The sequence below is a fragment of the Pyrgilauda ruficollis genome, unplaced genomic scaffold (assembly GCF_017590135.1).
Source record: "Pyrgilauda ruficollis isolate IOZ18807 unplaced genomic scaffold, ASM1759013v1 scaffold15, whole genome shotgun sequence".
NCBI classification, from domain to species: Eukaryota; Metazoa; Chordata; class Aves; order Passeriformes; family Passeridae; genus Pyrgilauda; species Pyrgilauda ruficollis.
In genome coordinates, this window is record NW_024513654.1 from 18351013 (window position 1) to 18492382 (window position 141370).

The 141370-nt window shown below is 44.5% G+C and overlaps 6 protein-coding genes across 9 annotated transcripts in view; 3 read left to right on the forward strand and 3 right to left on the reverse strand.

Annotated features, from left to right (window-relative positions):
- The window catches only part of ALOX5 (arachidonate 5-lipoxygenase), a 36425-nt gene extending 8760 nt beyond the window's left edge, over nucleotides 1-27665 (forward strand). The window contains exons 1-15 of one of the 3 annotated variants that reach the window (XM_041461070.1): nucleotides 1879-2347; nucleotides 6009-6207; nucleotides 7957-8038; nucleotides 9577-9699; nucleotides 12888-12994; nucleotides 14506-14678; nucleotides 14819-14866; nucleotides 15439-15585; nucleotides 15684-15887; nucleotides 16112-16198; nucleotides 17889-18067; nucleotides 20735-20856; nucleotides 23006-23106; nucleotides 24935-25105; nucleotides 26331-27665. In XM_041461070.1, coding sequence (XP_041317004.1) covers nucleotides 2198-2347; nucleotides 6009-6207; nucleotides 7957-8038; nucleotides 9577-9699; nucleotides 12888-12994; nucleotides 14506-14678; nucleotides 14819-14866; nucleotides 15439-15585; nucleotides 15684-15887; nucleotides 16112-16198; nucleotides 17889-18067; nucleotides 20735-20856; nucleotides 23006-23106; nucleotides 24935-25105; nucleotides 26331-26510 — 2073 coding nt within the window. In that variant the 5' untranslated portion in view covers nucleotides 1879-2197 and the 3' untranslated portion in view covers nucleotides 26511-27665. Of the gene's footprint in view, nucleotides 1-1878; nucleotides 2348-6008; nucleotides 6208-7956; nucleotides 8039-9576; nucleotides 9700-12887; nucleotides 12995-14505; nucleotides 14679-14818; nucleotides 14867-15438; nucleotides 15586-15683; nucleotides 15888-16111; nucleotides 16199-17888; nucleotides 18068-20734; nucleotides 20857-23005; nucleotides 23107-24934; nucleotides 25106-26330 lie in introns of those variants that run through there. The other 2 variants (XM_041461072.1, XM_041461071.1) reach the window with 2 other exon arrangements.
- Nucleotides 27666-46334: 18669 nt separating this feature from the next.
- On the forward strand, nucleotides 46335-54259 carry LOC121350139 (cytochrome P450 2H1-like). 2 transcript variants are annotated; one of them, XM_041461195.1, is made up of 9 exons: nucleotides 46335-46511; nucleotides 47635-47797; nucleotides 48647-48796; nucleotides 50510-50670; nucleotides 50889-51065; nucleotides 51493-51634; nucleotides 51919-52106; nucleotides 52576-52717; nucleotides 53215-54259. In XM_041461195.1, exons 1-9 carry the CDS (start codon nucleotides 46335-46337, stop codon nucleotides 53394-53396), a joined length of 1482 nt encoding a protein of 493 aa, XP_041317129.1. In that variant the 3' UTR covers nucleotides 53397-54259. The 2 variants fall into 2 exon arrangements, with proteins under 2 accessions (XP_041317129.1, XP_041317130.1); XM_041461196.1 differs by lacking the exon at nucleotides 53215-54259 and adding an exon at nucleotides 52888-52979.
- Nucleotides 54260-57137: 2878 nt separating this feature from the next.
- BLOC1S2 (biogenesis of lysosomal organelles complex 1 subunit 2) lies at nucleotides 57138-60761 on the reverse strand. The gene is made up of 5 exons (XM_041461241.1): nucleotides 60640-60761; nucleotides 59739-59855; nucleotides 58794-58913; nucleotides 58191-58295; nucleotides 57138-57671 (listed from the first exon to the last, which is right to left on the reverse strand). The coding sequence occupies exons 1-5, from the start codon at nucleotides 60689-60691 to the stop codon at nucleotides 57640-57642; spliced, it is 426 nt and encodes a 141-aa protein (XP_041317175.1). The 5' UTR covers nucleotides 60692-60761; the 3' UTR covers nucleotides 57138-57639.
- A 597-nt stretch (nucleotides 60762-61358) lies between these two features.
- LOC121350316 (broad substrate specificity ATP-binding cassette transporter ABCG2-like) lies at nucleotides 61359-78284 on the reverse strand. Its single transcript, XM_041461551.1, has 15 exons — nucleotides 78010-78284; nucleotides 77377-77436; nucleotides 75981-76095; nucleotides 73579-73731; nucleotides 72713-72870; nucleotides 71490-71641; nucleotides 70162-70278; nucleotides 69047-69312; nucleotides 68409-68491; nucleotides 67950-68039; nucleotides 66422-66546; nucleotides 65911-66065; nucleotides 64374-64463; nucleotides 63119-63231; nucleotides 61359-62241 (listed from the first exon to the last, which is right to left on the reverse strand). The coding sequence occupies exons 1-15, from the start codon at nucleotides 78282-78284 to the stop codon at nucleotides 62094-62096; spliced, it is 2100 nt and encodes a 699-aa protein (XP_041317485.1). The 3' UTR covers nucleotides 61359-62093.
- A 12021-nt stretch (nucleotides 78285-90305) lies between these two features.
- On the reverse strand, nucleotides 90306-106058 carry PKD2L1 (polycystin 2 like 1, transient receptor potential cation channel). The gene is made up of 15 exons (XM_041461400.1): nucleotides 105764-106058; nucleotides 101855-101968; nucleotides 100290-100417; nucleotides 98902-99158; nucleotides 97875-98099; nucleotides 97265-97493; nucleotides 96724-96894; nucleotides 95833-96014; nucleotides 94733-94853; nucleotides 94055-94153; nucleotides 93203-93324; nucleotides 92770-92887; nucleotides 92405-92541; nucleotides 91491-91638; nucleotides 90306-90491 (listed from the first exon to the last, which is right to left on the reverse strand). The coding sequence occupies exons 1-15, from the start codon at nucleotides 106056-106058 to the stop codon at nucleotides 90306-90308; spliced, it is 2532 nt and encodes an 843-aa protein (XP_041317334.1).
- Nucleotides 106059-121095: 15037 nt separating this feature from the next.
- SCD (stearoyl-CoA desaturase) overlaps nucleotides 121096-141370 on the forward strand; it is a 21061-nt gene continuing 786 nt past the window's right edge. The window contains exons 1-6 of the mRNA XM_041461532.1: nucleotides 121096-121465; nucleotides 125203-125488; nucleotides 132103-132233; nucleotides 135553-135758; nucleotides 136964-137196; nucleotides 138429-141370. The exon at nucleotides 138429-141370 is cut by the window's right edge and continues 786 nt beyond it. Coding sequence (XP_041317466.1) covers nucleotides 121439-121465; nucleotides 125203-125488; nucleotides 132103-132233; nucleotides 135553-135758; nucleotides 136964-137196; nucleotides 138429-138628 — 1083 coding nt within the window. The 5' untranslated portion in view covers nucleotides 121096-121438 and the 3' untranslated portion in view covers nucleotides 138629-141370. The remainder of the gene's footprint in view (nucleotides 121466-125202; nucleotides 125489-132102; nucleotides 132234-135552; nucleotides 135759-136963; nucleotides 137197-138428) is intronic.

Consider the following 141370-nt stretch of genomic DNA (forward strand, 5'->3'; position numbering starts at 1 on the left):
TATAAAAGCATGTCCTGAATGTGGGAGAGCCTTGAAATCTAAGTCACAATACAGAAAATGCTTGAGTTACTACTTGACCTGAAGAGACATAGGAGACCTTCCCTGACTCTTCAGGGTGAGCATAGCCCAGTGTCTTCATGCCTCTGCAAAAGAAAAACAGGATCCTTTCAAGGGCAGCACAGGCTGTTCCTGTTGTCCCCATTGGTGTATAACCACAACATGTAAATACCTTAAAACATAAGACAGGCTACAGCCTATGTTGGGAAGCTGAAGCAGAGAATCCATAAGCAGATCTTGCTATGTGCTCAGCAGTCTGAGGGGCACAAGGCGCCTTGCAACTGGACTTGCCAGAACAGAAACAGGCACAGCCAGCAACAACTTCCAACTTTAGCTGGCTTTAATTGCTCACTTCCTCTGTATTTGAAGGTTGCTGCCTCACCTGTGGGCAGAGCGCCTCATACTGAAAGTGCTACCAAAGTATGGTTTGATTAGTTACCATCATACACTAATTAATCCAGTAGAGGACCTCAGCTGTAACTGTACCACAAATAAATTGCTCCCGAGGTGGTTTTGATTTAGCTTGTTATGCATATCTATCACTAAAGATTCACAAGAGCCAGATACCAGCTAGGCCAAATGCCTGACCACAGAGAAATGAGGAGCTGGGTTTGATCACAGAGCAATGACCAAAGGACACAGATGTGCAAAAGTGCAGCCCAGCCCCTCTCAGCACAGTATCATGCAGCTGCTGCTGCAGCAGCACAGAGGAAGATTATCAGTGAGATAACAGGGTTGGCAGCATGTAGTATTTGTTTGCTTGATGAAATACTCGACACCAGTATCAGTGGTCTTGATGTCAAAGTGCCAAGTGTGAGGTGTCACTGCTATGGCTTTATTTCTCTGGGCAAACTGGGGTCTGGAGGAAGCACAGACAGCTCTTCTGTTGGTAATGTCAGCATCTTATTGGTAACAGGTGCTTGGTGTACCCCGGGTGGGCAGTATGAAATGGGATGTTTAGAGGGCTTTCTGCAAATGGGGAACTGGTTGTTATGTCCAGTTCTGATCTGCAGACATGCTGGCATTTGGTGCTACACACAGTAATACAAAGGCAGCAGGGTGTTTCAAAAGCTCAGAGGAATACGGGGAATAAAGCATGGGCACATACAGGGGTCCTGTAGTTTACACTTTTCCCTGAGGAAAAGTGTGAGCTGTACACAGATTTGTACATTTGGTGTATAGAATGAGGATGCATTATGGTGTGACTCACCATCCCTGGGAGAGTTCAAAAAACCTGTGGTTATGGCACTTAAGGACATGGTTTAATGATGAACTTCAGTGGACTTGATGATCTTAGAGGTCTTTTCCAAGCTTAACGATTCTTTGGTGCTATGATAGAGTAACTTTGGATGATGAAGAGAGTGGGATATTTGCAGTGTGTAGTGTGTTGTGTCAGTGTAGCGTGAGTGTAAGGAGCACACAGAAGAAAGAGCATGTGTGCCTGCACATTGGGGTGGTTTGGAGTTGAGGTTACAGAATGCAGAGCAGTTTAAGATGAAATCCTGTAAATGTAGAGGTGGTGAGGCACACAGGGCTGTGCCAACATCAGCTGTGCCTGGCAGGATCAGGAATACTGTGGAGCACTGTGCTGCAGAGCCGAGAGTCGTGGATGCTGTGTAGCGTTGTGAAACTGTGGAAGGTTGTCAAGAGGAAAGTAGAACGTGGAGGGCTGTGTAAATCGTGCTGCCGGGGAGCTGGGCACAGCGGGAGGGCAGGTGCGCGGAGAGGGCTGAGTGAGGGCTGCAGGGCAGGGCTGGAATTCCGGGTGAGGGGCTGCTGTGCCAGGACGGGAGATCGGGGCAGGGCTGGAATTCTGGATGAGGGGGTGCTGTGCCAGGACAGAGGCTCGGGGCAGGGCTGGAATTCCGGGTGAAGGGCAGCTGTGCCCGGACAGGGGCTCGGGGCAGGGCTGGAATTGCGGGTGAGGGGTGCTGTGCCAGGGCAGGGGGCCGGGCCGGAGGTGCAGCAGAGGCGGGATGGGGAAGGTGTGCCGGGCCGGGCCGGGGAAGGGGCGGGCAGCGCCGGGCCGCCCTGTGCGGTGGCAGAGGAGGCGGCGGCGCTGGGCAGGGTCCGGGTGAAGAAGGCAGGAGCGCGGCTCAGCAGCTCCCGTGGGGCCGTGCCGAGCCGAGCCGCGGGGACCATGCCGTCCTACACCGTCACGGTGGCCACGGGCAGCCAGTGGTTCGCGGGCACCGACGACTACGTGTACTTGACCCTGCAGGGCACGGACGGCTGCAGCGAGAGGCACCTCCTGGACAAGCCCTTCTACAATGACTTCGAGCGCGGCGCGGTGAGTGCCGCGGGCGCTGCGGGCCCGCACCGCGGCCCCCGCCGCCTTCCCCCGCCGGGCCCGGCCCGCACCGCGGACGGGGCAGCAGCAGCGGCACCTCGGCCGCCCCTGTCCCGGAGGGGCAGGGCAGGGCTGGGCTTTCTTTAAGCGCTTGTCTCCGTGTGCCGGTGCTCCGGAGCGGGACACCGAGGCTGAGGTACCCGCTGCCTCCCCGGCCGCCCATCCGCATCCCTGCCCTAGGAGTTATCCCCGGCTGTGGTCAGTCAGACCTTGGGAAAGATGGGGCTCTTTGGTTCTGACTTACCATGGGCTTTCAGATCTCCTCGCACTTTCTTTACAAATATTAAAAAATAATAGTGTGTTTCCTGTTGATAGGTGATGTTTAGGGTCAGTATTTACTGATAGTCAGAGCCCTGTTATCTCCAGAGAATTAAACAAAGAGGTAAGGGCATCTAGTGGGAATTACAATGCCTGCCAAGAGAAATGTGTAGAGCAACGTCAATGAAAGTTGAAAAACAGCATGAATGTGTGAAAATGAAGTGGCTGGGCTGTCAGCTGTGTTCTTCTTAGCCCAGATTTCTGCTGTTAGCTATGCCTTGTACTCTCTGTGGTCCTGTTACTGTGTTTTAACTATCCAAATGTAATTGCTTATACTCTTATTGCTTATACCAATGACCATTGGTTTAGAATGGCATTTATTTATTTGCTTATTGTCCACTCTGGAAATAAGACACTTTTTTTTCCCCTCCTTTCTAAAATGTGTATTTTACCTGGAAACCAAATTCACAATTTCTAGAAGGTCTGATGAAATAGAAACAACTTTGAAAGTTTTAAAAAGATATTCAGAAGTTTGGAAGTTAGACCTACCACCACATCTACAAGTGAGTCTTCAGTGTCATGGTGCTGCTTTGCCTTGAGGTGTGTTTTTTCAACCATGTGGTTCCCAGCCTGAATTAGGTCCATGGTCTCTTCTGTGTTAAACATCATGGACACACTTAACAGAAGTCAGCATTTTGAGTAGGTGTTGATGGCATGTGCGATTGTGTTCCCTCAGATATTTACCAGCCACTGCTACTGAAGTTAATTTTCTTTCATGATTAACATTCATTAGCTTAGGACCTTGTTACCTGAATCTCCCCAGTGGACATCCAGTCATTGTTTCTCTCTTATCTGCTGAATAGTCACATACTTTAGGCAAAACTGGACAACATTAGCAAGAGAGGTTGAAGGAGGGTGGCTCTGATGGAAGGCCTGGCACTACTCTGAGCATTCTGTTGGGCTGGATCCTGTCACAGGGAGAAAATGCCATGATGGGAGCATTCAGTGTCTGCTCAGCAGCAGCTGGGGAGCTGCTGTGGGACCAGATCCAGCAGGAGCAGAGATACATCCACTAGATGAGGGAGCAACAGAGGGTGTGGGTGTTAGCAGCAGTCAGTTTTTCTGCATGTATTTATATATATTATTATCAGAGTAAGTCTGTGTTCTGTAAAGTGTCTGGCTCACTGGACACTTGCAGTGCAATGTGCTGCGTTTTGGTTTAGAGTGTTTGGTGTTTTCTTGGGGAATGCAGCATCTTTTTCCAGGCACCTGTTCAGGTTACATTGTGCCCAAAACACTGTGTCTTAATAACATGTTGTGCAAGGGAAAAAAGGAAAGAAAAATACCAGTACAGAACCAGAAAACTAAAACTGAAGAGGGGCAGAAGACTTTGAGTTTGGTTGGTTTACAAAATGTAGCAATTGTTTTCACAGTTCTGCCTTTAGTGTTTCTTTCAATACCATCTTATATATTTTTTTTCTGCAAAGAATTCAATTGTTAATCCTTTTCTAAAACAAGTTTAGAATCAATTTTTAGTGAATGAGCAGAATTTTGCAACATTATTTTGCAAGTTGTTGCCTACTTTCCAGGTTTGGATTTTTTTTCCTAAATGTTGGGTCAGGCTCTGTAGTTCCATTATTCTCATAATATCTTCATTTGCATTATTGCAAATTGGGCATATTACTAGATGTGATTAAAGAGGGCATGGGCCAGATCTGAGTAGGAGATTTGCATAGCAAATGTTGACTGAGGAAAAAATATGTGGAAAACACTGAAGGAATTTGCACAATCATAGCTCAGTTGTAGTTTTTCCGACTTCAAGCCCTGGACACAGGCAATGTTGAAAGTCATAGTTTCTTTTCTTTGCATAGTGTCTTTTGAGTAAATTCCTCTGGTGCTGAGTGATTTCAAAGTTTATGGTGTCCCTCAGTTCTCTCTTTTCTTCCTGTTCCCCTTTCATCTGCTTTTTTGCTTTTGTTGAAAGAAAAATACTGACATGTATTTCCAGAAAGGTAAAACAGCTCTTTGCACTTAGAGCTTTATGTTTATAGAAAGAGGAGTTGTCTGTGCCATCCTTTTTCCAATATGAGAATGGTCAGTAGGAATCTCTCCTCAGAAAGAGACTCAGGTTTTGCATGAGATTAAATTGCTTGAACAGCGTGGTACAGAAGTTTGGACAGTGCAATAGTCTTCTTTACTTCTGTTCTCTCACTGTGCCTCAAACTGTATAAAGCTCCTTGTATCTCTGGTTTGCCATACAGCCACTCTGGTGTTTATCAAGGGACTCATACAACAAATGGCATAGAAACCTTGAGCAGCCAAGTGTCACTTCTTACCTGCACCTTGTACATTCTCCGTAACCTGACACACCTTTACTGTATTAGCAAAATTGTCATCTGAGGTGAGCCCATAGCAGTGCTGGCTTGGGGGCAGCAGAAGCTGTGTGTGGTACCAGGAGGGAGCCCTCCCTTTCAGAACTGCCATTAAAATTGGAATTTTGATGGTCATAAAAAGATTAAAACCCTCCAGGATCATTTAGGTTAATTGCATGTCCTTCTTGCATTACATCAACAGTAACTACTTTAGGGCTCTTGTAATATAGGCATGTAGGCTGTTACCAGAGGAATGAGTTTCTTTTGAAAGTTGGCTGCCAATGTGACATTTCCATCAACTCCTTGGATCCGATTCATATTGCTCTTTAATTTAAATCTTATGTGTACATATCTCTGAGTGCGACATTGGACTTAAATTCCTTTGTATATCCGAGCCTTACAAACATAAAATGTGCAATTGCCCAAATTTTAGCTGTACAAACAGAAAATGTACCATTGTCCTCATTTTAAAAAGGCAGAACTGAAGAAGACCAGGAAGCAAAAGACGAAGTGGATTTAGGTGATCTGGATACTGTCCGTAGTCTGAAGCACACATAACTAACACACAAAGGTCTCTAAATTCCTAGTCCAATGATCTAATCTCTTTTAACATCTTTCCACTCCAGTTGCATGAGTAGATGCATACTAGCAGTACCTCCTTCAGCTCTTGCTAGGAGAGTAGTGAATGGTTTCATTGGCCTGCATGTTTTTCTAAGACTTGCACACATTCCAAGGAGTAGTATTGTTTTTAGGTTGCTTCCAAAAATGTTTCTCCATTTCTGGAGTGTTTTGCATGTTATTGTTTGTCCTTTTTTTTATCTTTCTGTTGCACTGCAGTCCAATAATAGGACTTCCTTTTTTCACCCACAAGAAGCTGGAAAGCTGTGTGAAGAAAGGCTAGGTATGCCTGGGTACTGCTGGTGGTGCTTTCTGCATATGCAGTGGATCACTGGCTGTATTCTGCTCTGCAGGTTGACTCCTATGATGTGACTGTGGAAGAAGACCTTGGAGAAATTCAGCTAATAAAAATTGAGAAACGAAAATACTGGTACCAGGATGACTGGTACCTTAAGTATATCACTGTTAAAACACCAGTGGGTGACTATCTGGAGTTCCCATGTTACCGCTGGATTACAGATGAAAAGGAGGTTGTCCTTCGAGATGGAAGAGGTGAGAGCTATTAGAAACCAGATTGCCTGCAGAACCCTGGAATTCTTCCATCTCTCCTTCCCATTTCTCCACATACCTCCCAATCTTCTTCCTTCAATCAAGACCTTCTGCCAGTCCCCTGCTGCATCCTAGAGAGTGGGCTTTCCCTACTAGGAATGCTTTCTGAGCAGCTTGTTGGGCTAGGCACTGGCAGTTGGGTTGGATGTTTTGGGAAGCACATAAAAGGAAGAGTCCTAATGCTGGCTTGTTACACTGGTCTTGAAATTAAGGGTTGATCTTAATGCCAAATTTTTTACTATTCCACATCCCCATTGCTGGAAGCCCTTTTGATCTAATTAGAATTAGTGTTCCCTGTTTGTTTCATTCTAAACTCCCAAGTGGCCCATGATTAATTGCCTGTAAATTGTCTTGTTTTCATGAGAATGAACTAAAATCCCAAAGTTTCTCAGCAGGTGCAAACTGAAACAGCAGTTTACTTTTCATTCATTCTCTTTGCATGCTGTCAAGTCCAGGACAAGGCAGGATTTGACTGTTCCAAGTGATGGTGACCAACTGAGAAAGGTGTTTTTAAGTGTCTCTGACACCTGCTTGCTGTGACCAGGGTTTGGGCAGACATTTGTCACTGATGTTTGCTTGTTCCTCTCTCTGGTACCTGGGATAGCTTGGCTGCTGTAGTGTTCTGCAGCATGAGTGCTTGAAAACAGCTGAAACAAGTGTGAGATGGTAGGAAATAAATGTTTATATTCCCCTTACATTTTTGACCGCTCCTGGCTGGGGCATTTTGTGTTTGAAGTCTTTTGTCCTATAATGACAACTATGTGTCGTTTTATTTTTGGTCTTTCAATTTTTCATAATTTGCTTTATAACAACTGTACCACTTCCATGGAAGGCAGCTTTGTGTAACATTAAGCTTAACATGGAAGGCTTTCAGAGTACAGTGAGGTGAAGGACAAGAGTAAGTGAAACTTTCTCGGTAACTTGGACCCAACCACCTGGAAACCATTAGCCATGTATGTTATCAGCTGTATCACATCTGATATTTCCAGCCCCAACCCCAAACAGCTTTTGTCATGAAACTTGTACTGGTTTTATCTGCCTCCACATTTGTGTATGTAAAGTGAGTCTTGTACCTTGCCCTTCCTCTGATCACTAAGGAAGTCTCTGGGTTATTTAATATTATATTGAATTCATGGTCAGAAGAGCAAAATGTCTGGAACTGAAGTCTCATTGTTTTTACTTTCTGTTCTCGTGACTGGAAGATGTGATTATTGTCCCAAGCTGGCAGGGGAGAGCATTGCTCAAGAGGAGAAGCTTGGAGATGTTTCCTGCACGTGTCTTTTAGCAGAGAAGATGATTTCTAATAATGTTGTGGTTTCTCTTATTGATGGAAAGTCCCCTCGATACTGAACTGTAAAATTAGTTCCCAAGACTCTCTTCAGACCAGTTAACACTAGATATGTGCAACAAATGTCTACATTAGAAATCCAATGCTATATACAGTGGAGACAGATATTCCTAGTTTAAGCTAATTTTCTCTTGGAAGCACCAGGTCAGGAGCCTATCTTCTTCCACAGATTCTCTAAGGACCTGTGTCCACTCAAAAGTACTAAATTGGATCATGTAAACATTTCCCACAGAAAGGTATAGATCAGAAGTTTGAAGGTTTGGAAAACTTTGCTGTCCTTCTCAACACCTGGGCAGTGATAGGTAGAGGAAGCTCATAACCCTGTCTCTTTTCCCTGTTAACAGCAAAGCTCCCCCGAGATGACAAGACTCAGATTCTCAAGCAGCACAGGCGCAAAGAGCTCGAATCCCGTCAGAAAATGTACCGGTGAGTTTCCCACTGCTCCAGGGTCTGTCCTCATCAGCTCAGAGTTTGACAGATTATATTCACATTACCACATGCCTTTAATTACTCAACTGCTGGATAAGAGAAAGCCTAAGTTACCATGTTGGCATAGCTGGTTTTTTTACTTAGATGGAATTCATTGTACAGTGGTGGTACAAGTGGCATTATGGATACTTGTACCTCAGATAAGCCAGTCTGGAAGACTTCTGTGGGAATTCAGTGATACAGCCTCTGTGTGGGCCCTCTGGCACACCGTTGTGCTTTCAATGAAAATCTTCAAGGAAGATTTGAAGGCATTTCATTTGCCTGTTAAAAGCAGTACTACAGTTTTAGAACATGATCTGAACATGTCAGCTTTTCCTGGAGCTTTTTGGCTGCTGCACCAACCTAGCTTGAGTTGTTTCTTTGCACCAGGGTACAGTGAAAACCTGACCCTGTCTGAGTGAACTGGAATGTGTTAACAGAACACAGTTGTGATATATATATATATATATGTATATATATGTACACACACATATGTGTTATACATATATATCACATATATATTATGCTGCCATAGACATTTTTTCCTAGTCAGTGTCATGATGAGAAAATTCTGTCTTAGAGGGTAACTCCAGAAGACATTAGACATTGCCTTTTGCTAGAGATGTGCTCTGTTAAAATAACAAAAGTTTCTTGCACTTGTATCTCTTTCTTGGGAGAATAGGGGTCAGGGCAAAGGGTCTATTCAGAATTGATGGATTGAGGCTTGGTGTATGTGTTGTTTATTTCATTTGAACAAGAAAGGCTGTTCCCTACAAATTACAGGAAATAGAGCAGAGGAAATATGGCTCAAAAAGAGGTGTGCCACAAAATTTTATTTACATATGCAAGAAGGAAGGCAAAACCATTTGTAATTTCAGGGAAATAGCTACTTAAAATTCTGATGCATAGCTGATAATACATAGTGTAGTCTGTGTATGGCAGGCAGTTTGGAAATACTATTGAAACAGTGTTCTTTACAATTCACTTTCTTTTGTTTTGAAATAAAAATGGGGCAAAGAATGTCTGCCATGACCATTAGGAGGTTGAACAGTTGAGTCAAGACTCCTGGAGAGGGCCTTTTGAAGGAATCTAAATACATGCCTCTGTAGTTTTAGCTGCTGTATCTGACTTCTGCAGAAGTGTAGTCCCAAGAATGAGCATGCATTGGGCAGCTGTCTCTCTGTCCCCTCCCCTCATAATACATTTGAAGCTACTGCCAGTTTCAACCAAACGTGGTAAGTGTGTAGAAATATCACAGATATTAAGCTACTTCAAGCTTTGTGAAGGTAGGTGGCCAAGTAGATGCCTTCCAGTTTGCTTCAGGATTCCGTGGGATACTGGTAGGTGTTGATGTGGTGTAAATCACTTATTTTGGGCTACGTGACTCTGACACAAAATCATTTTATAGCAGTGAGCCACCAAAACAGCAGAAATAAGGACACAGCTCCCATGCTGATATGATTTTATGGTTAGTCAAACCTCTCTTATTTTCTCAGCTGGAAGGAGTGGCATCCAGGCTTTCCGCTGAGCATCGATGCCCATTCTCACAGTGAACTGCCTCGTGACATCCAGTTTGACAATGAGAAGGGAATTGACTTCATTCTGAACTACACAAAAGCGTAAGTGTTTGTGGAACTTCAGGAGTTTGCAGAATCTCTTTTGGGATATGGATCTGACTACCTTTTAGGTTTCATTGAATCTCAGAATTAGATTATTTTCTCCAAGTGCTGGATCAGCAGCCAATCAAAGTACAAAAATAGGAATTTAATGAATTTGTTATTTTATTTTTTAGTTATAAATATTTAAGTTTTTCTGGGAATTGACTGAGCCTCTGCATTCTTGTTTAGCCATGGTTTTGGCTGTAGGCAGAGAGAGGAGACACTGAAGAAAAGCATCAGCAGGACTACAGGCACCTGAGCTTGAGCTTTTCCCTCAGTTGTCAGCATTGCTCCCTGGAGATAACTTTCTCCTCTGACTGTGGGTGATACTTGAATCTTCTGGTGGCATACACAAGACAGTTTTCAATGCACCCTTGACATCCTGCTGGAGAAAATCTCTTCCAAGCAGCTCATCAGCTATCCACACCTGAGTGTAATCTGCTTGGGGCAGCCAAGTTACTGTCCACCCACTTGCATGTATCATGTCATTGAGGAAGACATTGGATGGCCATTGGATGAGCCTGAATAACCAATCCTGCAGAGCTCTGGAATAGCACAGTGTCAGTGAGGCAGATGGGACCTCTCTGACCCATGAGTCTCCTTCAGTGCTGTCTCAAATGCCCAGGTCATACGACACTGTCTCAGGTATCCCACCATACTGCCAGGTGGTGGAATAGTCTGACATGAGACAGGACTGGTCCTTACATGTCAGAGCATTCTGGGTATTTTATTTATTCAATTGTGCAGCTGAATTCCGCTACCAACGCAGAGTCAAATCAGCATGGTGTTAGCCAATGCAAAGCAGCTGCTTCCCAGCTCATATAGAAGATCTGAGTGATGCAGGAGCCACAGCACCTGAATGCCAGAGATGAGAGATTTGCCATTAGGAGACACAAGCAGTTTGGAGGCTGCATTCCCCTTCCAGCAATCCCATCCTGCCAGGCTGTGGCATGTTGTCAGAGGGCCTGAGTTGCTGCCAAGTGAAACTTGGAAGTGACTCAACAGAGTGCAGGGACATCTATCTTTGTCATTGGCTGTAAGGGGCCCTTCCCATGAAACAGGAACCTGAAACTGTGTTGCTGACAGCCAGCCATTCTGGATAACTGGTGTGACGCAAAACAGATTTTTCTAAGCAATGGCAATGCTTCTTGTCTGGCATATTTGGCTGAAAAATCTAGACCTATATTTCTGGACAAGTGAATTGTGAAAATCTTTGAAGAAGAGTTTGATAGCCCTTATTTAGCTACCCTGATGTGCTTTGGGAGCTTGGAACAACTGTTTGCAGGAATGAAGTGGAGAAACATGGGGGAAGGCATGGGGCTTGTCTTCAGTTTGAATGCAGTGGGAAGGAAGACAGAGAGGTATATCTGGAAACCCAAAGGCAAAGTATAGCAGTGGGCAAGGAGAACTTGTAAGGGAATATGTGAGAGGTGGGAGAGTTATATGAGACATAGGAAGTCATGGAAGAGGGAAGGGGAAAGCCCTTTTTCTTGGGACATGCAAAAATGAACTTAGACAGAGATACATCTCAGATATTCTTTATGCTGTTGCAAGGTTGGATTTTTGGATGCTGTTGACAGTGGATAACTCTATAAGTTTAAAGGATTAATTGTGTGTAGGTGGAGATAATCCTGAAGGTGCCTGGTGCTGACGTGACCTACACTATCTAGCAAATGGAAACTCTCAGCCTGGATTCTGTGCCAGAAATGCAGGCTTGTGTAGCTATTTTGGACCAGTGTTGCATTTGGGCAGATTAAATTCTGCAAGCAACTCTGACTTTTTTTTCCTTGCTCTGGTTTCTAGTGTGTGCCAGAGACTTCCAAGTACTTGATTTCTTGAGGAAAGCATATTTTTGTTTCCTGAGTCCTTTGGAAGTTTTTGTCCAGTGGTTCTCTGTCCCTGTTGGGTGTGAGAACACCTCTGGAGAGGCCATCACCTGTTCTAGCCTAGACAGTTGTGTGACTTTTACTTCCAAACATGCCTCCAGACACCTCTTAGCCTTGACTGCCATCTGCAGCAGCAGAAGCAGCCCATTCTGCATGCACCCTATCTGGGCTGAGTGCAGAAGCAGCTCCTTTGTCTGCATTGTGGTCATGTTGGTCTACAGCCCTCCTTCCAGAAAGTCACTGGCTGTTTCTCCAGGCTTTTCATCCTCTCCAGCCAGTTCTGATCCGGTCTTTTCTATATGTTTGCTGATTATAAATCCAGCCTCCTGGGATTCTCCTCAAATTCTTTTTGGGAGGCTTTGGTGCAGCACTGTGACTTTACTTTGTTGTCTGCCCTGCATATCTTCGTGTGCCATGTGTGCTTTTATTTGTGTGTTTGAAGTGTTAGTGGGAAGCCAGCTTTCTTTTTTAAGTTCATTATTTGCTTTCTAGTCAAAGTGAATTATTTCCATCTAATAGCAGCAGTTTAGCATTTATGCAATAATTTAGGACTCATCATTTCATATAAAGGGAACTTGGCAGTGCTGTATTTGCTGAATTAGCAGATGAAGTCAGACATTTCTGGCTCCCAGCCTGCTGTGTTCATGTGATGTGTGCAGCTAAGACCCTCAGTTTCTGAGGTTAGATGTGAGCATCAAGTTTATACAGCAGCTCAAATAAATAGAAAGCTCTCAAAAACTCAGACCTCACACTTTTGGGATCCAGCCTGGCCTTTGTCATGTAGATACTTAAAGTACCTGTTGTTCTTTTTAGGAATAGTGGCTGACTGATTCTGGGCTGTTTATCTTCTGACTTTGTGCCCCTCTCTGAGTCTCTTTGTGTCACCATACCACTTTCTGAATTGGTGTTAGTAGTGCCCTCAGCACTCTTAGCTGATGTTAACCACTGACAGTGTGTGAAGCACTAGCTTTTCTGACTGCAGTTTTTGTAGGTCCCAAAGCACTGCCACTGTAGGCTGCTGAGAACTATTCTAGAATGGAGTTGTGTAAATGCAATAGCACAAGTTGGGCTCTTGATGTGCCTTCAGCCTTGTGTGTAAAGGTGCAGCCTGCAATATTAATTCTGTAGGGGGGCTACTCCCACATTCCAGTACTAAAGTTTATTGTGTTTAGATATATAAAAACATTGAAAATAATAGGAATGGATATTGAGAAAGCTGGAGATTATTTTTTCCAGATATGTTTTGTTTTGGCTTATTTTTAGGATGGAAAATCTTTATGTCAACCGTTTCATGCACATGTTCCAGTCCTCCTGGAGTGATTTTGCAGATTTTGAGAGGATTTTTGTCAGAATCAGCAACACAATCTCTGGTGAGTTTATCAGCATTTGCTCATGTTTGCGTCATAGAGTGACTAATTAGTTGTCTTGTTTGATCATCTGATTAGGATGGATGTGGCTGACCTGCTCTTCTGCTCTCCAATAAATAAACTGTATTCTCTGAAGTTTTACTCTTCTTCAGGCTGCCTAGGGATCAATTCACAGAAATAAGAGCAATTATGGTTTTCTTGGGTATAAACCCAAGCGCACAAGGTGGCAGAAGTATTAAAAATTAATTACAGCAATTTGTTACATTTAATAAGATTGATTCCTAAGGCACTTTTAACACAAGAATTAGATATGATCTACAATTAGTTTCTTTCATAACATTTCCATACTCATGAGGAAAGCTCCAATTCTCTGTCATGTAAACATTAAGCATCGGTCTCAGTTATGTTAATACAAATCTCGGTTTGCTTTTTTTCAAGCCTTGGCAGAAGCACCTTGGGAGAAGGTGGTTCAAGGCATTTTTCAGTCACGCAGTTTCTGTCCAAGTTACTGAGTAATTTTTTTCTTGATGTAGACTTCAGATACAGCACCAGACTCATTAAGCAGTTGATAAAGATAATGTAAATGTCATTTTATATAAACTTAACTTTTTTCTGCTTTATGAAAAAGCATTGTGGGTTTAAGACTTTTTTAAAATTATCACTGTGTTACCTTGGGGCCTATATTTTTAATATTTTTACCCTTTTTAGAAAAATTAATTGCTTTCAGAAAAAGTCCTGCCTTGCTTAAAACTAGCCAGTAGTGCAAAACTTCACTGAAGACACCAATGGGATTTTTCATATTAACTGAAGTGACAACATGACATTACAAAACAGAACACTGCAACTATAGAAAATATCCAGCAGTACTACATATGTAATAATAAAGTGATGGAATATGCAAAACTAGATTTGTATCGAGATGTTAATCTGGGTTTATATCAGCAACTGAAAAATAAATAGAGGGAAAACAGGTCAAACGAGCAAAACAACAAATGAGGAGTTTTACTGAGTCAGAGTCCAAACGCTCCCCCAAATTTCCTTCACCCAGCTCTAGCCTAAAAGAACTGCTCCAGCCACTGCTGTTCTTTCACTACACACATTGATGTGCATTTCCCTTCTCCTGCTTGTGCCACCTGTTTTTGAACTTATCCCTCTGTTCTGCATGCCCTATGAATTTGAAGAGGGGGATTTAAAAATTTAATGAAAAACCTGAGAAGGTGGTTTACAGATTAAGAGAGTATTTTTCATAAAAGTGGAATATTTTATTCCTCATTGCTTTTGTACATGGAGAAACAAATTATCATCAATTTAATTCTTCTCAGTGTGAGAAGCAAGGATTTAATTTTCCATTTAACTTCAAGTCTGTCACATTTTGAACCCTTTTCTTGCTGCTTTCCTTATTCAAAGTTACAGTGCAGTATAACAAAAAGGTGAGGGGGAAAGGAGGAATCATTCAATGCAGTAGGTATTGATGCTGCACAGATATTGATGCTGTAGGCTTGCTTTTCCTTTAGAATATGTGATGCAACACTGGAGGGAAGATTTTATGTTTGGCTACCAGTTCCTGAATGGATGCAATCCTGTGCTGATCCGGAGATGTACAGAGATACCCAAGAAGCTGCCTGTGACCATGGATATGGTAGAATGCAGTCTGGAGAGGAACCTGACGCTGGAGGAAGAAGTGAAGGTATGGCTCTGTGTCAGGCTGGGCTCTACCTGTTCCTTCTCACATCCTCTAATCTCCAGAGTCTGTTCTTACTGTCTTCAGCCACATCTCCTTTCTTCAGGATGTGTGATAGGTCACGGCAAAGTTGTTTATCTCTGCAGACTGGCAGTGCTCCTGTTGGCTTTCCTCCTGCTGTCCTGCAGCTGCAGGTAATGCCTGTCTCCAGGTCCAGTGGAAGAGCTGTAACCTGGAGATGAACAGTCCTTTGGCACTGGTTTTCTCTGAAAGGTTAAGGATTGACTGAATGCCTCAGAGGGGAAAGGTGCCTCTTCCTTTCCTGCCAGGGTCTTTCTCACTATCATGCTGAAGAAGCGTTGACAAGGGTGGTGCCTTGCTTTTGTTTGTACAATTAACATAAGGTCCTCTTCAGCTGGCAGGGTGAAACCTGCTTGCATCTGAGTGTCACTGCATGAGTACCAAATACATAGATGCTCTTTGCTGAAAGGCTCGCTGCCAAACTCTGCAGATACAAGTCAGGTAGTTTGTGCAATGGTTCTTGATGTCTCAATGGCATCATTCTTGAGCTGCCATGAGCAAGGGCAGGCCAGGGGTAGCTTGTAACCACCAGGCTCATCTCAATCTCTGGGCAAGACTTCCCATTCCTTTATTCCAAGCTGCTTGCATGTCATTAAAACACATCATGCTTCTCTTTTTTTTTTTTTTTTCTTTCTTCTTTTTTTTTTGGTTTTTTGTTTGGTTTTTTTTTTTTCCCCCCCCACAGCAAGGCAACATTTTCATTGTGGACTATGAGCTGCTTGATGGTGTGGATGCCAATAAAACTGACCCGTGCACAGTACAGTACTTGGCTGCACCCATCTGTTTGCTGTATAAGAATCTGGAGAAAAAAATTGTACCCATTGCAATCCAGGTGGGCTTGCTGTCAGGGTCTTTAGAAGGCCACACTCTTTGTTGTCTCATTTCAAACATTAAGGACTTGGGGTTTCATGTTCTTTTTATATCTTTCAGCTTGGTCAAAAGCCTGGACCAGACAACCCCATCTTCCTCCCTTCAGATGCCACATATGACTGGTTGCTAGCTAAAATTTGGGTCCGCTCCTCTGATTTCCACATCCACCAGACAGTGACCCACCTCTTACGGACACACCTGGTCTCAGAGGTGTTCAGCATAGCTATGTTTCGGCAGCTGCCTGCTGTACATCCCCTCTTCAAGGTTAGTTCTTGCAAGAAGGGAGGGTGTGGGTGGGGTGGGCTGGTTATCACATCGGTTGGACAAACCAAAAGGAAGTTCTGGTGGTCGTTCAGATGAAATAGTTTAACTGGCTGCCCTGCAAGATAAGATACAGCTAAACCACCAGAACTTCAACCTTTACATCTGGCTGCTGTTGAATTCAAATCGAGAATTTTCCTTCTCTCAATGTTTGTTTCATTTCACAGCTCTTGGTGCCACATATGAGGTTCACAATAGCCATCAACACCAAAGCCCGAGAACAGCTTATCTGTGAATGTGGCCTTTTTGACAAGGTAGGTAAAGTCCTTGTGAATCCTTATTGTTCATGTCAGTTCATCCTTATCCATGGTTCTTTGCTTTTCGTGGTTCCATATGTACATATCCTGTAATCATCACATATTGCCTTGTTCCCTGACCTTTTTATTAAAGGGCAAACATAAGTAATGCCACCTGAGAAACAGGCACACAGATCTGATGCCTTGTTGTGCTGAAGATGTTCTCTTTTACCTCTAAGTAGCCAAATCAGAACTGGCCAATGTCAGTCAATATCTTGCTCATTGCTGATGTGCCTTTGGGTTATAATACAGGAGTGCACATAAATTCCTGCATATGTGTCCACATAATTAAGGCCCCAACTTCTTTTAAATACTCAGTTATTCATCTGTGAGCAAAGGGATCTGTGTTTGCAAATGGAAATCTTCATCACAGAAAGACACGTAGGTAAGACAGATTTCTAAGACCACAAAGAGTGTGTTTGGATTCCAGACTGTCTTCTTGAGTTGCCATAAGCAGACCTACTAGGACTGAACCTCAGCTTCACCTGAGTCAGTGAGACGTAGCTGAATGTCATACCTTTATCAATGGTTTGGGTGAGGGCTGGCATGCATCCTCAGTAAGTTCACAGGTGACACCAAGCTTGCTGGGAGAAATGGAATGCCACATCTAGGAACTGCAACAGCCTGGCACACAGCCGTCTCTGTGACAACATTCTAGGAGCGTGCTATGAAGTTTGGGGGGTTTCAGAAGCCCTTTCAAAGAGGGAGCCTGTGTTTCAGGACATCTCTGTCCTCATTACACCACTGGCACCAGGCCAAAAATAGCTTCCTTGCTTCAGAGTTTTTCACCCAAACAGAATAGAGGGGTTAAATCCAGACACCTTTCCTTGTTGTCTGTACTCCACTGCTGACTGTGAGACTTTGCATCCCTTTAAATAGAAGTGTCATGTCCATACCCCATGCATGTGGGATGAGTGTGTGGGTAAGACCTGGCAGCAAGGATCTGGAGTTCCAAGATTTGTTGGTTCCAATACAGATGAACAACAAGCCAGAGGACAGTAAATGTAAGGTCACAACTGCTATAACACTATATCATGTGATAGAAAAGCAACTTTTGGGAACTCTTGCACAGTGATTATCTGAAGAGTTTTGCAGTGCTGTCTGTAGTGGACATACTGTGTTTTTCAAATGTAACATATAGTGAAACCCTGGCCACTCCTCATTAGTCTCAACCCAGCAGGATTGATCTCCTGGCATTATTTCCAGGGTGACTAAGGGAGCCTGCATCCCTAAAAACTTGCTCCTAAACTGCTCTGTAACAGCACTGGCAGTTCATCTTAAGCCCTCTTCTAACACACTCAGGGCAGCCTCCCTTCACACATGCACTGGTACTGGAGCATAGAGCTGCAGGGAATAGCATGCTTTGATATTGATGTACTTTATTAGTGTATTCCAGTATAAGCAGTACCTATGGTGCAAATGTGGATATTAGCAGTGACTCATGGGAGAGGTGTGAAATCCCTAAAGTCAAAATGCACAGTTCCAGTAGGTCTCTGCAGTTTGGTACTTTGTGTGGAGATGTGGTTTTCTCCTTGAAAAACAGATTCACCAGCGTTCTGTATCCCATCTCCTGCAAATTTGTAATGCCAGTCTTGGCACAAAGGGAATGTAATCTCCTACTGTTCCCATCTTGCTGTTCTTCCTGCAGGCAAATGCTACAGGTGGAGGAGGACATGTACAAATGGTGCAGAAGGCAATGAAGGATCTGACTTATAGTTCCCTCTGCTTCCCTGAGGAGATGAAAGCTAAAGGAATGGACAGCAAAGAGGATATCCCCTACTACTATTACCGGGACGATGGCATTAGGGTCTGGGAGGCTATAAAGAGGTAAAAGACCATAGTTCTAGATACTGGCTAATAAAGTCACAGAGACACCGACCTCATTTTTTTCCTCCTCACTTTGATCTTCATGGCATCTTGTAAACAATATCTGGGCTGGTTAGTCACATAGTGCCTTTTCTATCCAGTATATCTCATCTGAGGAAAAATATTTAGTCAAGCACACACTCTTTAAAGACTGCTAATTCCTGCTTTTCTCAGTGTTGTTTCCTTGCATTCTGTATTTCAGAGGATCCTTTACAAGTATTTACTCTTCTACAGAATTTCACAGAAATTTAGTGAGTCGGAATTTAGTCTGTAAAAGGAATTTAGTTATTCTTTTTTTTAGCTATGCACAAGCCAAGAGAGAACTCAGTTCTCTGAGCCAGCCATGTGAGCTCATCAAGGTTTTTGTGGACTGAAAATATAAGCTTGGCTCCCATGATGGTTCTCTTTTGAAACTCAGTAAATTAGGTATAAATTGGTTGGAACAAAACCTTTCTTAAAATGCCTTAAAATTTCAAAATCTGAGTTTAATGAGGAAGGGCAGCAATTCTGAGTAAGGAGAGGTACTGGAAGGCTGCTCGACCACACAATCATGGCTCCTTTTCAGATCTGAAACACTGCCTTGCATGATTTATATGGTTTTTATTCTTCAGTGGCATTTAATTTAACAAACAACATATTTTTGCATGGCATAAGTTGCTTACCAAATATGCAGCTGTTTCTGATCACATGACTTTTAAAAAGCATGATCATTAAAAATCAGATCTTTTGTGTACACAAAGTAGGAGTTTTATGATGCAAGGATAGTGTTGGAACTTCTGGGGACATCTTTGTCTCCTGTGTTTCCTCTGTGTTTTTACAAGGGCTTATCATGCAATATTTCCTGCAATTGTGAGTGCCCATTTGAGAGAAAAGGAAGTTGTTACTTTGCTGTGGTTGTTTTCTTCATGTAGTCCATTCTTTTTTGTCCTCCTCTTTCCTGTGTTTTCATTGTGGATTGAGATACACCTTTCAAATACCAGGTAATACTTAATCAGCTCAAGTCAGTTTGACTGTTTGTGGGTGTTGACCTTGGTGGAGGGTGATGTTACACTGCCTCGAGCTGGGCTGAGAGCTGTGTATCATTTGATTTATAAATGGTGTGGGCAGTGCCCTTCTGAGTGTGTGAGATCCTGACCCATGCACCCATGATCATGCATGTGTCTGCTCACCAGGAATCTCCTGCGCTCTGCAGGGTTATCAGTCTTCCCTTTTTTGATGAAATAATTTCTATCCTCAGCATTACTTCACATGTTGTAGATGGCCTGGGCCTAAGGAAGCTGATAAGGTTGTTCCCATAGAAACAATGAGTCTCACAGAGCAAATTTGTAAAGTTCTCTAGTTCTCTTCCTGTTTCTGATCTAACTGCAGATAGGTACACCAACCCAAAGATACTTCAGCCCAAAAGGTCTCACCCACACTTCATATACTAATTTCTGTTTGTATGGAAGGGGGTCTGAAATACTGCCATTTTCTGAGAGGAGGATCCCCTTCCTGAATCACCTGGCACCAGTGCCAAATGCATGGAGACAGAGCTCATGGAGAGCACCTTTCTCTCTGCATGTTGCAAAGTTTTTGTTTTCCTTTAATTTCCTCTGAAAGCTAAAATTACTTAAACTTTTTGTGTTTATTCAGTTATTTGTCTTCCTCAATGACAACTCTTGATTGGCTGATAGGAACATGGATAGATTTGTAAAAGTCTCCAAATTGCAATAAATTTATAACATGTATAAGTTTATATTTTATTAAGGGATAAATCTCTGTTGGGTAACAATTCTTAATCCCATCAGTCAGCTTCTACAGTCAAGTGTTTCATCCTATGGGTTGTTGTCAAAATATTTAGCAAGAGATTTAGCAAGGTACCTGCAGAGCTAACAGAATATCTCAGCACAGGTCCATTAACCAGTCATACAATCATGAGCTACAATTCTTCAGGAAATCAGGATTTCCTATTTTCACTGCTTTCAAAACTACTTATGTTATCTTAGTATTTAAGAGCCTTTCTTTCAGAGGTGGGCTAGCCTGGGAAGCTTTCGTAGAAAGAGCATCTTGAGAAGAGGAACTGAACAAGATGTCTGCTGTGAGCAGTGGGCATGGGAAGTAGCTCTAGACCTCTTCCCAGAAGAAGTTTCCTGGGCCGCTTAAGTGTTTCACAAAAAGAATATCCAGTGGGAGGGGTCAACTATTAGCATTCAGGAGCAGCTTTGGAGTGTCCCACATACAGGGAATGGTGCTGGTATCACAGTTTGGGAACCCCACTGCCCAGTGTGGGAGCCATGTGGATATGCAAGAGGGAGTCTGTATGGAGTGAGTAAAGGATATAGATGTGATGACAGAGGTCTGTGCAGGAGCAAAGCCTCAAATAAGAGAATAAAGTGCACAGGATTTTTCAGGGGTTGCAGTGTGGTCCAGGATCTTTTTGTTGGGGGAAGAAGTGATGCTGCAGTCCCAAATAAATCTAAGTTGCCTCTGTTAATTCCCACTGCTTGTGGGAAGGAGATAGGAGGGTTTTGAGACCTTCTCTTGCCCTTCTCTCTTTCCCCATGTAGCATCTGCAAGGTCAGAAGATCATCTTCTGCAATGGCAGACTTGCATTCTCCTTTCATTTTGTTTGTTTGTTCCTGCCTGCAGTTTTGCAGAGGATGTAATTCACATCTACTATGAGAGCGACGAGGTGGTGTGTGAGGATGTGGAGCTGCAGGCTTTTGTCAAAGACATTTACGTCTATGGAATGAGGGGTGTGAAAGCCTCAGGTAAGGGATGATGGCCCAGCCGGGTCTGCAGCTCATCCAGTCCCTGCTGGCAGCAGTGCTGAGTGCGCAGCACAAGTCAGAGACCTGCTCTCTTCTGGGGCTGAAGAAGCTGGGTTTTATTGTGAGACCCTGGCTCAGTCCATCTCTCAGGAGACAGCTCCTTCCTTTGACACAGATTCTCATAATGAGCTTGAGCAACTCGTGTAATCTCTCCACACAGGGGACAGGTCCTTTGATTTTGTCTGCTCATGCTTTAAGCATTAGGGGCCCTGTATGTGTGTGTTACAGCCACCAGGCAGACTGACAGACATCAAGGAGCAGTGAGGCCCCTTGAATCCTCTCCTCCAAACCTCACACTAAATAAGAACATGTAATAACCTCCCCAGGAGTATATTGCTGCATTTCACATTTGTTCAGCATTTGTGTCATCATTGAACTATTCTAGTCTCTTCAAGAACAGATACTCATAATTTCCAAGAAATATTTTCCTTTGCCCTGTCTCTTCTCACTGCCTCTCTTTTCTTGCAAACCATTACTTGGCCATGGGAGCTCTCATCCATAACATGCCTCAATTCACCTACCTGAGTAAATACTCCTCTGTCATTCCCTAAACATGTTGCTTTTCTCTTACACACACATTTTTTCCAAGCAGATTTTCAGGAATTTATAGAGGTGGCTGGGGATTCTTCCTGTTGTCCTGTCTGATTTAAATCTGTCAACACCTGTTGGCCAGTGACCTAGGGCAGATGGCTCTGGTGTTGCATGCACACATTGGGGTGCCAGATGTCCAGGCAAAGGTGTGATGTTTCCAGTCATTATATTCTAGTGGATAAAAGGCTTCTGGGTAGTGCCTGGACAAGCAAAGGTTGATTTTTGTTTGTCTAGCTGTCTCTTAGCAAAAGCTTAGAAATGTTGTTCCTCCTGGTAAGAACTTCATGCTTGACCTAAGCATCGTGATTTGAGACAAGTACTGAGCCTTCCAGGGCTCCAGCTGGGGTGGGATGTTACAAGCACCACTGGTGGGAGGACTGCCACTACAGGTGGGAAAACTGCCAGGCTTGCAGCGTCTCTTTCTGCACTGCTGCTGCTCCAAGGGTTGTATCATAGAGAATGGAGATTGGGCAGGGTGAGTAAAGAGTGGGAGGAGGCTAAATGAGGGAGGCTGTGGCACCTGTTTCTTCCCTGGGAGGACTGCTGTGATTGGGAGAATGCCAAACTCCTTTAAAGATGAGCACAGTGTACTTAGAATAGCAGGACGCAGGAGGGGATGGTGCATCCTCTCCTCTTTGGGCTTGGTGGCTGGCCAGAGCTACCTCTTCCCTCTTGCAGGCTGAGGTGCAAGATATGGTGGTGGAGATATGAAGCAGCTGGCACAGCCTGGGCAGGGGCAGCTTGTCCCTGTCTGTAGGTATACTGGGACCAGTTATCACATTGGGCTGGGACCGGGGTACAGCACAGGACTGTGATTTAGTGAGGATAGGAGTGATATAGGGCTGGGGTTGCTTCAGTTGCAAAATATTTCCCTAGTCCCTGACTATTCTGTTTTTTCTTTATATAACTGATTATTCTCCTTCAAAGACAGCTTAATGCAACTATTTCTGTTCCTCATTCTGTTGTTTGTTTTTCAGAAGTTCTCATTTCCTCACTTCCCATTTCAGCGAATCAACTCTCCCTGCATTCTTTCTTGCAATATACTTGATTGCTGAACCTCAGACCTTTATAAAATACAAGCACATGGTCGCTTCCTCCTTGGCATGAACTTTCTCTGCTCACACTGCAGACTGAAGAAAAATGGAGCATCTGAGGTCCCTGCCCTGGGGACTCCGGGAGTTCCTTGCTGCAGGGTAGGTAGGACAGGGACACTGGTTTTTAAAGGCATAATTATACTTTTTCTTTCCCTTAAGGAACACCACATACTTTGCAAACAGTGGTGATGCCTCACAGACTTGTATGAAGTAAGGCTGTTTTTACAGCTGCACAGCCAAGGCACAGAGAGGTGAGGAGCTCCTGTTAGACCACACAGCAAGACTCATAGAATGCCCTGCTCTTCAGAGACTGCTGCATGGCCCTCTAACCCGTGGTTTTTGATTACTGCTGGGTGGCAGGGTTACTTCATTGCTGGGTCAAGCTCTTCTTCTCCCTCATTTAGGGTTCCCTAAGATGATCAGGACACGAGAGACACTAGCAGAATATCTCACAGTGATCATGTTCACTACGTCGGCTCAACACGCAGCTGTGAATTTTGGTCAGGTAGGAACTTGTGGGAGGACTGTTCTTCTTTCTGGGCTGGGAGGTACATCTACCAGGGCAGGATCTGAGAAGCATTTTTTAGTAGATGTATTACAGAATTACATTACCTTTTCTCTGGTCAAAATAACTGCAGAGCCATCTACAAATCCCTGTGAAATCTGTGGAAATTGAAGTAATTTGGAATCTGAGAAATGCATTGCAGGTCCTACATATGTACCAAAGATCAGATTAGGGGTTTTAACCCATATATTTTTGTTTTGTTGATTTTATTATGGGAATAATTTTTTAAGCATTTAAATGGCAGTGCTGCTCATTTCTTGAGTTTACAAACCAAGTGGCAACTTTGAACTTCCTCTATGATGTTTGATGTGTCACATACTGATAACCTGTGTTATCCCTGTCTGCCTTGACTGACATATATCTGCCCTGAATCTGTAGTAACAACCTGCCTTTCAAATCAAATACCTTTCAACATCAAGGTATTTTGGAAATCAGATTTAACAGCCAGAAGCAAATCACTTTGCCAGTCACAGAGCTTTTTCACTGAGTGGGTGGTCAGTCACGGGAGCAGGCTCCCCAGGGAAGTGGTCACAGTTCCAAGCCTGTCAGAGTTCAAGGAGCACTTGAATGATACTCTTAGTCTGATGGTTTAGTTTAGGTAGTTCTACAAAGATTAGGGAGCTGGACTAGATGATCCTACCTTCCAGCTTGAGGTATTCTATGATTTTATGAGCTTTTTTTTGGCATGTTCTCGCTTCAGGCTTAGGTGGTCTCTGAGATATCATCTCACAGATAAGCAGAGAGACCATCTTTCTTATGGTGGTTATTCCCAAATACCCTACATCACTTTTTATGCTGACCCTCCTGTCCACCCCTGCAGCTCAGGAGCCCTGGAACCTGGTGTCTAATGAACTCGCACTGTTGCTGTGGCATGTCCATGATCGGGGACCTCTGCAACTGTTCCCTTCTAACTTATCTTCACAACTGATTGAGACAGTTCCCAGTGCCCCCCTCAGAAAATCCTGTCTGTTTAAGTACCACCAAGAAACCAGCTCTTAATTTGGTGTATGCAGCCCATCAGTAAAAGGACCTTCAGCCATGGAACCAAAAGGCAGAGAGGGCTGAGGGGAAGAGGAGGTAGCTGTGCACTTTCCCTCAGGCAGAGCAGGGTAATGTAAGAAGGTAATGAAAAAGTGCTTGGGAAAGAAAGGGTTCTGGTAACTGCAGCATCTTAGGTGGTGGCAAAACTCAGGGTCATATCTGAGGCAAAATGAGACATCAGCATCTCACTGCACTGAACCAGGCCAGAAGCAACTATGAGTTCCCAGTCTGCTGCTCACCATGGCCATATCTGCATGCCATATTCCATATTTCTTAATGAACCAGCATGCTTTATCTCTGTTAGTATCTGACCACATGGGCATTCACTGTGGGCATGTTCTTGGAGGAAATTTAGCATAAAAGAGAAGCTGGAGTAAAGGCGATCACCTCAGGTTATCAGAAGGGAACTTTGTTTTATAAAATATTTAAGACCTTAGCCAGTCTGCTGAATCTGGGCTGTGTGGCACATGCCTGTGGTTAGCAGAATAAATTCTTACATTTAGATTACCCAACTCTCTCTCTTGTGAGTTCCTGAGCAAAACAGTAGGGACTTCCTTGTCACCTCCAGTCCTTCTCTAGAATTTCCCTGTCATTAGTATCTTCTCTTTCTGAGGGGCTCCTGTTACAAAAGCAAAGTCCCTGTTGGCAAACTCCTGATTTTCTTTGGTGTGTTCCTAAACACCAGCCATTGCAGGTTTTCACTGTGGTCTCTTGCTCTGTTGTGCAGTATGACTGGTGCTCCTGGATTCCCAATGCCCCACCAACAATGCGCTGCCCTCCTCCAACAGAAAAGGGCACAGTCACCATCGAGCAAATTGTGGAGAGTCTGCCAGACAGGGGACGTTCTTGTTGGCATCTTGGAGCTGTCTGGGCCTTGAGCCAATTCCAGGACAAAGAAGTAAGTCAACCTCCCTGCTCTAGTGCTGGAGATGTGAGACCATGAGGGCCATGGCAAGACTGCACAGACTCATGAGACTGTAGCGCTGCCCTGTGCTTGACTTGGCCATTTTCACCTTTCTGTGGAGATGTGTCAGTGCTGGGTGTTTGCCTGTGTTCTGCCACATGCAAACCAGCTCTGAGAAAGAAGTTGTATTTTTAATTTTTACTCTGATGCTGTCTCAGCTATAATCAAAGTTTTTAAACTTGAGCATGGCATTGCTTAAAAAGGATGCTGGTGTGGGAGGCAGAGGGCTGCAGAGGCATAAGGGTTGTCCCTGCAGTGCTGGGGAAGAAGGTGCAGCAGTGCTGTGTCCCCATGTCCTGTTCCTTTGGAAAATCTGCTCCAGTGCCATGTGCACTACAGCTGTGGCTTGTGCCTGGCAGGTGAGGAGTGAAAACAAAACAAGCCTACAGAAGGCTTTGCAGGCATGTAAAGCCATGCATGGCTACAGGTCTGTAGCCATTTCCCTCATGTAAAATGAGATTGTAGGTACCTGGTTGTTTCACACAAGGGCTCTGGAGAATGTGTTTTGAAATCCGTAAATAGAAGATGGACAGAGGGTACTTTAAATTCTGTTTCTCTGTAAGAAGAAAGCAGTACTAGCAGAGAGGCTTGTACTATGGGAAATAGTTCCCCAAGTGCCCAAAGCAATGCCAGTGTGCCTATTGGCAGTGCACTTTTCAGAGCACCCTTAGAGTCCAAGCTGACTAAAGGAACTGTCATATTGAACTCTGAAGGACAGTTTGAAGTCAACAGAATCTTCCACTGTCACTGAATGAAGTAGTCATTTTCCTTTTAAACCTCTGGCTGTGAATTCCCTTCTAATGCTATCCTTTCTTTTAGCAGCATAAATGTTTGTGTGGCTATACAGAGATCTGGCATAGGAAGCTCATCTGACTGATCACTGCCTGAATAAAAGTGCATGGTTTTCAGTGGATGAGGTCACTTTAGGTCAAGGAGTGCCATGTAGACACCTGAACCAGCACCACAGAAAAATGCAGGGATGGAAAGAAGCAGCCAGCAATAGAGGAAAGGTGTAGCCTAGCTTGAGTATTGATAATACTATTTTAAAAGAAGCATTTGTGAGGAGAGGCTCTGGGTGGTGTTCTGCCAAATGGCTTAATATTGAAAACTAATTGCCTTTGCTTTCTCAAAGCACGGTTTCTTGGTGTTTTTCAATCAGCTGTTCCTGGGCATGTACCCAGATGAACACTTCGTGGAGAAGCCAGTGAAAGAGGCTATGGCAAAATTCCGCAAGAATTTGGATGAGATTGTCAACACCATCACCGAGCGCAACAAGAACAAGAAGCTTCCTTACTACTACCTTTCCCCAGATCGTATTCCCAACAGTGTTGCTGTTTGAGCACATAGCCAGGAGAGTTTGAAGGCCTGTAAAGCTAATGATGTTTTTCTGTTATATGCTTCTTCAATTAGCTTTTCAGAAATGGATAAGAAACCCACCCTCTCCATCAGAGCTTCCTTAAGTCTATTTGAACTTTCAAAATAAATTTGGTTATGACCAATCTTGCAAACAAAATCTAACTGACAGCCCTCTAGGTCAAATTTGCTACAATTTGCTATTTTTCCAGGATTTTTAAACTAATCCTAGAATCAATAGATATGTTTCTAAATAGACATGTTATCTTTCCCTCTCCTTGTCAAAACAATGTAATCACAGATTCACTTATGCAATGGAAATAGTATCATGAGCAATAAGCACGTCACATTTTAAAATCCTTCCTGTTTTTAATAGGTGACATTGGTGACATAAAAAAATACCACTTTTAAAGTTTATGCGTTGTTTCAAATCTGATTAATGTGAAGTATTTTCACTACCATCATGAATATCCTAATCAGGATAAAGGTAGAAGCAGGAAATTTTTTTGACATAGCTGATGGGGTTTTATTGCTTTCTTACCAAGTTCATGGGAAATGACATCTCATAGGAGACGAAAATTTTGTACCTTCTTAAACCTTTTTTTACATAAAACCAGGAAGGTTTGTTTTAGCCTCTGCCAGCAGAGTTTGATGTCATTCACATGTAGGGACAAATGTTCTACTCAATGCCATGTCAGCAAGTACAGACCTATGCTCAGTTTGTTTCATTGCTGAGGCTGCAGGGGTTTGTGGACAGTTTCTTCTGTTTTGTGGGGAATTAAGAGGTTGCTTTCTATAATGGAAAAATTTATGGAAAAGGCTTAATTGACAGCTTCTAAGAGGAATCTTTAGATTTGGCCGATTAAGCATGACTGGCATGTTCCATCTTAGTTATAAACCACTGAGTTTTGTCTGTTTTGTTTAGAGGTGTTTATGTTCAAACACTTGGGCTCTGGTAAAAGTTGAGAAAGTCACTGAAAAAAGCAAAATTGAGGTTTGTGAAATTTAAGTTGTGGTTGTGCTGATTAGAATTTGGGTTTTTCTGAGAATTTGTTCCTTGTACTTGATCTGCCAGCATGTAGTGTGCTTTCTCAATAGATAAGAAAGTTTCTTGTGCTAATAAAAAAACCTGAACATCTAACTTCTATTTTGAATTTCTTAATTCAACATCTAATGCTATATGTCTGAAAAGCTTTGTAGGAATAAACAAAATGTGCTGTGTAGAGAAATGAAGATTATGTCATTGAGAAATAGTTATTTCTATCATTCATGTGTAATTTGGAAAATAGTACTACTTAAATATACATCCTTTCATGTGAAACAGGTGTGAAAACTGATTTTAGACTGTTTACAGCAGACTGATTCCTGTTTCTTCCCCCCAGCCAAAGACTTAGAGAAAAATGTGGAAGGTAAAACCATTTCCTATTATTGAGTAGTACACTTATGACTTATGCATCATCTTCTCACTGCAGCCCATGAGAACTGATGAGTGTAGAAGCAGAGTAAAGCAGCATGGAACAGGACCAAGGACTCAGAGACAACTTGTGAGCCCACTGCCTCGAAAACAGAAAAGTGCAACTTAAATGCAACAAGCTGATGCAATATACCCAGCATGCTAGCTCCGACTTTTGTCTCTGGGCTACATACAGAGAATGTCCTCTTGCTTCAGCTTTCATTTGATAATGATTTGCATAGTCAAGTATTTTTTAGAAAACAAAATATGGAAGGAGACTGGTGGATGTTCTGTCACATCTGTGCACTCTGCTGTAGCCTGTGGATCTGGGATACAAGTGCAGTTGATGGGAGGTTTGGGGAATTAAATGTGTAGCTTTGAAAACTGGATTCAGCGGCAGGAAAGGCTGTAGAAAGAGGTAAGGATGTTAAAACTAATACTGGCACCAGAAAAGAAGCAGATACCTTCAAACAGTAAAGTGCTTACTTTTGCAGGGGGCCTGGGTGTGCATGTTGCTGTCCCACTCTCAGCTCCTTTTCAGCTTGTCTCCATTTCTCAGAAAGTCGTGTTCCTGTGCACAGGCCATGGGTTCCTTCCCCACGCCTTTAGCCATGACTTGCTCAGAGCTGTCTCCTAAAGTCAGGGTACTAAGGTACAGTATCCATTGCAGGTTCCCTCCGAGGTGGAAATGAAAGTATCCGCTCTCTCTGAAGTGTGTCGCACTCAGCTTACGGCAGGCATTACAGCTTGATGTGCATCGCCCCAGCTCTGCCAGGGTTTGACAGCCAGTAGCTCGTGTCTTGGCTGGATGGCTGCTGCTGCTGGCCAATCCAAGGGAATGTAGCCTGACTCTTCAACTCGGCCTCCCATGCTGGAAAATCAGTTGCAGTGATTCTCGACTGGCTGAAAGACTGAACTAGTTCCAGGAAGTCCTTCCAGCATATCTGAACCTGCTTTCCTCTTTTTGCAGGGTGAATTTAACTCCATAAACTACTCTTTGTAGGATTGTCCCTTTCCCAACCCCCAAACATACCTTGCAATAATGTGATTCTCACTGCCCTGAAAATAAAGCCCTCCTATTTCTTAGTCATCCCACATGAAGTAAGCTACCCTTTCCCCATCAATCCCCATTTTACGTGTGGAGAAATGGAAAAAGAGCAATGAAATTCAGTAGATCAGCTCTGATTTGAGGTTCTTCCTTTACAGAGAGACTGTGAGAAAGCTGTGTATCTGAAGTATGCTAGTTTTATCCTTCTAGAGAGCTGACAACAAGTTCAGGTTTGGTTGCTCAGAATTACTTGCTCTGTTGTGTGTTGAGCAGAACATAAAATAAACTCCCAAAGACATATTTCTAACTAGGAAGCTTCAACCAGCAACTGTCCTTTCCTGCTACAGTAATAGCGGCATGGTATCCAGGAAGAAATTGCACACACCGAGATAGTATCACCAGGGCATCGTTTGCTTTATTTATACTATAAAAAGGCATAAATGTTGCACAATCTGATGTGGCTGGTACATTTAGAGGTTAACTGAGTCATGGGTTTTTATGGCCAGAAGACGGGGGTTTGATTGCTTAGACTGATCTCACCATAACACGGACATTTGGATTTCCCTGAAGCATTTCCCTCTTCAAATTCAGTACAGGGGTGCTTGATCTAGGAATCATCTGTGAACACATCCACTCACAATGCACCAAAACATGATTCACCCTGGTGCTTGAGACACTTCTCTCACTGGTGAATCCCTCACGCTGTGAAAGATAAATGCTGTGTTTCTAGTTCAGTGTGCATTCTAGCTTCATTTCTTGCAACAGAAGTTGCAAGAAGCTTCTTGCAGCAGCCTTGTGTGACTGAAAATCCTTCTCTGACCATGTTCCCTACTACATGCTTCCCTTTTCTTTTGATAAACTGAATAATTTCCTGGGTCTTTTGCTGTAAGACTTACTTTAAACCTCTTATCTGTTACCACTGTGTGCACAGCGTGTGGGCAGATGACAATGATGATTAAATGGCTATTTCAGTCATTATTTCATAGGCTGCATTTCCTCGTGCTTGCAGCTGTGTATCTGCAGTTTTTCTGTAGATTTTTGTCACAAACCATGTGGCAAATTGTCTGTGTTACTGAACAAATTTCCTGTTTGCACATATGCAAGCAGTGGACAATACCTTCAGGGGGTAAAGGAAATACTAAGTGAGTTGTTCAAATATTTCCTTCTAAGAGCTGAGTGGGAACCTGGACTTCAGTAGGTCCCTATCAAGCTTCAAATTCAGCATGCTGTATATCCAGCAGCCTTTTAACTTTAGATTTGCAGTGTTTAAAATCCAGTACTTGGTGATTAGGCTCAATCTCTAATTACATAGCAGAGTTACTGTAGAATCATAGAGTAGTTTGAGTTGGAAGAGACCTTGAAGACCATCTAGTTCTAACCCCCTGTTGTGGAGAGTTCTATCATCCAATGCTAGACATATTTAACTTCTATTTAACTTAATGGGTTTACTCAGATGTTAATTCAGGCTTTTGGCTACCTGCATAGAGCAGAATACAGCAGAGGTTTCTGGGGAGCCTGGCCAGCCCGGTCCATGGAGCTGTGCAAGATACAGCAGAGGAAAGCCTTGAACTCAGTGCGTTACCACAGTCTGTGTCAGCAGTGGGAATTAAACTGAGAACATCCTTTAATACATGACACTGGAGAACCATTTCTTTCCCAACCTGGCGCTTGTCCGTAGAGCTCTTCCTTCACTCTTCTGTACCTTGTCCCTCGCATGCATGAAGTGACTAATGTCATGTGCAATCTAACAGCTGTCCCGTGCCAATCCTCCCTCTCTACACGCTGCCTTTTCAGGATCCCTTTCAGGAGAAATCCCCATAGGCAAGGGGTGTGTTGGCCTTCCTGCAGACTTGGCAGCCGAGCCTCTGAGTCCTTTTGTCTCTGGGAAGTACAGCAGTGTAAGAGCCTCTGGGGCAGCTAAAGCACTGGGTGATTCTCATCTCATTTAAATGGCTGTAGATACTTTATAATGCAGCATGCTATGGTTACAGCCTGCTGCTCTCAGATGGATGTTTTGTTTCATTTCACCAATAAGTTGAGCCATACCATTTGTCTCAGTCGTGACAGCAAGGGGGCTCTATTTCTGCCCTCAGGCAGTGTCAAATAAAGACTTCAACCTTTATTTTCTTTCTGGTTCTAGGGTCAGATCTAGACAAGCTACAGGACATAATAAGCCAGTTCTCACTCATCTGTGAGGAAAATATTATAAGGGTCATTGTCAAAGCTGGTTGGTAACTTTTCAGATCTGCCAACTTTATAAATATCTTTTTTGCATGTTCTTGAGAGCAATGATCAGTGCCACTGTCTGCTGCCACTCATATCTACTAATGGTTAGCAGCCATCAATCTTCAACAGTCATCAAGAATCAGCATTAACCACTGTCCTAATAATTGTAGGATAATCTGTCTGATGGCATGTTTACTGATAAGCAGATATGCATGGTGACAAAGCCAGCCTGATATGCTGATGATCAGGCATCGCATGTGTTTGGGTGAAGCTTTGAACAGTCTGGCTTTGTCTGCTGCTTGCCTGGTCACCACTGAGCTTCAAATGGTAGAAGAGCTGTGTTTGGTCAGGCCTAAAACAAGCAGATCTGGTTTGCCTGGCCCTGTGGAAACAACAGGTCAGAGGCAGACTTCCTACCCTCCTGTGTTTGTGGGAAGTATGTAAGTGTTGCCTGATTTTCACTTGGCCACTGCATTTAATCCAACATAAACATCAGATGCAATTTTGGCATGAAAAAAAATGTTTTTTTACATTTTAACCTAAAAGCAATGGATTTACACCACTGGAATCCTTCTTAAGCCTGGGTTGTATCAGTATATTCAAGCTGTTTCAGCAGCAGCATTTCACAGCAGGTTTTTCTTTTTTGGGGAAGAGAAGGCCATCTGGAAGGCCATTCTCCTTCGCAGGAGCTGTGCTGCTGAAACATTATTTTTCTGGCATCCTTAGAGCTCAAAGGCTAATGAGCGCTACATGATTTAAAAGTGGGGGTACTGGTACTTCTGTCTGCATAGATGGAAGTGAGTAGAAATAGTAGAAGCATGGCCAAGATTTAGTTATGTTTCTTCTCCCTTTGTTTTACAGGACTAACTTGACAGCAAAGATATTAATCGTTCTTAAAGCATGCATGAGAAATGTTTCTGGAAAGAAAACTTTCTTAACAGTACTTGTGTCTCAAAGGGAAATCAACAGATGTAGTAATAGTAGGATGCAGGAGGCTTTGCAAATTCCATGTACTGGAAGCAGAGGGTCTGAAGAGAGCAGGGTAAGAGATTTGAGCTGCATTTGGGTGACCCACAGAAAGGTCTGATGTACAAATTGATAGAAGCAGCTAATGATAAAATGTCTTTCCATAAGCTTTTTAGGAGTTATAGAGGTGGAGATCCATGAAGTAAGTTTGGGAATAAGCTAGCAGCTCACCCACAGTTCAGATGAGTTCTAGATGAAGGTTCTTGGCTCTGTTCATGTGAAAAATCCCCCAGAACAGGTGTTACCAATCATGAAAGGGGAATCTGTTCTTCAGCATTTGACCCAGTGTGTGGAAAACTGCCAAAGGAGACTCAGTGGGACTGACCACATGTGATGGGTCAACACTAAGAATTCAAGACTTTATAAACACTGACATCTTGTGAAATCAGTTCCTGAAAGACCTCAGAAATTATGTGAATCATAGAATATCCTAGTTGTTAGGAGCCCACAAGGCTCACTGAGTCCAAGTCCTGGCTCTGCACACAACAACCCTGTGAATCACACCACATGCATGAGAATGTTGTCCAGTCTTGAACAAGATATAAATACAATAATAATAAAAATATATTAAAACAAGAATAAAAGGTGTCACAAGCAGGTTGTTGTCTGAAGGCTTCAGCTGCTTTCAGAAACATGCAGTGTAACCTCACTGCATGGGCTAAACTTCCCTGTTCACATTTTCTTTACCTTTGGCACATGCTGTGCTGGAAGTGGGAGCATCAGAGAGAGGACGGAGCTTGTCCTTTTTGGTGAGATACCGCTCTGAACAAGTTACTGGGGAGACTTTTGCAAGAGTCATGTATGACTTGGCACTGGTAGACAGTTAAACACACTTTATTTAAAAATCTGAAGACTGATAAAGGGCAATGAGGGATAAATTAGGAGCAACTTTTTGGACACCTATGCCCAGGGGTCAGCATGCATCTTGTACATATATGAAGAGAAATAGGCTTACTGGTATGTTTGCCTGGCTGTTTCTTCAGGCAACTTCAAGAAAAGTGATTCACACAACATACTTCCAGTGAAGCATGAAAGCCTCACTGTTGAGTGAAACAGTGCTTTGGTTTGGTTTCATATCACTTTATCTCTTTTAAAACTTAATCTGCTTTATCAATAGAATCACTTAAATGCTGTAGTGAAAATCATGTCAAGAGTCAGTAGTAAAGGAGAGAAAAAATTAAATAAGGAGGACTCATGATTGATTTATCATTTTTGAACTCAGTCTGGCTGAATCTTGAAAGATTTTGCTGGCAGTCTAACAAGAAAAAATTCATTGTTCTGTAGAGATGGTCATGTCAAACTGCATTAGTTTATGGTTTCATCATTTATAAATGCACATTTTAACAGGAGAACCCAGTTTAGAGGAGTCAGCAGAATAAGGAAAAATCCTTGAACCATTGGAAAAAATTTAGGGGGTGCAGTTATATATCTACAGTTTTTCTGTGATACTTTATGGTTTTGTTTATTGCTTTTGGTCTCGTTTGATCTGCCAAAGTTTATCTGTCTCTAGGCCTTCCATGATAAATGTTTTCATTATGAGTAAATTCACTGGGAAAAAAAGTGTACGTAAAACCAGGTTTCCTGTTAGTAACATGCGTGGTACAAGTAATGAATGGTATTTTCACACCAAATCTTCTTAGGCCAATAACATATCACAATATATTTTGGATGTATTTTTGGTTTTCCAAATCTTGGGCCACTTAAAGCTGGAAAATGTCACTTGTTTGTTCCTGATGCAAAGTTAAATCACCACACTGTTCTTTTACTCCTTTTACTCTTCAGTCATTCACATAGCTAATTAAATTCATAGGATCAGTAAATGCAACTTTTTTTTCATTGCAAAGAGTGCAATTCTCCAGTCCTTCCTTTAAAGAGGGCTGGCTTTCACCAAGGTTTTTGAAGGAGGAGCTTGGCTCTGTATTGCCATAACAGGTAAGATTCAAATTCTGTCCTTTTCTTCATAAATATTACAGCATTTTGCCACTATCGGTGTTGATTTTCAGGCTCTGAAAATAACTCATAATAACTGCTTGTGTGAGTTGGTGTCACCCAGATTGAGCCATACAACCAAGATGGCCCTTCACACACTGAGCACATGAGAATATACTGGCAGTACAAGAAACCATGCACTGCTTCCCCATGGCCCCTGTGCTGTGAGGGCAGCAGGAGTATCCGTGAGAGCTCTGCCAGCGCCCTGTGTCCCCAGGCATGCGGTGGCTGTGGCCTGACTTCCCATGCCTGGAGCACTGGCAGGGGACAACTGTGCATTCAGACCTGGAGGGGAGGCAAGAGAGGACAGATGTGACGCAGCTGTGGGAGAGTTTTGACTTCCAAGGGTCTGGATGTGAGCCAGTGAAGAAAACCAGAGAGAAATACCTGACACAAGTATGATGTGAATCCTGATACAAACCGCATGCCTTTAATACTGTGGGTCTTCCATGGCTTGTCACTGCCGCTCTCATGCAGTCCTGAAACCCAGCTTGTTTCAGGTGGAAGGTGGTTTGGTTTGGTTTGGTTTGGTTTGGTTTGGTTTGGTTTGGTTTGGAAGCAGCTTTGTGACTGTGTTTAGCTAGGCTGCTGTGCTCTGGGAGGTCAACAGGAAGGCTGAGAAAAAGGAACTCTCACTTCATAGCAAAATGATGAGATCAGAATTTTCTAGAGTGTTTTATGATAGATTTATGAAAGGAGAGTCACAGTGGCCATGACCTCTCAAATTCCAGGTGTGGGTCCTTGTGGAGGATGGGAAGGAGTGCTGGAATTCCTGGAGGGATAGTCATGGGGCAGGCACATCCCTGGGGGAGGTACCACAGGGTGTGGGGCAGCCAGAGAGAGGTACCTGTGGTGTGACTCCCTCCATCTGGGGCAGGGCACCTGAAGCAAAGAGGGAAGGATGCTGAGGAGGCTCAGAGCACAATCTTGGAGTGGGAATGGTCATGGCATAGGTGAGGATCACACAGAGAGGAGTTAGGACAAGTGTCATGAGAGGTGAGTGAAACTGAAGCACTGCCCAAAGCTGAGCAGCAAGAGAAGCTGAAACACCTGAAGCAAAGCAGCCCTGCAGAGATGCAAAGGAGAGTTTTGGAGAACTGCTGGAGCCTCCAGGGGCCCTGTGGGGTTGTGGGGACTGCCCTGGCTCTGGACTCTGAAGCAGTCAGATGTTCTTGTCACTGGTGCCCTCTGCTGCTGCTCGACTGTGGTAATATTTTTTTAGAAACATTTCTTGTTCTTTGCCAGCACTGTTAATATTTAGCACCGGGTAAGCAGAGTGCTCTGGCATCTCACTGTGGGATTCCTAAGAGAGTATGTGAAAGCATGGAGATAGGATTTTACCCTTTGATGGAGTTTTACTTCTGAGAGCACTAAGGTCCCACTTCTTTACATCTCAGCAATTTGTGCAGTTGTCCCTAGTAATCCCTGCTGGTCTGCTTTTCTTTGGAATCAGCACTGAGCTCAGATTCAGATTTTACAGGAACTTATGTTTTCCCCTGGACATGTCTGACGTTCCCCTGGTACAGTGATTTTTCTAGTGTTAATCACACTTTACATGACTGACCGCCATTGACTGTGTCCCTCACTCAGTGGTTATCAGTATAAAAGCACTCAGTCATTTTGTGTAGACACCATTCCCATGCCTTAGTGGGTGGGTATAGCATTTTTTCTTATCAATAGTCAACAGGTTCCATTATCTGAGATCATAAAATATGTTGATGACATTTGCTGAAGTTGTCCCAGCACTTCATCCAGCTACAACCACACAGAAAACTCTCTTCCTTTCTCAGGCACAGCAGAAACACCAGAGCAGCAGTTTCTGAAGCCAGGTGGAACAAGGAGAGCCCATGATGGTAAAGGCAGCCCCACAGCAGCAATGTGGCCGTGAGGTGTTAGTGTGGGGCCTTTGGGGCTGTCACCAGCTCTGTGGCTGCAGGAGTGCTCTCAGACACATCATGTCACCAACCAGTCAGCCCCTCATTCTGTCTCATCTCCAGAATTTTGCAACTGAAGTCTTCTGCCACTCTCATTGTGAATCCTTTGATAGCAGCAAGTGCCCAAGCATTAGTGTGTGTGGTGGCAGAAACAAGAGATTATAGGAAACATCAAGTTTAAATTTGCTCATTTTATAAAGTCTGTGTTTGTGCAGACCCCTTGCAAAAAGGTCAGAGCAAAGCAGGGAAAAGTCAATGATCTTATCTCTGAAAGGAAAGATAGAAACCTCAGAAAAGGAATATTCTTTGTCTAGATCCACAGCAGAATGATTTTCAGCTTGTTATCAATGGGCTTTCTCTATACTTATTTGACTTTCATTATCATATCAGAACTGGATCATGGCTTTTCCTTTCCCAGGAGCCTGCCAGGCCAAGGTTGAAAGTCAGTTATCATATTGTAGAGAGGTCTTTTTGAAGATGATGGAGGCATTACTGGATAATTCTGCTCTTATTCATTCCCATGTTAATCCAAAGTGTTTCTTCTGAATTTAATTTTTGCATCTCTGTATCAGTGTGTTGGAGTAAAGAGTCCATTCTCATACTGAGACTTTTTTATATTTATTACCTGGTGTCTGCATTTGTCATTTCTTGAGCTGGGGTCCCAGACAAGAAGGTACAAGAGGATCCTTCTAGGTGGACAGAGGAATGAGACCTAACTGTGGAGCCTTCCTGCTAAGTCCATCCTTGAGAAGGGAAATCACCGTGTAGCTGTGACTCTTTGCATGAAGTGTTCCGTGGTAGTGGCTGCTGTGTGTGCATTCCAAGGAGCTGAGCAGCAGTGGAGAGAGGAGGAACCCTTCAGCCACATTTACCATATGGTTTTAGAGTTAGACCCTGATCTTCCACAAGCTTCTGACAATGTTTTAGACCCTGCAATCAAGTCCAGCTACTGGAAAGAAGTGATCTTTATTCCTCCCAGCAAGACAAGTGGGAAGAGATGATTTATGAATTTGAGGCATAAATAGGAGCCCAGCTGCTTTCAAGGAGACTGAATGGTATAGTAATGCTGCCATTAACTGTCTTTAATAAAACAAAGATGGAAAACCCCCCAAGCTATTGGACCTCTGCAAATCCCTGATTCATTGCCTATGAGAATTCCAGCATGGCCAGTACCAGCCAGGAGAGGCCACTGGAATCTCAAAACATTTGTGGGACTGAGCAGCAACAGGATATCCTCTCTCCTGCATCCTGCTATTCTGATCAGAAGTTATTAACACAACAGCCAAGCAGCAGAAAATGTTCATTTCTCAAAATAAGATAGTACCAGTTAAAAAGTGTAGACCCAATCATGGCTTGGCTTGGCTTGGCTTGGCTTGGCTTGGCTTGGTTTTCTTTGCTTTGTTTTGGGATTATGCAGGTATTTTTTGTTTTGTTTTGGGTTGGCTTGGTGGTTGTCTTTTTCAGGACTGGGGTTTTTTGCCATAGGGCATCTACCAGCTTTTCAATGGTCTGTTAGTAATGACACTATTTCTCATCTGGCCAGGAGAACACATAAGTGGTGGGCAGGAACCCAGCCACTACCTTTGCAGCATGCAAACAACCTTTGCAGCCATAGTGCAAGGATTTTGGTTTTGTTCACTTTTAAATAGCACTTTTAATGTTAATATATCAGTACATTACTTTTGGGAATAAAATAGGCTATTTTCTCTGCTGAAACATAATTGTGATAACAAACAGTTGGGTTGGGTTTTGGAGGATTTGAGAGAGGGGGGGTGTGTGGGTGTGGGTGTGTGTGTCACTGTCTTTTGGTTTGGGGATTTTTTTTTTTTTTTTCAGAATTTCTCAGTGGATTTGGAGGAAAACTGGGCAAAAAAACCCCAGTATTTACTCCTGATGAAGAGGTAAAATTCTGCTCCCCCACTTCATCAACTCTGTCATTAGTAACATCCTGAATCGTACGGCAACACACAGCAGGAAACGCTTGTGGAAGTGTAAGAAGAGCCAGGCATCAAGCCTGGGCCAGACCAAGGTTCCCTCTGTGCCAAAGGCTGTGGCTGGGAATGTGGCATGAGATGTGAGTGTGTGTGGCACACGCTTCTGGCAGCTTGCAACAGACTCTGTATTGACAGTGAAAGAGTCAAAAGGTGGCGTTTGGGAGAGAGGACAAGGCTTTCCTCACCCCTCCAGGCACAGTCCTGGATGGGGACAAGGAGAAGACTGAGTGAGGGGCTGTAGCAAGAATTTCAGCTGTGTGACTCATGATGGGGTTAATTGGCTCGTTCATGAGAGTAAGGGTGTAATTCTTAGGTTGCACGGGAGACGGAGTTGTTTTGCATTAGATGGCAGCACTGAGAATCGGCCTAAGGAGAAATTGCTGTCTGACATGCTCCTTGCAGGAGCAGCCTGTGACATGGAAAAGAAGTCTGGATCTCAGGTGTTAAAACACCTGTGCGGACATCCATCACCTTGGGGCACAACGTGATCAATCTCTTGGTACAATCACTCTGTCAAGGAGTATATGGCTTTCAGCACTAGCTCTAAATGAGCATCAGCCAGGTTTGTCCAAATTTCTGTAGCCGATCTGCAGGCTGTGCATATCCCAGTGCTGCTGGCTCAGGTGTGTCAGATGTGGTCCATATGCCCCCCTCCACTGCTGCAATCACATTGCACTTGGCCATTTGTTGTACAGCACATTGCCATCACTCAGGGAAATAACGTGCCTGGCCAGAGGCATGGAAAGAAAGAGGATCCACAGAGCACCTGAGGAAGCAGCACATCTGCAGCACCTCACCTTCTCCAGCACAAAACTTGCTTAGCAGCCATCTGGAGAAATCACTTTGTTTATCCATGACAGTGTGAACTCCTCCCTGGACTTGGGATAAGCCAGCCAGCAGTAGAAAAGTAGCAGAGAAATGTCCCATTGACTGTGGAGCCTGTTATTTAATTTTTTGAGCTACAAGAGAAGGCCCATATTTTTTTTTTCTTGGAGGGTTGAGAGAAAAAAGGAGAGAGGTGAGAGAAACAGCACATAAAGAAAGGAATTAATATTACCTTTTTGACCCCCCCCCCCCAAATTTACTTAACCCAGCCCACAGACATAAGGAACTTATCATATTATCACACCACAGAGTGAGACTACATATACATGATCCAAGTAGGTTCAAATTTCCTTTTATATCAATAAAAAATTAAATTAAAAGACAATGGCTGAAGCAAGTAGTTTAGAATCCTTTTTAAATTGGTATACCATGGCTATACATTATCCAGCTAGCTGTATTTATTTTTATAAATATATGCTTTGTGCCATTTAAATTTGTTTGTTACTTTCAACTGCTCTGTGTATTAGCCAGGATATATTTCCCTTAGGGACAGAAGGGAAAGCACCTCAGAAGTGCCTCCTTGATCTTTGTACATCCCTTTCTTTCCAGTAGCACAGTACCAGTATCTCTCCCTCCTGCTGGCTTTCTGGACTCATATTTTGCTTAGAGTCTTCTTTTTTCTTGGCCTCCAAGTACAGAGTCTGTGAGACATTCAAATTTCAGGACATACTTTTAGAGGATGGACTGATGATTTTCTGCCTAGGCAGGCCTTTTCCATCACGTTATCTATCCCAGGTAGGTAGTTACACCTGGATCAAGTAATAAATAATAATCCATCCTTAATAGCTCTTAGTCTAATGAGTTAATATACCTTACATGAAAGGTGCAGTGAAAAAGGTAAGGGAACACTGAAAGAGGTCATGGAAGTTAATTTTCAGTGAAACCTAGTTACAAAGTCTGATGTTGGAACCTTTCAGGAAATGCCTGGACTAACTGAGTTCATTAAGAAACATTTAACCAACTTATTTGCACTGATAAATCAAATATCCTTCTTGCCAAGTCCTTGTGAAATACAAGATAAGCTGTGCAATGTTTATTTTGTTTCTAGCAGCTGTGTCATCTGAGCTGTTCAATACTAAGAGAATGTTTTGTACAGTACCACTCTGCATCTTTTGCCATAGCCCTACTGGGAGATTTACTTCAATTAATAATTTTATCTGAAAGAAGGAAGAGGTAACTACCCAGATATTTTATTTTCTTTTTTTTCTGACAATTTTTCATTGAAATATCATATACTTCACAGCTCTTAAGTGGGAAAATAAATCATAGTTAATATGCTCCTCCTTCACTATTCCAAAAAAGTGAAAAAGGATAGGGGACATCTTTCATGTATATGAGAGAGAATGCATTAGGCATCACCATTTCCAGAGGAGGTGATATGTGTAGGAGAAGGTGATGGTTGGGAGGGGGGAGCAGCAGCTTTCACACTTGAGGGAGACAGGGATGACACATGAAGCAGGAGAGTCTTAACATGGGCCCTTTGTTGGGATCACTTCTTGGGGTTGTGTTTTTTTCATTTCCCCTTTTATCTTCTCAAGCCACTCTGTGCTTCTCTCTGGCAGGACTGAAAGGTATGATGAAGGTACACATTTTATTACTGGGTGTCAGCATCAGTTACTGCTTTTTTTGTGTTTTAAATGCCTGCTATATCATCTGTTTCCCTTATGACTGTAGTTATTTGATATCATTAAATGTTAACAAAGGTTTTGTTACTTGACAATTACTGAATTATTTTTGAATTTTAAATTATTTTGTGAGTTTTTCTGTTATCATTTTTCTTTATGATATGCACTGTTTTCAGATCGTACAGACTATCAGCAAATTATATGCTTGCATGATTTTTTTGAAGATGATAAGTAATTTTCTAAAGTTGCAGAATGCCTCTAGTGAAGGCCCCAGCTTGAGTTTGAGCAGTCCTGTGCTCAAACCTTGTTTGTCCTGCAGATTCCCTGGTCAGCCTTTGGAAAGGCACGGTGGGCACTCTGCCCCGTGATGACGGTGTTACGGCTGGGGACAGCTGATAATGCTGCCCCTGTCTCCCAGAGCACGGACCTTTTGGGTGACCTGCCGTACACCACAGTGGTTCTGCAGCTGTGCAGGAGGAGCTCAGCTGCTCATGCAGGTAGCCGAGAGCAGCACTCTCGGGAAATCTGCTAAGCTCAGACACCCTCTTTGAAACTGGCAGCCTTCACTTCTGTACCTCTTTTTACCATGTATAGCACCTGACTGACTTTTCCCATTTCCTGACTTTTTTTTTCCTGACTTGGGGAAGTGCCTGTTCTTTATGCTGACCATAGTCTAGAACTAAGCACCTTACTGAGAGATGATGGGGTATAGCAGCAACATAATGACTTACTGTTGGTGGAGTCACACTACAGGTCAAGTGGAAAAGCTGTTATTTCAGCTTCATTTCCTTGCCCTTCTGATTACTAAAAAGCAGTTTGCCATGTATTGTGAATTACTTCATTGCTATGAACTTCATTGACTTCACAGCAATGAACTTCATTGATTTAATCCTTTCAGCTGAGTTATGTTTTGGGTCTAGTGAGTTCAAACATAAATATTTAACTAAGTTTCTTGATGTAGCTGGTCAAATGTAATTTCTGTAATCTGAAAACAAATGATGTGGTCTGTATCTTATCTGTAGTACAATGTGTAGCATTTTACAAATATGCATGTTACACAAATTGTTGAATACTGAAGATGCCAGTGAACCTTAATGCTTGCTGACCATGGCAGATTCTTTGTCAAATTGCTACCAGAAATAAGACAGAGGTTGATACTGTATTTTCTACACGGCACTGAGGAAAGTCCTGTCTGAAAGCAGTAAAAGTTTAGTAGCTAAGATGTTGCTATTCGCACAGAACAGACAAGATGATTTCCACAGGCTACTCTGCCATCTTGCTGTCCTGGTTTTGGATGGGTAGAGTTAATTTTCTCCATAGTAGCTGGTATGGGCCGTGTTTTGTATTTGTGCTGGAAACAGTGTTAATAATTCAGGTGTGTTTTAGTGATTTTCGAGCAGTGCTTGCACAGCCTCAAGGTCTTTTCTAATTCTCCTACCACCCAGCCAGCAAATAGGTTGGGGTAGCACAAGAAGTTGTGAGGAGACACAGCTGGGACAGCTGATCCCAACTGTTCAAAGGGATATTTCATACATATGGCAACACGCTCAATGCATGAAGAGAGAGAGAAATAGGCTGGGGGCCACTGCTCAGCAGTGACTGGGTATCGGTTGGTTGGTAGTGAGTAATTGTTTTTAGTTTCCATTACTCGTCTTTCTTGAGTTCCATTTTTATAATTGCCTCTTCTTCCTCTTCTTCTCCATCATCATCATCATCATCATCATCATTTATTTAAATTATTAACATGTTCTTAAGTCAACCCATGTTTTCTCACTTTTCTCACTTGTAGTGTTCCAGTTCTCTTCCCCTCTATCCTGCTGGAGAGAGTGAGTAAGCAGCTCTGTGCTGCTCAGTTGTCAGCTGGGGTTAAACCATCTCAATGAAAATGTTTAGTGAAATGTCACATTTTAATGTAAGGACATAGGAACCCAATGATGGGTGTGCTGGACCATGACAATAGTCAAGGCAGCCCAGAATTCTGTCCAACTCCAACACTAGCTTAAAAATTAGTTCCTAAGGAACAGAACAAAATCGAACATGGCTACCACAGAGGAATATTCTTTCAGACTGCTTCAGTCTTCAGTGATTCCTGAGCTATCAGTGGTATCTTTGTGTTTGAGTACCCTCAATGGATTTTGCTCCCATGAATTGGCCTGGTTCCTTTTTGGACATATACATCTTGAAAAATTGTGTTCCACAACCCAAGGGCATGGTGTGTGAAAATCCACCTCCTTTGGCCTATTTGAAAATATAGAAAGGAACAAATATCCAAAGTTGTTTCATTTATTTGTGCCTGGATGCCAGGGAATAGACACTGGCTAATAGTCTGTACCCATCTTTCCATTGTGCAAACTCTAGATTTCTCTCTAACAGGATGAGGGAGCAACCTGGAAAAACAAAAATGATAAAATTTCCTGGTCAAGATAAAGACAGTTAAACAAAGAGATGGAAAAAAATAAACAAGTGATGCAAAGACTCACCACCAAAAGGCTCGTGATCACACAGTCTCTGAAAAATGGCTGCATTGGAGAGACAATCTCCCAGTTTTCATTGCTGAGCATGATGTTAGACACGGATTATCTCTGAGGTCAGTTTGGGTTGGTTGTCCAAGCAGTGTTCACTCCCAATCCCTTGCTATCCCCCAGCCTGCTACTTGGGCTGGGGACAGAGGAAGCAGCCAAGAAAGCCTCAGTGCTGTGCAAGCATTGCTCAGCAGTAGCTAAAACACTGGTGTGTCCTCTCCACTGTCACAAATCTGGATCGTGGCACCACACCGGCTGCTGCGAGGGAGCCAGATCCAGTATGCCTGAGCAGGCTGTGAATACGCTTGAAGGGGCTGTTCTGGGGAGAAAAAGGTGTCTGTTTTCTCACAGACGTAATCTGGAAGACAACAGAAGCAAGTTGATTAAGTGTAGGTCCCAGATTAAAGGCTCCATGTAAACACAGGATGGGATCCTAGGAGCTGGCCCATTCATGCCACTAGGTACACCCAGCAAAGCAACAGCTTCCAGAAGGCATTCTAAGGAAGGCCTGGAATTTGAGATACTGGTTCATACAGCAGCATCCCACCCTGTCAATTCGAGCTTGAATTCACAGGTGGAGCCAGAGAATGGTGCCAATTTGTAACAGGACCAGAGGCCCCGGCATCTGCTTTCCTACCATACTGGGAAGAAAGCTTGGAAGAAAACAGAGTCCCTTAGGAACTTCCTGTGAACGTGAACTACATCAGGATGGGTCTTTCAGACCCAGATAAACCTTTCATACTCAAATAGCCTTTCATACTCAAATAAGCCCTGTCTTTCTGTCATCAGAGGTGACCCAAGACCTTTGGCAGTTAAATCTCTTCCTAGTTAAACTCATGGATCCCTCCAAGCAGCTCTGGCTTTATTCCCAACACCATTTTGAAACTCTTTGGGGATTATGTGAGTAATTAGATATATAATAAAAAAGCCATGTCTGGATGTGGGATGATGCTGCAAGCAAAGCTCTGCTTTTCCCATGCATTAGGCTTCACAGCAGTTGTTCACCCTCAGGGCTGCCAATAGAGGAATGCAAGGCACTTTATCTACAAAAGCAAAGGAAAAGAAAAAGAAAACAACTAGAGTTTTTCCTTTTTATGACAATAAAACTGACTGTTTTCAGCAATATAATTATCCCTCAAAAGCCTAGAAGGTTCCTTTCAATTTCACTCATCTGCCCACTTCGGGTTTTAAATACCCTCGTGTGCCATATTCAGAATAATGCCCATTGTACCAGAATTTACAGAATTTATTGCTGATAAAAAAAAACCCCATTAGGACCAGGAGAAATGAGCAGGGAATTAGAGTCATCTGCCTCAAAACAGATCCTTAGCAGACAGACATGTAAATCTGTATGTCTCCAGAGCCTTTCTTTGTAGTCAGGGAAAGCAAACTTCTTCAGTGGCTGACCCATTTCACAAAAATAAGCTCATAAGCAAAGTGAGATTACCTGTTTTCTGGAAGTATCAGTATTTCCCCACTAACAGGTGAGACTGTCAGCTCATTTGTACACCCATCTTTTTAATATCTGAATTTAAGCTGGATGTGTTTCTTTCCTCACTGTTGTAGAATCTGCTAGTACTCAGCTAACTGGGCTAAAGATAAAATCTACCCATCCTTAAAACCCATTTTGACAACTCAGTAGAGAACGAAGTGTGGTGTCTACAGTATGTCTGGCTATTTTTGTGCACATGAACACTCAAAAACTGATTGAACAAATGTGGACTCAACTCTAAGCCAACGAGTTCATGTAGGAAGACAAATTGCTTTCCATTACCATTATCAGGGAGACAAATAAGAGATTAAGATACATATATATTCTTATCAGATACATATATATTCTTATGTATAGGACATGTATTCTTATGTATGGGATATATAAGGTTATATGCATTTTAACACATCCTTACAGCATCACAGCATCTAAGGGGTCAGTAAGATTTTGGCTATGTGTCAAATGATGGAATGGAATGGGATGGGAAGAGTCTTGGCAGGTGGCAGAGCCTTTTTCTCTGACTGAAATGCTCCCTGACATGGTTGTTTGGGTGGGATACCCCTAATCTGACATTAGTTGTCTGAAAATCTGGATAAGCTCCCTCCCTAGAGTGTAAAGAGAAGCAGGCACTGCCAGAGGACACTGATGCCAATTTAATGCTCATCCATTGTCAGTAGGTGCTTTACAGAGACCGAGGCGTTTGAAGCAAAGAGCGGGAGAGTGGTCAGAGTGTGACCAGAGCCTATGGGGTGATAGGCAAAGGCTCTTCTGTGGGGCAAGACCTACCCAGGGAGCATCCTCTGCTAGGGGTCTGGGGCTGTAACACATAAAGCGTCTCTAAAACAGAGGGGATGTTGGGAGGGGGAGGAGGGAGAATAAAAAAGAGAAAGCTGTTCCAAACAGAACTGTCCAGAGAGATTTTGCTACAGAGAACTCATACTGAGCTTAGCTGAACTGATAGAGCATGGTGCTAATAATGTCAAGGTTGTTTGATCCCTGTAGGGGCCATTCACTTTAGAGTTGACTAGATGATCCTTGTTGGTCCCTTCCAACTCAGAATATTCTGTAAGTGTTCCACACTCTTCATTTTTCTTGCCAGCATTATCCACTGCATTTTCTTTGAGCACTGGCTTCATAGATCAGAGATAAACAGAGATAACCAATCTTCTTCTGCAGATTCTCATTCAGGATTACTTTAAGAGTAATGTCATGTCTCTTTCTTATTACACAGAGACTTCCTAAGGTAATGAAAGCTATGAAAGCTATTTCTTTTTTTATTCAACTAATACTTCCATTCCCCTTCTTAACCTAAAATTTTTACTGTCTTTTGTTGTGCACACGTTATCATCCCTTGTTTACTTGTTTCCTTACCAGGGCTTTGCTAGGTCTTAATTACCATGCTTTAGGACTATTACATAACTCACGAAGTCAGCTTTAGTGACATTCATTCTTATCATTAGCAGATTAATAAGTAAACTCATATCTCAACAGGAATGTCAAGGCACTATTTGCTAATTTCAACCATGTGCTTTGGCACCACAGCATATAAATAAACATAGATTTACAGGTCCAGCACCAGGCTTTTTTGACACTTGACTTCTCTTCCTTAGCCCACCATGGAGGCCCTGGGAGTGACCACTATTTTCTTGCTGGTATGCATCTCATGCCTTCTCTTTGTGACATGGAGAAGCAGATCTCAAAAAGGGAAGGAGCCTCCTGGTCCCACTGCATTCCCCATTGTTGGAAACCTGCTCCAGATAAACCCATGGAATTTGCCTGAAAGCTTGAAAGAGGTAAGGGACTGTCTTATTCTTTCCTATGTTTTCTTCATGGTGTATAAAACAAAGTTCAGTCCCGCTGTTCTCAGCTAAATTCACAAGCTTAATTTGCATTGACCAAATGTTAAACAGAAACAAAAGGTTTCCCAGATATACATGCTTATTAAGTCTATATATAATCACTTGTGTATATATATACGCATATATACACATATATATATATATACACACAATGTGCGTATATATATACACATATATATATATATACACACACACATATATGTGCGTATATATATACACATATATACATATATATATAATCAATTGCATATCAAAGTCTATATATTACAGGTGTGTATATATAAACATGTACGTCCTATATATAAATATATATGTCCCTATATTATAAGTCAGTCTATATATTGGCAGTTACCATAGTGAAATGAGTTATGTGCTGACCTCATAATTTGTACCACCGTACTACAGTTTGCAGTGGATTTGCAATCAAGGCATTGATGCTGTCATGGTATCATCTTCCTGTGCTCAATTCCTCACCATGCTGGCAACAGCCTGGCCCTTTTTGTGGGGAGAGCCCTGCTCCATTTTGCTGCCTCTGCTCCCTGGCAGATATGTAGGATCTCCTGGGAGTAGAAGTAGCAAGTGCAGAAATTGAAGTAAAAACGTTTGGAGGTGAATTGTGCTGTCTATTCCCTCCCCTGACTGATGTCACCCATCTGGCAAAAATACCCCTTTGAGAGACAGTTTTGCTGTTTGTGGTCAAAAACCCTTTAGGCATTTGCTTCCATATTGTGTATATAACTGATTTCAGAGCTCATGTAAATTGCTAATCCACTATGCCCTGCACAAAGGTATTCTAAAATGTTTTGCCAGCCCTGTGAAGGGCTATTTTCTTTTCTCAGATTTGGACTGGATACTCACCATTTCCATTCATATTTCCTATTTCTTGTACGATTCCCTCTTCCCTCATCTGTAACTCATAATTGAAAGATCTCTGCTCTGCTGTTAATCAATGTCAAGTCTCAAAAGTGTTGGGACAATGACACATCACCTCTCAGACCTCTTTGCTACAAACATCACATGGTTGTCTTTGTTGTAGTCATGTTGCTCTTTCCTACAGCTCAGTGAGAAGTATGGTCCTGTCTTCACGGTACGTTTGGGCCCACAAAAGGTTGTGGTGCTGTATGGCTATGATGTTGTAAAAGAAGCTCTGGTTGATCAAGGAGATGACTTCAGTGGAAGAGGCACTCTACCACTGCTTAAAAAACTCTTCCAGGGCACAGGTACATTCTTGGTAATGGCAGCATGCAAAACAGATGCTTTCAGTGCTTCAGAAACACAGCTGAGAGGGCAGTGCAGAGGGGCATGGTAGATTTTATTTTCTACTTTTATGCAGACAAATTAGGAATTAAAGGCAAAAAACCCAGCTCATTACTTGGACCCTTGAGTAAACTGGTCCCCTGGAGAAGTGTTTAAAGTCCCAGGATGGCTTCACTGAGTGCCTTTTTATTTCCAGTGTGCTTGAAGCTCTGGCTAAAATTTTGTACATGAAATGTGCCTCTAAGTTCTTACATTCATTCCCCCATTTCTGAAAATATTCCAAATATAGACACAGCTAAGGAACCAGCAAAAGGAAAGTCCACAGCACAACAAGAAAATATAGGCTGACCCAGTAAGGGCCACAGTCCAGATTAGGTCATGAGATTATTCAGTCAGTCCCTGGAATGGCATTCATAGTACATATTCCATGGTATTATATATATAGTGCAGTACCATTAGTATTGTCAATAATGATATGCTCTATTGCAGGTGCACAGCAGAACATTTGAGTGGTTATGTCAGTGTGAAGGCCTTGTGTCCAACAAGACAAATTCAGCGTTACTTCTTATTTACTTTGTAACGTAGTTTTTCTTATCCTGGGAATAAAGTCAGTTTTATTCAAGGGCTGTGACAGATGGATCAAATTTGTCACCTTCAGAATTGCAGAGAAGTTATTGTTTGGGGCAGATAGCAATTGCAGTGTAACTCCACAGATAGGTGTCTTTGCATGCTGAGTACTTACTGTGTAGTTCCCATTAAAGGGGAAAAAAACCTGTTTCATCATGAAGGTCTATTTTTCCTCCCTGTGTCAGGCATTGTGACCAGCAACGGGGAGATGTGGAAGCAGCTGAGACGATTTGCACTCACCACCCTGCGGGATTTTGGGATGGGGAAGAAGGGCATTGAGGAGCGAATCCAGGAGGAAGCTCATTTTCTGGTGCAGAGGCTCAAGAACATACATGGTATGCTAAGGACTTTGTGCCTGTTGAGACACTGTGCATATCTGCAATTGGAAAATGAGGAGTGTAGGGCTGCTTCACAAAATCTATGACCCAAGGAGTGGGTGTATGGCTGCTGTTTCTGCTCCCTGCTTCTGTAGGCAAAGTTATCAGTGGCTCAATCCAAGGCACTGTGACAGTATGGAGGATAAAAGTAGGAGACAGAGGCTTGGAGAGTACCTTTTAACATATTCTGCTTGAGGAACAAGACAGGAAGTGGCAAAAGGAATGGCTTTGCCACAGAGCCAAGGGTTGATGGAATTCAGCCGTGGAGACAGTGCTGGATGCTGTCAGGTAACCAAGTATGCTCTTCTTCACCTTGTCTCCTGCAACTCTATGTAAACAGATCTTGAAGAAGTAGGTGACCAAAGAACTCATTTGCAGATATTTGGGGTTGGGTCCATCTGAACACTAGACAATAGATCCCAGTATTGATGGGGCTGTCCAAAGGGAACAGGTATATAACCTGCTTCTGAGGGCAGGGTACAATGTTACCCACTTGATTTCAACATGTAAATGTTTTCTAGTAATATATAAGTCAGTGTTACTTCTAAATGTGTCCCCTGAGGATGGCACAGTACCGGCCACCCTTTTCATTGCTAGTCCTCAATGTGTGCCTATTCTGCAAGGGGGGGAAAGCAGATTGATCTATAAGAATGATTAAGCATCACTGTTTTCCATGGGCCAGAAAATTCAATCTGGCTTCTCAGATAAACATTCGTTTTACAAATCAGAGAAAACACTCCCACCTGCATTGCTTTTATCTTTTGACTATCACAGTAATATTATATTTCTTATGCCCTTATGCAAGCCTCTAACTCTGGCTCACCTTGTTGCAGCATCTTTTATTATGTATTAAAAGGTTTGACAAGCAAGATATATACAACCAAAAAGCATAAGACCATTATTTACCCTTAATGCAATTAATAAATAGATATGACTAGTGTCTTCTACATTCAGCATTAATATACTCACCACCTCTGAAATATCCACTGAGTCTTCTTCAATGGCCATGGAGTCACCAGTCAGGCAGAGAACTGGTGCTATTCTTCTTGGAATAGTCTGCTACCAAGTTGACATTTTCTCACTCTATGGTTTTCTTTCACGATTTTATACTTTTCCTCACCTTGAAACCTTGAGATACACCCTATCACTATCTGTAATTAGCTTTCCTTTCATCTTGGGTCTAATCTTGCTTTTTACTTGCACCATAATTCTCTGCATGGGAGTCATGCAGCTGTGCTATCAAAACTAGACTTTGATCACAGGCATTTGAACCCCAAGGAGGGGGTTACACTAATAAAGTTGATAAGGAGAGTGCAATAACCTAAAGACATGGTTCAGGCAAAGTCCCCATGGTTTCACTGGGATTTTGTGGGAATGTTTAGGTTGTTTCTAATAAACAGTCTATAAGACTGATAGGCATGTGGAAGTTGAAGAGCAACTAAGGCACTCAGACCAGTCTTCTGCTGAGAACAAGACAGAAGAGATACTTAAACCACTATAAGAATGAAATGAGTTCACTTCAAGAATAAGTTGGTAGGCCCTTCACCATCCTTTCAAAGGAGTGCAAAATTCTGGATCTCCAGAGAATGTGAAACTTCCTTGTAGTGTCAGAGGAGGGATTGATCCATGAAATACTGAAAGCAAGATACCTTTTTTTGGTGGTTGTTGCAGAGCAACCCCTGAACCCTAGCAGTTTCCTAATCCACGCTGTTTCCAACATCATCTGCTCCATCGTCTTTGGGGATCGGTTTGACTATGAGGACAAGAATTTTCTAACTTTAATTGACTGGATAGAGGAAAACAACAAGCTCCAGGCCTCTACACAAACACAGGTGTGTCTGATTTTATTTCGTATATTTGTTAGTTATTATAATATTCAAATCCCTGAACATAGTGAAACCATAAAGGAAATGGCCATAAAATCCTGAGTAAGAAGGACCTACTGTTCCGAAACAGTTTAACTGCCCCATTTTCATAGTTACAATCAGGGGAACATTTTAGTTTATTCACAATAATCAGAATGTGCTTTTTCATCCCTTTATTTTTACAGCTATATAATTTCTTCCCAACTGTCATGGATTATCTACCTGGACCTCATCAACAACTGATAAAAAATATTGAAAAAGTTGATAAATTTACAACAGATATTGTAATGGAACACCAGAAAACCCTGGATCCCACTTGTCCTCGAGATTTTATTGATGCTTTTCTTAATAAAATGGAACAGGTACTGTAAGAGTAGAGATTTATTGGATTATATGGAAACCACTACTTGAATGAGATTTTTTTTCTTTTATTTGTGATGGGGCATTGGGTTTTTGCAAATACAGAGGGGAACTTGCTCTTCATGACACATTGACTTCATTTTATCCTCTCCATTTTCTTATCAAGGATTTTAATACACAGAATTAACAGCATGAGCCAAAGCGATGAAAGCTGTAGACCAATCTGGTTAATATAATTCAATGCTCCTTCCATATCATAATATTATCTAGTAAACCTACCATAAATGCTGGTGTTCTGGAGAGTGAGTGTTGTATTTTTGAAAGAACATTAGATGTGTTCATAAACCTAAATTATGGGTACAGGATTTTTCTTTTTAGGCAAACTCCTTGGGTTTGTCATTCAAAACCTTCTCCCAAATCTTCCTGCAGGAGAAAGGGAATGATCACTCAGTATTCACCGTTGAGACCTTGAGCAGAACCACACTCGACTTGTTCCTTGCAGGAACAGGGACCACAAGCATCACAATGAGATTTGCAATTCTGATTCTCCATAAATACCCAGAGATAGCAGGTAATGGAAATAAACCATTTAAAACTTTTTAATAGGTTGTGAGATCAATTTGGACAATTCCTATCACTACCACATGAGGCAATAGTCCCCTGACTAAGGATTATGTTTTTGCAGTGTGGAAATGTGTGTAAGTCTTAACTGTCTTCACAAGAAGCAGATGTTAGTACAAAGTATAATCATATATTCCTGGCATGCTAAAAGCATATTTTGTTGTAAATATGGAGAGAGGTTCAGGTAAACAGATGGGGGACTTGTTCATTCAACATTTACTCATTTCTCAACAGAGAAGATGCAAAAGGAGATTGATTCCGTGATCGGCCGAGACCGAAGCCCTCGCATGTCGGATCGGAGCCAGATGCCCTTTACAGATGCTGTGATCCACGAAATCCAGAGATACATTGACTTCCTTCCCATTAATGTCCCACATGCTGTAATCAGAGACACCAAGTTCAGAGACTATTTTATCCCCAAGGTCTGTTACACTGTGTCCAAGAAAGGTCATAATCTCTTGAAAACCATGATGAGTTTAGTTCTTTGTATTTTATTTATTTATTTTCAAAAGCATTCAAATGTGATACTGAAATGATTTTTTTTTTGGGAAGGGGATTCTGGAAGTTATTGTGTCCAATCCCTTGTATTAGAAAAAAAAATAAGAAAATACTTTTGCATCCTCTGTATGAAGAGGGAGATATTTCTGGGGTTTTTTTTTCTCACATCAGTGTAAGTTGTAATTTATTTGGAAGCAATATTAAATATTCTAAACAGACTATTAAAATTCACTAAAAAACGTCTTTGCCATACCAATGGCACATATTTCATGCATTAAATGTTCATTTAAAACTAGTTAAACTTTGACTACCCTTCTGTTTAGCTCTGAGAACTTCTTAGTGCCTCCTTGCTTTAACATATCTCCATTATACCTTTCTTTTTTGTTAATTCAGGACACTCTGATATTCCCTGTGCTGAGCTCTGTCCTACATGATAGCAAGGAATTTCCAAATCCAGAAAAATTTGACCCAGGACATTTCTTGAATGCAAATGGTACCTTTAAAAAGAGTGACTACTTCATGCCATTTTCTACAGGTAAGACCTCTTGCTATTTCCGATCCTAAACCATCCTCTCCTGAAATCTCTCTGAAGATTTCATGGCCCCATCACCATTGTCTGTACAACGATGTCAGGTGACATCTTCTAGAGTCACTTCTGGGAAGCTCTAACCCCTGCACTACAGTTCCGCTGACTTCCTTTTTTAGCAAACACAAGAACTCCTCCAATGCCTTCTACAAGATGTGTATGAAGTGGGACTCAGTCATACAACTTGTCTCTCAAACCATCAAACAGCAGCAGAACTTGAGCAACCAGAGCCTTCAAACTGCCTTCACACACTTAGCATTCTTGTTGTTCTAGACCTTCACTTCCTAGTTTCATTCATGCTTCCCCAAAATACTGTAGTGCTGCCTCTGCATTCTGAGATGTCTGAATTTTCATGGAACTGTGGCTAAAATCAGTTATCAGCAAAGTACTCCACTGTGACTTTTTTTTTTTTGTTGTTGTTGTTGTTGTTGTTGTTGTTGTTGTAGGAAAACGCATCTGTGCAGGAGAAGGTCTGGCCCGAATGGAGATATTCATATTTTTAACATCCATCCTGCAGAACTTTACTTTGAAGCCTGTTGTGGATCACAAAGACATTGACATTAGCCCAATAGTCACCAGTCTGGCAAATCTGCCCCGACACTATGAGGTCTCTTTTGTTCCACGTTAGGCAAGTGAAGAGTTTCCAGCTCCCAAACTCATGAGTGCTCTGGCAGTGAGCCAGACAGTCATTCCCCAGTCTGTTGAGAATGAAACACCAGACCATTTGGTAGATAGTTTATGGAGAGAAGAGTGCTTAGAAAAGAAAATTGTATGGTGCCTTTATAATCACCACAGCCAGCTCTTAACAGAGTAGGCAATCACACAGGGAAGGACACAGTACCCTGTGCAAAATTACAGATTCTTCTCTGCACGTACCTCACCCAGCTGTGGTTCCTGTCTGGCTCCTGACATGCCAAGCTGTCTGCACTGGTTCTCCGAGAGCCCTGCTGCTGCTCCTATCACCTGAGGGGTTCCAGCAGGAATAGATGCTTGTACTACAGGGTTTTTACAAACTCTGCTTGAAGTACCTCTCCGTACTTTCAGTTTGTTTGTAATCTGTTTGTAAAGGCAAACATAAAACAAGAGGCTTTTTGTGTTAGATGATAATCTATAGAACTCTTTCCCCAATACTTACTGTCTACTGTGATGGGGATAGAGTTTATCAGTGACTGGGCAGACAGGTTATCCTCTGTAATTACAATGAGGGTTTGTGAAATTACAGTTTATACTGCAAAATAAAGAAGTAGTATACTGAATTGTTGCTTTCCTGATATTCCAGAACATCTTTTAGTGAAAAACCAGTGTCCACAAAGCTCATACTCCAAAATCTCTTTCAAGTCCTGTACACATCTGACTGCTTCATTTCACTCATATGAAATGTACTATGGCTTGAAGAATGAGCTGGTTAATGATCTATAAACGTCCATTCCTAATTTTGGATAAAGCTGCACTGACCCCGTGGGACCCATTAGAACCCCAAATGTGGTTACAGAGCTGTTCACTGGGGAGAAAAAGGACAAATTAAGTAATACCAGGATCCCCCCAAGTACCTTTTCCTAGATGAATGCCAGCTTGCATCTTCCCAATATTTTATGAAGTACATAAAGATCATTACAGCAATGTTAAATCAGGAAAAAATTAATAAATAGAGTTTATATGACTTGCCAAGCATATATGTACAGATCAATGGCTGGCATTTCCTGTCTTGAACACATTCCCATCAATGTATAATATATAGTGATTACAGTGAAGACAGAGAGCTGAATCTATATTATGTGGGAAAAGACAGAACTGTAATATTACCACAATGCCATTAACTGTTTATGTGAAACAGACTGAACTTGCTTCCTTTAAAAGATTAATAAGCTAGATATACTATGCATTACTAGCATGGTATTGCAAAGACAAAAAGCCACAAATTCCCCAGAATCACAGAAATAAATTCTCTCACCAGATAAAAAGAAGAAAGCACTGTACTTCCTCTTTAGCTGTGCCATGACTAAAATAGCCAAAACAAATGAGGGAGCAGCTTTCTTATTGCAGTTATCTTCCTTCATGCTGAGAAGTCAAGGAGGCAGCCAATGTAGATCAGCAAAACAACTTTAGCGCCTGGAGACTCCACCATGGTATGAAGTGGGCTTTGGGATTAGAGCAGGGCTAAAGCCATATGCCCTGATTCTGAACACTGCAGGCGTCTCCACAAAGTACTGCTCTGAAACTTGAATGACTTTGGAATAACCTGTTAGTGCAGCTGGGCAGAACCGTCTTAAGATGCTGGACAAGAAAAGAATTCTCCTCTGGAACTGAACGCTTCTGCTTCTTCTAAAAGAGCTGTTATTTGCTAGGCTGTAGGAATGCGCTTCCTAATGACAGAGTGGCAAAACTAACTTTTGTCCCCCAAAAAAGGAAAGAAGCCTAGAAGCTTCTCTCAACTGTTAGGTGGAAAGCCACCTTATAGGGACACGCCCCCTCCCAGCCGAGCGTGAGAACCGGATGTGATGTCCCGGAAGCGACCCCATCCAAGATGGCGGCGCCCATATCAGACACACTGCCAGACCAAAAAACAAATTATTATCATACTAAAAGATGTAATTCTAAAGATTCTGAAAAAGAGTTTAATGGACAAAGAGTCACAGATACCTAGCAGAAGATAAGAAAAGATGCAGTTCAAGAAAGAGAGTGAAAAATAGCATCAAAATTAAAAGTTTTTCCTGTGAAATACACAGCAAGTGCTACCTCTCGGGGACATTAGCAGCAAATCAATTTAGGCTGATTTTCATTCCCTGGTTTGCAGTTGCAGTCCACAACATCAAGAACTGCTTCAGCTCCAAAGTGGTTTGCAGACCATTCTGATGACACACTTTGCCCCTGGACTCTCATCCATCAGCCCTCCCTTTTCTGTTTTCCTCCTGTTCCTCCTTTTAAGAACACACTATTTTCTTACTCTATTTTCCACCAGAAAATGCTGCAAAGGAGAACTCTGAGATTTAACCTCCTTCTGTACCTCCTCTGGAATTTCTCAAGGATTCTCCAGGTGAAACATCTGAGCAGTAACCAAGTTGTGGCTTTGCTTTTGGACTGACTACACATTTCCCCAGTACAATGCTGTTCACACACACCTATGTCTCTTCCATGGTGCTGCTCTCCAAGGACATGCCATCCCTGACATGATGTGGATTCTACCAGTGACACAGAGGTCCCTCAGGCAGGGAGGGTAACAATTACTCAGAGACACAACTGAGAGCATAGCTGTCAGCTCTTAGCCCCACTGGAATGCCACTGTCACACAGTCCTTCAGCCAGCCAGGAAGTCCATCTCTAAAATTTCCTCTCAAAAAGAAAGTCCATTGTGGGACAAACCCTTTCTCTCATTTTTACTTCCTGGAGGTGGAATACTCAAGAGTTTGTGAAGGAACTCCCTATTTCTTACCTTTTTTACCTGAAAACACTGAGCACTTGGTGACAGTGCATGGCTAGAAGGATTTCCATCTTCAGAGCTCCTGGAGGTTTTCATCCTTGTAGTTTTAAAATGGCACTGTATTTTGTATACACAGAAAAGCAACTTTTTCAAGCGGAACAGGACATAGTCCATCCTGTGCCTTTCCTGTGGGATCAGTGGTGTTCCCCGCTGGCATGGCGCCTCCCTGTATCCCCCTGCGGTCCTGCCAGGTAACACTGTGAGCACAGAAATGCTATTTCTATTTCAAACCCAGGATTTTCCAAGTGATGGTGAAGGCTCTCAAAACTCATCTGCTTCATTCTTTTCAAAGAGCACTAGGGAAAAGTGTCTATCCTGACTAAATAGTGGCTGTACGCAGCCTGACAGCATGATGATCTTTATCACACTAGCACCTGACTAGACATTCTTTTGAACACTCCAAGTTTGAACCACTTCCTTCCTACATACAGTACTTGTACTGCCTTCAACTACAACTCACTCAAAAGCCAGCTTGAATTACTTAACGTTAACAGGTACAGAAAAAATATCCTTGGAGTAAGACAAATAACTGTTCAGTACAAAGGGCTCTGCCAAATCAGCAATTTGGAACATTGTTAACCTAGCAGAGAAGTACATTTTTGTGGTAGGCATGCCACTTCAGAAACTACTAGGATGAAAATTCACTGGTGAAGTAGAGAAAGAGTCTGCTAAGTCAACTGAGCATGTGATAAAGTACTACATCTTGAAACTTCACCAGAGGTCCAGACAGTCAAAGAATATAATTGCAAGAATACTTGATGCAGTTTCAAACATGGTCTCTTCTATCATCCCTAGTAGCTTGAACGAGTTTGTCTTTATCAACAGACCCCTTTGAAAAAAAAAAAAAACGGCCCATGTAATCCTTCCAAGAGAACTTGAGATTCCAGAGAAATATATTCAGCAAGTTTATTGTAAATTTGTAATTAGTCTCTCTATTTCAAACAGATAAAAGGGGACACCAAAATGAAGTGTTTTCAATACTCCACCCATTAAGTCCAAAGGTCCAGGTATCTTCCCAGCACAGAGCTCAATGAAGGAAAAATTGAAGTTTAGGTCCTGCTGCTACTAAGGGAAAATGTCTTTACAGATTACAGAAGACTTTCCCTAGACTGAGTATTTCATGTGGAAAACAGGACTAACACACATATAGCCAATATCGACATGAGTTAAAGACAGGCTTCTATTTTTCACTGCAGAACTGAGGCAACAGTACCCCTTGAGAAGAGGAAAATATTATTCAGCCTTAAGCCTGAATACAGCCTACCAATAGCTGGAAAATGTCCCAGTCTCCATGTCAGCTGTAAACCAAATCCTTGTCAACAGAATTGCTGTTGTGCAAAACCAGAGATCAGTCCGATGTGCTGCCCAACTCCAGCTTACAGACTATTGTAATTTCATCGTTTCTCCAGTTTTTTGTACTTGGCTTCTGCAGAAGGAAAAATACTATTTTAGTACTGGGTAGGTAAAAGCTTTGCATGCTGTAAGCTAACTTACTGTATCATTCACAATCCTTTTTTTCTACGGCATTTAGGCAGATATAATTGTATAACAATTTTTTTTAAGAGCCTGGTGTTAAGTCAGACAATAATATTATTTTAAGCCAAGAGGGTTTGGGTGGCTGGTGGAAGATTATGAATCCCTCAATTTGCAAGGTTAAACATCAGTCTTTAAATTATAAGTCAATGCCTACCATAAAAAAGAAATCAAGCCTCACTAACAAGCAGTAGTTTAACAACACCTGTACTAGTCCACTGTAACATAACTCATTACGCAAATCTTTTCCCAATGCTTATCACTTCACACACAACATTTGCTCAAAAGCAGCACAGGCAACTCTGCAGAGTTTGTCTGTTAAACAAAACAGCGTTTACTTTCCTTCTTTCTTTTTAAATCCTCTTGCAAGGCACTATGCTGCTAGGTCTTAACAGTGGAGGACGATAGTTACCAAGTTTTTTGGAATATGCATCCAATTTATAAGCTGCCTGCTCCAGAGCTGCGACCTGTTCCTCAATTAGGTCTATCTGTTCCAGATATGGCTGAAGATCAGCATCTTAAAAAAGCATAAAAGTGATATCTGTCAGTTCTCAGTAATGCACTTCAAAGAAACAGTTCACACTTGAAACACAAGAATTTATTACATTCTTCAGATAGGACAGTACAAAAGGTGCCCTCTCCCATCCCAAAATTAAGTGGTGACTCAGACAGCCATGTTCCAGGAAAATATTAAATGTTTAAGAGTACTGTCCAGTCTCTAACACAAGTAACAAGAGAACATGAATTAAAATAAGTGTTATTCCTATCAAATCCAGAGTCTGGGGTAAACCAGGTAAACACAAATTCAGATGTATTTTCTCTTACAGTAGTCTACAGAGTCTAAAGCTGTTAAGAAATACACAAGACTGGCATTGCATAGCAGCACACCTATATCAGTGAGTTTTCTTTCCTTCAGCACTAATGGAGTGCTAATGGAACCTTCTGACTCTAAGATGCTTTATTTCCCAAACAAGTGCACCAATCACGACACCCCTACCTTATTTGGTGTACTTACATTTTTGGTTTAAATCCTTCAGATTTCTACTGATGTTTATAGCAATATCTTTCATTTCTAAGTACTTCAAGCTAGTCAGCTTATTCATGTTTTCCAAGAGTTTGTAGTCTTCACTGGTGGCTTAAAAAAATATAAAGTATATTTTAATTAAAGGTGATGTGGTTTGAATTGTGTGAAGACTCTTCAAGAGGACAAGAGATTTCAAACCAACAGCCAAATGAAGCACAGCAGTTTAGATGGCAATACAGGTTATTGGCATACACTCTACAAAGAGATGACATTTTGTGAACTGCAAAAATCAACTGCACTGATGAATTTACTTCTAAACTTTTTTTGAAAAAAAATTACTAAGTCCTCATATTTCTATTTTTAATTCTGTCAGTTAGACACTTAAGTTTACAAAACTGATAGCACAAATTCAGACTGGTAATTTGTACCATATATCCTTCAAGTCTGCAAATCAGGAGTGATTTCAAAATTAGAGACTATGCAATTAACTTGGTGAGCAGTTTACTTTGCTCCAGTTAATTTTGCACATCAGTTTATTCTAAAGCATAAATGTTAGAAAACATGTATGATCCTTGCTCTCAAGAAAAAAATGACTCCACTATCTGTGATGCCTCCCTCCTACTCTGTCTTAACCTAGACCACTTTTGTTAGATTGACTTTCCATGTACAAACTTCTTTGAGATGAAAAAGAATTATTTTTAAGCTGCTGATATCACACTGAATTGTTCTGAAAAATATTTGTGCTATTCTGGGACTTCATTAAATTAATATAACTAATCTCAGTGTTGTTAGCAGCCTAGCAATGTGCCAAATTTGGACAGCCAAATTACCAGACACAATCGAAATAGTTACAGTTTTAACAAACTATCCAACAGATTTCTTTGAAACAAAGTGAAAAGAAAGAAGAACTTGCAGGTCAGTATTGCAGTGCCTTACCTGTCAGTTCACCTGTCAGGTAAGTGGCCATTTTGCTGAACATGTCTTTGCAGAGTTCATTGATATCTGCTTCTGCTGGCTCCTTAGCTTCCTCTGCAGTTTCAACAGCAGGATCCTCTACTCAGGGTAAAGACATTACAGGGTTAAAGCAAACTATAGCCAAGTCCGGAAGCACAACAGAAAGATTATAGGGTCCCATTTTTTCCCCCTTCAAGCTGCTATGGCTACTTTCCATGTAAATTGCCTTCTTTACACTTTACACTGTTAAGGGGTAACAAATCATGGCAGCTTCTTCGAAGTAGCACCAACATTATTTCCAAAAAATACTTCAGGGAGCATTCAAGAGACAGGCACCCTGCACTGACAAGTATTGGCCCCCCTCGTGTTCAGACAGGAAAGCCATTTGGGGAGAACTTCTGAGTGGCTGTGCATGGTGCTGCTGTTTATTTCTAGTCACTGACTCGGAAAAGAAGCACAGCTGCCCCAGCCCGCTTCATAGGGGCTACAACAGATCCCCACCTGCGGAAAGCCGCAATGGCCGCTTTTCCTCTCCAAACCCGTTTCTACCGCAATCTGCCCTTGTTCGGCCCTTTCCCGGAGCAGTCCGGCACCTCTTCCCCAACCCGGCAGACCGCTCCTTCCCCCGTCGGCGGCGTTTGCCGGCTCGCACACGAAGGCTGTCCGAGGCCCGCGGCTCCCTCCGACCGAAGCGGCGGCAGGGGCAGGACCCGGCGGGTCCCCAGGGCAGCAGCGGCAGAAGGTGTATGGCCCGGCCCGGCCCGGCCGGCACACGCCATCCCGCGGGCTCGCCAGGAGCTCCTGCCCGCGCCGCGGCCTCCCCGCACAGCGCCCAGCCGGCCCAGCCCCGCACCCCGGCCCCGCACCCCGTCAAGCCCCTTACGCTTGACGGGCTGCGCGCCGGCCTCGGGCGTCCCCTCCGCCGCGGCCGCCATGGGCACACAGCCGCTCCCACGGCCCGGAGCCGCCTCCTCCAGCCCGCGCCAGGCCCGGGCCCGCCCCGCGCCCGGCGCAAGGAGGAGCCCCGGAGCCTCCGCCCCTGAGGGGCGGCCCGGGCAGGTGTGCGGTGTGCCGGCACTGCGGGGACGCGGCTGAAGGAGACAAATACCGAGGTGTAAAACGTGGTACGAGGTTACTTTGCCCCAGCCGTTAAAGGCAGTGAAGCCGAACCGAGAGCGCCTGGTTTGTGCTCGATGCGGCTGTGCTGTCAGTACGATCGTTTCCCCCTTCCCACGCAACGCACCGCTCATTGCAAGAGCACCGGCAGGACCCTCACACCGCCCGCCCGGCTCAGGGGCTGCCGCCAGCCCGACCCTCACAGGAAAACTTCAGTCCTGGGTTTGAGGATGTCTTCCTTTGGCTTAGCTGATCCGCTTACCTCTGCAGGTCTTAATGCGATTTAAAAGCATCTCTTCTGCTGCTGATGAGGTGGCCAGGAGACAAGTAGTGGCACGATAGTTCTGTGGGGACTGTGGTACGTGTTGCTGTAGTTGCCACAGCCGTATCTACACAGATTTTTTTTTCAGTGCACAGTGTAAGTAGCACTATATACAGAAAGTGCAGCTAAGAACTGAATCTGTTGTTAAAAAATTCTGCCAGGAGTAAGTATACAAATTTTTATTTAGAAATTAGTAAAGAAAAGGGGCATTCTCTCTCCTCCTTTAAAGTAGTAAATATATTTCTTGCTGTTCAGGGCAGGGGGGAAGTTTTTTGGTTCTTTTTTTCTTAAGTACAACAGTACATATTTATCTTCTTAGGTGAGATGTCTAACACCACTGCTATTCAGTTTTTAATAAAGCTAAAGTTGTTTCTGGAAGTAGCTTCCACTGAGAAGCTACTACAAGTACAACTGTTCTTTCCTGGTAATGAGTGCTTGGTCTCTGTACTGACTTCAAACTCAAATGCATCTCCAACACATTGTGAACGGTCTCTGTCTCTCTTCAGATGTGACAAGCACAAACAAGGGACAATGTATCATTGTATAAATGCCACCATCATCTTCCACCTTTTGTGATGGAGAAGCTCACATGTTCAATGGAATATTTTGTGTATAAGCTGGCCACAGAATAATAATAGTTTACAATATAAAGTTTGATATGTACCTAAGAATTATGATAATTGTATTTTGTTAGGAAAAATCACTTACACAATGTACATTAATGCATTTCTTCTTAAAACCCACAATCCTGTGGAGATCATGCTCCAGAAACAGGGGAACAGGCTTCCCATCTGAAGTCCAGCAAAGTCAGCTGAAACATTTTGGCAATCTCCAGTAGGCCCTAACAAGCTTTGCAGTTTTAACACCTGAGAAGCTGCAGGGCAAGGCAACACAGGAGTCTATGTGAACTTCCTCATGAACCGGAGTTTTGCATAGGCAATGATAAGGAAGATAACAGTCATGCAGAAGAGAGCCACGATGTTTTCCCACATTGCCCAGCTGGTAGGGGCAATTCCTTGGCTGCACAGGTACGCTTCACCAGAACACCTGCAGAAAAGCACGAGGCACAAGTTCATATTACTACGTAGCACACATCTTCAGGTAATTACTTTTATTCCTGTTTTACAAAGATCCTTCTACCCTCAACTCTGCAAAACAGGTGATAAAATAGAGAACCCATCACCAAATAAAACTCAAGGGACAAATCTATATCTCTAGTTCTCAATTTTTTCAGTAGCAACCTAATTGTTCTTTATAGATAACTGGCAATTTATGAGGAAACCTCAGAACCATCTTAAACCATGGTAAGTACAGAAGCATTAGCTTCCCCTCAACAATCACTGGAAGTCCAAAAGCCATGGAAACAGTACTCTAGCACTGTTCCCTGCAAAATATTCAGCCTGCCATCCTTCTAGTACAAATCACAAAATAGTTGCACTGCTACAGCTTAAGGTATCAATAGCCAAGAGTATTTCAAATGGGGCAAAATGGAGCACTGCAAAAGAGATACCTTGGCTCTCTCTGTATCTGCAGGGAGGTTAATATTAAAAAGTTCTGTGGGGGAGGCATATTTCTGATCACAGGTCTACTGCTTTCCAGCAATTCTGTAGCTGTCCACACAGTGCATTTCCATTGGTAAGTTACCCTGGATTTGTTTAGGAAAACTGATCAATTATGGCTAGGTTATCAAAGACAAAACTTAATTTAGCTCATCTGTCTATTTTTACAAGTAAAGTTTCATCCCTACATCACTCTTGGGTAACCGTGGAGTTTTACTGTATATCCTAAAATACATTACTTTGGGACATGTTGTTGAGACTGGCTTGTAAGTGGTTATTCTGCAAATAGTACAAAAATTTGACAGTCAGACTTCCCTTTAAGCAAGCCATCACGATCGGGGCCAGAACCACCATGAGTTACTTACATTTCTTCTGTAATATTGGGGGGACAACTGCCTGTGTCTCCCACTAACACTGTAGCATTTGAATTCTTCTCACCACAGAAGTAGAGATCTCTGTACTCATTCACCTGAAGAGCCTAGGGAAAAAGGAAGACGCCAGATTTCTGCAGAGTTCACGGTTTGCACTGTTAGAACTTCTGTTGAAACGCTTCAAAGGAACTTGATTATTAGAATACACACACCACCATTCTTGGAATCATATGTTCATGCTCCTTTTTATTTTTCAAGCTCTTAGACACTGCCTTTCTTAGCAACTACTCCAAGTTGGTCTCTCAGGCCTTGGCTTCAAAGTTACTTACAGGTTTCTGTCTTGCCAGCTACAAGTTCCTGTTCATCTACATTCACCTGGGTCAATCTACTGATCCAAAAAATCATGTGGCTGCATGCAGATACCCCAGCATCACCACACTGAAGGCATGGCAAAGCCAGCCAAAGCAGGAGGTGAAAGGTTGCCCAGCTCTAGCATCTTGCACTCACTGCTATCTCAGAGGACACTTCCACACTGAGTAACACTGAAAAACCATCTCAGTGATACCCAAATAATGAGGTCTCACACATCTCCCACCCTGCACCAGCTCCAGTATTCATTTCAGTCATTGTTACTTGAAGTAGGACACTATTCCTTCCAAAGAGGCTTGGCAAGGATGCAAACAGGAAATGGAAACACAACTCCCACCTGTAACCTGCTCTATTTGCTGTGTTTCAAGCAGCTGCACCCTCAGATTTCTAGTACCCCAGCTCCTTACTATTCAGAAAAGTCAAATTTCATTTCAGAGGAAGCCACACTGAAGACTGAGACACTAATGCACTATAGTAAATCCTTTAACCAGTTGGAAAGTCATTGTTCCCAGACTGGCCACCCATACAGTAGTGTCTGGAGAGGCTGTACAATACTTGATTTTATTCTAAACCTACTCAGGCTAGCAATTAGTGCCTGACTGGACAGCTTGCTCTGCAGCTGTCCAAGCAGCACTAATTCTGTAGCACAAAATGTTTGTTCAGTCCCTAACACTTCCAGCTCTCACACAGAGTTCTAAATTTCGCTTCCTTTTTGAGGCTGGCTGGTTTATTCTTTTTTTTTTTTTTTTACCATGTTCATGCAATGAAACCAACCAAATCTAGCTTTTAAGAGAACTTCATACTTTATACTCAAAATGTCTCCAGGAAGCAGCAGTGTGGCTACATTACTCAGAGGAGACCAATGCTACTTTCTACTCACAGTGAGGCCGTATCGGGGGATGCTGAAGTACTTGAGCCAGTTCAGCCAGCCCATTACTGAAGGGAGGTTGACTAAGAGGCCAGAAAAGATCTGAAATAGAACAGAGGAGATTGATGAGTCACAAACTCTGTTTACTGCAAATAATACCATTCCTGCACAGATGCTGCAGCTCCCAGCAGAGGTGCACTGGGATTGACAGACCTACTACTGCTGTCATCCCTGTACCCACAGACATGAGTTGGAGCCTTGCAGCACTCCCACACTGCTGGCCCAACAGCACACCCCAGTACTTCAGCTGAACTGCTTGCAAAGAGGTCAGAAAGGTTTTCTACACCCACATGTGAGCTAAGAAGCATGATCGCAACTTCCTACTGAGGAGGACTGTCCTATGGTAAAGGTAGGCAGAGGCTAAAGAAGAGAAGAGAAATGAAAAAGAGATGAGAGACTGGAGAGATGAGAAAGTGGAGAATCAAAACGGAGAAAAATGGGGAGCCTTAAGAGCTGTTATTATTTCAGTCTTCCCCTCTGTCCTACATCTTTCATCCATGCTTTCTCTCATCTGGAAAAAGATTTGCTTTTACTTCTTATCACAAGTGGTTTTCATAGCTAAACATGACACTTCAGCCTCTGCTTCATCACAAGTGATCTCGTGCTTACTCCACTGACTTTCAGGACATGCATGTGTCACTCCTTATACACTGTGACTTAACTCAATGTCCATCAGTTGCCCTTCAGTACACATGCACAATTCTCAACCACAGTGAGCAGTTGAAGCAGTTCACTGTCACTTGGCTTATTGCAAAAGCAGCTTAAATTGCAAACTGAAGAATAAGGAATGTACTGTGGCTCAGTGTATGTACACAGACAGTGACCAGGAATTATCTAACAAGAAATACATAACTTGGTAGATTTTACAGTCAAGACATTTCATCACAAGCATCACCTCTTTGAAAAAGAACTCACAGCTCTCATCTCCAAGAAGTCAAAATTCCTTGCTCTCTCACTTGTTCTCTTCCTTAAAAAAATCCTTGGGGAAGAGTACTGAAGTAATTTCTTGAACCCCAAGGTAATATTGAATTACAAAAAAAAGAGAGGGTTTGTGCCTTTTTACCACTTGGGCAGCAAAAAAATGCAAAAAAATCAACAGTTTATTTATCAATACAGTTTATTTCAAGGCTTTTTCCTTTTAAATTATCTAGTTGATCACTTCGATTTCTAATACTGGAAATGCAAGATTTTTTAAAATCAATCTTTGTAAGGACAACTTAATTTTAAAAAGCAACACGTGTTTGGAGCACACTGTTTGGAAAGCTCTGGTGGCATCATACCTACTGAATTGCACCCAACCCTTAGACTACAGGCTGGCAGAAGTATATCTTTGACTACAGTGACAATAAAATCAAAAGCATGGGGCTGACATGCCACTGGACTATGGGTATTTTAGCCTGCCTAGGGTAAGCTCAAGCCAGTCCTCTCAGCTGGTCTCAGCTCTTCCCTCCCCTCCACCAAAGGAGCACACAGCCCCTAATATACTTACAAGCATCAGGACAAAACAAATGGTGATGAGCAGATTGGCCACAGCCACCACATCCATCCCAGCACTGATAGCCAGGGACATGGCTGTGGCAGTGTAGGACACCAGTATCAGGGTCAGCATGAAGAAGAAGAACCGCCCTGCAACAGCTTGGTATCCTGTCAAAAAGCAGAAAGGTAAGAGTGCAGTAAGCAACCACATGACGAATTCCAGAGAGGTACCCTTGGATTCCTATACAAGACAGGCAAATCAGGAAGAAAGACCAAGTCTGGAGTTGGCAGGAACTTTGCATGCTTCAAAGGCCCAAAGAGCATTACCAGAAGACGTCGTCAGGCAGGTCCCTGTGTCAGATTGCTGGTGTCTCTGCCCCTGCCCCAGAGTCCTCCAAAGTTATGATGCCAAGCACTTAAATCAGCTAAAGGTTCAAGTAGCAGTATGTTATAGATACAGGAATCTGGCTAAGTCAGAAATGTCTTGGAAGACAACAGGTTCAATGAAAGCATCAATTCTTTACCAATCATCCAGTAACTGATGCATGAGAATATGATGGCTGGAGTAGTTCTCATGGGCAGCAGATCTCCTATCATCAAGGCCAGGAAGTAGGCAGACACACGGTAATATCCACTGGTGTACTGATGGCTGCGAGGACAGGAAGGAGGGGAGTTGTACAGATTTACAGGTTCTCTAGGAAGCAGGCTCAGAGTGTGTGTTTTATTTCTCCTGATTTGTTTTCTGCTCTTTCTACCACTGACTCCTCTCTATGCAAATTGCTTATATTCTCTGTGCTCTCACTGACACTCTATGAAGTAAGGGCTGGTCTGTCTCTCAGACCCCGCAGTCAAACAGCACACCAAGTGAATGAAACACTGTGTGACTGCTACGTAAAATATAATAAAAAAACTCCTAAGTCTCTTCTCAAAGAAAAAGATCCTTAATACAAGAGCACAGGGAAGCACTCTACACTGGAGGAACACTTCATCCACTGCTAACTCATACAGCTGCTTCCAGGGAAGAAGGAATGATACCCAACAATGGGAAAACACCTTTGGGACATCAACTCACCTCCAGTTCAGGACAATTAAATGTCATTATGATTGTTTTGCTGTTTAATGGAGCTCATGAAAAGATGCTTTAACAGGTGAGGTGCCTAAATCCCCATTGACACAGCTGGTAAACTACACTGGCAAGCATGGCAGACTAGCAAGAAATGGCAGTGTGGGGGAATTTCACTCCTGAGCAGCTGTTAGGGACAATACCAAGCTGCTCTGAGCAGCCTGTGGGTGGACATGTAGATTCCAGGCATAAATCTCCAGTTTCTGTTTTACTGCATAGCATCTGTCTCTCACACTTCTATTGTATGAGCTGGAGGCACCTCCAAACTGCACTTTTAACATATATGTATGTATACATGGAGTATACTGTATCTTCATGCATTTACATTACATATGTATACACACATACAAAAACATATATGTATATATATATATAACTATAAAGATATAATACATAACATTATAAGTAAATTACTATATTTCATTATCTATTAAGTACTTATAACAACGTAATAATCAAGCACATCCCTCTAAACACAGAGATGCGCTTGATTATTAACAAGCTCTTGTAAGCCAGAGAGCAGCTCCCTTCATCCCTTGTAAAGTTTTTCCAGGAACTCTCCCTTCATTTTTGCACAGTCTTGCCACTTTAGGACCATTGCAAGACTGTGTGTCAGCCCTCGTGAGAAAGAGGGCAGGAAGGATTCACAGTCTGCAGGATTCACACACAGACCTCAAAACCAGCTGTTACCAAAACTGGGTAGGAAAAACAGTAAGCTGTCACATAGCAAGCAAGTAAAAGCATTTCCTCCTTCCCCCAGCTCTTAGTATTTCAGCTCCCTGCTCTACAGACTAACTTAGCATTACTATTACAATCTCATGTTGCAAGGGAGCAATCAAATCTTTGGTGGCAATAATTTCGTTCAGCGTGTAAGATACTGCCCCATCTCATTCCAGGGTATGAGACAGTCCAAGTGCCTTACTACTTACACAAATAGTTTCTTGTCTCTGATGAATAGCTCAATTGCAGAGACACTGGAAAAACACTGGTTTGTAGTGACAAAAAACAAGGATCCAACCCTAGAAGGCAAAACAGAACAGTGGAAAAGTGAGGAAACAACCAGATCAAATAGTGGCAGCCTCAGACATCATCATACCATCAAGTCAGTGCTTTTCTCTGTCCATAGAATGGAGATACTTAATTGTGCTACTGTAAATCTTAGCTGTATCCTTTATCTTCCCTTTTACACCCCCTTTGTACTTATGTGCAAGCCTGACAGATCTATGGCCCCTTTAGTACCCCTGGCAATTCTATGCTGCAGTGCACTGAGACTTATGAACCCAACCCTCCTTTGTATTTCAATTGGATTCCAAAGCCTTCCTTCCCTGTGCCTCAAACCTGTCTGCTACAGACAGACAAATCAGGAAAGCTTTGGCTTTTTATCTTACCGATTCTGAATGCCACTTCGGTCCAGTTTTACACCAAAAAAGATAGCACCCACAACCAAGGCTAGAATTACAGTCACTGCAATCTGGAAGTGGGAAAAAAAAAAGGTAAAAGGCATCCTTCACATAAGTAAAAAAAATAGGAACTAACATTATCAAGTCATATGCAGGGCTTAAGATTCACATCTCCCTAAAGCCCTGCTCTTCTGAGGCAATGTATACCTATGACACACACAATTAAAATCCTTATAACAGTTTTTCAGATTTTATCCTCTTCACTTTTTTACTTTGCTCTTTGGCTAGGAGAGTTTAGTAGAAACATGCTTATAGAATAATCAAGTTTAGATTTTAAAGTGAGGCACAAAATTAGTATCACCCTAGAAGATCCCTATGTGACCCAGAGAATGGAGCACTTTTCCCCCTACCCCAATCTTCAGTGCAGTAGTTCTTATGCTAAACTAAACTGGAGATTTTTTCCAAAAGCCACAGAAGTAGCTGAGCATCTCACTCCACTTAACATGGCAGTGGCAAGGACTTTTCTGTTTCCCTAACTGCCTTTGAAAACATGTTCTGTCCTAGAAACTGCAGATTATGGGATTGAAAGCAGCAAGAGTCTGAGACTTTTAGCAATTGTTACCTACTTGTGCAATGGAGGCCTGTGGGTTCCTGATGAGATTTTTCAGGGAACGCTTGGAGACCCAGTACAGCTGAGTGAAGAATCCATTTGCATAGGTGATCTCATGCTCCTGCTTGGATAGCCTCTGCTTGCTTCCCCGTCCAAGCTCCACTTTCCCCAGTGCTTCCTTTGTGCTCTGATACAGGCTCGAGCTGAGATACTTCTGGTGCAGCACATCTACCACACTGCTATCCACATTGTCTTCTGTCACTCCATTTTCACTGCTCACTTCTGAGTGAGAAAAAGAAGATATGGCTTGTGATTCCCTATGAACCTGACTTTCAGATATGGCCCATCAATAAGCTCAGCAATTCTGGAGGCTGAAGAAAAAGGGCAGAAATGCCCAGAGAATTTGAGTTGTTTAAGCCTTAGTTGTTAGCCCGGAGTTTAAGAGGCTAGCTTGAGTTTTGCTTACATTTTTAGTTGGATCTACCTAATCTGCCCATTCTTTCTGGCACAAAATGGTCATATTCTTGTAACATGGCACCAGAAAAACCTTTGTTTCATTGAATTTGGGAAAAATCAGTGTTTGCTCTGATTCACATCACTTTGGTGATGTGAACAACTGTGTAACTGCTTTAGAAAATCTATTCCCTTACAGTCCTTCAGTCAACAATGTGCTACATGATCCCCAAGTAAGTATTTCCACACATTTCACTCACTATATTGGTAGAAAATTTGTTCTCTAACAGTTCCTATCTCTTTCACTCTCCTGTAAATCCAACACTCCCTTCACCTATCTACCTAGTCTTCTCTGCAGCAGCCTCTTATGTGAAAACTTATCAGCTGCCTCTTGGGACTAAGCAGTTCTAGTTTTTCCAGTCTTTCCCTCACAGGCTTTTTAAAAATGTTTGGTATTTGTCATTGCTCTCCTATACTACTGAAGTGAAAAAAATCCATTTAAAAAGTTTTCTATCTCTTTAAAGAAGCCCAAAACAAACTATATCTATTAGTAGGAACAATGAAAAGATAATGAAATGCCCTTAGACTCAAGGAAACCCAGAGAATAAAAGCTTGCCATCACCACATACAATTTCCCTTCTATACTAGCCAGCAGTGGATTTCTCCTTCACAATTTACCTTGTCCTGTGTCCACAGGTCCATGATCTTCCTTGTTTGCTGCCACAGCAGTTGAATCACCATTTATGACATCAAGGAAGAAATCAGCTGGATTATTGAAGGGTTCACATTCATATCCTAAAATAAAAAAGCCAGAATAAATCAAACCAAAACCACACATGCAACGTGTTTGCATTGCACAGGGCACGCCTCAGAAGGTCAGGTCTAATACTATATCACTTTTCCATAACCCTGTTACCAGAAAACTTCACTGCTTTTCCTAAGTGTTACTTTACAGCAGTAGATGGAAAGGATTTAGGAGATGGTGAATCCAGGGTATCTGAAGAACTTCAAAGCTGCTTATTCACTGATTTCAGGTGAGGAGGAATCTCTAACTTGCTTCTACCTCAGCTCAGTATGGACAACTCTTGCCTCCTTCCCAGAGCTGTCCAACCACATTTCACTCTGAAAGACACACAGTTCCTCAGCAGAGGATCCTGGATGTTTGCTCTACAGCCTCAGATATTTCTTCCAGAGGCTCAACTCTTGTTGGTGTTTCCCTGGTCACAAGGATGAAGAAGGGCTGCCCAAGAGCAGCTTCTTATAATGCAGTTCTAAGTATGGGACAAGGAGGAAATTAAAAACAAACAAATCCAAAGACACTTCTATACCTTCCCTGAGAGAAAGGAAGTGGGCTACTAAGAGGAAGAGCTGACACAGAAGTACTGGCATTAGTTAAACCACCTCCATTAAAAAGCCAGGGAAAGCTTACAATCTAATGTGTCCACAGCTGCATCTAAAGATTGGAAGTTCACTCCACATTCTCTGTTCATTACAGTCAGACATCCTCACCCTGCTCACTTGAAGAGAGGGCAGCCACTCAACAGTGCAACTATTAACCCATCTTAAGACATACCCTAATTCTGTCCTCTTGGTTGCCCACCTGCATTCAGCATAGAGCATGTTTTTGGATCAATCTGTACAGATTGCTGCCAATCTGCAGGCTGTGGTTTAAAAAACACTGGATCTGCCACTGAGGCCTGCTACAGCTACAAGCATTATCTTGTCTGTTGGACATCATGCTTATACATATCCAAGTGATTCTTGATTTTTGTCCTCATGCAAGGCAAAACAAAGGCAAGAGAGAGCCATGGTCTCTTGTCTGAAAATTTTTAAGTTTCTCATTCTTTTTCCTGTTCTAACATAACACTGCTTAGACTGTATGTGTACAGTCTCTAACATCCTAGTGATAGAAAAGCAAGGACCTGTTATCCCATGCTAGGGCAAGAATCTACACACAAATTTAAATCATGAGCCAGTTGCTTTCGCTCTTGGCATGCAAGACTTACCGACAGAACTGAAGTACTCCAGGGCATGTTTTGCAGGACCGTGGTACAGCACCTTTCCCGAAGCCAGTAATGTCAGACTGTCAAACAGCTTGAATATGGAATAACGGGGCTGATGGATGGAGAATATGATGGTTCGCCCTCTTCTAGAGAGCCTGACATAGAAACAAAACATCTCTTAAGTACACCACACTTTGAATTTCAGGAAGCCAAACCCCAAGTATCAAAATCCAAGACAAATACTTGGCAACTTCTCAAGGTCTTGACCAGTAAAACCTTCTCTCCCTTCTCTCCCTTCTCTACCACTGTATCAGATGCTGCCTGCAAGACAGCACCCATCATTATAGGAGACCATCACTACAGCCCAGGTAGCCAAAGTATGATGTTGTCTGTAGCCCAAAAAGACTGAGGCCACATCGGTGTATAAACCCCCCTTACATGTTTTTTATACCAGATGTCAACTTGACTAACTGGAACAGACCTACTGTGCTCAATGGCAGTACCAGGTGGTGCTTATCAGGCTGTGGAAGTCTGGCAAGCTGACATTTCTCTTAGCCCTTCTGCTGAAAATTTACTCTGAAGAAAATTCAAACCAAGTTTTCCTCAAAGCTTGTCAGATGCTCTTTCAAATGCTTTAGCACTGATGCCCAACAAGGACCCTTGATGATCAAAGACCTATATCCACAAACCCCAGACCAAAGCAATCCCCACAAGCAAACCAGACAACATGCCACAAACCTAGAAGCAGGATTAGAAAGTCATTCTCATTAAATAAGTCTCTTTCATCCTCCCTGCATGTAACTTTGCTCTAATTGTCAAAGACACCTCATCTCCAAAACATAGGACACTCAGGGTAAATTTGCAGGTGAAGTTTTATCTGAGTTCAAGACTGTTGTTGGGTAATAGACTCAGATGGAAGGCCAAGAAATTATGATTACAAGGCCTGACCTCCCAGTCCACCCTTTGTTGTGGCAAAGGGAAGCTGTCCAAGCTACATCTGCTTTTTGGGCTCCAATCCAATGCTTGCTGTGGAAAGATTCCCATAAGCTTAAAAAGGCTTTGGAAGAGACCCAAACAAATAATTTACCACTACTTCTGAGTATATTTGTCTAGTTTTTATGTTTTTGCTTTTTAGAGGAGCACTAGAACTACTCAGTCATAAGAACATTCCTTTTTTTATTAATGAGTTGACAACTAAATTGCAACACACTGAAAAACTGACTTACTTCTTCAGAAGGATGAGGACTGCATTGGCTGTGCTGGCATCAAGGCCAGTTGTTGGTTCATCCAGAAAAAGGACTGGTGGCTCTGTGATGAGCTCCATCCCAATGTTGGTTCTCTTCCGTTCCCCTCCAGACACTCCCCGGATCAATTCAGTTCCAACCTGCATGCAGAAGAAATCAGATATTTGCAACAAGACCCAGTCAGTACATGCTCTGCAGTTGTGGGCTTTCCACACCTAGCAGCCATTTTCACTTTCAGAGTCCCTTTAATGAACTCTAGGACCAAGAGTAGGTGAGTTTGACCCTGTGTGAGGGATTGTGTAGCAGTATGCTAAGCCTGATTTTCAGAGGTACCAGGTGCCTTACGATTTCAGGGAACAAGGATGACACTGACAAGGAAGAGACAGAGTGGGGCCACAGCATTCAGAGGAAGCATTGGTGTGTGGGGATGCCTTGTTTTGGTAGCTTGCCTGTTAATACAAGGTCTACACAGAACTTTTCCATCAAAGACCAGTTTTCCACCCCTCAGAGCTTTCAGAAATGAGAAAACAATTTTCTTGTCTGGTTCCACAAAGCCAGGAAGTGACTGAACAACTTTCCAAGATGCAATGACTAAGCGACTCTTTCCCTTCTGAATTTATACAACATGCTGGATATGGCCCAAAATCTTCCCCTTTTAGTAGCAAATACAAATACCTCTCTCCAAGCTCCCTCCTGAGCTGGAGACTGATTTCTTGCATGCAATATGGTTTAGTCAGGTTCCTGTTTGTCTTCCTGCAACTGCACTACATACACCATACTGCCCAGAGACAAGTCGTTCAATTTCCAGAGGTAGTAGGATTTCTGAGAAAGGTGTTCTTGCTGCTCACCTTAGCATCAGCCACTTTGCTTAATCCCAGCTCATTGATTATCTGGGTGACTCGTTCTTCCTTCTCTTTAATGCTGATGGAGCTGGGGAGTCGCAGCGCAGCAGAGAATTGCAGGTTCTCCCTCACCGTCATCGTGCCCATAACAACATCATCCTGAAAGTACAAATGGACAGTTGGAAAGACTCCTCAGCTGCTGAGGGGGCACAGGAGTCCCTTAGTGGCAGTTACTGGATAAGTTGTTTGCACACTACAGTGGAACCCAGACTGAAGGACAACTCCTCCTTCAAATTTTACACGACATGAAATTCAAAGTCCTTCAGTAGCAGTCAAGGGGAGACTGTAGCCCTGCAGGCTCCACAGCTTACACCAAGCACCCCCTCAGCCTGCTTTCAGGCTGAGAAGTTCAAGTGCAGGCAGTGCCGGTGTGTACTGCACGTGCATTTTTCTTACTAGCCAAAGTGAGGCAGGGCAGGGAGTGATTTTGCAGAGTTAAATTTCTGTGAGTCCAGTTAGAGCCAAAGGACATTGCTAGTGCTCAGTGCTCAAGGTAGAGACACTCAGAGTCAGCTCTGTTCCAGTTACAAGCCATACCTCGTTGTGGTCCAGAGCACCTGCTGAGTTCAGCTGCCAACAAGGAGCTTTCCCCAGCTCCTCACTGGCAGCAGTTTCTCAGAGAAGCAAGAGTATTGCACCAAAACACTCCTGCCATGTCTCAGCTATGTACAACTCTTGGACCTAAGACTTTATTCTAAGGGTTACAAAATCTTCAACAGTCATGTGCACGTTAAGGGAGAATCAAATCTATTCAGCTGACAGACCTCGGCAGCCAACAGCAACCTGCAACAACCATGAGCCAAGTAAGAGATTTGTCATCAGGTCCATTCAGAACTCCATCATCCCCACTTTGGTATTTGTACCAATTCTGTATCCTACAATATGATGAGAAAAGGGCTGCAGCACTGGGTAGCTGCTGAGAAACATGCCTGTTACATCAGCCATCTTTGGAAGACATCCCCTAAGCAGCAGGGCAGCAGATTCTTGCCTGTTTTGGGACTCTGCCCACGTCAGATGTAGTGCATCACTTACCACACATGATATACCAGTCAACCATGTTTGGCACTGGGTTTAACAGAGGAAGACAAGAATGTGCTGCTTTGCTGCCAAAGATGGTGTAGGCATTTCAAACCTTCACTTCCCTTCCCACAACCCCTCAGCTTCTGCCCCCAGCCTCCCATTCTCTACTCTCAGATCCACCAATAGAACTGCTGGGTCACTACACTGTGAAACTGTTTAGTTTCACTGGAAACTAAACTGTGAATTTAAGCTTAATACCAAATATAACCAGCATGACACCTTCACTCTCAGCATGAATGGAGAGATCACCAGCAGTTTTATAGGGATAACATACAACTTAGCATGCCTATATGCTTATCTGCATAAAAATGATCCTATAATTATGTATTTAGGACTTAAGTGTTTGTAGTTTTTGTCCCATCTTTATTGATCCAGGGAGTACTACATGGAGTGGGAAGGGGGAGAGACCATTTAACGTTTCACCAAGTTGCTTATAATTTTAAAGTTATGTCTGGTTGCTTTGGACATTTGAGAGACAAATGTCTCAAACTGGGACCACTTGTGAGAAACTTCCTGGCTTTTCATCAGCCACTGAGGATTTGGGGATCTCTGACCTGCAGGATCAAGATTTAGCACCAGTCTCATCCCATGGATCCTGTGGAGCCCCCCAGCTGGCAGCTTTCAGCTGCCTGCGTCACATCTGCCTGCAGTCAGAATCCTGGATGGTTTCCAGATTTGGCTGCTCATACGACTGCCAAGAATCCCCTTCTCCCCAAGCTCCCCAGGGCTTTGAGGGTCTATTATTGGTCCAGGCCTCCACCCACTTCCGCAGATTCAGCTGGCTTTTCCTGCCTCTGAGTGGAATGAACCTCTGTCACAGCCAGCTAGAATCAGAGGAAGAACAGCAGGGATCTATTTATTTCCTAGAATTATTGTGTGATAGTCTGAAGGTACTTCTGCCAGCTAGAACTGCTTCTGAGTTTGGCAACAAGAGATTTTGGGTGTCATGGTTTTTTCCCTCCCTTTTTAAAAAATCTTTGCTAGCACTTCAGGGCAGAGCCCAAAGGCCAAGTCACAGTAGCCCAGCAATCTGGACATCCATGTGGCTGTGGGAAGACAACCTCTGCTCTTGACTAGGCTAGCAGTAACAGTTTGATCTTATTGTCTTCCATATCCCAGATTAAAACTAAAAACTGTAACAGTGAGTTATCAAATTAGGCTCTGTAGGGATCACTGAAAATTACCTAAACTAGTCATTGATGCTTCCGTCATCTTATGTGGTCTTCCATCCCAAGGTTTCCCAGGCCTCCAGGAAGGCAGTTACTCACCTGCACAACATATCCTGAGATGCACTTGAAATTTGGAGGTTGTGGGATGCCATCAATAAGCACTTCTCCAGACAGACCTGCTGGGTCCTTTCTGGCAGCCAGCACATCTAGGAGACTTCAGACAAACATCAGGCATTAGGTTTTGCAATAACTGCTGCTTTTACCCTTGACTGGTTAAGTAGCACCAGCCAGGACTGAGTTACAGCCTGCTCACAGTGTGCTGCAAACCAGAGAGCACAGGAAGGGGCTTCCCCTGCTCTGTAAGCTGCAGCTCTTTGTACAGAAAGTCTGGTGTACATCCAGGATTTTCCAGCACACGGTGTGCCACAGCAGTATGGCAGTGTACAGACGCTCACAATTCACAACAGTCAACCCCCTACAGACATAAACTTGGTCTGTGTATTTACAGATAACCTAAAATGCACAGAGACAAAAGCACCCTGCTGAGTTGTTGCAGGCTGCTCTCCAGCCAGGGGAGCACTGAACTAACTCCTCTTATCTCAAGGAAATTAATCCATATGGGTGCAAACAAGACAAGATTTAAGATTAATTCTACAAAGTAATTTTTTTTTTTTTAGTGTATCACTGGATATTCTCCTTACTGCCAGTGCAGAGACCAGCCTGTCTGCCAGATAAGTAAACTGCCCTGATGAAGTGCTGCTCTTGAAAGCATCCTGATTAACCAGCAGTCTCCTGAGAAAAGAAGATCAATGGTCACCACAAAGACAGACCTCTGTGAACCCTGACCATATTTCTGAGCGTTTGACTCCTAAAGTCAGTGAGTGACAAAGAGCTCTCTTACGACAGAGAGAAAACAGCATTAACACTGGATGGAAATAGTCTACATGGCATTTCTTGTGCCTTCATCCAAACAACTCAAGAATGTGTGCACCCCCACCAGCAGGCCACAGCCAAGCTGGGTTAAGGAACCAGAGCATCCTACAGACTACATTACACCATATCACTGTCAGTTGTCACAGAAGGGTCTGCCCTAGCAGCTTCAAGAAAGAATTGTTACAGAGAGTTCAGAGGGGGTGACATCTTCCATGCCCCAGGGGAGCTTGTCCCCATCCCCACCCCATTATCAGTGAGAACAGAGCCTACATCTGAGCTCCAGACACCCCAGTTCTGCCTGGTATCTTAACTCAGGCCACCACCAAAGATGACTGCAGTAATATGGAACACCAACTGGAGCAGATAAGGCGTGTGACACAGTCATGGTGCAAGAACTTCAGCAAAGCTGACAAAGGGGAAGGAGGTCAAGCTGCATCACCAGGTTTCTCAAAGGCATGCAAAGGTCTAATCGTGCAGATACCTCACATCTCCCCGAACCCTCAGAATCCCAAATATACTTTGAACAGCTGACTGTCCATTCAAAAGAGCAGAAGGTACTCACGAAGATTTCCCACTCCCTGTTGGCCCCAGGATAGCATTCAAGCCTGGTTTCATAATGCCACTGGAAGAAGGAAAGAGCTGTTAACAAATAAGGATATTTACAAGGACCACCCATATGCAGATTTTAGTAGATGTGAACAAAACACTATTGAAAGAAAAACCTCAGAGATTAAAAACTTCTTAAATCTGAAATCAATAAGCATTTTTTCTTTCTGTCCCAGACTGCCAGTCAGAACAGAATGAGAACTGGACATAAAAAGCAATCTACGTAAGACAGAAATTAAGTGTCTTCCCTGCTCAGCAGGGTCTTGAAAAGAAGCAACAACTGCTCTCTGTTGCTCATTTCCTCTGACTGCACCTTGAACCATAGTTAAGGGAACCCTCAGATCTTCTGGCCAAAGAGTTCACACAAGTTTGGTCCTAATTTGCTCAGATCAATAACTGAAACTGCTTCAGCTATATCCCAGCTATTTTGCCTAAAAGCAAATCAAAGTGCTTACATGAGCTGCTGACTGGCAGGAGGGCAGTCATTTCTGTATCAGCACAGCTGGATCTGGGAGGTGACACAAGGTCACTGGTTCACAGCAGCAGATTAATTCCTACCCTCTAGTATTTCATTTAAGCAAACACTTACTTAACATTATGAAGGATCTTCTTTTCCACGATTTTCCGTTTACAAAGGAATCCACTGGACTGCTTAACGGAGTACTGGATGTTATGGAAACTCACAACAGAGCCACGAGGAGATCGGAGGGACTCTTGTGTTGGAATAGAACGTTGGAAATTGCCCACTCCTTCCTCTTCTCCAGCAGAAATAATGCTGTGATCGAACGTGTCCGACATCATGTTCTTGTTACACAGGCCAAGCTCCACTGCATGGAGGTCACTGTTGTTTTGAGCAGTTCCCATCTGTTGAAACAAAGAACAGAGAAACACGCAGGGAAGGAGACATGTGAACAAAGGTTTCTCCAGAAAGTGTATTGGAAGAGCAAGTTCATGCACACCACACCAATTGGTACACATGCCAAGTTTCCAAAAGGATGGACATCCGCACCGGAAGACATCCAGTAGTCAGTCCCCAAAGGCACAGAAACCCACAGATTTAGAACTAACCTTTAAGAACAAGAAGTATGCTCTTGAAGTAAATAACACTTGCTCAAAGGGCATCTAATGAGGCAAAAGCAAGCCTACCTATGATGCTCACCACCTCTGGCCACACAGTCAGTACTACTAACGGAAGCTGTTACCACTTGAAGAGACTCAAGCTCACCTTCTTCAGTCATAACAAGCTTACCCCACTACCCCCCAACAAAGGCAGCAGAGAAAGCCTATTAATGAACCCATATAAAGAACCACAGCAACAAAAACGTTTGTGTTTATGAAAATGAAGGCCAGCCACATGCATCTTGTTTGCTGTGCAAGTCTATTTCAGAGGTATCAATGTGATTAAAATAACAATTACACATGCTAAAAATTACTGTGATGTTGGGGAAAGCCAAGGTGCTCATCAGGTTAAAAGAGCAAGGAGAAAGACCTGGCCACAAACACATCCATTGCTAGTTCATCAAATTTTGTGTGAAGGCAGAAGTATCCCACCAACCACCCTTTTCCCACTATCTGCACTTCTTTCCTCACAGGACTGAGAGGGTGACAACTAATAAGCCTACAGTAGTAGATTTCTCAGGGAGAGAGAGAGATGGCCACCTTATTAGGAAACTGGAGCTACAAAAGCCAGATTTAAAGAAACGGTAATTGTCCTTTCCTCTCTGCCTCTTCCTATCACTGAAAGCTCAACAAGTTGCATAAGTTTTTCCCTGTATAAATAAAATAAAAATCAGGGGCAAAGAAAGGGTTATTTAGTTTGAACCCATACTGAACTCTAAGGCTAGCCACTCCTGGGAAAGACTTGCTTATGGGAAACAACACAGGATATGCTGGTTACATCAGCAAGAGATGGCTTATACACTTGAAAGGTTGCACAACAGATGATGAGAAAAAAAAAAACTAACAGGATGATAGTGACACTAGGGACAAAGACCCTGTTAGACTTCTGAACATTTTTCTTGTACCTGTGCAGGCTAGGCTCTGTGGTTTAGTTCACCGTACACCCTTTTATGCAGGTTTTTGTATAGCAGCCGATTAGCATTGCCAAGCGGGTGTGTGCACGGACGGCACGAGGACGAGAAAAGCCTAGCAGAGGCTACAGGTAGGCTCGGTCTTGCAGCAAGACCTCACGGCAGTGCCCCTCTGTCTCCCACCCAAGTCCCGCGGGCTGGTTTCGCCATTAAACCGGAGCCACGACCCGACCCTGCCGGCCGCGCTCCGCTCTCCGCCCCCGGCCCGCGCCCGCGCTGCCTCCGCCGGCAGCGCTGGGCCCGGGGCGGCGGCGCGGAGCAGCCCCCGTGAGCCGGGGTGCCGCGGGCTGCCGGCGCTGTCAGCCCGCCTTCCCGGGGCGGGGAGAGCAGCGGGGCAAAGCCCGGGGTTCGTTCCCGGGAACCCCCGAGGCGCGCAGCGGGCGCCGGACACGAGGAGCGCCGTGAAATGCACGCGGCCCCTGCGCACCCCGGCGCGGGAGGGACAGGCGGGGAGTGTGAGGCAGCGGCCGCTCTCCCTCCTGCCCTCCCACCTCCTGCAAAGGTCATCACCCCCGGGGCACGGGTCCAGTCCAGCCGGGTCGGCCGGGGCCATTGGGCGCCCTAGCAACTCTCCCCAGGGTGACACTGCCACTCCGGTCTCACCCCTTCCGTGGCAGTGTGCGCCTTGGTGGGCGCAGAGGGGGTCAGGACAGCCTGCTGGCATGAGCCGTTGTCCATCAGGTTGCCTCTCCGTGCTGCCATGTGTTCCCAGCTAGGAGAATGTGTGAAATCAGTAATACCGGATTTCCTTCAGTTTGTGGTCAAGCCTTCTTGTCTTCCCATTCTCAAGCACTATTGTCTTTACAAATAAGCTCTGTTTCCCCAGGTTCCTTGATTTTATGAATGCAGGAAAAGCTCAATTTTATGGTTTACAAGTACAATTTATGGCAAAGCTGTCAAAGCTCTGGTTTGACTGCCCTCTGTAGCTCTCTACAGCATTGCTTTTTTTCTAACTACACCTTTTGCTACATAAATTTCAGGCTCAGCAAGGGTAAAATACACCTCTGCGTATCCAATCAACAATAATAATGAAAACTCTAAAGGCTCACCTCTCCAACACCTGCGTCCTCTGGGTATGTTGATACACCCGATGCCATTGATGCATTAGGCAGAAGACATCCTGTGAAGCTGCCTTGCTCTGCAGGGCTGACAGGGGTCAGCAGATGGGTTTATGGGGGTATTGAAATAGCCCTAGAGATCTCTCAGAAGAGCAGGTTTTACCACAGGCTTGCTGAATGCTATCTTCAGTCACTCTGTGGGTTAGAAGTGGACTTGAGTTCATGTTTCCTATGTGATTTAACTTCCTCTTTTGGGGAAAATCTGCCTACATTGAAGACTTTTGCCCTAGTGTTTCACCAAGCATGCACATCCCTGTCTCCAAAAATATTTCAATCCCAAATACTCACTACCCCTCAACAAGCTGCAGAGGCAATCTTCTCTTGTCATGTGCCTGAAACAGTGAGGCAAACAGAGCCTGTGTGCTTGGGAACAAAGGTGAGCATTTTCTGAGTCATGAACTTGCTGCTCCACATAGTGCCTGCACAGTGGTGCAGGAGAACAGCTCACTCGAGGAGCACAATTAAAAAGTTCAGGTTATTCTTGGCAGCTTTAGTTGCACATCTGCTCCTCAGACAAAGGTGGTAGGTGCCTTCATGCTGGTCATTTTGGGAAACACTACTGCTCCTCCCACACTTCATGGAACGGAAAATCCACTTCTCTGTCCCCTGTGCCTAAGCTCATTCCAATGACAAAGAAATAAGCAGAGATGCCAGATATTGGGAGTAACTAAATCTGCCAAATACAGGATCTGGCTGGAAGCTCTGGCTTTTCTCTAGCCCATTCTTCAAGCAGCAGTCTTCTACGCTTCTTCAAGGAGAGCCTATTTCATCTCCCATCCCAGTTAGGAGTATTTTTCAACTGTATCATGTTACTAATCCAGTTAATCTAGCTCACACTGTTGCTGAAGGAGGTATCTGCCAGTACAGTGATAGAAAACAGTGGCCAGGGCTGTAGTTATTTGAGACAAATACAAGCCTGATGTTACTGTACTTATCTCTTGATCACCACTCTCTAGGCTGGTGGGTACGCCAGCACTGCTTTGCGCTCCTCATCCACTGAGAGGGGCATTTGTTCTATAAACTGTAAGGCTTTACTGCAGAATAAAGGATGTGGTCTTCACAGAAAGACACCAAAAGCATTAGCCCAGTGTAAAGCCCTAGAAAGCACCAAGCTAAAATGCCCTGGTGCATTTACTGAGCAACATTAAACAAATAATGCTACAGGCTTTGAAGTGATACGTTGTGATAGCAAGGAAAGCAAGAAACAGCCTGGGTCATGTTTCAGTTTTCATGCAGGTTTTAGTGCAAGTTTGAGATCTTTGCTTTTTCTCCTTAGCTCCTGCTGCCTTGAGCCTCTGATTTGGCTGCCACTACAGGGTTGCAGAGCAGGAGGGACCATGGTACCATCCTGGGCATGGGGCAAGGGATCTAGCAGAAAGTGAGACTTTGAGGAGTCCTGCTGTCTCTCCACTGCTTTCTCTAGCATGCTGCTCTCATTGACCTGAGGATCCAGGGTGTTTTTTAATCCTACCTAATGCTGAATTTTGTAAAGCTCATAGAATATTTCAGGGACTTGAACCAGCAAGAGAGTGCATAAGAAATATATCCAGGAGGAAATGTACAATGATAGTACTATTGCCCTCTCTATGGAATGCATCAATAAGCAGATCCCAATGCTCACTGTATAAAAGCTCTGAGATCAATGCAGAAGATAGCAATATCAGACATGGTGCTTGAGTGATACTTTCTGGGCTCTTCTTTTCCAGAAGCTCCAGTAAACGACTCAAAAGACACACCCTGTACAGATGTGTACACATGTACTGAATCTGGTGCATCTACAAATTTAGCACTCTAGGCACAAAGAAAACTCATTGTGCTTTTTCCAGCCATGATTGCTCATCATGTCAAAGCTAGTGCTGACTAGCCTCCCTTACTTGGTTAAAGTGCTGCTTGCCTTGGGGAAGTTGACTTTTGCAAGACTTGCAGATTATGTAGAAGAAATCTGACTCTGTCAAGTTTTGTTAATCATTTAGTCCATTATCTGAATTCACAGTAGCACTAAATCCTTAATTGGTTAAAGATAAGAAAGGGTTCAAGCAAATCTAAGAGCAAAGGAAATCAGTATTTAACTAGTACTGAGATAACTTGGCTTCATTCTGACAGAAATCATGAATAATAAACTATAGGACCAACAGAATTAAGTATTATCTGGTAAAGCAAGTAATCAGCCAAGGATGTCATGGATAAACCACATAATGCATTTAAACTACCATGACAGTTCTTCAGGAGTCAAAAAGATGACATCATAAATGTGCTGAGATTTTTATCACTCCTACTCCTGTTGTTAGTAATGTGTTCAGGAGCCTGCTAAGGAGAAAGCTTCCATGTCCTCTCTAGCCAAGCACTGAAACCACAACACACAATCCCCAGTACAATTTTCTCCCACACTCAACCCAAGCTCCTGCGCAGGACTCCTTCAGGTACAGTTTGTCTTGCTATTTGTGAGTCAGGAATGGGCACTCCATCCTTCTGCTTCCCTTTTGAGGGCCTCAGTGCCTGCAGGAGGCTAACAGGATTAAAGTGTGTTTTATCTGTCCCAACTCAGCTCTGCAGAGGTCAGTTCCCTTGATAGACATGAATGTTGACATACACATTGTTACGTAGGCATTTTACTGCCTTCCTCAGGAGCAAAGTCCAGGCTGCCCTATGAGACATTCCTAAAAACTGTTTAACTTCTATCCACTCCCAAGGCCTGAGCTGCTGCCATCAGGATTTGTTGTAGCAGCCCTGAACACATTCAGACTTTTTTTTTTTTTGCAGTAGGCATGCTGTACACCCAGAGTTGCACACAACTGTAAGAGTGTGAGATATCATTATAGCAAACAGCTTGCATTCTGGAGAAGAAGAGATTGAAAAGTAGCTCTCATCCATAACTCTTCCCTTCTTTTGTGCCTTCCTGGAGGCCCACTAGTACTCTATGACCTTGACAGAGAACTACTGTGCCATGATACAGGGCAGAGTATCACAGTAGGTGAAAGAAAAAGTGTAAAGGCTCAGAAATCTCCATTGTCCCCTACTCTAATGCAGACTGCAGGAAAATCACATTTATAAACAAGTAAACTGAGGAAGAAAAACAGAGAATCACCAGGTAGCAAGTGTTATCAAAGATAACCCAAAACAGAAAGCCAGACTAAATGTTTGGATTTTTGTCTTGAAGATGAAGGCAGTAACAAAGAGGAGAACAAAGAGAAGGAAGCACTTGGTTGCACAACTCACCCAGTAATGCCACAGGAAAAATCAGAACACTCCTAGGTTACTTATGCCAGAGTTCTTTATACTCACCTTCCATCTGGCCTCTCTGGTTATGTTCCACTATGTTCCAACTCATCTCTATATTTGGCTTTTTCAGTAAAGCCACTGCCTGGAGTTGTCTTGGCAGCTCAGGTTTTCTCACTGTGTTGCTCTGCGCCTCTCCAGAATAAATTTTTCTTTCCTACGTGCACGGAAAAGGGGCAGAGGGAGCACAGGGTTACCCAGGAGCCACTGAAGGCCAGTGAGGTGTCCTAGGCCTGGAGGTATTTCTCAGTAATCAGGAGAGGCAGGGGCAGTAGAGTCACAGCAGAAATGCCAAGATAGGTGTGAATGGAGAGTAAATGAGAGTCTGGGTGTAGAACACCAGGAGTGGCAAACGTTGATGACACTGAGCTTAGCTTCTCACCAGGACAGCAGCACATCTAGGGGTAGCTCCTCCAGGCAGTCAGAGTAGGAGAGAAGGGGCAATGAAAAAATCTTAATGACTCAAAGAGGGATAGGGCAAGAAACTGAACACTGTAATCTCCTAAAGCATGTGAAAAGACACATTCATGAACAACCCTTGGTCACCAGGCTAAGGATGGAGTAGACATGAGAGGTCTCCAGCTGAGAGTTCCTTGTTCTGTGTCATGACAAGGACCCTGACCACAGCCCCTGGACATAGGTCCTCGTGCTCAAATGCTGAACAGTTCCTTTGGGCACATCTCTCCTCCCTCATGAGTATTTGGTAAGAGAACAGAATCAAGTACAATCTGTTCTGTTTTACAATAAGGTCATCCTATTCTCTTCATGGTAAAGAATGCCTGCTGGTGGTGTGGCTTCTCCTGGGCTTGAACAGAACAAAACTCTTTGAGGCAGTATTCCTGAAAGGATTCAGAAAGCCTACCATCTCTTGTTGCTGTAACACTTCTCAATTGTGCAGGAAACTGAGAAGAAGCTCTGCCCTTTTGTCTGTCCCAGAAGTCTTTGTATGTACTTTCAAAGCCTGCTCTCTTAGTGAATTCCAAACATGTCTGAACAACCTGGGTGGTTTGCAGCATTACACCAATATGTCTCCAGAGGTGTGTGTGTGCATGGATATGGAGTTTTTCTTTCTGAGCTTGCCTTTTACTATTATTTCTGATGCTTTTTGCAGAAGGGGACCCCACGGGGACTCACAGCCAATGGAAATGATCACTTGGGATGGCTTCCCAGTCCCTTCTCAGGCAGCACAAGCAAAGCCAGCTTCAAGTTCCTGCTTTGCATCTTGCTTTGAGTGGCTGTTTCTTAGGCTGCTGTGCCTTCTGGCACCTAGAAGTGAGTGTACCACCAGAGTAATGATTGGTGTCTTCTGGGGACGGCAGTGGCCAGGAAACAGCACCATCCAGAGCTGTTAGGGACATCCTGTGGTGCAGAGCCCTGTTACTGCCATGCACACAGGCTCTCTTGGTAACTTGCTATGGCACCCCTTAGCAAAGCTGGCAGATTCAGGCTAGAGACCCATGGCTGAACAGCCATCGTTTTGCCAACTGAACTTTTGCACTCCTCCTTCAGCACTCTTCAGCCAGGGCTTTATCTCACCACACCCCGCGGGGCTGGCACCCTTCTGTCATCTGCCTGAGTGCCTGCATGTGTACGGCATGGCTGGCTGGCAATGAGCTACGCCTGGCATTTGCCACATCTGAAAAAGGCCCATATCTGGGCCATAGGCGCTAAAATGTGCCATGTCTCTCCAAAAGCCGGCACATTCCCGTTATCATAGCCCTTAACCTCTGCGCCCGGGGTTGGGGACCTGGCACTCACCTGAAATTCCTTCTACTTCTACTGCTCTCACACTCCTTGCTGTCACGTTTAGAGACTCAGAATTAGGGTTTGTGTGATCAGCAAATGGATGGCACATCATCTGGGCTTGTAATCAGCTAGATCATCAGGTGCTGGCGACTCCCCTCCCTTTTACAATTGTTGCTGATAAACTCTGAATACTGACAGTTGTTCCCTGATGTTGCTCTTTTCTTTGTAAGGACTCCTCCTAGGGCGTGTCTGTAAAACATACAGGGGCAGGGCAGCCTCCAGCTAACAACCTTCGGTGCTAAAGACTGACCAGTGAGCAGCAGCTCCAAGCTAATAATAGCACACACTAAGAACTTTTCACAAGACTGAGAAAAAAATGAGCAAAACCTGTACAAACCCTTTTTTACAGGTTGTAGGGAGAATTTATCTGCCTGAGATAGATAAAGCTTGCAACAACTACTGAAGTGTGGGGGTCTGGTGTCATAAATTACGTGTTGGAATCCATGGATTCTGCCTCTGTCTTTTCTCTGTCGCCACAAAGGGAATGTTTCTGTATCCCAGTTTCTCTCAGTAAAGCCAATGACAGATTTGTTTCTGTCCATTGAAAACGGAAGAAAAGGGAGTGTAGGTGCAAAGGGTTGTGAGTAGTGCTGACTGACATCTACTGGTAAACAGAAACAGGCTGATAAGGTAACTAGAAGCTTGGCTGTATTTGCATTTGTGGGGTCGGGGGATTGATGTGTTCCTTTTAAACATGAAAAGTTAGGCTTGCTCATTGTTAAGACTATTGGCATCATGTTCCTGGAGAGACACGACCAGGAGCTCTCCATGTCACGGCCACGGCTGGTTGGGGCTGCTTATTGCCAATGCCTGAGCCTTCTCTCAGACATCACTGTCATGCCCTTCCCTGCACACATCCACAAATCTCTCTCTGCCTCGCTTGTACTTTGGAATCATGGCTAGGACACCTCTTCCTTCCCCCTTGGCTCTGAACCAGGAGCACACACAGCACCTGCCAGAGTGGGCCTCAGACTACATCCACTGCTAGTACCAACATAAATAACAGTGATAACTGCTGCTATCTCTTCAAAGCACTTCATGCTTTTCCAAACCTCTTCCCAAAGATTTTAACCACTTCAAGGCACAGCTGACACAGTGCAGTTTGGAAGGCTACCCTCTACAATTGAAACAAAACACAACCATGCACCTTTTTTGGAGGAACAAATACTTTACTTTATCCATCACACGTGTATCATCTAAGTAATATCAGCTCCTGATGGGAGGCCTGACAACACGCATTTGAAAAGAAAAGCTGTATGAACTTACCATTTGGTGTATTGATGTTATAATTCAACCAGCTTGAAAACACAATTAACAATTGCACAAAAGCAAATACTGGGGCAAGTAAGTTCCCTGCCTGCTCTAGGACACATCATATACATGACAGCATGGACAAAGTAACAGACAAGGCACAGTGACATAAAAAAGTACAAGAAATGTGAGATTAATGCAGGCACATGCCAGTAACAGAAGTTGTTTTACACTGAGAAGCACTAGCACTACTAAAATCACACCACAGAGGGGAGTGGTCTTTCTGCCAGGAAGGGGGAAAAGAGCTGACCTGGGAGATCACTATAGCCTGCAGTTCTTGTCTGATCACAGCCAGAGCTGGTTTAGGGCTCCTCAACAGGGCAGGCTGACTGCTGTCCCCCAAGTGCAAGGGAGAGGAAGTTGCCAGGCTGTCCTTGCCAGAGAGAAAGGGAGAGCTCCGGTGAGCTGGGATAGAGCCTCCTGCATTTACCAGAGATGGGCAGAGTGAGAGGCAGACATCACTCCCAGCTGCAGTGGCCTGTGAAGACTCCCATTTCCCTTCCTTTGCAGGGGAAAACTGTCTTCCCAAATTTCAGACATGAACAAACACTGTATGTGAACATTACCACTTTGCTCCTGCTGCTGCCCTAAAGAGCAGACTCAGTGCTTGGGAGCTGGTTGTCTGATGCTCTTGGTCACTGTCCCATGGATCTGAGTTCAGCTGTCACACCTCTGCACGTCACCTGCTTTCCCTGATAGTTATGGGAGTCCCTGTGCAGAAAGGAGCAGGGGAGTGAAGGTTATCTTCTGGTGTGTAGTGACAGGCAGGGCTCTTACACTGTGCTGCTGTGGCTGCAGCACCCCTGCCCCAGTGGGAGGTTATCTCTGGGGCTGGTCTTGGGGTTTGGCACAGGTTAGAAGGGGAACAGAAAAGAAACACTGGGCAATGCAGAAAGGAAGGTTCTGAGTCATCTTCTCTGTTGAACAGAGCAGCTAAACAATGCTCTCCCTTGTGAGAAATCTGAGGCTTTATAAAGCCAAGCTTTACAAATAATAAGTTTTACCTTCATTTTCTTGGCAGAACCTGATTTCAGGATCCTCACAGTAGTTAATTTTTGGTTAAGAAGCTCAGCTTCAGCCAGCAACATATCTTACACTGGCTACTAGCATAGGTTCAGCCACTTGAAGCAGACAACTGCTGCTTGGATCTCTCCCAAAGTGCCAGACTTAGTTCCTAAAAGATCAGCATCCCAAGCATTTGATATCTGTGCAGTAATGCAGACTCAGAATCTCATCCAGTAATCTGAGTCCATGGAAAAGGCAGACACTTTCACAGACGTCAAAAGCACAGCCATTTTGTTTCTTGCTTTGCAATTATGCCTTGGTACTTGTAGTCTGCTCTTGAACCAGGATCTAAAACAAGGTCTTACAAATTAATTTTAAAAACCTTCCTCTGTGCCTTTCAAAACACAGAAGAGCTGATGAATTGACTACAAAGGGCTGTGTGCACTATTTGAGCCTATTACAGAGCACATAGTTTGTCTGTTCAATCACAGCTTAGCATATCAATTTTCTGTTTCATTAAAATTTGGAGGGGAAAAAAAGCCTATTTTAGGAAGTTCTCCTGACAGGCTCTTTTCTTCTGAATAAGATAATAGCTTCAATGCAGAGAGGAGGAGGAAGTAAGCAACACCACTGTTCTTTTTTCAGCCAGAAAAGCTGAAGGTAAGACATTTTGCTCCATTCTGAATTCAGTGGAACTGGGACTGAAGAACCATGGCAATATCTCACAGGTAAGTCTTGTTCCCAACAGCAGGACCAGCTGATGACGGGAAGTGAGTCATGAGACCCTGCAGTTCCTGCCTCCACAGCTCCTGTTTGAAATCTAAGCTCCCTGTGGGCTGGGCAACAAGCTCTTTCTCACAGCTCCTGCTGGGCGCCCTTGTAGTTGAATAACAGTCTGCTTCAATTTACCAAGACTGTCTTGTGGCTGTGGCAGCTCTGAAATCTGGGCCATCTGAGGATAGGGCTCATCCTGAGGTCCTTCAGGCATTGCCAAAGAGGCTTTCCCCAGAATGCAGTGACACATCCATCTTAAAAAAGGTGGCGATACAAGATGCCCCTGCACAAGGTCCCCACTAAACCTGTCACTGCACAGCACACTAAACAGTGTAGCACTAATGAGAACTGTTAGCAGTGGTCTGGTACAGCTCACATTTCTATTGACTTTAAGCCTATGGAGCCTATTTGAGGTTAACTATTCACAATATCAGTCATTAAGGTATTTGAAATATATTTATAATGGCCCTGTAATAGCAGCAATAGCCTGCACCAATTACAAGGAAAGAGAAGCCTCAGCAAACAGAAAAATGCTTGGAAAAGAAGTATTTTGCATGTGGTAAAAAAACTGACACTCATCTGATTTTTACAGTATTCTTCAACACGAATGGTGTCAGCACCCACAACTGCAAATTTGTTTCCTTGACAAAAACAAGAAGCATCAAACTTCATAAATGGGGTGCTAGTTTGCAAGGTGCAAGAACCTTGAGATGCAATTTAAGGAGTGTGAAAATAAATGACAGATTTCTTTGTGTCAACAGCTATCTTAGAAATCATATAACCAGAAGTTTGTTCCCTAACACTCAGACCTAGGACTTCACCAACTGCTTCTCATTTTAGAATATTTCAAACCTTCTCCAATTACACTGGTGTCAACTCTTATTGTAGTTCTCCAGAGTTAAGCACTAGTAAGCACTCTTTTCTCAACACCTGAATCTAAGGTACAGAGAGTTACCAAGGTAATCTGGAAACAAACTACAACAGAACAAAACTGGTTGTAGCCAGGTAGAAAAAACTACATTTCTTCTTCCCATTTCACACTGGTGATTATATTCTGCTTCCTTTACACGACAGCCATATCTTTCTCCTGCAGACCATCGTGTGTTGGGAACAAGTTGCAATATGCCTATCTGGACACAAACGGTCAGAGTTCTGGGGTCCCTACTTTTTGGGGAATGCTAGATAAACAATGTTGGGCCAGCCTGTACAGAGGCAGAAACCTAATACATTACCTAGTGCCAAATTTCACCTCTTTCTGAGATATGGGTACAGGGGAGAAGGTGAAGGGGGACAAGTTCTAGCTCTGTGACATGATACATCATTACACTGGAGAAAAACATCCCTGATTTTTCACATTAAGAATTGCTGGCAACAGTGGTGTCTGTGTCCAGCTCTCTGGATTATCCTAATAGTGGGGGAAAAACTGACAGTGACTTGGTACCATGGCAGCCAGACTGGGAGCATTGGGCTGTTGAGCACTGCTATAGAAATGCACTTCAGACTGGCTAGAGGTTCTTGGACACCTGAGACCCCAGCACACCTGACTTGGGCAAGATCTGATAGACTCCATTTTGGGAAGAGTTGCCACTCAGGTTGTTTCTCTGTATGTGTTCCATCCCCCAGCTTTGTGCTTCTTTTCCCAGCTGGTCTAGGCTCTGGGGGTGCAGCTCTTCCTGACTAGCTTCTTCCTCCTGTGAACAAGAAGAAAGTGTGACCTGCAATGTCAGCAAGCTACCAAGAAGTCTAGCAACACTCTAGGAGAGAGGCAAGGTGTGCATGATACTAAAATATCTTCCCACATTCTCTCAGAAATTAGAACAAGCCTGCCTGTCTATTAAAGATCCAATACACTGCTGCAATACGCTGATGAAGGCACATTCAAGCTTTAGACAAACAAGGAGAGATTCATCCCTTTTCATCCTTTATGAGCACCTTCACAGAAATGCTGTGGCATAGCAAATCTGCAAACAAACACTTGCATAAGATTTTGGGCATGTTCACATGAGTAGGACCTCCCAAAACACGCTTTCAGATGCAAAGGGCTTGCAAGACTACTCTGCAAAAGGGAGACTTCTTTCTGACTCTGCTAGGTCACTTTGTCTGTTTGTCTATTCTCATTATTGAAGCCACAAAACCATGGAGTAGTGACATGGCTCCCACATGCCTTGCTGCCTTTGACTTTAAAGCTGGAGATCCAAAATACACTGGTTGACCCAATATGGGCACTCTTTGGCAAAAGTCACAATTCTGCAGTGATATGCTATAAGCACACAGTTGGCCAATCTTCCACCACACGTGTGATAAATAACCCACAGGCAAGATGTTAAGATCACAGTCTACGACTGCCATGAGCTGCTCTTGCTGGAAAGGGCAGTTTGATCATTTTAATGTCTGAGGATGAAGAGCTAGAAAGCAACTGACAACAGGCAAATTTTATCCACTGCCACAGGGCTGAGGCTGGTCTCAAAGGAGCCAAAAGGTGTGTTTAAAGGTATTAGGGTTAACTGTGGGGACATGAAAACAAGAGGTTTTATGTCATTTTACTTAAACAGAGAAGGATTTATCATACACCCTTTTTATCTTAAGTCATTGAAGACTGGAAAAGCAAAGATGATATCAGGCCCTTTCTCCCAGCAGAGCTAGTCACCAGATCTGAAGCTAGTTCAAATGCATGGTGGAGGGCTACCAACCTTGCTAACATCACCCAATGGTTTGCCCAACAGATCCTTCCTCTTCAGCTCTTTTCTTTCTGGCACATTGAGCTTGTTCACCACTGCATCAATCTTGGAGCCAATGCTGTTTATGGACTGTTCCAGCTGCAGCACACGATGCAGGAGGCTGAGGGAGACATGGAGAGCATTTGTAAGCTTTTTCTTGTGATGAGTAAAGGGATTTGCTTCAGACATCTCCCAGAGACCTCAAACAGAAGTGAATGCTCCCAGATCACTGATTATATCACCTACTGTGACATAACTCCCTGCTACACTGTGTTTTCATCTATAATCAGTGGTTCTGCTTAGGATGGATCCCAGCCTAGACACAGCATAATTCCATTATTAAATATTGCACCTGCCTCTCCTTTGATATGGCTCTATGTGGTTTGATCAGTGTTTCTCAGCAGCAGAATCAAGAAATACTGATTCACTGTGCTGTGTTTATCCTGTGCTCCTCCTATGGAAGAAATAGCCAAGTGTTATTCTTGGACCTGAAGGATAAAGGCCAACTAGGCTATAAATCAGGGATATTTATTGCTACAGGACCTTCTGTAAAGGTATCAGCTTTCCCTGGCCCAGTTATTTGGGCCACCTTCTGACCTGAAACATGACAGCATATTGCCTGTGGCTAGATCATAGCTGCAGAGGTTATTCAAGAGGCAGAAAGCAAAATTTCTTAACTCAGTCTTTTACAGGAACAAGTAAACTACGTTACTAGAACAGTCCCAGTTATCTCCTGAGCTGTTTATTTACGCATGTGCAAGATAAAAGGGACAAGTCTTACTGAAACTGCTCAGCACCACTGTAAAGAGTTACATCAGGGAAGGAAGCAGCAGGAAATTGGACCCCTCATTTGCAGGGTGTTTAAACTACTGACAGCACAAACATACACTTGGAACTCTTCTTTGGAGACCCAGGTGGCCTTATTGGTGTGGTTATTCCTTGCTTCCATGTAGGTTAGATTCTCATCGGGGTTGTTGTCACCATAGGATTTCCCCAGATTTTCAATCTCTGTATTCAGAGCAACCTGGAAAACAAAAACTTCTGCAAATATGGATACTAACTCTGTGGCTGGCTTTACTGTCAATGACACAGAGCTTCACAGGCAACAATACACTCAGCTGCATGCAGGTAGAGTTGGAACTATATTTTAGTTGCCTTCTTAGTTGATACCATAAACCGAAAGATTCCTGAGGCCACTTTGCAGTGATGTCTACCAAACAGAAGATTTTTTTTCCTTGCCCCTTTTTTTTACCCTTTTTGCCTCTAGGTCACGCTTCATTTGCTGTTGCTCCTCTCTATCAAGGACGTGGTTGCCATCTTTGTCAAATCTGGAGAAAGCTGCTGTGATCTCATGGTCTGCATGGCCCAGTCTGCAAAAGAATAGAAAGAGAAAGATCAAAGCATAGAATTATACTGTTAAGCTGTAGCAGAGTGGGAATTCTGAAATCAGTATATTGTTTCCTCCTGCCAGTGATAAACCTAAACGTCCCAAATGGGCAAGAAATAGTTACACAAACCTCTTTAGAACAGCAAATTTAAAAAAAAATATCTTTCCTCAAATATTTAATCTTAAATTCCCAGATCTGAGCTAATCACTCTCCTTGTCTTGAAAAGCAGAAAATTTAAATTACCTGTATTACTAAGAGAAAAAACTAAGTGGACATCCCTCAAACTGACTCACTTACTCCTTCAAGCTGTTCTTGAAGTCTTCAAAGTCCAGTTGTTTCGTTCCATTCTGCAGGGCTTTCTGCACATCAGAAATCCTCTCCTTCTTCAGCTTCAGCCTCGTGAGTGTCCGGTTGTAGCTCTGTGACCGAAGATACAGCACAGAATCATGCACACAGAGCAGTGAAAAGTAGAGCAGAGTGGGCATTGTGATACAGGGAGGATATGCTAAGTAATAGCAGGAGTTTTCAAGCTTTCCACAAGCAAAAAAATAAAGCACTGCTGTATGAACCTCATCTCTAAACTAGAATCTCGCCTCCAGAGTGACACTAACATGCTAACCCTCTGCTTTTCTCACCCCAGTTCTTCCTTTATCTGATTTCCCAACACATCAGCTGTTTAAGATAATGTCTCAAATATTGTAGAATATTTGTCCCATAGCAGAATTGTGACCTTCCAGGAACTCTTCTGGAATTTGCCCATGGGAAAGTCAGATTTAACCTGCTAGAATTGTGTCACTGTAACAGGCTCAACTTAGCACAGCAGGACTTGCCATGTTATTGATCAATGTCTATTTTATGAAGGACTGAAAGAGCTTTGTCTACAGACCATACTGGGAAGAAAAGTCTCTCAGAAACACTACATCAAGTAACAGGATTCACCCAACACCTGCTTTCTCATCTTCCCATTGCCAAAGGGTCTGTGAGCTTGATTTATCCCAGAAAGGAATTGTGACTCTTGTGCTCACAAAGAAGGGGGATCAGGAGCTGGCAACCACTGTTTCTCTCTAGTAAGTTCCACTTAGGTCAGGGACTTCCAAAAATTGCTCCATGATTTAGCTAGAAAGTAGCACAGCTTTCACCATTCATCACCTGCTTCAGGATGTCAGAGAGCTGCAGCTCATCCTTCTGGCTCGAAAGCTCCTCCTTGACTTCTGAGTAGGTGTCATTGATGATGGCCAGAAACATGTTCTAGGAAAAGGGGAAGAAGTGAGATGAATATGCATGAGACATCTTGTCTGCTCCAGCAGCTGAAGCAGCAAGAAGCAGGCACAGATGAGCAAGACTTAGTTAAACAAGGAGTTGTTTCCCTATGGGATATCCCTTTGTCAAATTAAAGAGGGTCAAGAAAAGGCCTACTTCAGCCACACCATGTTTTCTAAAGTTTTTGCAGTTAAAGCAGTGGCTGAAAGTACATTTGTTCCCACCTCAAATACTACCTTTGGTAGCTTCTCTTGCAAAATCTTAGGTTACATATGGACTCCTGACACTGCGTGTTTAAGCTGATTATTATGAGCATCCCTCTGCATCCATTGCCTAGGAAGCCAGTCAGTTTCAGTCTTCACCTTAACAGATGTAGGCCCTTAATCACCCTAATAATCAAATCCCCAATTGTAGTAACACACTTTGCCTACTGTGGTCTATTTGCACTGCAAAGCTATTGTAACTGAGACTCCTTTTCTAAGCATTTGCACCTAACCCAGGGATTGTCAGGAGGGGTCTCTCAACCGTTGCTTTCAATACAGGGACAAGGAGGACTTTGTTGCTTACCAGAAGCACAAAGAAAACAAAGAACACATAGGTGACAAAGTAAAGAGGCCCAAGGACCCTGTTGGCATTGTCAATGGAATTGTAGTCAAAATCACCAAGAATGATCCGAAACTGGGTGAAACTGGGGGAAAGAAAGAGCAGAGGATCACACAAAGGCACACACAAACAGTCCTGAGGTGAACCTGAACCTCCCTGCAAATGGGGACAGGCACAAACTAGAGCAGGGTCTAAGTCACTCCAGAGTGGCAAGTTAAATGAATCCATAGTATTTCAGGGATAAAGCAAGCTGATCTCGTTAGAGTAAGAGGAAATAAAACGTGGTTTCCACACAAATTCAGGTTATCCAGAGTGTGTTTTGGTATAAGTAGGAGTGAAAAACAAAACAACCTCAATTTTCCCTGATTAAAGGCATTTGACTCAAAGCCATCTCTTGCAAAAGAGTTTGTGAGACACTGGAGGGACATTAGAACTGGATAGTGCTCTTCAACCTTTTGTAGTTCATAGCCCCTGCAATGATGGACCTTGAAGTGTATTGATCCTAAGCTTCTTTATCTCTGTTTTCTCTTTCTCTGTGGACCCTTCAAAGGCAGCACCTGGATGCCCAGAGGTCTGTGGAACACAAGCTGAAAACCATTGCTGTAGCAGATACCTCCATTAACATCACACATTACTTGAGCAGGTCCGTGGACTGCAGGATTGTCTGAGATGGGATTTTAATTCACTTCCCCAACACTCCCTTCCATGTGTGCTCATCCATCCACTGGTCATCCTCCATCTCAGATATATTGATCAGTATCTGTGGGACTTCTATGGAAATAGATATCCTTACCAATATCCACCATATCTCTTGTCCTTACTGATAAACACCAGACAAACAGAAATCTGTCTGTAGCCCTCAGTTTTCTTACTGCATTCTTTTGTCCATGAAGCTGTCACAGCCAGAAGGCTGTGAGCAACTTATTAACTATTGTGGCTTTGTTACAATGAGATACAACAGGTGTCTGATTGTCATTGAGATTTGCAACTGGGGGGAAGAGTGGAAAGCAGTTAAAATTATTTTGATAAAATTATGGAAATATGGTACTAACTTACACACTTACATGCATTTAACAAAGGTACTGAAATTTTCCACTTGTGTCCCAAAAAGAAGGTAACCCAGCTGGGCGTAGGCAAAGAAGACAATGAAGAACATAATGGCAAAGCCCAGGATGTCCTTGGCACACCGTGCCAGCGTGGAGGAGAGCTGGGTCATTGTTTTGTTAAAGCTAATGTACTTGAATATCTGCAGGATGGAAGAATGGGGACAAAGTTAGGCCAAACCATCAGCTAGGTCAGTCTCTCTCACGTACACACGTGCTTACTAAGACAAGAGGTTCACTACAGGACCAAAGTACTGAAGAGAAAGGTGGCTAGGGAATGCTGGCTTAGTCTTCAAGACATTTATCCCAGGTGTGCCACCATCCTTCTCTGGGTTCATAAACATATGACTTTGTTCCTTTTGTCAAAGGAAAATATACACAGGAACTGCTAGAAGGACAAATCTAAATAGGCTGATGAGGAGCCCCTGGGTGGCTTTCCACCACACCAAGATGCTTCAGTTGAAATGCAAAGTCCATATTAACAGACGAGTCATTTCCAGCTCCTGAGTGATCATCATGGAAAAAAACATGGTTTGCAGATTATCCTCAAGAATACCAAAATAGTATAGGATGGACCAAGTTACATGATACTCAGCATTTTCTAAAACCACTTTTACACCACAGTGTCTGAGCTCATATCCCTGACTGTTACCTCTAAATAACTGACCTCAGAATGAAGGGTGAAAAGTTGCCCAGATTTACTGCAAAACAGAGCATGTGACTTTGAAGAAAATTCTCTGTTCTACAGCTGTTACACTCATTTACTCAGAGGGATGGAAGAGACAACCCTGAAGCTATCCAGAAGGAGAGGCTTGACTGGAGACCTGGCACCTCCCAAATCCCCTACAGTACCTTGATCCAGGCAAAAAATAAGTTGACTGCATTCATATTGTTGTACTGTGTCTGCCAGAATGCCAGGAATTCAAAGTCTGCGTAGGTGTTGGGGTGCTCCAGCAGCTCTCCCAGCAGCCTGTTCACCTCAGTGGTGCGAAAGATGTGAAACCCAATAGCAATAATGGAGAGCTGCAAAGAGGAAGAGGAGTAGTCTGCAGTAATCACTGTTCCTATGCTTTCCATGGAAATTAAAATGTCACAGAACTCATTGCAGTCCCACTTCAGAGCTGCAGGCTAGTGGTGGGCTATGAAAATATTGTCTTGATGCGCTGAATGATACCCTGACTTCACAGTCTCTTGAGCATCTCTAAGAAAGAATTTTCTCCTAGCAGTTCTTCCAGACACAAAAGCAAGTGCCCATTTACTCTGTTCATTTTAGTATTAGAGCAAAACATGTGCCAGTTGTCTCATCTAGACTAATTTCCACTTTCCTTCATTTATTTTGGCACTTACACATCTCTGCCATTCCTCCCCCAAAAAAGTGTGCAAGGATCCTCACCAGAATGACAACCACATCCAGAATGTTCCAGATGCTGGTGAAGTACTGAAACTTGTGGATACGGAGCTCCAAAGCCTCTTCCACCACATAGTAGAAGATGAAGACACAGAATACAATTTCACAGGCAACAATGAAGAAGTCCCATGTGCTGACATATCGTATAAGCTTCACTGTCCGGATTTGCCAGGAGGGAATGGCACCACCAGTGGCTGGAAACTCAACCACTAACCTTGAAGGGGACAAGGAAACAATTTCAAACTAGGGGATGGAAGCTCAGAGATAATTTTGAGAGGCATCAAACTTGAGCATGAGTTATCCACCAGACCACGAGTGGAAGTGTTGTGTATGTGTTTATGCAGCCATATCCCTGCTGCTTCACTGTCTGTGATAGGGAAGGGTGAAAGGTGACAAGAAGTGTGACTGGTTATTTCAGGAAGACCAAGACTTCTCACTAAACCATACAATTTATACTGACATCACTCAGTAGTAGTAGGGGGGTGGTCACCACCCCACTGGTGGACCATAATAAAATATTTACATTTTAAGAAACAAATTGAGGCATTGAGGAAGATGCAAGAGGCTAAAGAATTTTCATCAGGACCCAGCTTACCTCAGAACACAGAACAGATTGATATTTGCATTATACACAGAGAAATCAATAAAGACAACTCGTGTTCCCCGATCCAGCCACAGTTTCTCCTTCAAGACCTGCAGGGCTTCAGCACTCTCTTCTCTGGTCATCTTGAGGTCTATGTAGTAACCTCCCCCACTGTAACTGGTTAGTCTTCCCCAGTGAGATGAACCACCCAGCTCCTCCTCAGAATGGTACCTCCACCTGCAACAGACAAGGCACAAAGAAAGGCTTCAGCTGCACAGGCTTGAATATGGCCTTGTGCCCTGGAAAAATTATATCTTCAAGGGACAGAACAGTTTTCAATTGAAGATCCTACAAAATACTGGTAACTACTTTGGTTAGTTTTTTGGTTTAGTGCTTCCCAGCAGTGACACAACATGATTTGCAATACAATGGAGGGAAAATGCTGAGGTTTGTTGGCTATATCGGTCTTGTTTTTATGGAGGTTATTCTCAGGATTTACTCTATTACCTTCTACCACATCACACACAACCATCTGCTTAGAATACTCTTGTACTTGTATTTCCTAATGAACAATAGCTTCTCATTCATGGATCAAGATTCATGCAGTGAGCAAAGATATTAAACTGCAGCTACCTCACATTATTATAGAGAAACAGGTTGTCCAGATGAAAGGGATGCACTCACTTTTCTCTGGCTCCTGGAATCCCAGAGGAAAGCAAATAGTAACTTGCCAGCTAAATGCCAGCTTGCCATTTGATGGATCTGGCCCCAAAGGTCGTTATTTATTCTCACACCCTTTAAAATACACAACAATTTCTTCCTATATTCCCACTGGATTTTTTCATGGCTTTCCCAAAATGAAAACTCATTCTGTTGTGTTTCCCCACAAAGAGACACTAGACCTTATTGAAAGACAAAATGGACTTTCTGCCTCTTACTGGAAGGGGAATTCCAGCCTTATGTGAGAAACTCCAGCATCCTGCAGCTCAGCAGCTCTTATTTGAGCTAGAAGAGACTAATTTGGATTAGATGTACTTACGCCGTTCCATTGATGAGCCCAAAGGAGACCCTTTCCTCCTTGTCTTCAGAGTATACATCATAGCAACCCGAGATTTCCTCCTTGAAGTCATTGTGGACCACACAGGAGTTGTTCTTCACCTTCAGTTGTCTCATGCGTGGGACACCCAGCAGCAGGTTCTCGTAGTAGATGTACGAGTGGGTGCTGCGCGCCGCCAGGGACTCGTTGTTGTACCACTTTGTCCAGTACAGGTTATCCAGCAGGGGACCTTGTGCGTACTGCAAAGGAGGCAGGGGAGAACAACTCCTTTGTAGCTCACACATCAGAGGAATTTTCTTCATCTGGGATTGAGGTAGTGAGACCTGACCCACCCCTCTCCGGCCCCCAAGATGGAAAGTAGCAGAAGGTTGTGTTGCATGTATGTTAAGGAGAGGAAAGACCAGGGCTGGTGGTAGAGGAGGGATGCTGGGCAGCAGGGTCATCACTGGTTTCTCACAGGCCTGTAATGTGTCTGTGGCACCTTCTGTGCCTAATGAAGAGACAAAAGCCCTACAAGTCTCATTGTCTCTTTTACTTCAGTAGCACAAGTCTCAAGGAATTGCCTTGGCACAAGTTGTGAATGATGAAAAGTGCATGTGCCAGTGTCCTGGAAACAGTGGTGGGGAAACAATAGGGCCATTGTTTGCTGGAGTGTTTTAATACGACAGAAAAAGGCAACTCTAATTGACAAATAACTTCTGGCTGTCAGAGATAAGTGGTTGCAATAACTCAATGGCCTTCACCGAGGCTCTTGTTATTCTTTCACCCATTCTTTGACAGAAATATTTAGACCCCAGATATTTGTCCCCTTTATTCTCTTTGATAAAAGTCACTGCAAATTTTAATCTAGCTTCTTCCTAAAGAATCTATAGATTAGACAAGCCCAGGCATGAATTACAGGCAGGTTAATTTTGATGTTCTCAAAATGCCATGAAAACGGACATAGGCTATTACTAAGATACCAGCTTGAAGACATTGAGCTCTAGCATTCAAAGCCACTTGTGTCACAAGGAAACCTGAAGTAAATCCCTTGGCTTCTCTAGGCCAGTACTTCCTATCTGTGCAATGAGCTGATGCCTGTATCACCAAAATTATTTTGTTATGTCCTGCCTGTTTTACGGGGAAATTGACTCTTCTGGGCACACACAAAACTTAGCCTAGCCAGTATTCTGGACACAGTGCTCAGGGATAAACTATATTTTAAATCAATTAATGTTTTGCATGCAAATGTTATTGTGACTATTGCTAGTCCAGCTGGACTGGCAACAAAATGTCTTGCTGAAGTCACTAGATAGTACTTCAGAGGGAACTGAATATCCCAGTCTAGCCGAGTTTCAGGGTTCCCCATGGCAGGCCAGATTTGTACTCACCACCCAGAAGTCAGCCATGCTGCCAATGGACTGGAAGGAGACACGGCCATCTGTAGAGGTCTGCAGGAAGAGCTCAGACATCACTTTGGTGTAGTAATAGGCATTGGAACTTGTCATTCCATATGTCACTAAGAGAACAAGAGGAGGGTCCTCTCTTATACCTGAATATTGGAACCTGATATAACTCTATATATTCACTTTCTATGTACCTTATATTTTCACAGGTAAGCTGAACAAGACACAGGAGAATAAATCTTAGGGCTTTCCACTTTCTTAGGGATTTACAAATTTATCTGCTTTGTGTTGCAGAGTTTAAACTGTTAGACTGACCGATTATAAGAATTAAATAGTAAGAGAAGACCATTGGAGGATACAACTGAACATTCTGGATAACAGTTTTTGTTCCCAGACAGAATTTCTGAGGGAAATTTTATTTCTCAGAACAAAGTCCATGACCTATATTTTGAATTTCTGATGTGAAGTCATGAAGGCACAAAGACCACCGTATTTTCCCAAGTGAAAAGCTCCAGGTAAGTTTTCATATACCAAGAAATCCCAAGAGGAGCAGGCTCTAACTTCCACAAACATGTTGTTTCAACTTTCCAGTGCTCCTTCCTTCAGAAAAACATCCATCATGGTGATCACTAAGAACATGTCCTACTCTTGAAAGGACACCAGGAAAATAAAACACCTGACATTCAGGACACAACCCCCCACACCTCCTGGATGAGTCAGTGTGTGACAATATGCACATCTGTGCGTGACAACGTGTACGTCTGTGTGCGTGTCTTGGTTCTTTAGGAAGAGTGACTGAAGCACTGTCTCCCTGGGCCAGCATGATAGTAACTTAGGGTGGTATTGTCTGTCCATCTCTCCTGCCGTAGGGTCCGTGAAATATAACCCTCTTCACTGTCCCATGCCACAGGTGCTCACTTGTGATAACAAAAAAACCTTTGCAGAACCAAACAGCCATTGTCCTACTGACACAAAGTCCATATTAGCATTACCATTCAGTACAGGGACACATTACATTCACTCAAGAGCAACAGGGTGAGCTGCCATCTGCTTTATCACCTCAGCCACCCATCCAGTCTCAGAGGGGAAAATCTCCCTGAATTGTCTTTGCTACCAGGAAGTTTCTAGAGCTGCTATCTGCTTTATCACCTCAGCCACCCATCCAGTCTCAGAGGGGAAAATCTCCCTGAATTGTCTTTGCTACCAGGAAGTTTCTAGAGCTGCTCTCCGGGGGTTGAGCATTTGCTGTGAAACTGAGAAAAGTCCTTGGGCAGATGCTCCTAGGACTGTGGAATCAATGGCTAGAACTGATAATGCCAATCAGAAAATACTGCTTAAGTCTAACCAACATCAGTTAGCATTGGTCAGTAATTTTACTTCTCTGTGCAGCATCAATTCTGTAAGTTAATGACAACTCCTTGCTTCTGTGAGCACCCATACAATAAATGCAACACTTACAGCAGAGAAAGGAAGACTAGTAATAAAATCTCACATTACTCCCCTCACGCTGCACACAGAAATGGGGCCTGTGAGATATGACAGCTACTTACAGAGACAGATGTCCACCAGGAACATAACATAGACCAGCAGCTCTCGCAGGGTGGTCTTCACGTACAGCTCCCTGTTTTCAGCTGTGTTCTCAGTCAGCGTAGTGCCCCACAGACCTGTTGGGTATAAAGAAGGGACTGTAGAGTTTTTCATGGCCATTCTCAAGGGCCATGTTCCAAAAAAGTAGTCCTGTTCCAAAAAAGTGCTGCTGGGAGTTGAAGTTCTGTGGCTTTTCAAGGCCGAGCCACTTTTCATTTCAAAACTTGACCTATAAAAATTTGCTAAATACCCCAAAGAAGAACCATTCCAGCATGAATAAAAGATTTGTAGCTAAGCAACACTGAAATATACTGGCTTTTTATTTTGCTAAATCACTATTTAGTTTTATGTTTCTTCTGTTTTCTGTTCATTATAGCATGATCTTTTCCTGACCGTGTTTCAGCTTACTCTTTGCAGAAGTTCAGTCTTTTTCACAAAGGCTCCTGAAACCATAATATTTCATCTCAGGCACCCATGTGCCAACAGCTGACCTTCTGAGAGGTCTTCCATTGCAGAACTGCATCTGGTGTTAGCTTTACAACTATTACTCCTTTTAGTGTATACTGAACCATTAGGCCCCAAATATTTGTCTCTTGCTTACCTAAAAACTCTTGCAAGTTTTCTTCTTGGTCATAAAACTCAATCAAATAACCCAACACAGTATTTTCAGCACGATATTTAGAGCCAAATTATCTTCAGGACATCTAACAATGGAACTTAGCTGAATCCAATACACCAATTGCACCAGCTAAAGATCCTATTTCTTCACACAACTCATTAAATGTCACCAGGGTTGTCAATCAATAAGAGAGAAATGCTTCCTTTAAAAGAAGCCTTGATATTTTGTGTCTAATGAACCACCTAATGCTATTAGTGTATTTGTTTGTTCTTTTTGTAATGGCTTTCTGTTGTGATTTCTGGAATGCTCCTGAAGTTGAAAGGCCTAAGAACTTTCAATTGAAAGCCTAGTGATGAAAGCCTTGTCAATAATTGTCATAGTCTTGCTGTTTTCTGCAGCTCCTAGAGAGCTCAGCCCTGATTCCTATCCCCAGTAGGATGGAACAACCATCTTCCTGCAAACCAGGATCAAAGCTGATCAAAGGCCCCACATTTGAAGTCATCTCTGGCAGATGACAAACTTCTTTTTTGATTGGAGTAAGCAAAAGTGTTCTAGTGGTCTGTGCACATTTATTCTGTCATTTTGATAGCTTTTTGGCATCTCAAGAGATTAGAGAGTTTTTCGCACCATTAACTACCATAGTGGCTGTTGCAGCATCTGCCATCACACCTGGGCAGACAAGCCAGTAGTCTGTTCTGGACAATCCAGATCAGCAACAGAATTGACAGCCTGGAGATGATCTGGACTAACTCCTGTGGAGTGAAAGTATCATGTGATCTACAGGAATCTTCACAATGGACTAAAACATGGGGAAATAATTTGCCCATCTCTTCAGGTCACTTTTAAATTACTACCTTCATCCTTAGATATGACTACACCACAATCTTTTAACAGGTTTGTTTGGGGGTTTTTCCATGAGCAGGGAACCCTAGTATCCATATGTTTTGAGCAAATGCGCAGACCTTATTTACTTTGAGAACAAAGTGTACTCAGGAACACCTAAATTCAAGGAGACTCAAATATCCTTGAGAACTTGGTTCAGACTCTTGCCCAAAATGGTACCTGGAGGACCATGAGGCTGCTCCAGTCCTTTCAAACTGCATACAGTAGTTGTAATACTGTATCAGCTGAGGTTTATTTTCAGCTATGTCTTTAGGAAACGTGCCAGGGAAATCTATCATCTCATACATGAAGCGTGTCCCCGTCTGTGTCTCCTTTGGCACCACCTACCACCTTGGGGATGCAGCTATTTTGGACATGACATTTGGAGTAGAAGGACTCAAGTCTAGAAGATATCCAGCCTTCCTTATGGCACCTTGAATGACCATCCAGCACTCACATGGCTGAGCAAATTAAAAATAACAGAATCTAGAAAATAGGCTATGAATGCAATCCATTTATAAGTCTCACCTTCCTGATAGTAACAAGTGACTGATAAGAGTTACTGGCAACACCTGCATTATCTTCTGAGTGTGCTTTTAAACTAGACTTGTGACCCAGGTGAGTGACTAGGTCACAGTCTCAGGTACAGCTGGAGATCCTCTTCCAAAGGCAGTGGGAAGCTGGGTATCCCTCATCAACCACCATGCACCCAGACACCCAGCAAAGGGTGCTCATGGGCTGGCCATGAACCAGCACAGGTGGCAGGAGACAGGCAGGAACCAGGACACAGAGCTGCTTGGGCACTGCTTAGAGAGGAACAGTCCTGAGCAGTGGCACTAGGAGCTACTCACTACTAACCCAGCACAGTAACTGACGAGGACAACAAAAAAAGCTTAATAATCCAACTATTGCCACTAGCTATGGACATGTAATCCCAGGAAATGGTTTGTAAGCAAAAAGCATCTCAAACTCTCATTGTCTGACTATGTACAACTTTATTTTCCGTGTGAGACACCAAGGTGATTAAATGGAGAGGCAATGACAAATGATGAGCACCTAGTAAAGATGCAAAGGAAGGAAGCAAATTCTTCAAGGAAAATGTCCCCACTTCTGCAAGGCTCAAAGACACCTTTGGTCTGTCTGCATTGGCCTTTGGACTCCCAGCTTTGGTATTTCCTACAGTTCTATTTACCACCCTTAGTGTCAGGACACACTGCTGCAACAGTCCGAAGAAGAAAATTATGTAGTAACTTGACAGTTACCATCATTTGCATGCTCCAAATTCAACTCTGGCAGCTCAAAAATGGAAATTTGATGTTAAAGTATGGATATGTTTTTCCATTTTAAGTCTCAAACAATGCCTAGAAGAAAGCATTTCAGAATAAACCAGGTAAATGATACACTACCTAAGAGTAATCTGTAATTAGCTACCAAACCCACTCAGCACTGTTCCTTGCCCAGGAGAAAGCTCTAAAGCCTCTGCTCTCAATTCCATGTGAATTAATAGTGTTAGACTGTAATGGCAATGACAAAAGCACTGATCATAGAGGGGCTGTGCAATTCAGGACCAAGCTGTGCTGTTACTCACCCACTCCTACTGTTAGACGGTATGGCTCTGAGAAAGGTTCTTGCCTTCCAAGTGAGAAAAAAGAAGACACATTGGCAATGATTTTTTTTCTTTGCTTTATCTTTTCTGTTTTTAAAATATTGGGATTTTATGCCTTCTATGAGAAACTGTTCAAATAATGCCCTTACCCAGGACTGTATTCTGACAGGTGATTTATCTTGCCCTCAGGGTTTTGTTTGCCTCTGAATAAGCCTACATAATATTTCATTCCCCTTTGCCTTTAAACTGGAGAACGGCACCTCTTTCAGCTATCTTCAAGCAAAACATCATTAGATACATTGTTGTAATCCCCTACATTTCAGTCCTGACAGTGCTAGACTTTCTCCGGTAGATAGGTCTATCACTTCTTATCTTACTGTAGCACAGGGACCAGTACCATTCTATCTAGAAAATGCACACAAAGACAGAATAGTGTCACCACCACAGTGATGGCTCCTGGGGATTCAGAGCACCTAGGCTCTGCCAACAGACTCACTGCATGACCTTGAGCATGAGACCCACTGAGTCCCTTACCTTGCAGTAAAGGTAACAGGACAGACCTTGAAGCTATAGCAGGGCACACAGAACGAGGATGCTCCTTTCAGCTCAGCCAAAGATGATCTCTGGAGTAATGCTACTGCATATTGAACAGGTCCCTGGGCTACACAGACATTATGAGGTTTCTAAATTCTGCATCCCTTGTCTTCCTCCCCTCACCATGGCTCTGAGGGCTAATAAGTCCCTTCTAATGAGATAAAGATTTACCTCGGATGCCTCTGAAGATGTAGAAGCAGCACTTGGGGAAAGGACTTGTCTTCCCTTTCACAGCTTTGCTCTGTTCTTCCTGGTAGGGCAGTGGATCCCCAACCTCTTCAAAATTCTCATAGGGATTCTCCAGGACAGACTTGGGGTTGTAGATGGTTTGAATTTTCAAGGAGGTAGAGGGAGAGCCATTGTAAACAGGATTGTCCCAAGCTTTCTTCCCCACTGTCTTCAGTTCATGCACCTCTGACACTTTAAAGTGGCTCTCAGCTCTGTTGTTTAGGTGAGACAAATTCATGACTACTCGCTGCCAGCAGAAGTACTTTTTAGTTGGAATTGTGACAATTGCCTGCCCAGACTGGAATTAAAAGTTAGCAGAGAGATAATCAATGCCAAACGGCTTGTCTGCCTCAGCAGCCAGGAGAGGGCACACCAGCAGCTCCCTACGGAGAGCAAGCATCCTCTCTGTCTTTTATATCGGCTCAGCTGCTGACACCGATCAGAGGGGTGGCACTACCCCTCGTTAGGAGCCACCGTCAGCCCTACCATCCCAGTCACCCTGGGAACCCCGGCAAGTCCAGGAGTCCTTCTGTGCTTCAGAGCGGCAATGACAGATCCAGCTGCCGCCGCGAGCAGAGGAGCTGCAAGGAGCCGGCCCTGCGGGTGTCCCGGACCGCTCAGGCTGCTCGGGCACCCCGTGAGAGCAGGGGCCGGCCGGCAGCCTCTGCCCGGGCTGCGGGACTCGCCCTCGCAGCGAAGGACGAAGAGCAGGAGCCCCCCGAGCGGAGCGCCGGGCGGGCGGGCGGCACAGCATCCTCCGCCTCGCTGGGTGCAAATGAGCCGTGAAACGCGGGTTAAAGGTAGCGGTCCTTTTGGAAACCAGGGGGTGGAATCTCCTGCTTTCGCGGTATTTCCACAAGCCCTGCAGTGCCTGCCAGCCCTGAGGCAAGCCGGATTTAAAAAGGAAAAAAAAAAAAAAAAAAAAAAAAAAAAGAGAGAGAGAGAGAGAGAGAGAGAGAGAGAAACAACAAAAAACACCACCACAAAAACCAAACCAAACAGACAACAAAAAACCCCAAACCAAACCCTAACAAACAAAAACACCATCAAAATAACAAACAGGCAAAACTGGCAATAACAGTGGCTGGGAGTTGCCTGCATCCACCTTGCCACTGGCCACCAGCGAGAAGTCATGCCAGGCACCACAGGTCCTGCAGGTCTGTGACTGTACCCTGAGGGGTCCCAGAGCTTAACCCCAGGACACCACACTTGTCTTGGTGGTGAGACTATAAAAGAATGTGTAGCCTGGGCCTGGTGCTTCCTCAGGTCTGAATTCATAATTCAGAAGAGGTGACTCTCTACAGGTGCTGAAAGTTGCTCTTTTTCTGGCATTAGCCATGGAAGCAACATCTCTAACACCTGTAGGCCCAGATAAGGATGTTTTCTTTGGACTCTGATGTTCATACAGGTGATGTTGCCAAGCCAGCTAGGATATGCAGAGATGTCCCCTAGATGCCACCTAAGATCATGGCACTAAGCAGCTGCTTGAACAACGGTGAGACAAGACCTAACTTGGCACAGGGCACTAAGAGGGCAGCCTTAGTGGCTGGAAAGTCACTAGAAGTCTGGATTGGATCCTTTGACTGAATTTGGTATTTCTAGGGCCTGTTGTGTTTTATTACTCGCTAACCAGATGAAAGCAGTGACATGGAATCAGCGTGTTCAATGGATGGGAAGCATCTGCAGAGCTCCCAGGCAGCAGCAGTGCTAAGGAGCGAGGTGAGCCTCAGTGAAAGGCCAGCTGCCAGAGGCAGCCACCCAATGCACTCCTGGGACCATACAGCAGATAGCCCTGCCCACGCACCAGTAGCATGACTTACGTTGGAGCTGCTGCTTTGGGGGAATGTGGGGTTTTTTCACAGTGCAGCTCTTGCTGCCTGTGGCACAGCACATCCCACCCCATCCTTCAGGAACCAGGTACAGATCTGCCTTCTCAGAAGTTGGGGCGCAGACCAGGTGGTGAAAGGGGTGACGTTGTCCTGTATTGAAAGACCAAGTCACCCACCTAGCCCAGCAGACAGATCATGTCTGTGTCACCTGATTTTGAAGAGCCTAACACAAGGCAGAATGAAGAGCACTCTATAATTAAGGAAACACATGCAACTCTTTACAGGCAGTATGAGGTGACTCAATTTATGTGGGTCTAAAAAGCTCCTTTTCAGCCAGTAAACTTGAATGATAGGAGATGTGTCGGCTTGGGGAGAACGTGATCCAGACTTTAGGACCCCATAGATCACTCTGCTATGCCCTCTGTTGTGTTTGATGTTAGCTCATGTGGAGCAGCAGTATTTCCTGGCTAAGGAACAGTGTGTGTCTGGTAGCATCTGTGAGCACTTACCTCACATCTCTTTTCCTTACAGTGCCTTGGGCCTTATTCGCCAAACTTCCATTCTTGTGAAAACCAGCCAACAGAATTTCCCTTCTCCATTCTTCTTTTTCCCTTCTTTGTTGAGATCCATTTTTCAGCAGGCCTAGAAGAAACCTTTCAGAGATACCCAGGGAAGACTGTTTCTAAAACCAGAAACTACATCACAACAGGATTCAGCATGTTAGAATAAGAAAAAGTACCACAGCCACTGAAGTTCTTCTGTCAGTGTGCCAAGCACACAGACCTTTAAACAATATCCCACACTTAATTCCTTTGTTTAAAAAGAAGAAAGCACCAAAGAGTTCATAAATTTTCCCCAAAAAAGCTCTCTCAAACACTGAATTAGAACTACAAAGTGTTTAGATGTCATGGTTAGAAGAAAAGTCCTACCAGTTAATAAGAGCAGTCACTTGTTGGGACTGAAGGCAAGTCTGCTCACCAGACCCAAGAGGTCAGGCTGTCCAGGAGCTCACCAGCCTCTGCTGAAGTGGCCCTGGTGGGAATGCTTTCACCAGCTAGAGGAGATGCTGGGACACCAGTTACTGACCAACTTTCTGTGCTGAATAGAGCTGGTAGAGGACCAGGAGTATCCAGCTTTATAACAGAATCAGTTTTGGCACAGATTTTGAACAATACTTTTAGTTTTCTTCCCGGAGTTTAATCATCATCACTGAGGTTTAAAGTTTTGCAGATGTCTTGTTCTTGAGAAATCTTGTGTATAAGTTTAGCAGTACACAGTATTCTATAGTCACTCTTCACTGCACCTAAAACAAACAAAGAAAGAGACACAGCCATGCATAAACAATTCTATATCCCAGTTCCTGTTTTCTTACTTAGGATGCTACGTTAATTCTCCTGGCAATAATCCATTTTCAGTGGGTTCTCATCAACACAAGCATTTGGTTCCCACTTCCAGGCAACATAAACAGAGTTAGAGATAGTTGTTATCTCTATGGATTGCATCAGGAATAGGGAAAGTGGTGGTGACAGCACTAATCAACTGATAAACATCAGAAATAAAAAAAAAAGACTTCCAAGCACAGTACCTTGGTGTTGAGTAAACAGCTTATGAGACATTTGGAAAAATTTCCCAACACAATGTATTAGTGTCCATGTGTTTTCATCACTTTTCATTTAAATGAAGTCTTCTCTGTTGATCTCTTTTTTTGCAAACAGGTGGCTTTTATCTACATTTTAGTAATACCATTCTCATTCTAGTTATGTTCAGAGGCTAGAGAATCCAACCATCTCATGAGAGACTTGTTGAGGAGCCAGCACAAAAGGTGTTTTCTGCAGACCAAGATAGAGAACTGTTTCAGTAAGCAACCCCACATGTCTCCAATCTGTCAAGATAAATCGGCCTGAGGAGGAGAAGGTGAAGAGAGTAACTCTTAGGACATGTAGCTAAGGACAGATTGAAATTGACATATAAAAACTTGTTACCATGATGTACAACTTAGCAGTAGTTTTCACAAACATCTGTACAAAGACACATTTACTAACACTTACAGATTTCCTAACACATTGGAGAGCTCTCTTACGTTCATGTACCCGTGCAGTGGCCTTCAGTGGGGACTTCATTGGCTGGCTGCAAATTCACAGGGACTGTGCATGTGCAACTCCACCTGAGCAGAAAGAAGCAGGTATAGGATGAAGTTATCAGGTCCTTTACAAGATAATGTTGATTTCTCCTGTTTTTGGAACACAGAACTAAGTTTTCTTGATCTCTAAATCAGTTTTGATTACAAAGAACCTTTAGTGTCACTCTGCAGGGTGTTGTTTTCTTGAGACTTCACTGTGATACATGCAGCTGTGCAGATCCATGTGTGGGCATGTTACCACACACACGTGCAGCAGACACGCTCTGTGCTCCTAGGAACTGTCTGGGCCAGCTGGCACTGCTGGGAGAAAGTCTGTGTTTGACACACCGTGGGCAGTGATGAACGCCCAGCTGAGCACCACGCCTAAAAATACAGAAGTGCCTCAGGAGAACCAGCTTCAAAACAAAAGGTATTTCTTCCTGTGCAATGAAACCAGCTCTGGGGTGGCAACCAACCCACAGTTTACTCCCAGAGGTGACCCACACTTGTCACAAGTCAGGGAGCTTCCATCAAAGGGCTCAAGGAGTCACTTCTCATAAGCTGGGCTGCTGTCAGTACCAGGGTGTTTGGATACAGGCTGCTCTTTTTACCCAGATTTATCACAGCCAGCAAGAAGAGGGACACACACGGGCTGTGTCCCTTGGCATATCACAAGCAAACACCTGCCACTGTCCCTACAAAGACAAAGCAGGACTCAGACCAAAGATTTCTTCCCCAATCCAGCTATCTGCCAGGTGCAAGAGAGTCTCTGTATAATATCCCTGAGAATACAGCAGGCTGCAAGCTTGTGCTGAATAAGTGCGATAAGAAGGAATGCTGATCCCTTGGTTTTTGGGAAATGTTGCATTAATACATGTTGCATTAACACATTGGGGAAAAAAATAGCAGGATGCATCAGATGTGAGAGATGAGATTGTAGTTTCCATCAGCTTTGTTAACAGAAGCAAGCACGATGGAGAATTACAGTGCTACATCCAGCTTTCTGATGGAATAGCAGAATTCATATAATGGAAGACTCTAAAAGAAGGTCTCTCTTGAGGAATTGTTTCCCTCCTCCAGGATTTGTGTGCCTGCTGGTGTTCCTACTTTTAAATGCACCACCACTTTTTAAAGCATTTAATCTCTGAAGCATAGGTAATGTCTGTGGATTTTTTTCCGTTTATTCACAGTAAATCTTGCACTGAAATATTGTTTGGTTTCATTAGCTATTATTTATACTTCAATGCTTTTCATCTACTCCTCAGTTACATACTTATGAGTTTAGTAAAGCACTTAAACTCACTATTGTGACCACCTAGGGTATACTGGGCAGTTCTTAGGGTATGGCTACAAACTGGCACAGGGTTGCCCTGTTTGGAAAAGCTCACTTGGAGCATCATTGATCCTTTTGAGCATTGATTGGAGCTTTTCTGCCTTTTTAGAGGAATCCCACGAGGATGGTGTTCAGATCTCTCAGCGATGGCAGTCCAGCCCACCTCAGAGACGGCGAGGTGAAATTCTCCGGCTGAGCGCCGCGGGACGCTCCGAGGCTCCGGGGCAGCCCCGCGGGCCGGGCCGGGCTGGGCCGCCAGGTGGCGCCAGCGCGAGAAAAATCAGCGCTCCGCGCCGCTCCGCTCCGCCCCGAGCGCCCGGCGCTCCGAGCCCGGGCCCGCTGCCGAGCGCACGGCCCCGCGGAGCCTTCCCAGCGCGGCCGTGGCCGCACGCACCGCCCTCCGCTGCCCTGTGCCGCCGGTGTCCCTGTCCCTCCCGGACACGCCCGTCTTGTGCCCTTCGTGCAGCTGGTCCCCCCTGCCAGCATCGCTCCCTCCTCAGACGGCTCTTCTGCCTGGAACTACGTTCCCCAGCAGACACAAGCTCTGCAAATCCCAATCCCCCCAGCACTCACCTTCCATACCACATGGGGCTTGTGCTTTATCAAACTCAGTCAATTACTGCCTGTCACCCCGCTTAACAAGAACAATATGGGCAGAGCCAGCGCAGCCTCAACAAGACCCAGCCTGTCCTTGCAGGACAAAGCAGCAGCAATATCCTACAACCAGGAGTGAGGCAGCCAGGCTTCTTTAAATCCTCAGCAGAGCACTCAGCTATCAACCAATCCCGCCTGAGGATCAGTGAAGGTGTTTGTGATGAAGGGAGTGCAATTTATTCCACCTGGGAAAACTTTCTCTTGCTGATTACTGATCCATGCATATAATGCACAAGCTGCAGCACGAGTGGCAGACATGCTATGGGGGACAGACTGTGGCCGTCTGCTGAAAGTTGCCAAGCTCTTTGCAGTTTAATCATTGCATGTTGACTTTAGGAATACTTCCACCTCTCAGGGCCTCTGGTAGGGGCAGACAATGGTGATATCCCATGTGGAATAATTTAGGGAAAGTCTAAAGGGTGGGGCTGGGGGTATAAAACTGGATTAGCTGTTCAAACGTAAATCCCCAGCGCTGGTTAACTGTCATGTAACTCACTCCTGGATGGGGAACTCACCCTGCCTGTTCCTGTCATGCCTGGAGCAAACTTTAGCAATGAGAGATACTGAAATCAGGGTCATCCAGGGAAAAATTTCAGGCATCTCTGATGCCTGCTGCAGGAGTATCCCTCTCCCCCTCCTCTAGCAGCTGTCAAGTGTCAGCAGTTGACATTTTGATGTTGTTTTTCCCATAGTCTATGGCTAAGGCTCACATTAACACATGATGAAGAGGAGATACCCTGTTCCTGGGGTGAAAGAAATGTTTGTCATACATCCAGCAGCGCCAGAAGAAGGACAGGGTCCCTGCATCTGAAGGCCTGGCACCTCCTGAGATCCAGCTGTGAGCCCCAGGGACGAAATGCAAAAGAGGGAATCCTGACATCTTTGGAAACCAAGACCAGAATACTCTGGACACTAAAGAGCTGCTCTAGTTTTACCTCAGCACATCCTCAGCTCAGCCCACTGTTCTTCTGGGGAAAGGTGCTGGCTAGAGACCAGAGAAGCAGATTCCTCAGGAGCTGCAAATGATTCTCTGGTTTTCTGTAACCAAATCATTGTTTAGATGAAAATCATTTGTCTGCAGTGCAATTTTACCCATTCAACCTGCACAGTCCCATTTTTCTGCACAGTACTTATTTTTCTCTCCTTATTCCTCACCATGTAATTCCAAATAATCCATTACATTTACATTTTATGGGTAAAAAGACAAGATGGGAAAGGCTTAGGTGGCCGTCTGAACACCAAGAGTCTGTCATCAGTTTTGGGATTAGGTGCTGCATGTGATTGGCTCATCCCTGAATATCAATCACCTGATTGAGCCAGTTTTTTAAGGATATACTTGAGTGATTGAGAAAGAGGAGGTGAAGAAGGAGTTGGGGCCAAACCAGTCTCTGGCAACATTGTGTGTTTGCACACCGGTTAGCTCCTATCTGTGTTCCAGTGCTTTCCAGACTCATTCTATCTCAGCATTCAGGCATGTTAGCTAGGATCCTGGAGTATCTGTGGGGTGCTCTCAGAATATTACAGAAGCTGTGATGAGGTGAGGACATCACTGGGCAGGAGACATTGCAGTCCCTTGATAGGGGCTTGAGAGATGCCATCCTGACAGGCACTTATCCCCCAAAGCTATACAGCTGAGTATCACACAGGAACCCAAGACTTTGCTGCTGCAGGACAGGCAGCAAATGATTCTGCCTGGATTCTCTCTTCACCTCTAACTAGAGCTTTGTACTTGCCTAGTGAATTGCATCCTATTATTTGGTTCAGTCCATGTATCCCATTTGCAAGATCTTACTGGAAAGCTAAGCAGGGTCATCAACAACACATTTTCTACTCTTCCTTGTCCACTACAGTCTACAGAAGGAAGACGTTTGCTCTTTCTTCACCTGTATCAGCAGGGAAATTCAAAGTAGCTGTACTACAGCTGTGGATCCCAGAGTTGTTCCAGCAACCCTCAGACTGAAAGTGGGGGCTCTTAGCCCAGTTTCTCAACACATCCACAACCATCTTCATCTAGGTAACATTAGGAGGGTAAGAACAGTGGTGATAATGTCATGTAACTCTGTACCAAAAGCCATAAAATTCTGCTATTTCACCTTTACCTAGCTTTCTTTTCTCGAATAATCAAGAATAAAATCACCTGGCATTATCAGTTAGAGAAGGTTGAAGTAATTTTCCTGCCAACATTGGTTGTTCTTGAAGTTTATACCTGAATCCTCTGCAAACATGATCCTCTCAAACACAGCTCAGACAAAGGAAAACACACACCTTCCAAAACATACCAAATGTCTGTGTGAATGTGTGAATGTGTGTGGTGATCAATCATCTGCTCACCTCTCCAGTGCTATGAGGACCAGACTTTGTAAGAAGCCTTTGTAGACTGGCATTTTGAATGAGACTGCTGCGTTAGTACTGTCACAAGATTTTAGAGACAAAATGAGGATGCTTTATAAAGGTAACAGAAGTAGATAAGAGCAGATTATCATCTGCTGGGGCTGCAGGGTCCCCTCAGTGTTACCTGCTCAGGATTTCTTTTACACTTGCAACAGAACTTTCTCTCTAGTAACACTCCAAACACAAACACCAGGTTAATATGGGACATGTTTACCCACCAAAACTAACAGAAACCCAGAAGTCTGCAGCCCTTTACTTTAAGTGAGGAGGTAGACATGGAAAAGGAAGAGTATTTGCAGCTCCATTCTTTAGAGTAGACAGGGTAGACAAGTTCTTTAAAGACCTGAAAAAGGCAGCAAAACCAGGCAGGCAAGTAAAGGAGCAAGCAAGGAAATCTCAAAATGTTTCTGGCCAGAAACTTAACAGCTTACAAGACCTTTTGCTGGGCAGAAACATAACAGCTTGTAGGAAGTTTCTCCTTGAGAAGTCAAAATGTCCTTTACTGGGCCAGCCATGCACACTGCTGCAGCCTATACACCATGGTGGGGAGGCACTCTGCTCAGAGGGGAATCCTGAAGGATTTTCAGTTGCAAATGGACATAGACAAAGACAGGAGCAGCATCCCTGTAGCCAAAAAAATCCCCAAACCAATAAAATGCTGCTGACAATATGAAGTTCTTCACTGGGATAAGCCGAGAGCGAAAAGAGGAAAAGCAATGCTGGCTTTTGGAGGAGTACAGTACTCTGCTCTAGTCCTGTTGTCCAAGAGGAAAGAAAACATTCACTTTAAAAGCACCTGAGGTATGGATGTAGATAAAGTTGGAAGCAGCAGACAGGGAGAGGCACAACCCATCTTTGAGGTTTTCTTCTGTATGCCATTGATAAGCCTAGAGTAGGGAGGATTGGATTGAGTGTCCAGCAAGTTTCTCCTTTGTCCTTCCTGCTTCTTATCCCAGCAGCAGGTATGCATTCTCAGGGCAACCCCACCAGTGTCTCCCTGCTGGGGTATGCCTGCTTCCCCTAACAGGAGTCTATCAGAAACCTCTCCAGGATAAAAATGAATATCTGAGATTCAGCCAGCAAGTATGTAAGGGAGATGTCTCCCAAATCTTTAGACCCCAGGTTATTTTTAACTTTGGTAAACTATTTTTGTTCTCCTGAATGTTGGCACAGTCATCAAAAGGTCAGGCTGCTGTTGCAGCAAGGAGACATGGTAGAAAGCAATGATGCAGAGCACGCACACAAACAGTGGCACGGACACTGTGCTCTGCCCGAGAGGCAGCTGCAAACTGACCTTGGATGCGCCCTCCTCATTCCCCGGTGCTGCAATTTCCCCCTGTGCTGCCGATGTGGCAATGTGTGCCCAGGGCTCACGCTTACAGCCACGCAGCATCGCCTCTCTCCCCACACGGGCGGAGATCCGCCCGCAGACGCAAGCGGGTGTCGTGGACGTGTGAGGTGCACCTGAGCCGGGCTGACACCACGGAGCACGGGACACTGTGGCGCTGCCCACGCCGCCTCAGCTGGGTCAGAAGATCTGCCACCAGGAGGTGGCATTCCCGCAGATCCCCGCTCGGCACTCCCACGGCGCTGGCAGCAGGGGAGGGGGTTCCTAGGAGGACAGCCTGAAGAGAGGGGCAGGAGATGTAGGTTGCAGATGTGGGGAAGAAGGCACGGAAGGCCTGGAGGAGGAGACAGGCCAGCTGGGATGAGCCGAGCGCGGAGCAGGGAGGCTGCAGCAGCGCAGAGGCGCCGCTGCCCAAGAGCGCGGGGCGGCGATGGGCATGCGGCTCCTTGGCACCTGGCCTGCCGTGTCTGATGTGGGCAGAGGGACACCAGAGAGCACCAGTGCTGAAGAGAGGGTGGCAACACAAAGACCGCTGTGTTCCTCTGGTCCCCATCCCTTTCTCCCCCTCCTCTCCCAATTTATTTACCCGAGTTCCAAAGACAGCCTCACAGTCCCGAGGGGCTGGCTGAAGTGGCCAAGGGGTGGGCTGTGAGGTCATCTTCAATGAGGGCAAAAATCCAGTATCAACAATGCTGCCCATTGTATGGCCCTGTTTAGACAATACCGGCTGGGTTCTTGCTGCTGGCAGCCCGAGGACTGGGAGCAAAGCCTATTTGGGGTAACAGGAGGGGAGGAGGGTGGGCAGAGCGTGTGGCATTGAGTCAGACCGCCAGGGATGGAGCAAAGTGCAGAGATAAGCACCCTATCCAGTCATCAGCATGTTATCAGCCTTATTCTTGATGCTGATAAGATTATCTTGACGCTTATTCTCTCATCAATGACAGGGAATTTAGCCATCCTAGTCATAGCCTGAAGCCATGGCCGTCACCCCAGTTACATTTGCATTCCCTTCTAACCCTGGCAATGAGACTCGAGTGATTTCAGCTACTTTATTGACTGCCTTTAACCCCACATTTCCCACTCAGCATCAGCAGGGTGACAAGGTAAGCATCAGCTTCTTCTTCCAGACGTTGCCCTTTCAAAGGCTGCTGGGGGTTTGGCCATTGCTGCTCTTGTGGGTGCTCCCAGCTGAGGAGCCCAGGTAATCCATACTGAGCTTAGCCATGCTTGAAGAGTGAGGATGGAGCAGGGGATCTTCAGGAATTTGTGGAAACCGTTGAATTTATAGAGCAACAGTTGATGTTTTAAGGTGTGTGTGTGGTGGGGGGAACATGATAGAAAGCAAGCAAGTGACCAGGATGCTGCCAGTTCTTGTAAACATAAATAGCACTTTTGGTAAATGCCATGATACCAGGCTCCTCAAGTCAATGTGTCTGGAGCCAGGTGACTAAACAATTCTTAGCTTTACACTTCAAATATGAAAGCCATTTGCTATCTCTCCTGGACACGGAAGAGTGTGTGAAAATATAACAAAGATTCATCATCTCCCAAAAGAAAGCATGGGGAGAAAACAACATCAAACAGGGGTGGTGATCCCACTAGCTGGCATCTGATCCCTGGCACCTGAACTCCTGAAACACACAACCCTGAAAGACCTGCAGCTGCCATCATCCTTCAAGCAGGCATTAACTCTGAACTCTTGTAGTCTGAGCCAGGTCCTGTGCCAGCTCATTCTGAAGCCATGGTCCCCTACCCTATTTCTCTGCAACACGTAACTGTGCCCAAAAGTCAACTTGTCAAAACCAGAGACACCATGAACTGGCAGCAGTGGTGAATGATGCCAGTGTTCAACTGCTCTGCAGAGTGGGCTCAACACCTTTGAAGAGCAGATTCTTATCTGAGGGCAAGGAGGAGAGAAAGCATTGGTGAAAGGATGGAAAGCCACCCCAGCACTGCTCTTTGAATGGAGCACCCACAGCACCCACACCCACGGCATGATTCTCTGTCTCCAGAAAAAGCTGTAAAGCTGGAATTGCTTCATATTTCTTCAGGAAATCAATTTTTGCAAGCCTTTATTTTTGGCATAGAGTTCATTTCTTTCCCCAGTTTTCAGCTTATTCCCTCATTACTTGAGTCCCCTCTTCTTGTTTCAACTTCCAGCTGTGAAATAGAAGAAAAAGTGGGAGACAGGGAATGTTGTTAAAGATAAATAAACAATGTCAAACAAACCTTGCAAAGCCCTTGCAGCAAGCATTTTTGTGTACGTAGCTTTTTCAACAGTTTTGGGGGGGTAACTGAGGAGATCCAATAAAATTTCCAAGATGTCAACACCAGATGAAATAGATTAAATCCCCTTGCAAAACTTTTTTTTTTTTTTTTTTTTTTTTTTTTTTTTAGGGGAGAAGGAATGTGTTATGGTAAAAGAATGTTAGCTTAGTTTTGATGTTTTTATCTGCATTCTGGCACTGTGGTAGCAAAACCAGGGTGGTTAGTGCATCCCAGGACAGGAATGTGACAGTTCTTTCTCTTAAAGCATCTGCTCACTGATACTGTCTTGTGGTAAACCTCACTGCTGGTTTGTGCCTCGTTGTCCCCAATCTTGATGAAATCTGTGAGATCCTCTGACAAAAAGAATTCTGCAAGAATTTTTCACTAGCCCAGTGCCTCAGCTGAGTCGTGAATCAGTGGGGAGGTCTTAGGAAGGTGGAAACAGCCTTCATTAGACCATATATTTCTAAAGAAATCCAGTGCTGAAGTTCATGGCCTGTGCTGCCCATGACACGGCTCTGCTCATTGCTGCCATGCACCATGGCCCTGGCATTGCATCAGCTCTTTTATGAAAGACTATGACCCTGGGCAGCAGTCACCAGATGCAGAAAAATTGAATCAGTTTCCTGAGGACGATGGCTGAAGCCAAATCTTCATGAAGCAGTGTTGGTGTACACCACAAGCAGTGCAATTCTGCTGAAGGCTCAGCTGGGAAGTTCTCCCTGGAAAGAGAGAAAAACCTGTCTGGAGAGATACAAACAAAAATCAGGCAGGAGAAGCCTGATTTAAGCTGTGTTGCTGTGTTTATATAAACATTTCTGTTTTCCCACCTGGGCTGCCCCTTTTGTCTCAAGTCTTTGAGCAGCAGAGCTGAAGTCTGCAGCTGGGACTCAGCTGGGCAGGCCCGGGTGGTGGGGCCAGGGGTGTGCAGGGCGCAGGCCACTGGCATGGCCAGCAGCTCTCCACAGGAGGGAGCCTGGCTGGCACAGCATGGCCAAGCCTCTAGCCCACATAGGGCCAAAAAGCTTTTTGACAGCAAGGCCAGATCTGCAGCAGTGCAAGCACTGGAAAAGCAAACCACACCGCACACTCTCCACTTCCTCACCAAGGTGTCAATGCCTGAACCTCGTGGCCGCATTCAGGAGCATTAACGTGTTTCAAAGGTGATGAAATGGCAGCTGGAGAAGCTGTGCAGGGCGTTTCTCAGGACTGTCCTTGGCACAGAACACTTGAAACCTGCCAGGTGAGCACAGCCCCAATGACGGTCAAGATCCGTCTTTCCCTCTATGCAACAAAAAAATTGTGATGGTCACCCCTCACACTAACTGGGCAGGGGAATATGCAGAAAACTTATTCATGTTGTGAGGGAGCAGCCAAACATGTTCTTGATTTTAGATGGTAAAAGTCTAGCAGCCCTGTATAATGCCTCATAGTTGTACTCCATGTCTGAGGAAAGAAACCTGTGGAAAAGAAAAGGGCTCTGGTGGGGCTGAGTAACTGCAAAACTGCAAACCTTGAATTCCCCAAACCCTCACTGTCACCTACCAGTAGCAATTCCAGGTCCACCCCTGGTTCATGACATTGAGATTATTTTCCCCATGTGTTATGAGCTGGAGAGTACCTCTTTAAAATCATCAAGTACCACCTTCTTTTTTTAAAATTTATTTATTTTCTGGTTTTCTTTTGGAAATAGCAGGAGTATTTCCTTGGGGTATTTTTTAGCTCAGTTTGTAGTTCTTTCAGCACTCACAAAGAAAATAGGTAGAATATTTAATTTAAACATAATTTCTCCTCAGTGTTGTTAACCAAACATTTAATGGAGAGTCTTGAAAGAGATGGTTGAAAGTCCCTCCCTGACTCATGTCCACTTTCACCATCCAGGAACATCTTCTGATTTGGGCTCTCTGTTTAAATATTGTGTCTCAAAAGGTAGGCATGACTCAAGATCCCGATATCAAATTCAAACACATATCCTCCCAGACTTCTTCATCCATCATTGTGAAATGGAAAAGCAGGGACATATTTTCCCCTTTGTTGGACACCTCTGAATCTGGAGAACAAATGGGCTACTGTCATTTTTCATTGTCACTTTTCCCTTCCAGTGATTACAATGCAACTCACTTTTGACAGCTGCCACTGAATAAGCCACAATCTGTCTGAGCAGGATCAGCCCGGGGATGGACTCTGCAAGATCTTGGTTGTCTGTGTGCACTTCGTGTGGTCAGCTCCATCACGGCAGGAGAGCTCTGGACAGGATATATGTCAGAGGATATGGGCACACTTTTGGCTTTTCTCGTCCCTGCTCCACTCCCAAAATGACTCATGTGTCAGCAGGGGACAGAAGCTGAACACGGGACACACTACTGAGTAGGGCAAGGAGCTACAAGAGGTCCTGGCCAGGGTGATGGCGTTAGGGTACCCTAAGCCGTGGTGCTAAATGACTGAGGTGCTGGCACGGTGACCACACGGTGGAGTTAGGAGAGCTGCCTCCGGGCTCTGCCACCGAAAAGGTTTGATTTGTAAGGGCCCTGGTTTTCACTTTTAATGGTGAAGGTCTCTGTGGGATAGAGTTTGAATTTCGGATAGAGCTTGGATTTTGGATAGAGGCTGGATATTGCTGCCATTACTGGCTAGCGGGAACATTGTTAAGGAAAATAGCTGAGGGCAAACTGAGCTACTACTTTTTCCTTCCATCCTCTGCTGAAGGCACTGTTTTTTGGGGACAACAGATAGGATTCTTTTAAAAATGTTACAGCCAACAATTTCCAAACTATTTGCGCATATTGTGATGAACATCTACACAGACATACATGCTTATCCGGATGTAAGTTGTGGGGTGCTTTTCTTTGCAGAAATGTGTGATTTCTATACACGTATATACATGTAGACTGCGCCCCAGACAGATCCCCAATACAGAGCAGATGTTTCATGCTGAATCCCCTTCTCCCCCACCGCAACCCACATCCAGCTGGGGAAGGGGAACGGGGCTCCCTGACATCCCTCACCCCTCGGGAGCCCCTTATTTCACGAGGGGCAGCCCTCGCGGCGGCGGAAGGGGCTCTCGGGGGACCGCAGCACCCCCGGCGGGCGCGGAGCGGGGCGCGGGGCCGCGCGCGGAGCAGAGCGCGCAGCGGGGCGCGCAGGGTGCGCGCCGCGGGGAGCGAACAGCAGATTGCGGGCAGCCAATGGCGAGGGCAAGCCGAGGTGGCACCAAATTTCCCGCAACCAATCAGCTCGCAAGGGGGAGGGAGGGGAGGAAAGGGAAAAAAAAAAAAAAAGAAAAAAAAAAATAAAAAAGCAGCCAGGCATCATGAGAGAGCCTGGCCCTCGTCATCCTCCTCTTCCTCAGCATCCTTCCTCCCTCCCGCCCCCCTGCCCGCTCCGCCCCGCCTCTCCCCCCGGCTACGTCGAGAGCCGGGCCCCCGCCGCGATTCGCCGCCCTCCGCGCTGACCCCGCGCATCCCAGCCGTGGGCAGGGGGTCACCGGGAGGCCGGAGCGCGCAGAGCCCGGCCCCGCCAGCCGCCGAGCAAGCAGCCCCCCTTAAATACCTCCGCACCCGCCTCCGCGAGCCGCAGAGCTCGCCAAGCGAGGAGCCGACCAGAGCCAACCTCTCGCCAGCGTCGGGGAGCTGCGCGCCCGCGTACCGCCGCCGAGGAGGAGAGACAGGGCCGCCCCATGCCTGCGCACTTGCTGCAGGAGGAGGTAAGCGGGGCCCCGGGTGCGGGTGCTTTGTCTTTCCCTCGCCCCTTCCTCCATCTCCGCGGCTCCGGCAGCGCTGCGCCGCTGCTGTGCTGGGGAAGAAGGTCTGGGCATCCACGCGTGTCTGTGCGTGCACACACACACGTATTCACACGTGCGTGCCTGTGTCCTCTCCGCTCCGCTTCGCAGCCCTGAGGCGGAGGGGTTCAGTGGTAACTTAAAACATCACCCAAGCCTGCTGGGGAGCCCATGGATGAAGCGGAGACATCCGCCTTTGAGGTGATCTTCCTGGATCCTGTGCCCTCAGGTAGACTGAGCATGAAATACAGGGTTATTTTGAAAACACCCATCGAAACACGCTGGGTGCTTGAGTAGCATGAAGGGCTATTCAAGAAGATCTTTTGTGCCAAGAAGTCATAAGTTTTTTGATGATACTCAGACTGGGATTTTTAAAGAATTTTCTTAATTCGCTTTATTTTTGATAAGAAAGGGGTTTTACTTGCAGTGTTTTAAAACCAAATACTGCAGCAGGAAGCGTCTCTAGGACAGACACAAGGTGAAAGCTGGCTGCCCAGATGAAATGAATGACTGTGTCTGCATTGCTTGAGCCAAGCAAGCATACAATAGGGAGACTGCCCATTTTTGGCATAAGAAGGTTTGAATAACGACCTGATGCCAGTAAGACATGTGGAGCTGTTGGATTTTTAAAGATTTTCATTTTTATTTTCGACCCTTATAGCAGCCACCCTTTGCCCAAGGGGAGAAGGCGGGTGCTTGATTCTAGTGTTTGTGCTCTCATCTTCTCATCCTTTCCCCTTCTGCCAATGCCTAAAAGAGCATGTAAATCATACCCCTGCTCTTTTCCTGTTACCAGCACCCAGGGTCTCCCTTGGTGCTTTTGTGCAGATGCCATGACCTTCCAGGGATGCTGTGATGTAAAAACTTTACTTTTCACCCCTCCCAAAATGGATGTCAAAGGCAGTGTGTTCAAACCATGTTTCATGGTTTTGGCATGTATTTTGGGTCATATCCTGGAAGCTGGAAAGAATCCTGTCCCTGGGTCATGCTGGGCATATTCAAATATACCGGACCCGAGATTCAGTGCCCTGGGGCCCATACACTGTGCCCGGTGCTGGAGCCTTTGAGCTGCAGTTGGTTGTATAAGCTGGCTGGATGCCAGGATCACCTATGGCATGTTCAGTGCTGGGGAGGTGGGGGTGTACATGGGGAAACACATCTGTTCTGCAGATGAGAGCAGCGAAGTCATTCAGAAATGAGGGAAAGCTAATGAAAATTATTTGGCTGGCCTCCTCCCTCTCAGCCCTAGACCCCAGAACAATTGCCATCCCATTTTCCTCTGTAGGAGCCACTATGGTCATAAGGGGATAAAAATCCTCTTTTTAGCCTCATTTCCCCCGTTTCTACCTCTCTCCCTCCCTCTTTCCCCCATGCTCCTCCCACCAAGTCTGTAACGGTGGAGCTGTTTCACAGCTGCTTTGTAGCCCTTTTGTTCAAGGTTAGTTTACATGTGAGAAATGACCAGCCTGATTATATCAGTGTAATTCCAGTAGCATGGGTATGCTGGTAAAATTCCTCATGTGGCTACTACAACTCCAGAAGATATTTTTTTCCTCTCTGCTGTTTTCTTTGCGCTTTCCCTCCTCCTTCTCTGCCCCTGTGTAACTTTGACAGTGACATAAGCTATCATGGAGGAGAAAAATGCAACTCCAACTCCACATTCTTACTCTGGAAGCAGCATGTCCATATGGGGTGTGTTACCTGTCTAATTATACCACCAATCACCGCTGGGAATTTTTCCTGCATAGACAAGTCTTGGGTCTTTTTGGTAGATTGTCTTGCAGCCAAGAAAGACAATTGTACCTTTCTGCCAAAATGCTAGATGAGATTATTTAACACTTGGGAACAGGCAGGACTTCTCCTTGCCTAATCTCTGTATTAGAAGCCATTTCTCATGGCTCTTTTGGTGGGGGGATTACCTCTAAATTCTCCAGCAGACGAGAGTATCATACCCTCAACACATTAACTAGGAAAGCAGGCAGAGACAGCCTATAGCCAGGATGCAGAAGTGCCAGTCCCAAGCTCAGCAGCTTGCCTGCGAGCAGTGAAGGCAGCAGGATACTTTGTGTCCAGTTTTTTTCCTTTCAAACCTTTGATTCCCCAAGGAAAAACTAAAAGCGCTCCTGTGTAGAGATCATTTTACTTCCCAAATGTGGGGAATCTGTCGGCCTTGCCAGCTCCTCCCCATCGGAAGGTATGTCTGTAACCCTCTAGTTTCAACCCCTGGGAAAGGGAGGAGTTGGGGTGGCCACGTAAGCTGCCTGGCCTGATTTTAATGCCTCCCTCAGGAAACTGGGCCATGGCAGGATGGTGGTCTTTTATGAATCCTGAACACCTGAGTGGGAATCTGCTGTTAATTCAGGAAAGATTTCTATTGGAAAAGGAACTTTCCCAGCTTGACCATGCTCCCTCCCGCAGTCTCAGCTCTCCTGTTCCTGCTGGCTGGCCTTTAGTGCCCCTTCACCCATGGAGGCAGCAGTCTGGTGGCAGAGGGATGTGTCCCTTGGGCAGGGGATGGGGTGATGTGTGCGGGGCACACCGCTTGCGTCCCACGTGCTGGGCACTTGGGCTTGGGCCTGACAAAGGGCTGCTAGTACCGCAAGCACAAGCACACGGCTGTGTGGATGGAGATGGAAATCGGTGATTCAGGGTTCGGTGACCTGTCTCATTAGGGTCAGTCCTGCCTGCTCCTTTTGTCATGCATGCCTGGTCGGGCAGGCTGTCACTCAGCCAGGGCAAACAAGCATGTTCTGAGGGAATGTTGTGTCAGTTACAGAAGAGAGCCAGGAGCCAAGCCGAGCCAACTTTGCTGCTTAAAACTTCCTCTCTGCATGCTGGTGGCCATAGATCAGAGGATTGTCTTCCCTTACCTCAGTTTGCCTGTGGGTGGGAAATGAGAGAGGGATAAGAGTCTTAGCAGCAGGCACAGGATAAGTAGCTGCAGTTCTAACTAGAAGTACCTCACCTGACTGCCTCCGTCCACTGATCTTCAAGCATGTTGGTCTTGCCACATCCCATCTTGGAAGGTGAGGCAGGCAAGATAAGGAGGCACCCCAGAGGAATCCCCCTGTGGATCTTCCTGATGTTCCCCTGTGGTCCCAGGTGGGGTGAAAAATAAGTAAGACTTCAGGAGCAGTCCACTGATTTATTATAAAACTGTGTTTCAGACCAGTTTCTTTCCCACCTCTTTGTTCATTCACAAGATTTCCTTTATTGTTTGCTTATGCACAAGCCCAGACCACAAACCCTACTAACCCTACTAACCCCCACTAACCCTATCTAAAAATATCCACTAATCAAACTGAATGAAAATAAAAGTCCTTGCAGTCTGCAAATGATCTCACCAAAGCCACCAGTGGAAAAGAGACTGGCTTTCAAGTATTTTTCTTTACTTTTGGCACCCTACCTACCATTCACCTCCTCTCTAGAAAGACCAGGTCCCTGTCCTCTCAAGCCATGACTCCATGTGGCCAGAGCAGGCTCTTCTTTGTGCCAAGGGCTCAGCTGAAAGAATGGAGCCTTCCAGGGAAACTACAGGCTGTGAATCTTTACACTGCCAGCCTAGATGCATGTATTTCTATTTCTTGAATTGATAACCAGCAACTTCTTATTTTGTTTCCCTTCTTTCCTTTCTTGAAAATATCCATTGCTACCTCTTCAAGGAGTTCTCCTCCACCTCCAACACCACTTCTGGTGGCACAGTCACCTCCCGGGTGACCAGGAATGGAAATGGCGTCATGGAGAAGGACTTACTCAATCATGAGGACTTGGCAGGAGACCGGGGCATGATAGACGATATCTTTGATGAGACCTACCGGGAGAAAGAGGGCCCCAAGCCCCCGCTGCGATACGTCTGGAGGAATATCATCCTCATGAGCCTGCTGCACCTAGGGGCCCTGTTTGCCTTGACACTGATACCTTCTGCAAAGATCCAGACACTGGCGTGGGGTAAGCACGTTCCTCTATCTGTTTCTTGGCATCTGCAACCCCCAAATGTGTTGGGTGGTTTTTTTTTCCCTCCAGGCCTACAGACTTGGGGATGAGAAAGAAGCAGGGGGGTTCTTCTAGAAGCGGCTCTTGAGCTAGATTCGTAGCAAGCTGTGGAAGGACATGCTAGTGTCTCTTGCAAGGTCATACATGAGAGGGAAAGATTTGGCAGGGATTTGGCTTGTCTGCTCAAAGAACAAACTTGATTCACAGACATTAGGATTGGAAATATCCTGAATGTGTAGCTGCTTCTGGGGTGAAGCACAAAAACTGTTTGATAGAATACTGTGACAGTGCTAGAAAGTTAGGAAGAAAGATGCTAGCAAGGGCACCTTAACGGGTTTTTGGGGAGGCAAGGTACAGAGCACTATTTGCCATGAGACTGCTGCCCAGACATGAGAACCATTCCTGTCCTTACCAGGGGAGTGTAAATCCCACAGAGCCTCAACGTGTGTATGAGGGGAAAGAGACAAAATACAGTTGTGCTGAAGATAAAAGTCAAGAATTAAGTCTGAAGCTCAGGTCTTTTATCATTCTTAAAAAAGCATAGATTAGCCGCTGTCATCCCGGAACTAAGCCTGACAACTTTCAGAAAATAAATAAGCATCTCTCTAGGCAGCAAATTCCAGTGGAAAGCACAACCCAGCAGAAGGTAGCTAGGCAAAGCTCTGCTTTCTCAGAGATCTTGCCCTGGGTAGGAACCAAACTTCTCTGACTGCTTGAAAGACAGCTGGGCCCAGGGCCCACTCTGCAGGGGAGCTTTGCTTTCCACGAGTCTTTGTGTGGACCCCTGGAGGAGTCCAGAAACCAAATGGCTCCCAGCAGGGAGGTCGAGAGATTGCATCCAGCCCCTGCCTCCCTGTGAAATAGAACATCCTGAAACAAAAAGCAACAGTCTAGATTGAGGTCTGCTGGGGTGGCTTTTGGTTCAGTAGTGCTCCTGCTTCCTGGTCAGCCCGGCTATGGATGGGCCCTGGGGTGGTCCACCTGGTCTATCACCTCTCAAAGTCTGTGTTCCTGGTGGCTGTGTGCAACAAGTATCACAGCTGAACCAGGAGGGAGATGGCTTCCTGCATGGCCAGGCTGACTCTTCCTCTGTAACCTTATCAGCCTCTCACAGGCAGAGGTCTGGGGGATGAACTTCACTGGAGGCAAGGGTCAGAGTCTGGCTACAGCATCTGCAAAAGCAGAGGCCTTGATGTGTTCCCTTGTGCAGCCACATGGCCTTTCAGGGGGATGTTGTGAAGGAAGACTTTGCTGGGCCTTTCCCTTGTGGAAACCTGACATGCTGTACTTTCCCCTGGCCTATCACAGCTGGGAAGAACATGCAGCCTCAGCATGATGTTGGAGGAGCATTTCAGGGCTCTTGATCCTGTTCTGTGTGTCCCATCTCTGGGCTGGAGGCTAAGCAAAGACTGCTGGCTTCTCTCACTCACTGAGCTGACAGCCTGGGTCCTCCAATTCCAGTCAGATAACCTCAGGATGTGGGGCAAGGAGAAGGAAAAAAAGTGAGTTGAATTTACTGATTTCATTTCAAGCTGCTGATATGCTCCATGATTTCTAAATCCATGCAACCCTTCTCCCTTGAGTGCCCTTGGGATACTTATGAGGGTTTGAGCATCTTTATCCAGAAAGTTAATGCTGTTTTGCATTCTGCTAAACCCCACCTTACCCCAAAATGGTCTCTGAGGCAGTGTCTTTGCAACCATGCATCTCTTTAGGATGTCTGTATGGCATCTCATTGCACTTCCCAGGAATCTGCTTTGCTTTTTATCTGATGTCAATCTCTCCTGCTCTCCTTGCTCAGTCAACTCTGATGTGAAGTGCCAGTTGCTTTCCTGCCACTGTGAGGCACTGCAAGATTCCGTGGTGGATTCTGGAGTGATGTGTTCTGGAAATGGGAGAAGGACATGGTGTTTGGGGGAGCTGCACTGTTCTGGACTGGCTGAAGATCTATCTGGCCTTACCAAAGCTAGAGTAGCTCCACCAAGCTCCCTGTCCTGCACTCCTGTTCTGAGAAAGGACCACCGTTCATGGCACCTTACAGCCAAGTCAGAGTTCCCTTATAGTCCATTCTCCTCCAGCACTAACTGGAACTGGAATACTCTGGTTCTCCACGTCTACCTTCTCAGCAAGGCTTCTTGCTCCTTGCATGGCCCTTTTCTCAGCTCATACCTTTATTTGGCATATACAAGGCATCTGAGGCTGTCATGTCAGTGACTTGCTGTTTTCTCCCATCACCCTCTGGTAGCAAGGAGAGGACTGCAGTTCCCATGTTACACGCAAGGATAGTGCAGCAGAGACTTGGGTTGCTCCTGGCAGTACACCATGGGCTTATGGCAGGTCAGCTCTAGCAATGGTAGTTCTGGAGCTGCTGGAATTTTTGCTTGTTTCTGTGTTTGTTTTTCAGATAATTTCTTCCTTAGGTTGTGTACATATAGTATAAAATTAGCGTGGTCTTGGGTGTTCTCTGTTGTGTTGCAACAGGCAGCTGTGGGGTCTGGTAGCTTATCTACCTTCTATAATTTATCCATTGCTTACACCCACTTCATCCAGGCCCCCATCTCCTTGATGTTGCTCTCCCTTTGAAACCAGTTATATTGGTGACTGTCCTCTTTTGTTTTCATTTCTCTATGTGCTAATTCCTCTTTGTCTCTCAAGCTCCACCGCCCTGCCTTCATCATTGTTTGCTGTTCTGCGTTGCTGTGTGCATTGTATGCCCTGATCCCTTTCTGGTACAGAGCTTCCCAGAATGAGCTCGGGTTGTTGGTCAGGTGAGAGCTCACCATCACAAGAGCTCTGTGAGCCTGTCCAGCACTGGCTTTCTAGTCAGCTCTTCTTTTATTTATTATCTTTTCCACTGCACTTCTCAAAGTCTTGCTTAGTCTTTTCAAGGATCATGGGCACATTTTACGTCATTCACCCAATGGCACAGAGACTGAGTCTAAAAGGGCAGGATGTGAAGGTGATGGGCAGTTTCTTCTCTAATTGCTCAGATCCTCCCTGGAAACATGATTTGTGGGTAGTCTTTTTAGCCCTTGGATGCAGCAGACCAACAGTAATTGTGTTAGCTCCTGTTGGCCTGGACAGCAGTGTCTGTAAATAGGCATGGTTCCTCTTGACATGGTGCTCTGTCAACACCTCAGTTCCCTGCAGTGCCAGAGGCTCTAGGAGCATGGGTTGATACCATATTTTGTTGTTGCTGTATTGGTATTGGTTGTTGCTGTATTGGTCTTTGGACCAGGGTGAACCTTGCTGGGTAATTTAGGCAATTCTGACAGTCAGAAAATCTCAGCCAATACTACCCCCAGAGATAAGACCAGCAAAGTGTTTACAGTGGTTTTTTTACTTTCCCATCAAGACTACAGCTGGCAACACCTTACCACTTAGTGTTCCCTCCAGGCTTAAGTAGCAGGTGGTGTGCTTCTCTGAGTGTGGCAGGGAAGTTAGGTTTCAGTGACAGCAGATCCTATTACTCCTCCTAAACACTGTTCCCTTTATGCAACCTGTAAATTTCATTGCCCCTGGTATCTTTCTCCTGTGAGTAGCAGGACTCACCTGGCTAACAGGGACTGGGCAGCAAGGAGGGAACAGTCCTGCACTGAGCAAAAGCCCAAGGACACATGCTAGATCAGGAGCAGCTCTTCATGTAAACATCACTGGTGTTCATTGCAGGTGGCAATGCTTTCAGCACATTCCTGATTTCTCATCATAACTTGGGTCTGAATTTGGGCCCTAAAGAGGTAAAGCCTAATGAGTCATGGCCATGACTGAATGCGGAATGTTTTCTGTTTAATTTTTGGAGCATTGAGTGCTTATTACTGCCAGTGGTCATAATTCTTTGTATTCCAGTTGAATGGGTCACTGGGAATATCACCTGTGAGTTGCCAGTCTTTTGAATCTTGTGTAGTTCAAAGCACAGTATGGAAGATGCCTTTGAATCCTCAGCTGATGGAGTCCCTAAGTCCTTCAGTTTGGGGCAGCATCACAGGGCAGGTGTGAAAATCTGTGCTACTTTGTTTTACCTTTTCAACTCTCTTTCCAATTGAATTCTTAGTGGATGATCTTGGAGGAGTTTTTCTTCTTCCCTGTGAGATGCTGATTCCCTGACTATGCAATGATCATCACTGTACCTGTTTGTGAGGGTGAGCTCTCTGAATCATAAGGGTGCTGGATTCTTCTGTATTCCACAAGGATTTCAATCATTGTGCATATCCTATCACTGTCACATAAACTCTTAGATATGGCTGATGGGTCTAATTGTCTCCAGGTAGGGTTTGGCTTTCTTTGGGGCTGGTGCCACAAATGCATAGACTGAGAATCAATTGCTTTCCCACAGAAAGTGTCTGCCCCTTAGATAAACTACAGCTTCTGTGTATGGGCATGAGGCCAGGCAGCACAGGATTATAATTAGAGAGTTATGGCCATTGTAGTGACCTGGGATGCAGGTCCAAGAGAAGTCAACATGAGCTGCTGAGGTTCATGGCTTTGGATGGAGGCTGAGTCTGTTCTATGCCGGGGCACTCAAAAGTAGGTACTTTTCCAGATTTTTTACAAAAGCTTCCAGGAAAGGATACCCAAAAGCAGATACTGGGTTGTCTGGGGTTGGAGTCTGTTGGTGTCCTCATCACATCTCTTTTGTGATTCCCTGTGCTTGCTGATAATGTTATTGTTGCTGGTGTCATCTTTTCCCAACAGGGATATCCACAGGCAAATTCTGAGAATTGTCTGTATAATTGTCTGTATTGGACAGCTTTGTGAGCTTTGTTCAGCTCAGTTGCCTCTTGCAAAGGCTAGATCCTGCTGTATTTGCATGTTTGGCTCTTCTGAAAGATTGCCAAGGTGGTGGGAGACACAGGGCAGAGTTGTGCTGGTCTATTCAGCAGCAGGCAGGGGAACCAAGGGAGAAGATGAAGATGAGGAATCACGGTCAGATCAGCAGAGAGGGAAGGTCACTCTTGTGCAGTGGGATGGAAGTGAGAAGGGTTCATGCAAGTTTAAGGGGCCAGAAGATCATGTTAAATCAGCCAAGACAGGCTTTTAGTGGATAAGAGATTAGGCTGGGAATGTAGAAAAACAAAAAGGAGGTGATAGAAGGACGAAGCAGGAGATGAGTAGAAATAAAGCTTGCATTATTTTGAATGAAAGAACCGGGCCATGCCTGGCACAGATCTCAGATTTCTGATTCCAGACAAGTTTCTGTCAGAGTATCTGGTTTTCTGGATTCAAGATAAACTTGATTAGAGCCATTTGGCCGGACTGAATGGCTGAACATCAAGCATACTACCGGCAATTCCTGTCCATGGACTTACATGAAGGAATAAGGAACTCTTTTCATGATTGATTCATTTGGCTGAAATGTGCAAATTTATACCAGGAGAATTTCCCCCAGGCAACTGGTAAGAAGCATTGCTTTCCCCAGGGGACTAGAGGTGGATCAGTTGACCTGTTCACAGGTGTGTACCCTTCCCTCTTTGTGTCTGAGCTTGCAGAGCAAACCAGCTGTTGAATGCTCTCTTTCTGCCAAACTTCCTGACCCTTCCTTCCTAGAGGAAGAGTTAATTTGCAGAACCAATTTTCTTCTTACCCTACTTTCCTAGTGTAATGCTGCTATGAAACTCTTGGGATCTGTTTTAGGATCAGATGCTGGAGCTGAGGTTAATTTCCAGAATTCCCAGGAGGGCAAACAGGCACACAGAGCAGGGCAAATATGAACTCATGATGTATGGGAGAGGGAAGTGGTTTTTTACTAGATGCCAAAGGGGCAAGGAATTCCTTCTGCCCTGTGTGAAGAGGGAGCACATGAAGCAGCCTCAAAGCTCAACAGGGCCCAGCAACATCTGCCTCTGCCATGGGCACAACTTGCAACGAATCGTTAGCCCTGGGGTTTCCTTCTGTGAAAGGTGCAGCAGTTGAGCAGAGGGAGGGATCAAAAAGACCCTAGGAACAGTAGCCTCTGGGCAGATTTTAAACCAGTGCTAGGGCTGAAGGTGAAGCCCAGGCTTCAGTGGGAGGATAGGTTAGATCTTTTTTTAGCCAGCTTCTGCTGAGAAAGGGAGCAGAAGAAAAGCGTAACCCTGGGCCTGAGTTGTCTCCCTCAAGAATGCTAAGATGATGTACCATCTCTGGGTGAAAATAATGTAAAAGAGATTTCGGGGGGATTGGTGAGATAGGAAAGCAAGAGTCTGGATTATTTGGGGTGGAAGGAAAGGGAGAAGCTGTTCCCTGGTGGACTGCAGTGCTTTTACCACTGTGCTTTATGAAAGCAGCCAGTTTATACAATTTTGACTACTCTGCATTATGACAGATGGTACTATGCTGAAGAACCAACCCTTGTGAGTCTTATAAGGCGGAGCCCCCTTCCTTGTTAGAGATGAAGAGCTGAATTGATTTGTCCCACATTGCCTAGGAGGCCTGTGGTAGCTTGGGCAATCTCACATGGAGTTTTATTGCCCCAGTCTGAATTCTCCATGGATTCCTCTCTTGCTTATACAGCTTTGGGGGAAGGCCCACCTTTGTATTGCTGTGCCTGAAGCTTTGCTCCAACTGCTCAAACACCTTCTTTTCCTTTGTAGCTCTTCTGTGTTTCGTGGTGAGTGCTCTGGGGATCACAGCTGGATCTCACCGCCTCTGGAGTCATCGCTCCTACAAAGCCACGCTGCCCCTGCGCATCTTCCTGACTATTGCCAACTCCATGGCCTTCCAGGTAAGCACTTCCTCAATGTGCCAGAGGTCCTCAGAAGGACGTGCTCCCGTGAACCCCTGTCTCAGATATGGGACACAATCTGATGAAGAGGTTCCTCTCTCCTACTACCTCTTGTTAGGAAAAAGAGAGCCCTTTCCATCTAACACTGAGGTGCTAGAGTCTGTCTCATTTTCTTTACCTTGTCCCATCAGAGGATGACTCTGAGACAAACCCAGTGTTGAGAGGACAACTGGCCAAAACCAGGGTAGGAAATCTCTCCAAAGCAGGAATGTACCTTTCTGTTAAGGTGTGGTCTCCCTGTGCTTGCACCAGCTCCCATGAAAGAGGTGTGGAAGTGTTAAGTGTTCTCCTGGTGTTGCCTCACTCTCCTTTTGCTGTGTGGCTGGTAAAGGAGAAGACATCTGCAAAGCCAAGGATGTAGAATTCTACAGGATGTAGAATTTGCTACTTCATAAAGACAAAGAACTTGTTGAGATTTAGAAGATGTTTCTTTCATTCAGAAGAGTGATATTTAGGACTAATCATGTTACAAATCCCTCCACTGCCTTGCAGAGAGTTGTCCCAGGTCAGTGATATTTTAAGGAGAGAAGGGTTGGGCCCATGCAGAATGGCACAAGTGACTGCAGGCACTGTTAAGGACCTTGGGAGATTGCTTCACCTCTCAAAGGGCCCTAACCTCAGGAAATTGCCTAACTACTGTGAGAGTACTTCACAGTCCCCAAAACAAACAAAACTGCAAATGTGTAGAACTCAGAGTGAAAACCCAGATTGGCATGGCACAGAAAAATAAATCCTCTCTCAGGCTTGCTGCTGTAAGTCAGCCCTAACAACACTCCATCCTCCAACTGTACTGAAGGGTTGCTTGTCTGTGGGAAGTACTCAGGAAGGTGTCAGAATGCAGCACTTTCTGCTATAAAAAGGTGAACACAAAAGTATCAGTGCTGTGCTCTTAAGTAATTCTCCAGACGATATTACTTTTTTTTACATGTAATCAAAACAGAGTAAAGTTTTTTAAGCCTTGACAAACTTTCTAAAACATCATTGAATTTCTTCTTCTCTGATAGTACCAAACAGCCGTCTTTGATGAGGAAGGGGAGGGACCAAGCTGCTGATTCCAGCCAGTGGTCCAGCACTCAGCAAGGCAACAGGATGGGTTGCTGTGTATTAGCTAGTCCTGTACAAAGACCATCTTTCACAGGGTTATAGGGCAGAGGGGGAAAGAATTTGCTGAGCTATTGCTGTAGGGGATAGGAATAGACAAAGATGAGAGATAGACAGATATTTCAGCTTCAATAGGAACTAATCCAAAGTTTTACTGAAAATTTGATACTATTCCCCATGGATTTTTTTAGTAGTTACTTTCAGTGAGATCAAGAGAAGATTTATGTTGAATTTGTGTTGTTCCTATTAGTGGCAGCAGAGGAAATCAGGAACTTTTAAGATCACGGAAGTTTATGGACTCTCTTATCTTAGCTCATCCAGCCTGTTGGCTGCTCAGAGACCTGTGACTTGTAATTTCTGAGAATTTGTGAATTCTGCCTCTAACTGGCTTTTCCACCTGCAAGACCTGTCAGCTGCAGCACAACAGAAGATCTCATGGTTATAGCCTGTAGCTGGAAACTCCCAAGGAAGAAGACATTCTCCTTGGCTTTGCTTGCTCTTCTCAGAAAGTCATGATTTTCATTCAGGGTTGCAGTTAGAGGTGGTCCCAAAATAAGACCTGTAGAAAAGATAATGAGCTAAAGTTTGTGTCAAGATACAGATTTTTCAGGTTTGAGATTCCTGATTTTTTTTTGTAGACAGGATGTGGTGGATGAAGTCATACCACGATCCAGCTGCGTTTTATGGTCTCTTTCCAAATTTGTGCCTCCTGCATCCAGCAAGATGGGGAAAACCTTCCCATATGTGCAAGCCCAAGTTGTCTGTCACCTTTCAGATGGGCTTTCTCATGTTACATGGTGCTGTGTAGGTTCTGGAATGTGAAAGAGACTTTGGGTCACTGGTGAAACTTGGGTTTCAGCCATAGCATAGGTACGGGTTGAGTTTCTCTGCTTACTTAGACAGGGAGGGCAGCTGGGCCACTCTCTTCTGGGGGAATACTGAGTGACCAAGCTCTGGCCACGATCAGCAAGGGTTGCTGATACTTGAAGATATTTGGCTGGGAGGAAGGCAGCAGTTTCCACTATTAGGAAACAAGTATGAGTTTAACCCATTGCCTTCTTGAATGGCGTGCAGGTAAATCATTTTATCTCAGGTAAAGGAGGAGTGGTTACAATCCTTGAAAAGGACTTGAGGAGTCGTGTCTCTGTTAGAGGCTCCCTGTGTGGACAAGTCCCTTAGTCTTTTGAGGCAAGAAATAGGGATGGTTATGCCATTTCCCTACCTTCAAAGTGTTTTCAGGAAAAGTCCTGGGTATGTAGGCGATTAAGGAGCTTCTTGTGTAATATAGGTAATAGAGCTATGGTTAGATCTCTATTTCATGTTTTCTAGGATGGTGTAATACATGGCTTTAAGCTCATTGAAATCTTGATACAAAGACATGATCACAGGCTTATGAAAATCTATTCTTAAAACCAGCCAAAGCAATCATTTCATAATACAAATGATAAAAGCGTTGACATTTTCCAAACGGTATTGATTTTGCTGCTTAAATGGAACAGTAATGGGACTGAAGAGAGGTATTTTTGAGAAATGTCATTGAAATGGTGTGTTTGTTCTCCTTCTAAAAAGGGACCTTAATTTTAAGACTGATTTCCAATGGGAAAAAAAAAAACAAAAGTTAAAAAAAGCCTTGCCCCCCCGAAGTTAAACATCTGATTAGGCAATCCCAGGACAAGCAAGGCAGGATGACCTGTGGGAAATGTCAGGTAGAGGGAAGGGGCAGGTCAGCCCTGGCTGGCAATGTGCAGGGATAGGGATGAGGACAGGGATGGGGATGGGACAGGAGCCGAGCATAGGCGAGGAGGCACCAGCCAGCCAATGAGAGTGGCTGCTGCAGGGGTGGGGCACAGGCTGACCAATAAGAGCCTGCAGCACCATGGGTGTGGTACAACCCCCCCCCCAGCCCAGAGTTGGCCAATCAAAGAGCAGCACTGAGGCACCCCTGGAGCTGTTTCCCAAAAAAACTGGAGCGGTGGAGCCAAAACCCAACCTCTGTTTTAAAGGTCAGAACCCCCAAACTCTAATGAGACATAATGCCACTGATACAAGTTCAGGTCAATAGGATTTAAGTATTTAAACATTTCAGGCCATGTTGTAATTTGAAGGGAATGTCTCCATTCCCCCTGACCCCTAAGTTTTCACTCCTGCTGACTTGCAGAATGACATCTACGAGTGGGTCCGGGACCACCGTGTGCATCACAAGTTCTCCGAAACAGATGCGGACCCACACAATGCCATGCGGGGCTTCTTCTTCTCCCACATTGGCTGGCTGCTTGTGCGCAAGCACCCCGATGTCATCGAGAAGGGACAGAAGCTGGACCTGAGTGACATAAAGGCTGACAAAGTGGTGATGTTCCAGCGCAGGTGAGTAGTGGGGTCAACCCTAGTGGGGAGCCGTGGGGAATGGAGCAGGGACAAATGGGCTGGGAACTCAAGTGGCTTTGATGGAATGTGAGAAGATTGAGGGCATCATGTAAGAAATGTGACTCTTCAGTGTGGCCAAGGCTTGGCTGTGAGATGAACTGTGAGAAATGAGCTGTTCCTTTCCTATGGGAAATGTTTAGAATCCAGTGCTACCTCTAGCCCTCCCACACCCTTCTCTTGCCTGCAGCATCTTGCCAGCAGCAGGCTGAGCTTCCCACCACAAAGCCCTCCCACACCTCATCCCACAGCCCAGCTGCTGCTTTGGCTGGCCCAGAGCCCACACACAGTGCCTCTGAGACATCCTTGGAAATTGTACACCTTCCAGGCCATGTGTGTGCCCCTCTTCCATCAGTCTTCTGGAAACCGTATGGTGAAAGAAGGGTTGCAAATGGAGATGTGAGAGGGGCAGTAACTGGGAAGAACAGTCTTGATTCACTGGTGCCTCTTGGGTAGGGTATCTCTCACCCATCTGGAGCTATACTAGGACCCAGAGCAGGTGACCCTGTCACAGGGATGTGGGACTGAACCCAAAAGTAACCAACCTCAGTCAGACAGTTCCTAGTACAGTCCCAAACTGACTTCTTGTGGGTCATCAGAGTGGTTCACCTTCCTCTATTCCCATTCTTCTAGTGTGAGAGAGCCCACGTGCTCATCTGTGCCACTTGCTTGCACTTGTTGATGGGGTGTATTTGTAGGCAGACCCAAGTCTGCAAGGAGGAGTTGCAGCACTGGGCCAAAGCCAGAGAAAGAACCATCTGTGGGACTCTGGAAGCATGGGGTTGCCTTTATGGGCGACCAATGTAGCTGAGAAGCAAATGGCAGATGAGGCCAAAAGCAGCAGCTTTTCTGGGTGTCTGAGTGTCTGGACTCTCACTCACCCCCATGGTGATGGGAGCATTGCTTTGTGCAGATGTGAGGAGAGCATGATTTAGTCTGAGTCTCTTGCCTGATGATAGGGCTTGGGAATCTCCGGGCATGGCTTCTGCACATCCAGAGCAAAAGATACAAGGCTCAGGAGTGAGGCATTTCTGCACTTGATTTTCCCTGTATAGCTGAGCATGAATCCTTCAAATGGAGGACTGAATCAGTCCTTCCTGTCCTGCTTCTGCCACTGAACACCTTCCTCCTGGTCCCTTCCTTTCCAGATACTACAAGCCTTCAGTGGTGTTGCTGTGCTTCACACTGCCAGCTGTAGTGCCCTGGTACTTCTGGGATGAATCCATCATCATCAGCTTCTTCATTCCAGCCATCCTGCGCTACACCCTAGGGCTCAATGCCACTTGGCTAGTGAACAGTGCTGCTCACATGTTTGGCAACCGGCCGTATGACCAGAACATCAACCCGCGGGAGAACCCCTTGGTCAGCCTGGGGGCCCTAGGTATGTTCAACACCTGTGTCTTTGCTGCAGGGGGACTCTAGAACAGGGACTGCCTCTCGGGGCTGCAACTGCTTCTAGGAATTTCTGTCAATCCAGGTGACCCTATTTCCCCTGCACCCTTCCCTTCCAGCCTTTGCATCTGAGGGTGTTTCCTGTGCTGGCCAGTGAGTACATAAGGGCAGTGGGGTTATCAGCTCCCATCAGACTCTTTCCAGGCTGGAAAGGACTCTGCTACACTTAGCACCTTCTTATCTCAATGGCAGTATTATATTTACCCCGTTCAGAGGTCTGTCTGCCATGTTCACTAGACTGAAAAACATGTGCTGCCGTCACTGCATATCTCTCTGAGATTTGTCAACTTGAAAACCAGCAGATTCACATTTTGACATGTTCTCAGGACAGCTGTTGATTTTGGGGGTACTTGAGGGTAAGACAAGAGAGATGTTTTCATGCTTTTTACTGAAATTTTGGAGATGTAGTAAAGTACATCCCAGGATAAGCATATGCTCTTATCTGTTTTCCCCTTCCTAAATCCTCATCTGTTTTGCACCACTGTACCTCAGTGAGGCTCCACTGGTTTCTACCACCAAAGGATCTGCTTGTGCAATTTTAGTAGAGAGGGATTTGAGCTGCAGAGATTCAGGGGTAGGAGCACGAGTCAAGGCAGTGTCTTTGAAGGGGTCCTGAGCACTTAAGCCTACGTTGACAGTGTCCAGAACAGATAGTGGCTGACTGGTGTAGATTGCTTAGTAGAAGTGTCTGCTTAGTGTCTGCTTTTTTCCCCATCTGGAAATGTCCTTTGGATTTGACATTAGGATTGCCAGTGTTGTGGGAGTATTGATTAGCCTGTTTTTTTGGGGGCTTGCTGCTGGTCTAACTGGTAGCTGAATTAATACTAGAAGATTTCTTGTGGTGGGAGGGAAAAACTATTAGGAATCTTCCATTTTTTTGGTGCAGCTGGGGAGCCAGGGCCTTTCACCATTTCTTGCCACATGCTAATTTTCCTCTAAAGCACCAAAAGTCCTCTGTGATTGTCATTGTCTCGGCCCTGGCATGCTGGGTCATGCCCAAATGATACGGGGTAGATTGCAGAAGGGTGAAATTGGGCTGAGAGGAGAGAGGAACTTGGACTCAATCCAGAGCCCATTACAAGAATATGATGCTTTGGGTCAAGATAAAGGGTCCTATCATCTAGAGCTCTGCAACATCCTCTCCCTGGTCATGTTTTTCAGGAGAAGGCTTCCACAACTACCACCACACCTTCCCCTATGACTACTCCACCAGTGAATTTGGCTGGCGCTTCAACTTAACCACAGCCTTCATTGACCTCATGTGCCTCCTGGGGCTGGCCAGTGATCGCAAGAAGGTCTCCAAGGAGGTCATCCTGGCTCGGAAAATGCGGACTGGAGATGGAAGTCACAAGAGTGGCTGAGTTCCTGCTCCCTTTCACACACACATCTACACCTCTCCTTCCTCCTTTTTTCTCCCTTCCCACCCCCTCCAAACACGCTGGACAAAAGTTTAATGTTCTGTTAACTAACTACTGAATAATGCTACCAGTTTGCTTAAGATAATGATAATGAGTTTTAACACCCCCTCGCACGCTGCATTTTGCGTGATGTATTTAAGATCTAGGACTCTGCCGTTATAACACAAGGCCACCCTTTCCCTCCTCTCCTTTCCCTTTCTGTTTTCCTCTCCAGCCTCTCTAACCTGACTCCTGCTCTACATTTTCCCAGTCTCTACCTGGAAGAGAAGCTGGCAGGAAGTGGCCTGGGGAGGCCCATTGCAGTTGGCTATGTACTATTTAGTTAAGGGAAGCCTGAACTAGCCAGATGAAGAGTTGAGCCAAAGTCAGTGACCCTCTCCCCACTACCTTCCCCTCAAAGTTTCTGCCACTGTCCCTCGTCTTTTCTCAAGAGCTGCTTACAGACATGACATGGCTAAACTGTTCTTCCTGGGAAAAGCAGCCCCATCCCTTGCTCTTGCCATCAGAAAGAAGAATTGTTTCTTTCCAAGATGTCTCTTGGGAAGTGTTCTCCACTGCTCCTCACCACCTAGCCACTTTGGCTGGGAAGAGTAGAGTGCCCAGACTCTCTCAGATCCCCAGGTCCACCACTGGCCAGGGGATTCAGTAACAGCAGTGGGCACTGGAGAGGGAGTGCTGGTGGCCTTAATTTGCACTCCCTCTGGTGTCACAGCCTCCCTCCCTGCACTGCCATCTGTGCCATGAGGGACTGAAGGCAGAGTGTGACTCTGAGCTCCACAGCTGTTTTGGAGAGCCACAGTGAGGAGGAGGACAGATGGAAGGGTGTGCCACTGGCTGCCAAGGGGCAGGACCAGCCCATAGTGTGTTTTGTTCACCGAGATTTTTGCTGGCAAATGGAACTTTGCCAAAATGGAGAGGAGGAGAAGGATGTAAACCAAAGCTCCACCTCTGAGCTAAGCTGCTTTATGTGCTGGAAAAACAGGGTCCCTTCTGGGTGGTAGGCAGATCCACATCTTTGCTGAGCACCGAGACAGGACAAGGGAGCACCTGCAGGTATAGAGAGGAGTGAAGGTGTCTGCAGGACCAGGTATTTTCATCCTCGGGGGCTCCACTGAACAAGTGCCTGAGAAACACCAATGTGGGGCCAGGTGGCACAGGGGGCTTGAGGAAGTTGAGACCTCAAGGTGAGACACTGCGACCAGTGTGAGCTACCTCTGTGCTTTCTTGCCCAGGGTCTGCTGTGTTGGTATGCCATTCCCTGCTGCCCAGAGGGAGTGGGAAGGAGAGGCAAAACCAGCTCCTTGTTAGTCCCTTAGCTTGCTTCCCAGCCCCCTCGGCGAGCCATCTTGCCACCTCGCTCCTTTGCCAGCGAGACAGGCAGCGAGGGCGGCTGAGCCTGCAGAAAGGTCAGTTACATCACTGAGCCGATGTGGGCATGCAGCTGGAGGGCGCTGGGGAAAAAGTCCGTGTGGGTGTTGTTTCCTGCAAGTTGCAGGGACTAGCTTGAGTTCAGGCAGTCCGTTACATTCTGGATGTCATGGCATCACGCCCCTCACTGAGCTGAACGTGCTTTTTCCCCCTTAGTTCTCCTAGTTATTATTAATTTTTATTACTATTATTGTTTTTAGTTGTAGCGATAGTACTGTTTTTGTTGCTTCAATGCATCAATCGGAGCTGGAGGAAAGCACAAGAGGTAGCTGGAACAAAGTGATATTGGAGTGGGGTTTGCAGTGTCTCCCTTATTCAGGCAGGCCAGGGAAGGCAGAGACAGTGCAGATGCCAACTTCCTCACCTCAGCTCTGCCATGTTGCAGCCAGGGAAGCTTCATGGGAGCGAGTGTCTGCAGCTTTGCTTCCTCCTGCTGCAGTGAAACTCACCAGGAGCCAGGATAGCTCTGTGATGTTCTCCTTAACAAGAACGAGCTTGTTACTCAGAAAATGAGTCTGTATCCTCACCTTCCCCTCCCTGCCACCACCATGACCTTGCTTTTGCTCAGCAATGGGACCCTTTGAGTTTTTGAGCCATTAGGAGTGATGTGGTCTCCAGCCAAGAGGAACAAGGACAAATGTAGAAGAGAGTCCTTCAGCTCTTGGTTTCAGGAGACAGCGTCCTTACTGCTCTGAGACTGTTAACTGCCTGGGTGCTGGCTGGAGCAAAGGGAGTTGTGGCTACAGCTGTATCCTACCATTTGAAAAAAAACCCAAAAAGCCCTCCAATAATGAGAAACACTGTTAGCTCTGTAATTGTGGGCTGACTTTGCTCTAGTGTAAACCCCTCTGAACTCATGGAAGTCACCAGAGATGAATTTGATCCAGCCAGTAATTAGAAAGGGGTGAGGGGAGGGGAGAAGGGGAGAATGATTTCCTTGCTCCTGGTGCCCTTAAGGTGTAGTGTGACATACTCTACAGTAGAGATGCGTGCTGTGAAATGCAGCAGTATTTCACATCCTCTCAGCAGAGAAGCAGGGCTTGACATCAAGGGTTCCTTTCAAATTTCAAGTGCTGATTCAGGTCCAGAATCTGGAATGAGAGTGGAAGCTGAGGAGCAGTAACCAAACAGTCCTGGTGTTTGTCCAGTCACTTTAAAGGTAGATTGGCAAATATCTCTGGGTGCCTTAAATCATTCTTTAATATACATAGACGTATTGACAGCTATTTGCCGTTTTTCTTTTTTTTTTTCTGAGTT

What these genes read in the sequence shown, in the direction of transcription:
- LOC121350139 (XM_041461195.1), top strand. Translation starts at nt 46,335, where the DNA reads ATGGAGGCCCTGGGAGTGACCACTATTTTCTTGCTGGTATGCATCTCA. An exon ending in TTCTTAATAAAATGGAACAG is followed by an intron (nt 51,066 to 51,492) that starts GTACTGTAAGAG and finishes ATCTTCCTGCAG; the next exon opens with GAGAAAGGGAATGATCACTC. An exon ending in CTTCATGCCATTTTCTACAG is followed by an intron (nt 52,718 to 53,214) that starts GTAAGACCTCTT and finishes TTGTTGTTGTAG; the next exon opens with GAAAACGCATCTGTGCAGGA.
- BLOC1S2 (XM_041461241.1), bottom strand. Translation starts at nt 60,691, where the DNA reads ATGGCGGCCGCGGCGGAGGGGACGCCCGAGGCCGGCGCGCAGCCCGTC. An exon ending in CGGCGCGCAGCCCGTCAAGC is followed by an intron (nt 59,856 to 60,639) that starts GTAAGGGGCTTG and finishes TACCCTGAGTAG; the next exon opens with AGGATCCTGCTGTTGAAACT. An exon ending in CCTGACAGGTGAACTGACAG is followed by an intron (nt 58,914 to 59,738) that starts GTAAGGCACTGC and finishes TATTTTTTTAAG; the next exon opens with CCACCAGTGAAGACTACAAA.
- LOC121350316 (XM_041461551.1), bottom strand. Translation starts at nt 78,284, where the DNA reads ATGGGAACTGCTCAAAACAACAGTGACCTCCATGCAGTGGAGCTTGGC. An exon ending in ACAGGGAGTGGGAAATCTTC is followed by an intron (nt 76,096 to 77,376) that starts GTGAGTACCTTC and finishes GTTTGTCTGAAG; the next exon opens with TCTCCTAGATGTGCTGGCTG. An exon ending in TCTCAGGATATGTTGTGCAG is followed by an intron (nt 73,732 to 75,980) that starts GTGAGTAACTGC and finishes TTGTACTTTCAG; the next exon opens with GATGATGTTGTTATGGGCAC.
- PKD2L1 (XM_041461400.1), bottom strand. Translation starts at nt 106,058, where the DNA reads ATGAATTTGTCTCACCTAAACAACAGAGCTGAGAGCCACTTTAAAGTG. An exon ending in TCTCTGACATCCTGAAGCAG is followed by an intron (nt 93,325 to 94,054) that starts GTGATGAATGGT and finishes CTTCGGTCACAG; the next exon opens with AGCTACAACCGGACACTCAC. An exon ending in TTCAAGAACAGCTTGAAGGA is followed by an intron (nt 92,888 to 93,202) that starts GTAAGTGAGTCA and finishes ATTCTTTTGCAG; the next exon opens with ACTGGGCCATGCAGACCATG.